The sequence below is a fragment of the Onthophagus taurus genome, chromosome 11 (assembly GCF_036711975.1).
Source record: "Onthophagus taurus isolate NC chromosome 11, IU_Otau_3.0, whole genome shotgun sequence".
Classification (NCBI taxonomy): Eukaryota; Metazoa; Arthropoda; class Insecta; order Coleoptera; family Scarabaeidae; genus Onthophagus; species Onthophagus taurus.
In genome coordinates, this window is record NC_091976.1 from 33,628,372 (window position 1) to 33,767,021 (window position 138,650).

Sequence of the window (138,650 nt, forward strand, 5' to 3'; positions counted from 1 at the left end):
TCCAATGAAGTTATTACGAATTCAGTGATTCTCAAACTGTGCGTCTTAGTAATATCTAAAACGCTTTTTTATATGACATTGAAACTTATACACTAATTTCACATACAAAAATTAAGCAATTTTGAACGATATCAAAAGTAATTAAGCCGAGGTCACTTGCGGATGAGGCAAAAGATGGATACTAAATCGGTTTACTAAATCCTAAATAGCTTTCGGGGTTGCGTGGCTTAAATAAGCCAAGGTCGTTTGCGGCCGAGGCGCTACATTGATACCATATCATACACAAAGTAGCCAATTTTGAATGATATCAAAAGTAGTTAAGCCTAGGTCGCTTGTGGTTAAGGCAGAATATCGATACTAAATCGATATAGAGTCTGAATAGTTTTCAAGGAAGTGTGGTTCAAATAAGGTGAGGTCGTTTGCGACCGAGGACCTACATTGCTACAATATCACTTAAAAAACTAGCCAATTTGATCGATATCACAGACAGAACATGGATACAAAATTGGTAGAATGTCTGAATAGCTTTCAAAGATGCGTGATTTAATTAAGCTGAGGTCGCTTACGGCCGAGGAGCTACATTAATACCATATCACATACTATTCTTACTCTATTTTTGACTAACCTTGATAGACTTGAAGCTTCCATATGTTCAACATGATTTCTCTATTATGTCTTCGTTTATAGGCCCATCTCACAATGTGCAGTATATCGCGTATCTCTTTGATATCTCACTTCTTTTATGGCGTCTTCACCTTCGGTAATCTGTTATTCGGAAGAGAGTTCTTTTTGTGGTACCATTTTTATTATTTACCTCTTGTCTCCATCGCGTATATCGCAACAACCTTGTTTTGTAGGGATATACACTGATCTATGCTGACATCAAAGCACCTTTCGTTGTATGGGCGTTTTTTTAATTTTAATATTACCTACATTCATGGAAAGACTTAACCTTTCGCTACCTCTATTGGAAATAAAACAGAAATCAAGAATAAAAATAAATCAAACCATCGTATGTATACCTCATTGATGAAGCTGGTGTCTTAACAATTTTTTCTTAACAGTTTCTTTCAATATCTTGTGTTTGATGCTATAATTCGGGATAAAATAACATAACAAATAATATGACGTTTAAAAGATTGACACTTACTTCTTAAATGTCATCATAGTTACCAACATAAATTTTGGGTTTAAGTCAAATTTAGATCACAAGAATTCGATTCGATTGTCAATATTTTCGATTACATAATATATAATTTAATCGTTTTATTAATTTATTAATTTTTAGGTTTTTATTTTCTTTTTATATAGTCCAAATAGAATTAAATCATCACTCACCCCATCTAGTAACAAATCGTATTAACCAAGAAATGTTTTGACAGAAAATATAACCTCACTTTTTATTGTGTCGATTAGAAAATCAATACCAGCTCTTGATTATGTTATACCAGTAAGTAAACGTAGTTTTTAACGGTTCGTTGTGAATAAAATTTCTTTTTGTAGTGACCACGAAATGTTTGAGAAGTAGTGTTAGCTATAGTAAGTATTGTGTAGATTAAATAATTAATTCCAACAAGCTAATACTAATAATTTAAATAAATTCTATTGATTTTTAAAGTTTCGCATGTTCTCAGAACGCCAACTCTATCCACCCACAACATATTGCTTTATTTGTATACAATGGTGGCGCCAATCTTGTTGCACATTTTATCTACTTCATCTATTGTCAGTTTACTTACACAACACCGCAATTTGTTACATCTATTAATTTATTTATTTAAATTTTGTGTGTGAATAGAAATCGCGTACCTAAACGAGAATGTATTTTACCGATGCACCGGTACTAATAACCAAGGCCAAAGCAGGAATTACTCGTGCGCGACCCCAGAGGTCACTAATTGAGGCAATTTCGTTCCGTTACCCGGGGCGCTCTGTACGCACGACACCACCACCTCCTAATGGAGAAGCGGTTCTCCTTCAACGATATTCCCGATACTTTGAAAGAAAAAAGAAGGCAAAGACTTCTTTCGTAGGAGATAAACCTCGAAAGCTGGTCTCTTATATTTATATTAATAAAAGCTTGCTGCTTCTCTGCGTTCCATCAGACAGATTTACACTTGGCAATTCGGCACCCATCCCGCTCCAACTACAATCTCCCATCCTCGTCGGGCCACAGCGCCGGAACTAATCGATGCTCACGGAAAACAGTACTGTAAAAGCTGAGTGGATTACGGGCACGAGGTCCGACGGAATGCCCTCTCGCTGCCGCCACCACACCGCCGCCGTCCGTGTTGTAGAAAGAAATTCTACCAGGATTAACCCCCGAAAAAGGTAATTGCCTGCTTTACACCGGACGCTGATCGTAAGTGATCGTTATTTGTACGCTTGCGAATAACAACTTATTAAGATAAAAACTTTTAAAATCGTATGAATGGGTAAATGAGATATCTTGGAAACGAAAGTTGTTTTAAAACGATGACAGAAGCCGATGCGGTGGTAAGAGACCGCAGCAAACAAACTCGCGGTCGCGTTATTACCATCGCAATAATCATAACTTTAAATTTTAATGCAATACGTGGCTTGTATTTAAAGCGAGAGTCGGTGGTATCTCCGACCGTTTTATATTTACGGTGAAAACGGTACCACCGCGAAAGAACGACGACGGCGAAGACGACGCCTTCAGTATTCAACGGCCGTAGAGCGCCATGTGCGCAACCCACGCGTTTATTTGAAAAGTTCCTCCTTTATCTTCCGTATCGTCCCAAACTATGTACAAAATTACGCAATCCATACCGAGTTGAATCGAGTTGAGTTGAGTTGAGTTGCGCAATTTCTATTAAATATTTGCCTGATTAATCAACGGCCCCGAGGTTCTCGCTGTTATAACAATCAGGTCCATTATTCAGCACCCAATTACCATTAATGTCTTTACGGTATAGAGTACCGAGCAACAACCTACACGTTGGTGAAATAAATTCATATTTCAATTGAAACCGATGCTTATCGGGTAACGGAGCGATCAACAAGCCGGAAACGGACGAAAAATAAATCCAAAACGGCGAATTGTCAGATATCGGGGGTTTGTTTTCCGCGGCGACGGCGGCGGGCGAAATGAAAAAAAGAATGAAAGAACCTAAAGTTCGGGCGATGTGCCGTGAGGTCGGAGAGAGATGTCCGAAACGCGTTGGCGGAACGAAGACGGCCTGAAATCGATATGGAGTGCGTTGAACGCAAAGGATGGAGATATCGCGTGGGCTCAAAAGGAACGAGGACGCAAAACGTCCAAACGGGTTTAGTCCCTTTCCAAATGACTGTTATTGAACAGTAATGTATACACATTTATAAGATGAAATATCCGGATGATACGGGGATGGAGGAGATTTATATTGGGGAGACTTTTTACGTCGTGAACGGTCTGGTAAAGTGCATGAAATATTTATTGGATATCCTGCGTTTCTTCAAATAACGGATAATAACTTTTTCTACCTCCAACATCATTTCCCCACTGATACGTGAAAATACCGACCGGGGTAAGGCAATTAAAGTTACTGTCAAGTACACGAACTTTATACCTCTAGCGCCACAGCCGCCAACCCGCTACGAGTTCAGTCTTCCACGTAATTTTAACGAAATATTCACGAAACCGTACAGCTTTTCTCAGAATCCTTTACTTTTCTTTCCTACACAATTTTATGATGCCAATATAACTATTTAAGTACTACATTTTTGACCTATAAGATAAAACATTATCTAATTAGACCCAATGTCAAAAAGGGTTTATCTCTTTGTAACTTTCAGCAAAAGCTTTTATAATATTTTTAGTATTGTGCAAACAATTCTGGAATATTCCAACTACAAATTTGAATTTGTATCAAAATCTCAATTATGATGAAATTTGACATGGATTTTGTTTGCATAAGAACTCATGGGATCTGATTGCTTCTATATAAGGATGATGATCACGATATTGATGGAAAAGTAAAAGACAGAGTTTTCCTTAAAAAAATTAAGTTTGCAAATAGATCTTAGAGCTAAAGAGTTGTTACAAATGCGGGGTTAATTACATAGGTTGCAGAAATCGCATTCTAAGATATACTTACACTAAGCAAATTGTCAAAAAGATAGAAACAAAGATAACCAAAAGCTAAACTACTAATAAGCAATGGGAAAGATATTTATTATTCATCAAATTATGCTGTCAAGTTTCAAGTGGTAATGGGCTTTATATTTATACTAAGGATTGTAGAACGTCCTTTATTATCGAGGTTTTACTGTATTTGCAAAAAAGAAAGAAAAGTTGAGATAATTTTTATAGAATCAATAAAATTCTTATACATCGAAATCTAAAAAAGTAAATGGTGTTAAATGGGTAATGATATGCATGTGGGAGAAGTTTGGTTTTGTGCCAAAAACCGTCGAGGATCGCTTAATTTCCATTTATTCCGTTGTCGCCGGCCGAGTAAATTGAAAAAGTTCGCCGAAATAACACGCCTAACGAAGTGGCCATTATAACTCCTCATGCAGGCCTATCTAGAAGCACTAAATATCCGGATAATAAGCGCGCAAACTGCCGCCTAGTGGTTAGAAAGAGATCGTCGAGTCGACGTTCCGTCTTTCTCTTACAATTTGTCGCGCGCTCTCCCCCGTTTCAAAGTCTTTTTCATCGGATTTATTATCTCTCGTGACGAAAGGGAACCCGTTCTTTTCTTTTTTTATGTAAACCTAACGTAAAATCGGCAATAAAACGATTCTTTCTTACGACTCTTCATACCAAGAAAGAAATTATAAATTTATTAACTTTCACGTAACGTTTCAAAATAAGACCTGAATTATGACGAAAATGTTAATTATCTAGAAGAGATGCATAGGATCGTCAACTCTAAAGTGCATTCAATTTGTTGTTATTAGACGAATATAATTGAGGTGGAGTGTTTATGAGGTAGTGTGAGACCGCGTCGGCGTAACTTCAAAGCTGGGAAACTTTGCAGACGCCATTGCCGTGTGCTTAATAAACGTTCCGGTTCTAAATCCGAACTCCATTTCGCCCCTTAAGTACTTACCTATAGAGGACTTGAGTTTGGCGAATTGCCCGCCAACGTTTCATTGTTTTAAAGTTGATGAAGCAAAGACTTTTTCTTTGCGTGTATCTATTTCATAATTATTAATAAAAATCAATAAATAGATTCGTTGAATTATGAAAGTAATTATTTTGTGATAGAAACTAAAGTATAAAAAGAGAGAAAGGTTGATGTAGAGATGGAGAAACAGAGAGGAATCCTTGAGTATTGCTGGGACGATGGGAATGTTGGAGAGTACGGTTCATTGGTCAGGTGATTTACTGGGATAGAGTTCTAGGTGGAATTGGAGTGGGTTGTCGGATTTTTAAATTGTCGTAGTAAATCTGCGTGTTTACTAAGCCGTAAGAGCCTTTTGGTTTAAAACTGGAGACGTGGCGAGCAAGAAGCCGCGAAAGCGACGAAACGTCGTCGCCGTCGTCGAAATTAAATTGCAAATTGTTTTCTGCTACTATATCGATAAGGGGTAAACGTGCTTGGGCCACTGAATACAAAGGCCCTAAAACCGACGTAGACCTGACAGAAAGGATTCGTGAGAGCGACAAAGAGAGGCCGCGAGGGCGGTAACGAGGAGGGTCGGGCGTATGATAAAGAGGGGAGAGAGAGCAGGGTCGGGCTGTGACAACGCGGCTTTCCCGGCTTTCCCGCCCCGACCAGAAAATGTATGTATAGGGACCTAGCGCTGGCAGAGAAACAAATAGCCAAAGCGGCTTGAAAAATTGAGCCTCACAAAATAGGGTATAAAATATTTTTCGCCAACACTTAAATTATGTACAAATATCGTTGGAGTAACCTTGTAAATTAGGAGAGGATCCGCTTTTTCGACCCTCGTTATGCATATGTATTTTGTACCGGAAGTTTAGAAGCGCTTTATGGCGATGGAACCGCGCCAAAATCACTCCGAAATGGCCCCCTGCCGGCTGCTATCGTCGTCGTTTCGAATTTAAGGGCACCGACTCTTACCGCGGCTCGTATAATGTTCCCGATTCAAAGATGGGCAAAAAAACAAACGAAACCGACAAAGATTCGTTGAAAGGTGGAATAATAATATTTCGAGCGTCGACGTACCATAAGGACAAAGAAAACTGCCGTCGGCTGCGAATTCCACTGTTTTGTGGCTCTTGGAAATGGGGCGGTTAATCCACGGACGTCAAAAAGCCTTGCTTTCACTCCCCCGCGAAAGCTCTCCTCACTTCAAAGAGTTGCGATGAACTACGAAACGCGATGCTGCTGTGGTTGACGGAAAATACTCTCGCTCCTTGTTTAATTATAAACCTTCTTGAAACTTGCTTCAGAGAAGATTTGCTTTCAAAGAAAACGGTTTTAAATCTACACTTTTGAAATTAAATTGATTGGAAAATATCTATCTAAAATTTGGGTTAATTTGTAAAAATTTAAATCATCGAAAATGTTTACAACTATATCTAGCAAAATACTAGCTGTTGCAGGCAAAAGGTATTACAGACAGAATACTAGATATTATTTGTAGAAGACTAAAGTTGTACTACTAATCACTACACCTTTGAAATTAAATTGATTGGAAAATATCTATCTAAAATACGATCTAAAATTTGGGTTAATTTGTAAAAATTTAAATCATCTAAAATGTTTACAACTAGATCTAGCAAAATACTAGCTGTTGCAGGCAAAAGGTATTACAGACAGAATACTAGATATTATTTGTAGAAGACTAAAGTTGTATTACTAATCACTACACTTTTGAAATTAAATTGATTGGAAAATATCTATCTAAAATACGATCTAAAATTTGGGTTAATTTGTAAAAATTTAAATCATCTAAAATGTTTACAACTAGATCTAGCAAAATACTAGCTGTTGCAGGCAAAAGGTATTACAGACAGAATACTAGATATTATTTGTAGAAGACTAAAGTTGTACTACTAATCACTACACTTTTGAAATTAAATTGATTGGAAAATATCTATCTAAAATACGATCTAAAATTTGGGTTAATTTGTAAAAATTTAAATCATCTAAAATGTTTACAACTAGATCTAGCAAAATACTAGATGTTGCAGGCAAAAGGTATTACAGACAGAATACTAGATATTATTTGTAGAAGACTAAAGTTGTACTACTAATCACTACACTTTTGAAATTAAATTGATTGGAAAATATCTATCTAAAATACGATCTAAAATTTGGGTTAATTTGTAAAAATTTAAATCATCTAGAATGTTTACAACTAGATCTAGCAAAATACTAGCTGTTGCAGGCAAAAGGTATTACAGACAGAATACTAGATATTATTTGTAGAAGACTAAAGTTGTACTACTAATCACTACACTTTTGAAATTAAATTGATTGGAAAATATCTATCTAAAATACGATCTAAAATTTGGGTTAATTTGTAAAAATTTAAATCATCGAAAATGTTTACAACTAGATCTAGCAAAATACTAGCTGTTGCAGGCAAAAGGTATTACAGACAGAATACTAGATATTATTTGTAGAAGACTAAAGTTGTACTACTAAGACTAGAATACTGCTATTGGAAGACCACTTACTATTTGCAAAAGACTAGATACAGCTTTCAAATGATTACTTGCTGGTTGTGGAACACTACTTACTGCTTTCAAAACACTAGATACTTCTGACAGAAGACTACATACTGCTACAGAAGATTAAAAACTGATGGCAAAAGACTAGATACTGCTTACTGTGTACAGAATACTAGATATTGCTGAAAAAAATCCACTAGATAAAGTAATTGGTAACTTTATCTTACAGATAGCTCAAAAATCTTTTTCCCCCCATATTTATATCGTTGATAGTGCTTTCTGGTAGATATTTTATATCGATCCTTACTTAACGGTTTGAAATTCGATATAAAAATTAACCATCGAATAAAATTAGTTTAACTAATTTTCTAAATAAAATGTTCTGTTTCAGAAACTATTTGCTAGCTCCTCTGCATGCACCGAGACCTGAGACAAAACAACTTTACAATGAAGCACAAATCAGAAATAGAAACGTGGTAGAACGTTAATACTGGGTTTGGAAACGTCTGTTTTCAATTTTGAGATAGGACATGCATGTGGCAACAGACAGGTAAGATCTATTTTCTAGATACTTTATATATAATATAGTACATCATGTTTTATTTCCCTACAAGTTACTAAAAGAAAATTTCTGACAATTTTTTTTACGTCCGTTCATTCCCATAAATAAATGCGTATCAGTATATATAAACTATTATCGAAATAATCTTGATTATTTTCTTTTTGTTTACTTTAATATTTGTACAAACCACCTAAATGTGTCAAACGGTGTCCCAAAGTTAATTTAGCCCCATTTCGTGCGAGCCCTAACCCCATTACGACCTCCGATAACTCCCCTTGGACATAACCGGGGGTTCAGAGACTCGTATTTGTCTATTACCGTTCGACTCGGTAGATCAATAACGTAGATATGAGATACACCGACGTCTATGTAGGCGAGTTAGGGGAGGTGGAACGCAGGGTAAAGGCGTCTCGACGACTATTTAATTCAGTTTTAACATTCTTAAATAAAAAAAATTATATGTTAGTAACAAATCTAAATAGAAGAAAGAAAGAGGGAGAGAGAGAGAGTGGTAAAGATTCTTAGTCCGACTTCGCCAGCTGTTTTGTACGTTACTTCTCGGGTTCTTTGTGTGTGCGTATCCTGCTGGGCACCGCGTGATTGTTGCCTAAATTAAGAAACATTCATGTTTTACCTCCCCTAGAAATGTAATATGCCCATATTGTGTCGCCGGGATGCCGAAGCCATGAACAACCGGTGAGCAATGCCCCCACGGCGCGACCAAACAAAGCATGCACAGAGGAATATTTATACTTCTTCTTCTGGATCTTCAACGCTCGGCTCTTCTTCCTTTAGCAATCCCGCTAACTTGATTGCCACGACTCGTAACTGTACTCCAAGACTTGTAAAGGCTTCCTCGGGAGGAAAAAATGTACACTTTGAGAAAATCTCTAGCGGAAATACTAGATAATATATCATTCTAACTAATTACATAGAGTATTAAAAACCTCGTTCGAGGTGATATTTAAAAGAATAGAAACGGTTTGAAGTAAAACGACCAAAAAAGATAGGCTAGGCTACTCAATGCTATCATCGTCGGAAGGGCCGAGTCGATGTTAAATAAACCGAACGACAGTAATGTTCGGATTCCTTTTTGTAGTCATGTCCGTGCTACGTCCCCGGTTTATACCTGTGTGTTCCTATATACCTGTAAAAAAGAGAAAAGGTTTCGATTTTCTTTCTTTCTCAAGCGCCCGCACCCACTCTCTTTCGCCTTCAACAATATAACACAAAAAGTCTCGTTCCAAAACTCTACTAATGATTACTAAACTGAAACTAAACGGTGTGTTAATAAAGTATCGGTAAGTTACACGGAAGACGGTTTGTTGTACTCGGGCCAACCATCGCAAGTAAATTTGGCTCAGAGTGGAGTAATTATTCACGCGGCGAAGCTTCGAAGCTTTGTAAGACTTAAAACTTACACCCGAAACGAAACTATATCATTGTCTCTTTTAAAAACAAATAAATAACTCATCCTAAAGTTATTTTTTGTTAATAATTATTCGTTAAAATTAAAACGAAACAACAGGTGAAGATACAAAAATAACGACCACTCTTAATTGGCTCATTATTATTTTATTACCCGCTTTAATGAATCCTGGTTATAAAGATTAAAGTTTTTTTTTTTTTGATTTAAGAATAATATAAAATATTTTGTTTCAATGTGTAAATTCCAAAGATAATCAATGCCATCGACCGTTCAACATCGACGTTGGAAATGTTCAGTACCGATACCACTGTTGACATTCAAGCGGGATTGTTAAGGGCCGCCATAGATTACGACAATGTCGAGAATTCGTGCTGAAACCGAGTATATTTCAATTAGGGCAACAAGGGGCTGTGAATCCATGAATCTAAACACTGATGACTGTTTGCGAATTCCCGTTCGATGTGAATTAATAAGAATTGATCATTTTGATTTATTTGATGTAACTTATATATTTTACATGTTTGTAAATAAATCCTCGTCGATTCTCTGACGGCTTCTTTATGGCCGTACGCGCCTCGGGCATTTTTATTTATTCCGATGCATATCTAAAGTGGCGAGCAACAAGCGTGTTATAACGCGCAACACGAGAAAATAATCCTGAGCGGGACCGGTACGTGCCTACGAACGATTTATAAAATCGGATCTCGCCGCCGGTTTTTAATTAGCGGACGCAGAAAAGATTTGTTATCTCGATTCGATGTCTGAGTATGACGTCGGTCGTTGACGACGAGAACTACGCAATGTACAATTTTACGGGGAACGATACGCACGCACGTCTCGTAATATAAACGCAAGTGGGGCTCCCCGACAAAGGACAATAACCGTGGGGTGCATGAACAGCCCCCTATTTTCACCTGTGGCTACACTATACGCAACAGCTGTCGTCTGTGTTCAAGTCATGCACGCAGTTTTTTTTTTCTATTTAACTTTCCGTCTACACCCCACTCTAAATTATGTACCTACAAATTTATGCATTAAGATATACTTAAAATTTCATCAAACAAAAAGTGAAAATGTAAAGAATTGAAAACCGTATATAAATGACAATATAAATAATACATATATAGGACGCGGATTTTCATAAGCGGAATCAATCGGAATAAAATGCGAACGAGCGCAGCGCGCCTCTAAAACGAAAATATTTTAATTGAAAACCTGTCGACAGGCATTCTACGCCATATTTTTCCATAATAAATATTGTGTTGCAGTTTTGGCGGTAATAGAAAAACAATTCACCGTTGAAACGTTAAAAAGGTTACTCGAAAATTGATTTTCCAACCATTTTTAAATATCCTGACAATAATTATTTACGTAACACAAAAAATAAGTCATAATAAATATTAACAATCACAACATTAAGAAAGTTGCAGGACGTTGTTTAATCTGAATCTATTGTTGTTGAATTCATTGGTAATCTATATGTCGCAAGCAAATGGTTGTTCCAGGTAAATAGCTTTTTCCTAGTCAGATACTCTCTGATTAGGCAAATAGTTTTATTCCATTTATTTCAGTCTAAATTCTACTTTCCTAGGCAAATAGCATATGGCTAAAATATTTTTAGACAAATAGCTCTTTAAACCAACCCAACCCCAGAAATGCTTTATTTCTTTAAGAGAGGCCTGCACTTCACAGTGCCAGCCTTCGAAATTCAGTGCAGTACAAAAAGATGTACTTGTTTCAAAAATAAACTTTATAAAAGTATATGAAACTGTTATGCACTTTTTTAAAATGTTACGCAAATAATTTGAGTCGTTTGACACTCATTATGACTTTAATTTAAGAAAAGTAGGGCATTTCGAAAAAATTTTATTAGAAAGATCGCTTCAGAATAATGTATCCTACAACCGTATAATGCTCTGATGCGGAAGTTACGGGACACTCTGTATAGTATACAGGTGTTCCGCAAAACTGTTCTGACATGTCCTACCAATGGGCTGCGGAAGACATTATAAGCACTGATACTGTGCTATCAATGCCGTCAGATTTGGCGGTATCACTATCAGTGATTAATGTTCGATACCAGATTGTACTGCCTGAGCGGCAGTCCTGGATCGAAAATGAAAATTCTCTGGTTCGGGCAGACATTTGCTTGTACACAGATGGATCAAAAACGCCTGAAGGGGTAGGAGCAGGAGTATACTGCCAGACACCTCGAATTAAGCAAGCCTACAGCCTGGGTACGTACTGTACTGTATTCCAGGCGGAAGTATTTGCTATTGACATGGGTACTAAAATCCTTCTTGAAAGAGGGGTGAAGAACATGACAGTACGAATTTTCTCAGACAGTCAAGCCGCTCTCCAGGCGCTGCAAGCCGTGAAAACGTTAATGATTGTAAGAGAACATTAAACACACTGAGTTGTGATAACAGAGTCTCTCTGAACTGGGTCCCGGGTCACTCTGGGGTTGCTGGCAATGAAGCGGCAGATAAGCTAGCACGAGATGGCAGCGCTGAAGCGTTTGTGGGACCGGAACCAGCAGTTGGTGTATCATTTGCGATGGCCAAATATAGGATTGGACTGTGGGCTGAAGAGAGACTTCGCCTACTGTGGACCAGTTCTCCTGGAATGAGACCCGGGAATATTTTAGGACTTGCCCGTAGTAGCATAAAAGTTCTAATGGGTGTTTTTACTGGGCACTGCCGATTAAAAGCACACCTCAACTTGTTGGGTTTAGCCGACGATGTTGAATGCCGACTATGTGCGGAGGAAGCAGAGACGGTTGAGCATGTTTTATGCCACTGCCCTGCCGTTAACCGTATCAGATTCTCGATTTTTGGGTCGCAGTTTATCTCCTCAAAAGATCTTAATGACCTTTCGCCGAGCAAGGTATTAATGTTCGTTAAGAGCATTGGACGCATTGGATATCTATCGGGGTACAATAGATCCTTAGGGTCGCGGTGCAAGGTTGGTTGGTCCGCCTACCCGATATGTATTCTATGTAATGTAATGTAATATGTCGCAGGCAAATGGTTGTTTCAGGTAATTAGCTTTTTCCTAGCCAGATACTCTCTGCCTAGGCAAATAGTTTTATTCCATTTATTTCAGTCTAAATTCTACTTTCCTAGGCAAATAGCATATGGCTAAAATATTTTTAGACAAATAGCTCTTTAAACCAACCCAACCCCAGAAATGCTTTATTTGTTTAAGAGAGGCCTGCACTTCACAGTCACTGTTTTCTGGGCAAGGGATGTCAAAATACCAGTGCCAGCCTTCGAAATTCAGTGCAGTACAAAAAGGTGTACTTGTGTCAAAAATAAACTTTATAAAAGTATATGAAACTGTTATGCACTTTTTTAAAATGATACGCAAATAATTTGACTCGTTTGACACTCATTAGTGACTTTAATTTAAGAAAAGTAGGTTGATAACGATAGGAACTACTTTATTTTATTGTGAACAGGCAGGTATCTATTCTATATTGCATTGTTGTATCGAAAAAATGGTATTTGCCTAAAACAAGCTTAGACAGATACTATTTGTCTTGTTCAATAGTATTTGCCTAGACATTTAATGATAAAACTATAACCAACTACTGTTTGCCTAGATAGCCAGTATCTGATTAGGAAAAAGCTATATACTTGAAATAACCATTTGCCTGCGACATATACATGGTTCATGTTGAATGATTGATTATGAAATACTTGATATTGTACTACAGAGTTGAATACAGAGTGGATTGCAGCGCAGAGTGGTAGAAATACATTTTTTTTCGTGCTGAAAATAAAATTTCGATCGAAATAACGGTAAATAATTTTGTGAATGATGAAAAGATGTTTATAAATGTTTAACTTTTATTTTACTGACATTATGAATAATTAGGGGCAGAAGAATATACATATATAGTATACAGGTGTTTTTGTAAGTCTTAGCATAATTTTAATCGCAAATATTAGAGTCAAAATGATGACGATTCGTGTAAAAATTTTTGGTCTAACCCATAAATGGCTAAGATATAGGCCATCATGCTGAATGAAGATTGGATACCGCTTAAAGCAGACTAGTTGCTGGTTTCAGAAGACTACTTATTGATTTCAGATGATTAAATACTCTTAACAGAAACTTACTTACAGAAAATTTCATACTAATGGCTAGATACTACTTAATGAAGACAACTTGATGGTTCCAGAAGATTAGATACTGCGTAATGACGATTACTTACTGCTGCAAAAGACTAGCTACTATAGGCAGACGACTATATACTGCTTGTAGAAGACTACTAGCTGATTGCAAAATACTACATATTATAGGCAAAAGACTAAATAACTAGACACTAATGGCAAAGTCTAGATACTGCTTTTAGAATGCAATACCTCTTCTTCCTGTCAAGTAAAGTTCGTGGTATGGAGAGATTTCCAAGTAGAGATAAAAAGTTAGCTTTGGATTGAGTGTGGAATCGTTGAATTTTGTTTAGTTGTAGATCACATGGTTTTAGTTTAATTTGCGACTTGCCTAGGTGAACTGGTCTTGACTTACGTGATGTGGGTCAAATCTGCACAATGGCTACAGACACAGCCGATGCTTGTGCAGACAAAAATACATGAGCCTGGGCAAGTCTACTTATATGCTTAGTAAAAAAGTAATGCCAACAATATTCATGCCTCAACGCCATAAGAAAGAGATGATTTGGGTTGTGTCTGATTTAAGTTTGGATAGATTGGATTTAGTTAATTCTCGATTAAATTGATAATTGTCTATAAAACGTTAATACATATAGAATACTAAAAGGTATGAACGTTAAATTGTTATTTGATACATTTTTCAAGTAACTTCTCATTGTAATTGAATACTTAATTACATAATTGAATACTTGATGGTTCCAGAAGATTAGATACTGAGTAATGACGATTACCTACTGCTGCAAAAGACTATCCACTATAGGCAGACGACTATATACTGCTTGTAGAAGACTACTAGCTGATTGCAAAAGACTACATATTATAGGCAAAAGACTAAATAACTAGACACTAATGGCAAAGTCTAGATACTGCTTTTAGAATGCAATACCTCTTCTTCCTGTCAAGTAAAGTTCGTGGTATGGAGAGATTTCCAAGTAGAGATAAAAAGTTAGCTTTGGATTGAGTCTGGAAGCGTTGGATTTTGTTTAGTTGTAGATGATATGGTTTTAGTTTGATTTGCGACTTGCCTAGGTGAACTGGTCTTGACTTACGTGATGTGGGTCAAATCTGCACAATGGCTACAGACACAGCCGATGCTTGTGCAGACAAAAATACATGAGGCTACTTATATGCTTAGTAACAAAGTAATGCCAACATTATTCATGCCTCAACGCCATAAAAAAGAGATGATTTGGGTTGTGTCTGATTTAAGTTTGGATAGATTGGATTTAGTTAATTCCCGATTAAATTGATAATTGTATATAAACCGTTAATACATATAGAATACTAAAAAGTATGAACGTTAAATTGTTATTTGATACATTTTTCAAGTAACTTCTCATTGTAATTGAATCGTTGGTTAAATACCTTTTAAAAATCTTATTCTAATTCATAAAAATCGTGCTGATTTTCCGTCACATTAAAACTAAATACATATTTAATAAAATAGAAACTAGACAAAAAAAGAACCGTCTGTAATCAATGTAATGGTGCTCCGACATTACCCGGTAATCAGTTACTAATCAATTCCGGAGTATGCTGGAAATTTACTCCTCGCCTTGAGTTACTGTTCGCCCGGACTATGATATAACGGCTGCCCGAGCTCGTGTTCCCTCCCATCCTTTTCCCTCTTATTACTATCATCCTGGTTCCTTTCGATCTCTCCGTCTTTCCTTCTCATTCCCATCGGACCCTCTCTCGTAATACCTCGTTTCGCTTCCACCGAACCTTCACAGAGCGTTCCGTCCCGTTCTAGCGCAAACCCCACGCCATCGGAATGAACAAGCAGGTTCTCTCTCTATATTCCGCACGGCCGCGAGCTTCGCGATTGCTTTTTTCGCGTTATCGGATCCATGTCGTAATTCGTAATGTCGGACCCGTTTTTAGTTTATAAACAAATTCCCTTCATTATCTGACACGAAGAACCAAAAAAAAAAAAAGAGAAATAGAGAGGAAAGACATTTTTTTGGATCGATAATTGTATTTAGACGTTATTAAAACATGTAATCAACAAGAGAGGAGGTCACAATACGATGTCATAACGTTTATTTATCGGCGAAACGACGGGTTTTGATGCCTCCAGTTCACGTATAGCTCCCTCAGTTTATTGATGTCAATGTACACGCCCGGCTATTCTCATAAACTAGGCTAGTTTATAGCACTTATATAAGTTCATTTAATCAAAAAGAATCTATTAATTTTTTTTCGAAACTTTTTTAAACATTGTTGGTTTTATTAAACATATAATTTATAATCGGGTGTGTGCTAATTGTAAATTGGTGTGCAGGTGAACTCATTCGGTCGGTGTAAGTGGGACATAACTCAAGCGCAAGCACACGACTGCAGGCAAAGCGGGGCTAAAGCGGATCGACACGCAAACGGAATTTATGATTGAAATTTAGCCCTGGTCGTTACTGGAAAATATCGCCCGACGAGGCATTAACATTTCCTATTAATCCGCTCCTTTTTCTATTCCAAGTACAATTTTTTCAAATCAAAAAAAATCCCCAAACTATTCGAAGCTTGTACGGAAAGCTTCGTAATAGAACCGAAAATGTGCTGCATTGCAGGAGGTAATATTTTGGACGTCAGCCAACCATATCAAAGAACAGCCGGTTTACATCCTAAAAACGAATATGAAGAAAAGAAATTAGAATTGTAACATAATTTTTTTTTTTTCGTTCTAAAACAATCTTTGATTTCTTATTCACCCTGAAAGCGCATCCGGTCGAAATAAATGCACCCCACCCGATGATGCCAGCTTTTCCCGTTCGAAATTCACCCCCAAGCGTCGTAAATAACACACAAAGTTCGTTTCTTTGCCGAGAGGATTTGGAGATCAAAATTTTCGAGAGGAATATCGGCATAAAATTCCAAATAAACGTCAGTTTAAACGGACAATTGGGAAAGAAGTTGATTTCGTTTGCGCAACAAGGATAAGAATGGGATTTATCGACTGTTTTACATAATCCAGAAAGGTCGGCGGGGTTCGCGGGCTATTATCCTGTCGAATTACTCAACTAACCGTCTTATGTAAATAGTAAAGCGTCGAACCGTGGAATGTACAAGTCTATTAATAGAGAGCGTTAAGACCTCTATAAATAGATAAATTAATAATCCATATTAATATGGTTAAAGTTTTAGATTTTAGGTCATCTAATAAGTAACAGATAAAACTGTTTGAGAAATTTCTAATTTCGTGGGTTCCAACTTTCCGAATACTTAAGATTCCCTAATTTGTTCGAAGTTGTGAGGTTCCAACATTATTTGCTCCTCTGGAATGGTTCCAAGTTAGTGGGAATTAAAACAATGGCTCACACGTCGGGATTCATCGGGTGACGGTTTTTCGGAAACGCTTATCCACACCCGGATCATTTCCGAGTACCTCTCGGATTTCACGGGAAAAACTGTAACGACCTCTCGGAAAGTGCCCCGACTACGTAGTTCTCATTTTTCTCGGAAAATATCGCGCTCTTTTTAAATTTCATAATCGCGAAAATTTATTTCAATTAAGACGAATTTAATGATTTTTTCTCTTTTTGTTTCGTTCTCGTTGTTCGCGGATAACGGGAACACATTACCCGTCATCATTTAAATACAATTAGCCTAAAACTGCTTCACGTGTCGGACTCGTTAACGTTATACCATCAGGAATAAATATTCAAATCGCGACAAACTCGTCGTCACATTCTTTAGTATACAGAGGCGTTGTACGCACGATATGAGCGCGGACATCACGATGAGTTTAACGTAATTAATGTGAAACAATGGGGCACTCGCTGTTGGGTAAAACAACGAAGCTCCATATTGATTTGGATTCAGCGATTCCCAAACAATTTTTTTATTAAATTTAGTTGCAAATAATCATAATTAATGATTAATCAAATTTGAATAACAGTATAACGGTCTAAAATACATTTAGACTGATGTTTGTTAAAAGTGAGATTCAGGGAAAACTTTTTTTTTTCTCCAAAGTAGATGGGATTTAAGAAATGAAACTTTTTGGAGTCATTGAGGAACGTTTGAGGATTGTTTATACCAAATTTTAAGTTTCCACGATTAATAGTTTATTTTTAATATACTTATTTTTATAAATAGCCCATTTAGACTGACATTTAATGAAAGTGAGGAAATTATTTTCTCCATAACGGTTTTTAAGAAATGAAACTTTTTGAGGTTATTAAGAAACGTTTGAGGATTATTTATACCAAATTTTAGGTTTCTAAGATTAACACATCATTTTAAATCTGCTTTAGAAGATCGTCAATATATATTGACGTTTGTTGAAAATGAGGTTAAGAAAAAAAAAAGTTTACTCCAGAACCGTTAGGATTTAAGAAATGAAATTTTTTGAGGTTATTAAGAAACATTTGAGGATTATTTATACCAAATTTTATGTTTCCAGAATTAATAGTTTATTTTTAATATATTTCTATAAATAACCCATTTATATTGACATTTAAGGAATGTGAGGTTAAAGAATAAAAATTATTTTCTCCAAAGCGGTTAGGATTTCAGAAATGAAACTTTTTGAGGTTATTAAGAAATGTTTGAGGATTATTTATACCAAATTTTAGGTTTCTAAGATTAACACATCATTTTAAATCTATTTTACAAGATCATCAATATATATTGACGTTTGTTGAAAATGAGGTTAAGAAAAAAAAAAGTTTACTCCAAAACCGTTAGGATTTAAGAAATGAAATTTTTTGAGGTTATTAAGAAACATTTGAGAATTATTTATACCAAATTTTATGTTTCCAGAATTAATAGTTTATTTTTAATATATTTCTATAAATAACCCATTTATATTGACATTTAAGGAATGTGAGGTTAAAGAATAAAAATTATTTTCTCCAAAACGGTTAGGATTTCAAAAATGAAACTTTTTGAGGTTATTAAGAAACGTTTGAGGATTATTTATACCAAATTTTAGGTTTCTAAGATTAACACATCATTTTAAATCTGTTTTAGAAAATCGTCAATATATATTGACGTTTGTTGAAAATGAGGTTAAGGAAAAAAAAGTTTACTCCAAAATCGTTAGGATTTAAGAAATGAAATTTTTTGAGGTTATTAAGAAACATTTGAGGATTATTTATACCAAATTTTATGTTTCCAGGATGAATAGTTTATTGTTAATATATTTCTATAAATAACCCATTTATATTGACATTTAAGGAATGTGAGGTTAAAGAATAAAAATTATTTTCTCCAAACCGGTTAGGATTTAAGAAATGAAACTTTTTGAGGTTATTAAGAAACGTTTGAGAATTATTTATACCAAATTTTAGGTTTCTAAGATTAACACATCATTTTAAATCTGTTTTAGAAAATCGTCAATATATATTGACGTTTGTTGAAAATGAGGTTAAGAAAAAAAAAAGTTTACTCCAAAACCGTTAGGATTTAAGAAATGAAATGTTTTGAGGTTATTAAGGAACATTTGAGGATTATTTATACCAAATTTTATGTTTCCAGAATTAATAGTTTATTTTTAATATATTTCTATAAATAACCCATTTATATTGACATTTAAGGAATGTGAGGTTAAAGAATAAAAATTATTTTCTCCAAAACGGTTAGGATTTCAGAAATGAAACTTTTTGAGGTTATTAAGAAACGTTTGAGGATTATTTATACCAAAGTTTAGGTTTCTAAGATTAACACATCATTTTAAATCTGTTTTAGAAAATCGTCAATATATATTGACGTTTGTTGAAAATGAGGTTAAGGAAAAAAAAGTTTACTCCAAAACCGTTACGATTTAAGAAATGAAATTTTTTGAGGTTATTAAGAAACATTTGAGGATTATTAATACCAAATTTTATGTTTCCAGAATTAATAGTTTATTTTTAATATATTTCTATAAATAACCCATTTATATTCACATTTAAGGAATGTGAGGTTAAAGAATAAAAATTATTTTCTCCAAACCGGTTAGGATTTAAGAAATGAAACTTATTGAGGTTATTAAGAAACGTTTAAGGATTATTTATACCAAATTTTAGGTTTCTAAGATTAACACATCATTTTAAATCTATTTTACAAGATCGTCAATATATATTGACGTTTGTTGAAAATGAGGTTAAGAAAAAAAAAAGTTTACTCCAAAACCGTTAAGATTTATGAAATGAAATTTTTTGAGGTTATTAAGAAACATTTGAGGATTATTTATACCAAATTTTATGTTTCCACAATTAATAGTTTACTTTTAATATATTTCTATAAATAACCCATTTGTATTGACATTTAAGGAATGTGAGGTTAAAGAATAAAAATTATTTTCTCCAAACCGGTTAGGATTTAAGAAATGAAACTTTTTGAGGTTATTAAGAAACGTTTGAGGATTATTTATACCAAATTTTAGGTTTCTAAGATTAACACATCATTTTAAATCTGTTTTAGAAAATCGTCAATATATATTGACGTTTGTTGAAAATGAGGTTAAGGAAAAAAAAGTTTACTCCAAAACCGTTAGGATTTAAGAAATGAAATTTTTTGAGGTTATTAAGAAACATTTGAGGATTATTTATACCAAATTTTATGTTTCCACAATTAATAGTTTATTTTTAATATATTTCTATAAATTACCCCTTTTATATTGACATTTAAGGAATGTGAGGTTAAAGAATAAAAATTATTTTCTCCAAACCGGTTAGGATTTAAGAAATGAAACTTTTTGAGGTTATTAAGAAACTTTTGAGGATTATTTATACCAAATTTTAGGTTTCTAAGATTAACACATCATTTTAAATCTGTTTTAGAAAATCGTCAATATATATTGACGTTTGTTGAAAATGAGGTTAAGGAAAAAAAAGTTTACTCCAAAACCGTTAGGATTTAAGAAATGAAATTTTTTGAGGTTATTAAGAAACATTTGAGGATTATTTATACCAAATTTTATGTTTCCAGGATGAATAGTTTATTGTTAATATATTTCTATAAATAACCCATTTATATTGACATTTAAGGAATGTGAGGTTAAAGAATAAAAATTATTTTCTCCAAACCGGTTAGGATTTAAGAAATGAAACTTTTTGAGGTTATTAAGAAACGTTTGAGAATTATTTATACCAAATTTTAGGTTTCTAAGATTAACACATCATTTTAAATCTGTTTTAGAAAATCGTCAATATATATTGACGTTTGTTGAAAATGAGGTTAAGAAAAAAAAAAGTTTACTCCAAAACCGTTAGGATTTAAGAAATGAAATGTTTTGAGGTTATTAAGGAACATTTGAGGATTATTTATACCAAATTTTATGTTTCCAGAATTAATAGTTTATTTTTAAAATATTTCTATAAATAACCCATTTATATTGACATTTAAGGAATGTGAGGTTAAAGAATAAAAATTATTTTCTCCAAAACGGTTAGGATTTCAGAAATGAAACTTTTTGAGGTTATTAAGAAACGTTTGAGGATTATTTATACCAAATTTTAGGTTTCTAAGATTAACACATCATTTTAAATCTGTTTTAGAAAATCGTCAATATATATTGACGTTTGTTGAAAATGAGATTAAGGAAAAAAAAGTTTACTCCAAAACCGTTAGGATTTAAGAAATGAAATTTTTTGAGGTTATTAAGAAACATTGGAGGATTATTTATACCAAATTTTATGTTTCCAGAATTAATAGTTTATTTTTAATATATTTCTATAAATAACCCATTTATATTGACATTTAAGGAATGTGAGGTTAAAGAATAAAAATTATTTTCTCCAAAGCGGTTAGGATTTCAGAAATGAAACTTTTTGAGGTTATTAAGAAATATTTGAGGATTATTTATACCAAATTTTAGGTTTCTAAGATTAACACATCATTTTAAATCTATTTTACAAGATCATCAATATATATTGACGTTTGTTGAAAATGAGGTTAAGAAAAAAAAAAGTTTACTCCAAAACCGTTAGGATTTAAGAAATGAAATTTTTTGAGGTTATTAAGAAACATTTGAGAATTATTTATACCAAATTTTATGTTTCCAGAATTAATAGTTTATTTTTAATATATTTCTATAAATAACCCATTTATATTGACATTTAAAGAATGTGAGGTTAAAGAATAAAAATTATTTTCTCCAAAACGGTTAGGATTTCAAAAATGAAACTTTTTGAGGTTATTAAGAAACGTTTGAGGATTATTTATACCAAATTTTAGGTTTCTAAGATTAACACATCATTTTAAATCTGTTTTAGAAGATCGTCAATATATATTGACGTTTGTTGAAAATGAGGTTAAGAAAAAAAAGTTTACTCCAAAACCGTTAGGATTAAAGAAATGAAATGTTTTGAGATTATTAAGAAACATTTGAGGATTATTTATACCAAATTTTATGTTTCCAGAATTAATAGTTTATTTTTAATATATTTCTATAAATAACCCATTTATATTGACATTTAAAGAATGTGAGGTTAAAGAATAAAAATTATTTTCTCCAAAACGGTTAGGATTTCAGAAATAAAACTTTTTGAGGTTATTAAGAAACGTTTGAGGATTATTTATACCAAATTTTAGGTTTCTAAGATTAACACATCATTTTAAATCTGTTTTAGAAAATCGTCAATATATATTGACGTTTGTTGAAAATGAGGTTAAGGAAAAAAAAAGTTTACTCCAAAACCGTTAGGATTTAAGAAATGAAATTTTTTGAGGTTATTAAGAAACATTTGAGGATTATTTATACCAAATTTTATGTTTCCAGAATTAATAGTTTACTTTTAATATATTTCTATAAATAACCCATCTATATTGACATTTAAGGAATGTGAGGTTAAAGAATAAAAATTATTTTCTCCAAAACGGTTAGGATTTCAGAAATTAAACTTTTTGAGGTTATTAAGAAACGTTTGAGGATTATTTATACCAAACTTTAGGTTTCTAAAATTAACACATCATTTTAAATCTGTTTTAGAAAATCGTCAATATATATTGACGTTTATTGGAAATGAGGTTAAGGAAAAAAAAAGTTTGCTCCAAAACCGTTAGGATTTAAGAAATGAAATTTTTTGAGGTTATTAAGAAACATTTGAGGATTATTTATACCAAATTTTATGTTTCCAGAATTAATAGTTTGTTTTTAAAATATTTCTATAAATAACCCATTTATATTGACATTTAAGGAATGTGAGGTTAAAGAATAAAAATTATTTTCTCCAAAACGGTTAGGATTTAAGAAATGAAACTTTTTGAAGTTTTTAAGAAACGTTTGAGGATTATTTATACCAAATTTTAAGTTTCCAGGACGTACAGATCATTTTAAATTTATTTTTAAAAATATCTAATTTTTTCTGACATTTGTTGAAAGTGGGGTTAAAAAAAAGTTTCTCCAAAACGGCTTGGATTTAAGCAATGAAACTTTTTGAGGTTATATAGGAAGGTTTTAGGTTATGTTATACGAATTTGTAATTTACCAAGGTGAACAAATCATTTCGTTGATTGATATTGATGTTTATCAAGGTCAGGTTAAAGGAACATGTTTTCTCTAAAACGATTAAGATTTAAGAAGTGAAACTTTTTGAGGTTATTAAGAAATGTTTGAGGATTGTTTACACCAAATTTAAAAGAAATTGTTTTCTTCAAAACGGTTAAAATTTAAAAAATGAACCTTTTTAAGGAACCATACAATAACAAATATTACGAAATTATTATAGTCATTTGTTTATAATTTCTTCAGAAATGAATTTTATTGTTAACAAAATTAAAAGAGAAAACAAATGTTATTGTTGATGACGTCATAATTTAAAAACACATGACTATCGGAAGTGAATATCGGCTCAAAATTTGTTTTGAACAACCAAAATACACAGTTTTTATAATATAATGCATAATAGTGTATATAAATAAAAATAATTAATACTTTTATCTGTAAAAAATCATATAAAATAATAAATATATATAATCACGAAAGATTTATAAAGGTATTAATGAAGTAATAAAAATAGGTGTCAAGATTGTTTGATATTTAAATTTGTTTGAGTACTGCAGGAGGTTGGATCGGTTTTTGTCAGTTGGGAAACGAGACCTGGCGGCGGGGGCACAGTGATGGTACTGGGTTGAAGGCACATGGCCGGCGCACGTGCACCAACTGCCAATATTTATCCGGAGGCCGCCGCCGCCGACGAGCAACGCTATTGCCCCCTTTATGTGATTAATAATATGATCATTATCGGTCCGACCGGAATTTTGTAAATACATTGATTAACATGTTCGCGTCGGTGCGACCTCTGGCGCCATCCGTTCCAACCGAATTGATTCCGCGATTTTAACGGATTTCGGTTCTGTGGCATTGTGTAATCAATCCTTTTTACCTACCCATCTCAATTGAATTGATTTTTTTTGTTATTTTTCATAATTGTCTCGATTTTTATTTATTTTTTATCGTTTAAATTGGGGTTGATAAATAGGCCTATTTATTCCTAACAAAACACAGAGTAAATCACATTAGAACCGATACGGCTTATTGATTACACATGAATAACAGGCGTTTACTTTTATGGTACGTCGAATGCGATCTGTAATTTCATCGAGTAACCAATATACGGGGTAATTCTCAATCATTACTTGAAGTTATTTTATCGATTTCTTTTTTGAAATTATTTAATTATTATTTCTGCGAAGATTTACCGCAAATTCTTTACAAAATAAGTTTAACAAAGCGAACCGGTGGGAAAGCGACCGTCAAGAAAGCAAAACGGCATAATTTATGACAAGTATTTTCAGTTCTTGCGCGCGGCAACCGACTACGTCCCCGTTGGTTTATTATCAAAGGACCTAATTTGAAATTTACCGGCTCGACTACAGAGCAGTTTATCTTTGTTACCGTTGAAATTAAAATCGGAACCCTGCTTCTCTTTTCAATTCTTCGTAAACTAAATAAAAACAAAAAAAATATTATTATTTACCTGTTATCGCAAATTATCGATTGATAGGTGGTGGCACGTGAATATTATGAGTTTTGTTTATTCCGAATTGAAACGTTATCGTTATGAATCAAATAAACAGTAAACGCGAGAAGAATAATTTTGTTTATGATGGTTATTTTATAATGTTTGTGTTATATTTATCGGGTGAATTTGCACCTATATAAAAGTGTAGACAAAAAAGAAATAAAGGAATAAGTAATTTCTATTAAATCATCCGAAAAGGATATAACGCGATACGTATTGCGACCGATAATTGGCGATTGCATGCGGCAATATTTGAGCAACAGTACGGTGCAATCAATAAAACACCCCCGCTGTGTGCGAAATTTATCACCGAGAGGGTCGTCCATCCAACAATTTTCAAAAATCGATCGATATCGCTTCAGTTTCGTGACTATTTGTTGTCTAAAACTAGTGCCAATTTGCTTCGCAACTTTATTAATTGCACGCCACCCCCTAAACATCGCGATATTATAATCCCCCCTTTATCCGACAAACCTGTTACATGACGAGAGAGAGAGAGACCATCATCGGTTGTATTGATTCACCGGGTTCACCGCCGCCGACACCGCGTTTAATGCGAACAATAAAATAAAGCTTAGCTTATTTCATGCGAACATCACGGACGGTAAAATAAAGGAACAAAAATAAATTATTTAAATCAATTCATATTAAACTAATAAGTAATAGACAGTGAAATTCCCCTAATTCAAACTTCTATAATGATAATATTTTATCAGGTTTCAAATGTGTTTTTATCTTTCTATGTCAAATTTCACTAATTCCAACTAGACTACTATGAAATTACTTCACCTTTAACTTCTATATGTCGAATTTCTTAAAGAATAAACTATTTAAATCTGTTCTGTAAGGCAACTTTTTTAATTCAGTGATTTTATGATTCGAACTAACACTGAAAAACAATTACAACTAAAGAATGAAAGAATAGAAACATTAGACCTAAAACTAGAAACATTTGGGTTTAGCCGAACGTCTCTCAAGACGGCTAAACCCAAATGATTCTAGTTTTAGGTATAGTGTTAGTTTTAGATTTACACTTGCAATGTCACTAGAATTGTAACATTCAGTGATGGGCGCTGGGTAAATACCTGGCGGGTAGGTATTTCTAAAATGGGTATTTATCCGGGTATTTACTCCGGCCCAGGGTAAATACCCAAACAGTGGGTATAAAAGTGATACCAGTAAAAATATATCGATTCCAATAAAAATGAAGAGGAAGACGAGGAATTGTCAACAATCAAAGACGTATTATCATTAGACGAATCTGTCGTAATTTAGATTAGATCAAGTTATTATGATTATTATCACCAAGCAGCCCTCTGCGTCCATTGTTGGACATAGATCTTCCTATTCTGTGTTGTTTGAATCCAATTGTTGGTCATTCTTTTGACGTCTATTTCGTCTGTTCGCTTGCGGTCTTCACTCAAGCAAACGTTTTGTCCACTGCTCATTCTTCATTCGCGCGACATGTCCCGTCCAGTTCCACTTAAGCTTTGCCACAATGTTGACCACATCATTTACGCCAGTTCTTCTTCATAGGTCTTCATTTCGTATGTAGTCCCTCAGAGTTAGACCCAAGATCGACCTCTCCATCTATCTTTGCGCTACTTGGACCCTCCTGGCAGTGGTTACCGTTAATGTTAAAGTTTCGGAGCCTTATGTCATAACCGGAAACACGCATTGATTGAAAGCCTTTTCTCTTGAAGATGTCTCTAAGATTCTTCTGTTTAGTTCGCTTGTTTGATTATCTCTCGATACACGAACCTCATAGCCAAGATATACATAGCTGTGAACCCTCTCAATCTCATTATCCCCAATGTTGATGTTAGAGCTGGGAACAAGATTTATCATAAATTTTGATTTCTCCTTGTTGATATTTAGCACGACTCTTGCACACACCTCCTTTAAGTCGTTCATCATTAGTTTAATCTCTCCAAGGCTATCCGATATAAGAACTATATCGTCCGCGTAGCCCAAATTATATTTATGTTTATGCCTTTTTGAGTCCAGTTGTTTAAATGCACTCTGAGGACTGTGATAAACAATTTGAGTTCAACAGTGTCCCGCCTTGTTTTACTCACAATCAGTACTTTACTACTTTTACTCTCTTCAGTACTTTCATGCAATTTTACCGTCATTGTAGCATTCTTGTAGATGTTATAAATAATAATAATAAATGCCTTTATTAGAAAATAAGCTTAATTGTACAAAGAAAACATACAAAAGAAAATAGGCGAGTTCCAGCTTGTACTAGTTAGTACAGCTGCTCTAACTAACCTAAGAAACAAAAAAGAAAAACATGACTCGGCCAAAAATTACAAAGCAAAAGCTAGATACAACAACAAGATTGCAAAACATGTCAGATCAGCGTTTGCCCCCATGTAGACATTCAAGAAAACAAGAATATTTCTGTGTAAATTTAAACCTTCGTAGTGAGAACCCCTTGCAATTATCGTCCACCTCATTATATTTCGAAGTTATTTGAAAAATGTATGGTCTCTGAAACAAAGACAAACGATAGAAGGGTGGCGACAGTCTTCCGCGAAATCGTGTATTTATTCGGTGGACTTCATTTCGGAAAGTTATCAGTTGGTAGAGATACTGTGGTTCCTTGCAGTTTATAATTTTATGGTATAGGCACAAACACTGCACTTTGCTACGATGATACATATTTAGCCATCCCGCATCCTTCAGTTTATAAGATATTCTGTTATATTTTCTAATTCCATACATATACCGAAGACACGAATTTTGCACTCGTTGAATACGTGTTAAATAAGTTTGGTATGTCGATAAGCGCCTCTGCATTTTTGAAGTGCTTGCAAAACTGCCATCAACTCAATTTAAATTAAATTTATAAATACCTCAAAATACCCATCTTGGGTAAATACCCCCGGGTATATATCCAGGATATTTACCCTTGAAAATAAATATCCGAATATTTAACAACACTGGTAACATTAGACCTAGAACTAGAAACATTTGGGTTTAGCCGAAAGTCTCTCAATACGGCTAAACCCAAATGATTCTAGTTCTAGGTCTAGTGTTAGTTCTAGTTTTACACTAGCACTGTTGCTAGAACGAACACTATACCTAGAATCACTAGGTTAAGCCGTCTTGAGAGACGTGTGGCTAAACATAAATGTTTCTAGTTCTAGCTCTAATGTTAGTTTTAGTGACATTGCAAGTGCAAAACTGAAATTAACACTATACCTAGAACTAAAAACATTCGGGTTTAGCCGCACGTCTCTCAAGATGACTAAACCCAAATGATTTTAGTTCTATGTATCGTGTTAGTTCTAGGAACAATGCTAGTGTAAAACTAGAACTAACACTATAGCTAGAACTAGAAACATTCGGGTTTAGCCGTACGTCTCTTAAGACGGCTAAACCCAATTGATTCTAGTTTTAGGCATAGTGTTAGTTCTAGTTTTACACTTGCAAGGTCACTGGAACTAACATTAGACCTAGAACTCGAAACATTTGGGTTTAGCCGAACGTCTCTCAAGACGGCTAAACCCAAATGATTCTAGTTCTATGTGTAGTGTTAGTTCTAGGAACAATGCTAGTGTAAAACTAGAACTAACACTATACCTAGAACTAGAAACATTCGGGTTTAGCCGCTCGTTTCTCATGATGGCTAAACCCAAATGATTCTAGTTCTATGTGTAGTGTTAGTTCTAGGAACAATGCTAGTGTAAAACTAGAACTAACACTAGACCGAGAACTAGAAACATTCGGGTTTAGCCGCTCCTCTCTCACGACGGCTAAACCCAAATGATTCTAGTTCTAAGTGTAGTGTTAGTTCTAGGAACAATTCTAGCGTAAAACTAGAACTAACACTATACCTAGAACTAAAAACATACGGGTTTAGCCGCACGTCTCTCAAGACGGCTAAACCCAAATGATTCTAGTTTTAGGCATAGTGTTAGTTCTAGTTTTACACTTGCAAGGTCACTAGAACTAACATTAGACCTAGAACTCGAAACATTTGGGTTTAGCCGAACGTCTCTCAAGACGGCTAAACCCAAATGATTCTAGTTCTATGTGTAGTGTTAGTTCTAAGAACAATGCTAGTGTAAAACTAGAACTAACACTATACCTAGAACTAGAAACATTGGGGTTTAGCCGCTCGTCTCTTAAGACGGCTAAACCCAAATGATTCTAGTTTTAGGCATAGTGTTAGTTCTAATTTTACACTTGCAAGGTCACTAGAAACTAACATTAGACCTAGAACTCGAAACATTTGGGTTCAGCCGAACGTCTCTCAAGACGGCTAAACCCAAATGATTCTAGTTCTAAGTGTAGTGTTAGATCTAGGAACAATTCTAGTGTAAAACTAGAACTAACACTATACCTAGAACTAGAAACATTCGGGTTTAGCCGCACATCTCTCAAGACGGCTAAACCCAAATGATTCTAGTTCTATGTGTAGTGTTAGTTCTAGAAACAATGCTAGTGTAAAATTAGAACTAACACTATACCTAGAACTAGAAACATTGGGGTTTAGCCGCACGTCTCTTAAGACGGCTAAACCCAAATGATTCTAGTTTTAGGCATAGTGTTAGTTCTAGTTTTACACTTGCAAGGTCACTAGAACTAACATTAGACCTAGAACTCGAAACATTTGGGTTTAGCCGAACGTCTCTCAAGATGACTAAACCCAAATGATTTTAGTTCTATGTGTAGTGTTAGTTCTAGGAACAATTCTAGTGTAAAACTAGAACTAACACTATACCTAGAACTAGAAACATACGGGTTTAGCCGCACGTCTCTCAAGACGGCTAAACCCAAATGATTCTAGTTTTAGGCATAGTGTTAGTTCTAGTTTTACACTTGCAAGGTCACTAGAACTAACATTAGACCTAGAACTCGAAACATTTGGGTTTAGCCGAACGTCTCTCAAGATGACTAAACCCAAATGATTTTAGTTCTATGTGTAGTGTTAGTTCTAGGAACAATTCTAGCGTAAAACTAGAACTAACACTATACCTAGAACTAGAAACATACGGGTTTAGCCGCACGTCTCTCAAGACGGCTAAACCCAAATGATTCTATTTCTAAGTGTAGTGTTAGTTCTAGAAACAATTCTAGTGTAAAACTAGAACTAACACTATATCCTAGAACTAGAAACATTCGGGTTTAGCCGCACATCTCTCAAGACGGCTAAACCCAAATGATTCTAGTTCTAGGTCTAGTGTTAGTTCTAGTTTTAATTGTTATTCATCGCTTGATTTTTGTATATTTTTATTGAACTAGCTGAAAGGTTAAATATACGTATTAGAAAAGTACATTTCTAATTTTTTTCTTTAGAGCTGAAATTCAACAAAGTTTTCTCTAACTCGAAGTTTTCTTCCGCTCCCTTAGCGATTCGAGTTATGGGAATTTCACTGTACTTCTTTAAATATTTAGATGATTTCTATACAACACTAAATCAATATATATTATATGTTAGCCTAAAACTGTCAATATTAAAACGCTATAATTTAAAAAGTTTTTGGAAAGAAAGTCTTATAAATTAAGAGATGAAATTTGTTGAGGTTATACAACAAGAATTAATCTTTATGTTGTTAAAGATTACAAGTTTTTACGATATTTTGTTTTGTTGCTAAAAATTCGTTATAATTTTAATGAATTTATTGAGACGAAAGTATTAAAAGTGAATGAATTTTTTTAAGGTTACACACAAAAAATTAATCTACTCAAAGGGATTTGGTCCAATTTGGTCCCTCACCTTTGCATGCTTAAACAAGATTTATGAAGTTAATACTTTATATATCGCATAATCTATCTTTTGAAAAATGGCCTGACGTTGACGCTTTAGATAAAATTGCAAAGGCGGCAAAGAAAACAGAAGCACAAAGACGATTTAGCGACAACACCAATAATGGAGACATTCTAAATGAATTTGGATTTAGGATTTTTTGAGAGGGTTAAGAGAAAGTCCTAATATAAACAAGATGGGAAATCGCGGCGACCGTTGTGTGGGGGTCGTACGAACCAGTTGGCATTCCGCAAACGCCGATAATGGCGTACGAGAGAGGCCGGTTACTGTAAAATTACAACGTACGCTCCGATCCCGAATTGCGTAATTAGTGCCCGTAAAATTACCGGTTCATTTTCTATTATGAGAGATAATTACACGTCTCTGTTTTCGGAGGGAAAAAGAATATTTTACAAAAAGCAAAATTTCCTAATAGCAAATAATATGTAATCGGCAACATATGCCACCTTTTCGTTATCAAAATAAATACGAGATAACAATCCCTAAAAAGTAAAAACTAGACTGTATGGTTACATTATCGCCAAATATGTTATCGGAAATCGAATTTATATCCTTTGTTTCACTTAGTCCAAGTTGGACTCATTACATGATGCGATTTAAAGCAATTTCGAACAAAAGCGACCTTGCGTCTCTTGCAAAAGACCTTACGCGTAAAGCGGAAAAGCAGCACACCGTTCTGGTAACGGTGCAACAAAGTCCTTGAAGTAAAAAAAAGGTTAAGATAGAAAACATCGCGCGATTCCCCTTTTTCCTTTGAAGATTTGAAAGTCTCGCGACTTTAAAAGCAGGAACTGGATCCGTCGAAAGTAAAAGTAGATCGATTATGGTCGTTGCGTAACTTATTAATAGCGCAGACGAAGACAAAACGTCGACGAAAATGTCAAAGGGATAGAGACTGAGGTATGCAAAACAAATTCAAATTCGTATCAGCGAAGTCAGGTACGGCTGAGGCAGCTCGAATAAATTTGCATGCGTTTAAAAGCGTAGAGTTTCGCTTCAAAACGATTTAAACTCCGTCTCCACCTTCAGCGGTAATTATTACTCGAATTGGTCCTTAAAATAATTTTCTTACGTGGGAACGTTGAATCAAACGATGAACTTACCTCGAGGTCAATTTTACGACAGAAACAACGTTCACGATTTCGTTTCGAAAACCGATGGCGAAAGCTTCATTTCAATTAATTAAGCTCCAAAGTCGCCGAGCGGCATCAAATATTAATTGTGTTGATCAAATGAGCTTAACGTCCCCATTAACCTAATGTAAGTGACCTGTTAGTGGGGAGTTGGGTCGATAACACCAAGCCTCTGTCTCTAATGTTCATATTAAATTATATATAAAACCTTTATGTATATTATAAATATTATATACAGTGATTTTATGATTCGAATTAGCGCTGATTATAAATTACTAACCTTAGACCTAGTACTAGGAATGTTCGGGTTTAGCCATTTTAAGAGACGTATGGGTAAACCCGAACTTTCCTAGTTATGGTTGTATGTACAACCTAGCGCTGAATAACAAATAGAACTAATAGAACTACTCTAGTTTTACTTTTGCACTCTCACTAGAACTAACACTATACCTAGAACTAGAATCATTTGGGTTTAGCCGTCTTAAGAGACATGCGGCTAAATCTAATATATCTGTAATATAAGGATGCAGGCAACATGTTTGAAGAGAGAAGACGGAAGAAAGAAGAATATGAAGTTGCAGGTTCTGAAGAGGAATAAAAAGAACCAATCTAGAGCACTTAATGGAGAGAACGATAGGGTACAGTTTAGAAACCTAACAAACATCCAGTTTACGAAGGATGAGGAGAATTTATTGAATAAGGGGTATAAATTTTCTTTAATTTCTAAAAGCAATTTGCCTATAATAACAATTGATTTCGATAAAATTATTAAAGGTAACCCGGAATATAAAAATATAAAAAACGATTTGATTCCTATTATTAGTAAAGCTGAAAAACATTATAACAACAATGTTCTTCCACATGAACATCTTTGGAAAAATATTAAATCTATCAAAAATAAATTAAATATTAATAATGCTATATTTGTGAAAGCCGATAAAGGCGCAGGTACTGTCATATTAGATAAGGAACTTTACATAGAAAAAACCAATCATTTTATGAAGGAGAATCATTATATTAAAATGGATAAAAATCCCTTGGAAAATGTCATCAGAAAAACACGAGAAATTATTAATAAATGTAAAGGGACACTGGTTGATTATACACCACATCTCAGTTATTCCAGCAAAATTGTTTCTTCTCAATTCTTTAGTACTTTATTCATCCACATGAACCCTAGCATTCCCAAACTTTATGCCCTACCTAAGCTACATAAAAATAATATGCCCATCAGGCCCATCACATCGTTCAATAACTCCCCTACTTCTAAGATTGCCAATTTTATGCTTAATATTCTTAAAAGTTTAAACTTTGATTCAGTTTTTTCAAATTCCAACTCATTACAATTCATTAACTAAATTCAAAATATAAACCTCCACAATAAAATTCTAATATCCTTTGACATTGTCAATTTATATTCCAACGTGCCTATAGACTTTACTCTTGATCTTGTTTCAGAGCTTTTTAACCTACATTTCGATAATTTAAATCACATAGAAGATTTTAATAAAATTTTGAAGCATATTGTTACACAAAATTATTGTACCTTTAATTATAATACTTACAAAATCACAGAAGGTCTTCCCATGGGAATGCCTCTTTCTGGTGTACTCTCAGATATTTTTTTGAAACTAAATACATTATCAATGAAGTTAATCCTTTTGATAAGTATATCGTTAAGTGGCTCAGGTACGTTGACGATATTTTTTGTATATGGGAGGGCGATATGGAGGATTTAAATAAATTTCATCAATACCTTAATAAATTGCATAAAAATCTTAAATTTACCCTAGAAATTGAAAAGGATAAATCTTTGAATTTCTTAGACCTTACAGTTAACAATTCAGATAATAAATTTGAATTTGACATCTATAGAAAAACAACTTCTATTGATACCATTATTCCGTTTAACTCCAATCATCCTCTATCACAAAAATTGGCAAGTTTTAGATTTTATGTTAATAGAGCTTTTAAATACCCTTTATCTGATTATAACCGAACAAAAGAATTTAACCATATTTTTGAGTTAGCTAAATACAATAAATTCCCAATTCATATCATTAGAAATTTAATAAGAAAAATTAATATAACATTAGATCCACTTTATTCGAAAACACCCAACTCCAAAATATTTAAATCCATACCTTACACTCCTATAACTTTTTCTGCTAAAAAAATCTTTCTTTTTCCAATAATAGTTCAATTAATAAATCTTTATCTAATTACCATTTTAATAATTACAACATTGAGAATGAGAGTGGAATTTATTTGATCAGTTGCTCTAATTGTAACGCTATATATATAGGTCAAACGGGACGAAAGTTGGGTAACAGAATAAGTGAGCATGGATATAAAACCACATCCAATGTTTATAAACATTCAATCAGTACAGGGCATAAAATTGATTATAAAAATATTAAATTATTACATAGGGTTGATAAAGGTTTCAAAATGGACCTTCTGGAAGCATATGAAATAACTAAATTTTCGAAAAATGATAAATATACGTTGTTAAATGATCAACTAGATTTAAAGTTTACACCCCTTTTTAACGTTCTCCAAAATTCATAATTTATTTCGATTTTCTACATTTTTATACATTCAACTCTACACACATTTTTATATATTCCCGCTTTATGATTTGCATGTCAATTTTAGTATTTCGCGCATACTCCGTCCTCCGTCTTCCGTAATTTCTTCACCAACTCCATATGTCATCGTCTTTTCGTTTTGATATCATGTCGTGTCCGTGTTTTTTAAATTTTTCATTTTAATCTGTTAACATCCGTTTATTAAAGTGTTTTTATCCTTTTACTTTATCATGTAAGTGGTCATTTCTTGCTGTTTTGTCAAGTTTTACATTTATTTTTTCTATTCTAGTTTTACTTCTCGCAAAAAAAAAAAACGCACTAAAAAATGTTTTATGCAAGATTTATTTCAATATGATGTGCTCAATTTTTCATAAATAGATTTTATTTGACCGTAAGTGTAATAATTATAGAATTAAGTTTATATGTAATTATTTTTAACCTATATGTAGATTCGGCTGAGGATGACTGTTTAGTCGAAACCGGTACCGAGGAAATTTAATATAAAAAAAGCAAGAAAGAAGTTATTGTCTTTTATTTCTTAATTATATAAAAATCTTGCAACATGGATTCTATCACATATAAATTACTAACCTTAGACCTAGTACTAGGAATGTTCGGGTTTAGCCATTTTAAGAGACGTATGGCTAAACCCGAACGTTCCTAGTTATGGTTGTATGTATAACCTAGCGCTGAATAACAAATAGAACTAATAGAACTACTCTAGTTTTACTTTTGCACTCTCACTAGAACTAACACTATACCTAGAACTAGAATCATTTGGGTTTAGCCGTCTTAAGAGACATGCGGCTAAACCCTAATGTTTCTAGTGCTAGGTATAGTGTTAGTTTTAGTTTTACACTTGCAATGTCACTAGAACTAACATTAGACCTAGAACTACAAACATTTGGGTTTAGCCTAACGTCTCTGAAGACGGTTTAACATTTCCAATAATAATAATAATAATGCCTTTATTAATAAGTCGCAAAAAAAGGAAAGAAAATAATAATACACTCTTAGAAAATAGACTTATTTTCTGGACGAAGTTCAGTTTGGTTATTAACCAACTACTCTTCCACTTAATCCAGAATATATAGAAAATATATATATAAAGCAAAAATGAGAATGTTTTTAACAATACTAATAAACAAAATGAAAAAAAAAAAACAAAATAACAAAATACGACGACATGCCAGTATAAAGCGATACATTAGTAACTCATGTATCAAATCATGATGACTCAAGCAGGAGGGAGGATTTTAATTTACTCTTGAACGAAATACAGTTCCATAAACAACGTCGCAGTGATTTAATTTGCTTAGAACCAAGCTATCACACAGCATAATTTTTAATTTTTTACTTAAGACATCCCTATGGGCATACAAGAGACGCACGGCGCCATACCCACCCCTCAAGCACCTGGCCACATGCTCCTCAAACCTCAACTGATGATCCAATGTGACTCCTAAAATTTTTATATCATCAGAAACAGTAAGAGGTTCGCCATCCACCACCAATTGAACGGATATCAAAGGCTTAATCGCTCTCCTTGTGACACTACCGCAAAACAGAAGAACAGAAGACTTAAATGGATTTAGCACAAGTTCATGGCGTTTCGCAACATCAGAAAATAATGCTATATCTGAGTTAAATTTTATGCAGGCATCAACCCAATTATTTGGATTAAAATTCAGCAGAAGCTGTGTATCGTCTGCATACAAGTGAATCTGCGAATGCTCGAGAACCTGGTCAAAATCAGATGTATAAATAGAGAACAATAGTGGCCCCAAAATGGACCCCTGAGGGACTCCACGAGTAACTCGACACTTGACTATTAATCTTCACAACCTCAGACCTGTCCGACAAAAATGACTTTATCAAAATTGCAGCTTGATTTCCAAGACCAAAATAATTAAGTTTAGATGCAAGTATATTATGATTTATTGTATCAAATGCTTTGGTGAAGTCCAACGATAACAAAAGTGCGGCTTGCCCGGCCTCTCTAGAAGCAAATACATCATCAGTAAGGTTCAATAAAGCTGTTGCGCAGCTGAAACCCGAACGAAACCCAGATTGTTGATCTGGCAGTATACTATACCTTTCGCAGTGTGCTCTAAGTTGCTTTTCCAAGACTCTCTCTAAAATTTTTGACATTACTGGGAGGATACTGATCGGTCTGAAATCCCTTAGGGCAGAAGGGGAAGATACTTTAGGCAATGCAATTACTTCAGCCATTTTCCAGGCATCCGGAAAAACTGATTGATGAACAGCAGCGTTTATTACGTGAGTAATATAAGGAATGAGAAAAGGGGTACACAAGTCAATCATCCAGATTGAGATACCATCAGAACCCACCGCTGCAGTTTTAATGTTATTAATTATTATAGATACTTCATGTTCATCAACAGGCATAAAAGCTTGCATTATCTGCACTCTAGGGTTTACATTATTTTGATAAAATATGGGTAATTCGGGATCAGTCTGGATATAAAGTGAAGAATCACCGTGAACAAAATAATTATTTAAATCGTTTGGAAGAAAAATGTTAGGCACTTTGTTATCGATTTTTTTATTTATATTTAGAAGTTTAATCTTTCTCCAAAGAGCCTTTCGATCTTTACTACGTAAGGCGTAATCATAGTATGCCTTCTTTTCAGCCCGCACCGTTGATGTTACCAGACTGCGATGCAACTTGTATGAAACCCAGTCTTGAGTTAGCTTAGACTTTTTGAATTTTTTAAGCACATCATCTCGAATAGACATTAGTAGTTTAGTATTATCTGTTAGCCAGGGACTGGGAGGCTTTGTAAACCGTCTAGTTTTTAAAGGTAAAATTGAAAAAAAGTTATTTTATCATTCACATTTTCTTGATCATATATGTTTCTCCACGGAATTGATTTCAGATCGTTCAAGAATTGTGGATAATTAATGTTTTTCACATCCCTGTATGTACGATAAATTGCAGCAGGCCTACCGATATCAAATGCCAGCTCACACTTTACTAGTTCATGATCAGATATATTAGGTACATTTACAACATCAATACGTGGAAATAATCTAATGTAAGTGACCTGTTAATGGGGAGTTGGGTCGATAACACCAAGCCTCTGTCTCTAATGTTCATATCAAATTATATATAATACATTATTAACATATTTTCGTTAAAATATTAATAGTCTTAGGTTCGAATTGATTTCTACCGTTTATTTCCGTCAAAAATCTTGAAACGGTCCTGAAAATAATGTCGTCGATAAACGAAACGGTTAGGTGAGTCTCGTAAATATGTTAACATTGTATTAGAGTGGAGGTGGGTTATGAAGGAGAAATAGGGGTTGAAACGGGGGGGCCGTAACGACGCGGCGACGAGTCGAGCGTGGGGTTGGAAAAAGTTTATGATTTACAATGTGCCAGCATCGAGCCCTTAACCGGAATTTACACTGATGAATTTTGTGCTATGGGGCGGGTTAAGAGGGGAAATAGAAGTGACAAGGGGGTTTGGCGTTGACATATTAGTAACTTGCGTTAATAATTAACATTAATATGCGATTTTTAAAAACTCACCTTAAAGTTATAATTTGTTGAACGGTGTAATTAGACCTTATTTCACGATCACGAAGCGTAAATAATCGTGTATTATTTATCCCGCCGATTTATCGATATCGCCTCGCCGTCGAGTATTTATACAGGTTCGGTAATTATTAATGAGTACGTTCCATTATTTATATCCAGGACCGCATTTACGGCCGCTTGTAATTGTTATTGTACACATCATGCGAATTAACAATGCAACAGTCAGTTGATTCTATAATACGCGTTTTTGTTGTGCTTTAGAGCCATTTCTAATTGAAAAAATCGTAAAAGGTGCAAAGCTTAAACTCGCAAGTTCTCAATTTAGAATTTAGCAGACCATTCAAAGCGGACGAGGAGGAGATAAAGGAGGAACGAGGAGAAGCGGCGATGTAACGATGTTATTCTCTTCGGAGGGGAAACTTTTAATTATGCCCCAACCCTCCCACGACGATCCTGATGCCAACACCGACGCCTCTTCGTCGACCATTGAATAATAAATATCAACAGTGTACGATTCAAGCAAAATTGGTGCCGAAAAAAGCCCTTTTTCACATATACACATAAATGTAATTAGACGATTATATTCATCCAATTACCCTCGATCGAAAGAGCCGGAAGGAAAGTGGGAATAAGCCACTTCTCATTCTGGCAGCGTACGACGGCCTCGCCACAACTTTTGAGGGTATCGATCGCAGCAAAAGGGGCCCCTTCTTGAGGGCTGTTTGTGAAGGAAAGTGTTTTTTATTTCGTTTCGAACCCCGTTGTAAAAGATTTTTCTTTAAAAAAAACTATCTATCTTAATGCATGTATTACGTGCAACTTATTAAATTAAAAAGAGTGTATAATTTAAGATTAATTAACCAATGAAACGCGTAATAACCACATGATTTATAAATAAACGGATGTTTTCGAACTTTGTTTTCATTGTTAAAGTGGTTTGCTCTACGTCCGAAAATAAACGGACCGCGTAGCGTTTAGGAATGCCAATCCTCCTCCCTACATCTCTCTTTTTCTTTCTTATTTGTCTTCTCAACGATATTATTCACCCTCATCTAAACCATAATTATATACTAAATTAAGGACGCATCAACGATGTTGTAGGTTGTTGGTATTTATCTTACAATACAATTATTGTTTCTATTAATTAAGGGGTTTAAATCGAAATGATTTTTATTTAAAAAAATACAAAATTAAACGAAGTGTTAGAAACCGACGATGTTGTCGACAAGTTGTGACGTCACATACTTTCACCAAGAGAGCCTTGCAAGGCAATCCAGTGCACCTTGACGACGACGTCCGAACAATTCCTTTTTGCGCAACCTCGCGACGTCTTTATCTAATCGAAAACGACCTCTCTCTTCCTTTTACCTTTATTAAATACGATTCCGACTAGTTAACGAAAAGAAAAAATATATCTGGATAAAACGGTCTATATATCTGGGTTATTAGTACGCAAGTGACTCCGTTATCTCATTTTCCCGCTTAGAAGTGAATAAATAGATAAATACCGTTAGCGGTCGAAGCGAGAGTTTTTCCAACGTTTATTCGGACTCAAATAACTTTCAAGAGTTATTTTAATGCTCCTTTAGAAGCGAACGATGACGTTCGAAATACGCCGCCGAAGGAAACGGGCCGCTATAAAGTGCATTTCCGCTGCATGTCGTCCGTCTGTCTTCCGGGTTAATTACCAGTGTTAATTGCGCTCGCAGAGCAAATATATTCAAGGTAGTGTATTAATTGGACTCGATTGTTTCGTATAACGGCGAATTATTTTTGCTACGATGAACACCTGTCGTTACAAATTGAAAATAATTAGAATCTAACTCAAATATAATATATATATAATAGAATTTGAAAAATTATTTAATTTATAACGACTTGGGGTAGTTATAAATAAAGACGGAAAGGACAATAAAGATGTAATGATTGATGCATTCGATTCTGTGGAATAATAACCGAACGATACAAACAAAGAAAAATATTTTTAGGACCATTATAGAACCATTAATGACGTATGGGTCAGAAGTATGGGTGAGAGACAAAGAAACAACTCAAAGACTACTAGCAGCAAAGATGATGTTTTGGAGAAGATGCTGCGGCATAACCATGCTGGACCGAGTTGAAAATGAGAAAATAAGAAGAAGAATGACGGCACAAAACTCAATGGTATGTACATCTACTTCGAATGAGTAAAGAGAAAATCCCACTTAAGGTTTGGAACTGGGCGCAAGTAGAAAGAAACAAAAGAGTTAAAAATGGATCCAGGATATCAACGTGGAGATGTTGGGATGCGAGAAGCGGCAATAAAAAAAGTTACTTAATGTGATGTTGAACCTTTAAGTTTAGAATAAATTTTTTGTGTGAAATTTATATAAAACGAAAACTGTTTATATATAAATACAGCAGAGTACAGCAGTATACGAAAGCAAGAAATTTACAAGAGCTAACGGTTATCCGGTTGTAAGTAGGCCGGCGAACCTGTACTCTACGAAGCCAATCCAAAGACGGCCAAGTTCCTGAGGAACCGCTTTAGTCTCTCTCGTCTCTTCCGGTACAATTAGAACCATCACATCTAACTAACAACGTTCTTTCGTTAATACCAATTAAATTAAATTCACGATTTCTCCTTAACCCAACAAGTAGCGCAATCGGCTTATTCGATCCCGTTTACCACTTTTCCAATGCGCTTGCGTTCGTAGTGAAAGTTCAAGAGTACACCTATTTGTCGCAAAGATTATATAAACGCGGGTTTACGCCGATAACGACTCCGTAATAATATCTAATAATAAAATCTAATAATAATGTAGCGGATAATACAAATCCGGTTAAGATATACTTTGCCTACTTGTTTTCTAGAGCATAAATAACCGAAACTGGGAGCTAGCTCGAAGAAAGTGAGATAAACGGGTTTGCAATCACCCGAAGCAATTAGTCGCTAAGCAGCGATAACAAAGTTTAATTAATAATTCACGTAGTGTATGCAAACATATCGGTTGGTTTGGTTAGTTTGTTGTCCTGTTATAATATTGCAGACCGAATACGACAGGTTGTGGTGAATAATACATTTTCAATCAACGCATTAAGAGAAATTTGTAATAACGCAATTATGCCATCATATATTTTAATTATTATTCAGTGTTAGATTGTTGTATATTCTTCATTGAACTAAAACTAGAACTCACACTAGACCTAGAACTAGAAACATTCGGGTTTAGCCGCACGTCTCTCAAGACGGCTAAACCCGAATGATTCTAGTTTTAGGTCTTGTGTTAGTTCTAGTTTTACACTTGCACCGTCACTAGAACTAACATTAGACCTAGAACTAAAAACATTTGGGTTTAGCCGCACATCTCTCAAGACGGCTAAACCCGAATGATTCTAGTTGTTGGTCTTGTGTTAGTTCTAGTGCTAGTGCTGGTGTAAAACTAGAACTAATACTAGACCGAGAACTAGAAACATTCGGATTTAGCTGCACATCTCTCAAGATGCCTAACCCGAATGAGTCTAGTTCTAGGTCTTGTGTTAGTTCTAGTGATAGTGCTAGTGTAAAACTAGAACTAATACTAGACCGAGAACTAGAAACATTCGGGTTTAGCCGCACGTCTCTCAAGACGGCTAAACCCGAATGATTCTAGTTTTAAGTCTTGTGTTAGTTCTAGTTTTACACTTGCACCGTCACTAGAACTAACATTAGACCTAGAACTAGAAATATTTGGGTTTAGCCGCACTTCTCTCAAGACGGCTTAACCTAGTGCTTCTAGTTCTAGGTCTTGTGTTAGTTCTGGTGATGCTGCTAGTGTAAAATTATAATTAACACTAGACCGAGAACTAGAAACATTCGAATTTAGCCGCACATCTCTCAAGACGGCTAAACCCGAATGATTTTAGTTCTAGGTCTTGTGTTAGTTCAGTGCTAGTGTAAAACTAGAACTAACACTAAATCGAGAACTAGAAACATTCGGATTTAGCTGCACGTCTCTCTAGACGGTTAACCCTTTGTATCCCAAGACGTCAAAAATTTTGAAACTTTGTGACAGTATTAATTGGAATCAATTTTAGAAAAATATGACAATCCCCCCAGTCCATAATGGTACTTGAGAGTACCGTCAGGCATTAAAATATATTTTGGTGATTTTGGTGAATATACAAAAAGTTTGATTGCTAATATAAAAATAACACATTTTTGATTACGTTAGAAAATAAGTAACACTTGCTTTAGCTAAATCACATCATTATATTCAGAAAAGCAGTTGTTTTTTTCATTACAACATCAATAAACTTTGCACGCAATACATTTTGAGTGGGGTCTGGACTAAATAGCTTCGGCAGAAGAATTTTCACAACTTCCTCTTTCTTTTCCAAAACTAATCCACGGTTGCCAAGTCTTAGCAAGTTGACGAAGTTGATTGGCATGATCTACCGAACCCATGTTTTTATTGTAATCATCAACGACTGAAGGACAGCGCACATCAATTTTCGTTCCATTCTTTTGCTTGCTTTTTACTGTGGTGTAAATTTGATATCCGGTAATCATAATCTCCTCTTTTCATTCGTTTATCATCTACAACATTTTTTTGTGCACCTTTTTTGTAGACTTTGTTGTTTCACAAGCTAAGGTTTTCTCAATTATCAGTTTCTCCAAAAGATCAGTAAGTTGAAGGACAAATTTTTCTTCAATTTCAGAAGATTTTCCCTGATACACATCAAATTTCTTTATGTACCCTTTCTTATCTGCTAAGCACCAGAGCTTATAACCCCTTTTTATGGCTTTCATGAGATTGAATTGTTTTATAAATTTTTACAAAATTTGGCTGTTCTTCTCCTGCAAACATATAAAATTATATTTTTACGTTCGTGTGATGTGAGATAAGATGGAAAGAAAAAAATTAAAGCTGAATATCTCTAGGAGATATTTTCGTAGATTCGTAAACGTATTTACATTTCAGAAATGTACCGTGATGAAACATAAAAAGGGCCGGACATTAGCAGTTTCAGACACGTTTCAACTATGTTTCAGAAATATGTCGAAGAAACATTTCATGTTTCAATAATATATATCAGAAATGTTTCTAAAATGCAAATTTGTTTACTGGGAAGTGGTACACCTAAGTCTTTAGCATTACTCCAGAAGAGTTTATAGCTTGGCAAACTGTGATAAATCATTAAGAAATTTATGCCAAGGAAACATAGTAACTCTTCTTCTTTCAACTTTAGCGTTTAAAAGGTAATATCTTTCACACAGTTACCCATCAGTGTTAGAAAATAATCTGTAGGATTATTGCAAGTTGCAAAAGTATCACCAATTATTCCCTCTGGATAATCGTATCCTTGAATTTCAGTCTGTTTTTTCCGCTTTCTCCATTTTCTATCAATCTCTGCCTTGTTCTTCTTCTTGGGCCCTTTGCCATGTATTTCTACTACTTCAGCGTCACTTTCCTCATTTTGATTAGTTAGTTGTTCTACTTCTTCATCTTCTAGCATAGGTACCTCACTAGCACTGGTAAGAACAATGTCAAGATTTTCTAATTCAACACAAACTTTTCAAGCTCTTCATCTGTCAAAGCTTTATTCAAGTACTAAAACGTATCTTTATTCGCTTGACTCATTTTTACATCAATCTCAATATTGTACCTGTTGTTATCCTGCCGGTACCTTTACGTACCAAATCACACCTAATAACCATTTATCAAAGTTATACCTTTTTGAACAACAAAATTCAGCAACACCACTTTTCACTAAACTTCTAACCTCACATCTGGATGAATAAGTTTAAATGTACCTAAAACCCTACAGTATGGATTGCGTCATTTTTTATACAGGTTCTTTCTTGTATAGTAGAAAGTACCGACAGCTCTATACGCGTCGAATAGATGACTACAGTTTAAAATGAATGTTTAAAACTACCGGTACTTTAAAGTACCGTCGGGACACAAATTAAACCCGAATGATTCTAGTTCTAGATATTGTGTTAGTTCTAGTGATAGTGCTAGTGTAAACTAGAACTAATACTAGACCGAGAACTAGAAACATTCCGATTTAGCTGCACACCTCTCAAGATGGCTAAACACCCTAATGATTCTAGTTCTAGGCCTTGTGTTAGTTCTGGTGATAGTGCTAGTATAAAACTAGAACTAACACTAGACCTAGAACTAGAAACATTCGGGTTTAGCCGTCTTGAGAGATGTGCGGCTAAATCCGAATGTTTCTATTTCTAGGTCTAGTGTTAGTTCTAGTTTTAATTATTATTCAGCAAAGGGTGAAAATTGATAATTTTTTTTTGTTGTCTTTAACTCATCGAGTTTGATGAAACGGCTATTACTCTAACCGCAAAAGAAAATAACCTGTTCATCGAGAAAGGTATTGCGATCATATAACGAATTTCGAAACGGCATGGTGTAATTATACGGAGGAATTGTCATTCTTCGTAATTACCACGGAGGCTAGTTGCGTCACACGAACCTAAACAGTAATACGAAGAAGAATAGAAAAATTATTTTCCCACTTGATTATTAAAAGTAACAAATTAGAATAGCGCAAAATATTTGCTTATCTTACAGAAATGTATACGTACACACGTTGACGCCGGTTTCTAAGAGATCAGGTTACGAGGAATCCGGCCTCGTTTTATTTACAAGAACCCGTCATAATTATTTATAAAACAGGCGTTGATAATTTTAACAATTCAATCCGTTCTTTAAAAACTTTTTTTAAGTCAAATAAATAATTACTTTATCGTAAGTGGTTTTAAAACAATTTGTAGATAATAAAAATAAAGAAGAAAAAAGTGAAACTCAAAGTGATTATTAAACGATTAAATGGGTCGTTTTCTTTTAAACAAAGAGACTATATTTTCATCATCAAAAAAAAATCATTAATAACGCAAAATATAATCGAAAAACTTCAAGGTTATTGTGCAGGTCGTAATTACGTTATTTATTTATCCTCGAACTGTAAACAAAGCGTCGGAGTTGTGGTTCACGATTAAAATGCATCGACGTCATAAATTATAATCTCAAGGGTATGATGTAACATTTACTTATTACATCTGCACGGAGATGATAACCAAATTATTAAACGAGACAACTTTTTTGGGATCCGAATATTATTTAGATAATATCACTAGATAGTATTGTGTTAAGATAAAAACTTGGGGGAAATAATAAAACGAATAAAACGTTACTTTTTGATAAATAAATAAGTCCTTATCAAGTTACTTCATATTATTCATTCGTATCAAATTGCGGCTTCACAACGAAATCATTGTTAGCGTGCAAAAACTGTGTTCAAGTGGTGATAAAGATTTATCTATTTAAACATTTTCACTATGTAACTATGCGGCGCATTTCTAGGAGATTTTTACAATTTTATTCAACATTCTTTTAAAATATTAATTTTAAATTTTGTATTGATGTGATGTCATATGTAGCGCATGCAACCTTGGCGACAATCATAAAATTTGTCGAGGTCGATTGACGTCGAAATGGTAGAATTAATGCCATATTTAATTTTAACCTCGGCAGTTCAATTAATACCATATTCACCAACAACAAGTTATCACATGATGTGTCAACAAGTTTCAGGTATAGCACCTCAACCACAACGCGCCTTTATTTAATCAGTTGACCGAGATACTGTAACTTTAGCCGAGGTCGCTTGCGGCCGAGGCAGTGCACTTAATATTCAGCGACAACAAGTTATCACATGATGTGGTAAGGTGATGAGATGCTGTATTTTCAGGTATAGCACCTCAACTACAACGGGCCTTTATTTAATCAGTTGACCGAGATACTTTAACTTTAGCCGAGGTCGCTTGCGGCCGAGGCAGTGCACTTAATATTCGCCGACAACAAGTTATCACATGATGTGGTAAGGTGATGAGATGCTGTATTTTCAGGTATAGCACGTCAACTACAACGGGACTTTATTTAATCAGTTGACAGAGATACTTAAACTTTAGCCGAGGTCGCTTGCGGCCGAGGCAGTGCACTTAATATTCACCGACAACAAGTTATCACATGATGTGGTAAGGTGATGAGATGCTGTATTTTCAGGTATAGCACCTCAACCACAACGGGCCTTTATTTAATCAGTTGACCGAGATACTGTAACTTTAGCCGAGGTCGCTTGCGGCCGAGGCAGTGCACATAATATTCACCGACAATAAGTTATCACATGATGTGGTAAGGTGATGAGATGCTGTATTTTCAGGTATAGCACGTCAACTACAACGGGACTTTATTTAATCAGTTGACAGAGATACTTAAACTTTAGCCGAGGTCGCTTGCGGCCGAGGCAGCGCACTTAATATTCACCGACAACAAGTTATCACATGATGTGGTAAGGTGATGAGATGCTGTATTTTCAGATATAGCACCTCAACTACAACGGGCCTTTATTTAATCAGTTGACCGAGATACTGTAACTTTAGCCGAGGTCGTTTGCGGCCGAGGCAGTGCACTTAATATTCACCGACAACAAGTTATCACATGATGTGGTAAGGTGATGAGATGCTGTATTTTCAGGTATAGCACCTCAACCACAACGGGCCTTTATTTAATCAGTTGACCGAGATACTCTAACTTTAGCCGAGGTCGCTTGCGGCCGAGGCAGTGCACTAAATATTCACCGACAACAAGTTATCACATGATGTGGTAAGGTGATGAGATGCTGTATTTTCAGATATAGCACCTCAACTACAACGGGCCTTTATTTAATCAGTTGACCGAGACACTGTAACTTTAGCCGAGGTCGCTTGCGGCCGAGGCAGTGCACTTAATATTCACCGACAACAAGTTATCACATGATGTGGTAAGGTGATGAGATGCTGTATTTTCAGGTATAGCACCTAAACCACAACGGGCCTTTATTTAATCAGTTGACCGAGATACTGTAACTTTAGCCGAGGTCGCTTGCGGCCGAGGCAGTGCACTTAATATTCACCGACAACAAGTTATCACATGATGTGGTAAGGTGATGAGATGCTGTATTTTCAGATATAGCACCTCAACTACAACGGCCCTTTATTTAATCAGTTGACCGAGACACTGTAACTTTAGCCGAGGTCGCTTGCGGCCGAGGCAGTGCACTTAATATTCACCGACAACAAGTTATCACATGATGTGGTAAGGTGATGAGATGCTGTATTTTCAGATATAGCACGTCAACTACAACGGGCCTTTATTTAATCAGTTGACCGAGATACTGTAACTTTAGCCGAGGTCGCTTGCGGCCGAGGCAGTGCACTTAATAAAGAAAAACATTTCACATTTTTATTTGTAATTTTGCATTTTTCGATAGAATTCCCTAAGTATATAAAATCCATTTTCTATCAATCTTCTTTTCACTTTCCTTTGAAATATTTTTCCCATCAGTTTCCTTAACCTCAATGGTAAAGCATTATATAACTTGAATCAAGTGTATATAAACGTACTTTGCGATTTCTGCACTCTGTGTGTTCTCACCAATGTTTCTTTTTGTTCGTGTACATACTGGAGGTAAGCGAGAATACAAGAGGATGGTATTGTTAAAATGTTTATACTCTTAAAGTGTCCTCTACAGCTTTCCCTGTATCCTAGCTGCTTCAAAATCTTTATTGCCTTTTTTGCATTTAAAAAATCTCTTCGGACTTTGTTGAAAATTACGCAAAATACACATTTCTTAGTTCTTCTCCAAGCAATATTTTTGATATGGTAAGGTCATGAATTGCTGTAGTTATCTATTAAAGCAACCCCGTTGAAACTACATCATCTTATAAGCTTATTACATCATGTCATAACTTGTAGTAGGTGAGTAAGGAATTACTTACAGTGCCTCGGTCGCAAGCAATCTCAGTTAGGACAGATTCGTTAACTGATTAAACCAAGGTTGCTTGAGGTTGAGATTTATCACCAAGTTATATTGAAACTACAGCATCTATATTTTAGCTATCTCTCTATTGCGCGGATATACGTTGTGGAGTATCAACCACAAACGATCTTGGGTTCGCAGTCGATATCATATATCCTCCGTACAACCTTAGCTAAGAGGGTGAGGCTTAGTAATATGTGTTGCCCTATTTTATATCACTTTAGCCTAACCAAAGCCACCCTTAGTAGGTGAAATCGCTTGCGGCCGAGGCGTTACAATTAATACCATATATTAACCTCAGAAAAGTTCAGAGAATGCAGTCTCTTTCCACAATCATCTTAAAAAAGCACACTTTCGACATTATTTCATCAATAACTTTTTTATGTGATAATCTTTGATAGAGATGTGAATCTTTGAACTTGAGTATCAAACTTTGCAGCTTTGCCTCAGAATCTCGTAGCAGCTTCTTGATTTATTTGGTTTCATTATTATTATTTTCTAGATAACATTAATTTTATAATTTCATTCCGACACAAATAATATTAAAGAAATCAATAAAATTTTATACTTTATATCTAATTAATCGACATTAAATGATTTCAAGAAAAAGTTATGAATTTATTTTGAAAAGTAGCAATAGAAACTAAAGAATATGGTTTTACGGGTAGTAGTAGATATTCTTTGTTGGGGAATCGAGTTGGATAACAAAATACCTGTACGGTAACGACTTGGAGAGGACTTTGGCTTTACGATTTAAAAGTGCTATACGTGCAAGAACCAGTTTCGAGACGCTCCGTTCTCGCGGTAACCTTTACGGCACGTCGTCGTCGTCGTCGTAGTCTTCCCGCGAGTGAAAATGTTTTACTTTTATATAACATATTAAAAAAAAGTAACAACAATAGTCAACAAAAATATCAATAAACTCCTCGTTAAAACCGTTTGTTTACCAAGGCGCTTTCCCTACAACTTGTAACTTAAAATATACGGGCTGACATCTCGTTGCATCATCATCCTTGAATTTTTTTTATTCCACTCTATTGTTGTGGTGAAACAATATAAAATTACTTATTATTGTGCGATTTCATTTTATTGAAGTAGATATTAAGTAAAATTAATCTGATTGATTAGCACAACGTTAGCAAAACAGTGCAACATTATTGTTGTTGTGAAACGAATCTGATGACTGCAAAGTTTTGATGATTGATTATCTTTGTTTAATACAACACACGAGTAGATATAAAATTTGGCACGCGTTTGAGATTTCAAATAACACATTGGCATACGTACGTCGTGCCCGTCTTTTCGATGGTGGTTTTTAGATATTTTTAGTACGAATGGAACGTATCGCACGCGTAGCTGTTGGGTGTAACATATCAACAGTTACTCGGTGGCCGTTAGTACGGCTAAATTAGCTGGGGACAATAATCAATTTTAGATTTATACTGCCGAGACGTACACGCCTCTAAGTGACTGTTATTGATGTAGAGCCTCGACTAATGCCGCTCGCATATGGTTATGCAAGTGCGCCCCGGACAACTTGATTCATATATCATGCATAATTGATTACGATGCGGGTGACGAGAAAGTTGAAATGAAATAGAAAAAGAAAGTACTTTTAAGAATTTGGGTAAAGATTATCTTTAAATCCCATTGTACATATTTTAAAAGAACCCATCGAAGCAACAATCGCGGAAACACATCCGGGTAAAATAGCGAAAATCCTTCTAACAACCGAAAGAGGAATCCTCCCTCTTTCACAAGGATAAAGTTAATATCCAGCGTCCTCCAACCTGAACCTTATTCACCCAATATCATCCGGCTCCCCGACCCCGCTGCAGGCTGCCAACCTCGAAGCTCTCCGCATCGCTTCGCTTTCTCTCTCTTTCTCTTCGAACGTTGGATTTCGTCCTTGTCATTTTCCTTTGAACACGTCGTCCGCCCCGTTCCACCCCTAGGATAACTGACAGGCGCTTCTGCGCCGGATTACGGAGTCGACGGTAAATGAAAACTTGTCGGATTCGCGAATCGTAAAGCGGATACTTTACATTTGCGGCGCGGCGCGGCGGTCGTCGTCGCGGCGCGAATAATTTAATCTAGCGGTTTACGAACGGACCAGAGGATTTCAGAAGGATTATCAACTATTTAAAACGTAACAACGGCCCAAATGCGACCTGTAAATTAAACGACATATACCCGTTTACCGTTTTCTGTGTCGTCATTCAACGGAACGACTTTCCGTTTCTTTTAAAACTAGCACGTGTACACCGTTTCATTTCGTTTCGTTTCGTTTCGTTCCGTTTCGTTCTTTCTTTGTCTATTATCACAAACGAAGAGATATTTTCTTTCAAATTAACTTGCACTTTATTGAAACAAAATTTCGATCGCGTTGTATTCGTTATTGTTGATTTGTTGTTGAAGTCCGCGTTTGCACACACCTCGTTTAGAAAGTTGTTCTGATCTCCGACACTCGACGTTTTGCAATTTGACCGAAAAACAATTCGATTTTAGCCTTTGCTTTTTCGGTACTCGGACGGGTACCAGCCTGGTGGTTTCCTTTTTCTTTGAAAGAACGTCCCTTTATTGTTTGCTGACTAACCCCCTTTGTTTGTTGAGGATAACGGAAAGATTTATTACAAAACGGAATGTCGACACTACGACAATGTCCCTGTTTACACACCATATAGAGCGTAGAACGCAACAAACCCGATAACTCTAATTGTTTGGACATACTGTGTACTTAAACGACTAATCATTATCTATATATTTTTGCATTATTTCGGATTTTTTTAATTTTCGAAAATATCATAATTAATACCTCGGGTATTACACTTAATTATCCATAAGGAATAATAAAACTAATCCAAAACGGACTCATCAACCATCTCAGATTGAAAACTGACTTAGGTTGGGTTTAGATTAGGTTGGGTTGAGTTCGGGTTAGATTGTGTTAGGGTAGGTTGGTCTTGAAAAGTGTTATGAAATTTTAATGGGTTTAGGAAACAATTAATAAAGAATTGTGGGAATTAATTGTTTGGACATACTGTGTACAGGTAAACGTCGTTTTGCGCCAGGGTTCTGTTCCGAGAGACACCGGCGTAAACAAAATCGGCGTAAAATGAACACAAATATAATGGACGATATAAGGTTAGGTTCCATGTCAAAATTCTAAGAACAATCTAACATGTTTATTTATACATATCCTATATACAGGGTGGCCCTTAATCAGTGCTTTTAATGTTATCCGCAAATAATACGTTTTAAAGGTAGAAATTACCCCCTGATCCATGGGTTGTAAAACGGAGGTTGTGTTACAGAGCACGTAAATTATTTATCTATTTCTGCCAATAGACGCCTGTTTCATCAAAATTGAAGATGAGATCTGCAGGGTAACTCCTTTGTTCCAAAATTTCTTTAAACTTTTGACTGTAAGTTCAAATCAGAAAAATTAACAGTTCTTTTTCGCATATGATTACTCGTGTTACAGGAATATTTTTTTGATTGGCATCATCAACCCACAATGCTAAAATTTTTTTCATTTTCTCTATATTTTTGTTGTGGCTGTAAGTTAGGTTCTTTACACTTATAGCCGTTGTCTGTCGAGCGGAATGTTTTATTTTCTCAGCGTTTTTCATAATTGTTGTCACAGTGGACGGAGGTAAATTTAGAGCTCTGCAGACAAAAGGTCGGGTTTGGCCATCTTCAATGCGTGTAATTACGTCTATTTTGTAATTGTCTCCAGGCTTATTGGTTTTCGTGCTTTTTTCGCACAATGTTTAGGTTCTGAATCACTATTGTCGTCCATAATGAAACTAGAAATTGAATATTCTTTGCCTACTGTCGTCTGATGTCGGGCGAACCGGGGAATCCCAGGCGGGCACCAACCGGCGTAATTGTGAATCGGTGTAAATCGAACCGGCGCAAAACGACGTTTACCTGTACTTAAACACTATTTATATATTTTTGCATTATTTCGGATTTTTTTAAATTTTGGAAAGTATCGTAATTAATTTATTTAAGAACCCCTTCCATATATATTATGGCAAAGCTTTACTCGGGTTTTTCTTAATCCTATGTAGTACATCCCGTACTAACCTAACAGTCTGCAGATTCCTGACACTTTTAACTACTTACCCTATCCGTTATTCTTTGCTTTCTCAGTCTTTCTCATTTGTCATAAATTTCGTGTTCATGATTACGGTAAAAACTTTGTTTTGATGCAAATTAATCTGCACAACCTCGGGTACGTCACCTAATTATCCATAAGGAATCCAAAATGGACTCATCAACATTCTCAGATTGAAAACTGACTTGGGTTGGGTTTAGATTAGGTTGGGTTGAGTTCGGGTTAGATTATGTTAGGGTAGGTTGGTCTTGAAAAGTGTTATGAAATTTTAGTGGGTTTAGGAAACAATTAATAAAGAATTGTGAGAACCCTAATTGTTTGGACATACTGTATACTTAAACGACTAATCATTATCTATATATTTTTGCATTATTTCGGATTTTTTTAATTTTGGAAAATATAATTAATTTAAAAGAACGCCTTCCATATATGGCAAAGCTTTACTCGGGTTTTTCTTAATCCTATATAGTACATCCTACACTTACCTAACAGTCTGCAGATTCCTGACTCTTTTTAACTACTTACCCTATCCGTTATCCATTACTTTCTCTCTTTCTCATTTCTCATAAATTTCGTGTTCACGATTACAGTGAAAACTTTGTTTTGATGCAAATTAATCTGCACAACCTCGAGTACATCACCTAATTATCCATAAGGAATCCAAAATGGACTCATCAACATTCTCAGATTGAAAACTGACTTGGGTTGGGTTTAGATTAGGTTGGGTTGAGTTCGGGTTAGATTGTGTTAGGGTAGGTTGGTCTTGAAAAGTGTTATGAAATTTTAATGGGTTTAGGAAACAATTAATAAAGAATTGTGAGAATCCTAATTGTTTGGACATACTGTATACTTAAACGACTAATCATTATTTATATATTTTTGCATTATTTCGGATTTTTTTAATTTTGGAAAATATAATTAATTTAAAAGAACGCCTTCCATATATGACAAAGCTTTACTCCGGTTTTTCTTAATCCTATATAGTACATCCTACACTTACCTAACAGTCTGCAGATTTCTGACTCTTTTAACTACTTACCCTATCCGTTATCCATTGCTTTCTCTGTCTTTCTCATTTCTCATAAATTTCGTGTTCACGATTACGGTGAAAACTTTGTTTTGATGCAAATTAATCTCCACAACCTCGTGTACATCACCTAATTATCCATAAGGAATCCAAAATGGACTCATCAACATTCTCAGATTGAAAACTGACTTGGGTTGGGTTTAGATTAGGTTGGGTTGAGTTCGGGTTAGATTGTGTTAGTGTAGGTTGGTCTTGAAAAGTGTTATGAAATTTTAATGGGTTTAGGAAACAATTAATAAAGAATTGTGAGAACCCTAATTGTTTGGACATACTGTATACTTAAACGACTAATCATTATCTATATATTTTTGCATTATTTCGGATTTTTTTAATTTTGGAAAATATAATTAATTTAAAAGAACGCCTTCCATATATGGCAAAGCTTTACTCCGGTTTTTCTTAATCCTATGTAGTACATCCCGTACTAACCTAACAGTCTGCAGATTCCTGACACTTTTAACTACTTACCATATCCGTTATCCATTACTTTCTCTCTTTCTCATTTCTCATAAATTTCGTGTTCACATCTACGGTGAAAACTTTGTTTTGATGCAAATTAATCTCTACAACCTCGGGTACATCACCTAATTATCCATAAGGAATCCAAAACGGACTCATTAATCATCTCAGATTGAAAACTGACTTGGGTTGGGTTCCGATTAGGTTGGTTTGAGTTCGGGTTAGATTTTGTTAGGATAGGTTGGTCTTGAAAAGTGTTATGAAATTTTAATGGGCTTAGGAAGCAATTAATAAAGAACTGTGGAATCACCGCGTTAGTAATACACACTTCTAGAAGAAGTTATTAAACCGCGACCTATACAATTTCTTGTAACTTAACCCCTCCAAAGGTTTAGGGAAAATCTACGTCCTCTACGTCCTTGGTATTGCACCAAGGTCTTGTTTCTTTATGTCAATAGGTGTCAGACGAACCTTATCGAAAATGTTGCGTCTTAGGCGGCCTTTTGACTCATCGTTGCAAAGTCGACAGTTTTGATCCCAAGCTTGTCCAGTGTGGGAGAGATCAGAGATCAGAGTGTGGAAGCGTCTAGGGGTTTGATCAGAAAATTATTAAGTGTACAATGAGTTGAAAATAATCAAATTGGGTTCAGTTATCAAGGTATCTAGTCAACCTTCTTTCTGCTAAGAGATAAATAATGTGGCAACCTCGTATATCTGCATTCTATATTCTACATTTGTTTTCTTTCTATGGCCAAAAATTTGAGTGACACGGTAACAAGGTATTAAACAAAGAGTACCTGCGGGGACCCAAATACATGGAATTCAACAATCGATGTGTCTATTATACACTTAACAGCAATGTTATTTCTTATGGCACTTATGGTACTTATAGCAATGAAGCTATCTTTTGTTATTCATATAGTTGTAGCTAGCTGTTTTTATAAATAATACTGAAGCAGTACATTTGGAATAAAAATAATTTAATATCTAATAATCTATCTTAATTTTGAGCATTTTGACAAATCAATTCGTTTCTTTCGTTTTAAAGAAGGTCATTTTCACAAACAAACTTTCGTTTGGCGCATTAAACGTGTTCCGACTTGAATAAGTGTTGCACCACATTGTAATTCAATTGAATACGATTTCACCTTTAAAATTGAATGGCTCCAAATACACGCGGTGTTTTTACTTACCCCGAATGTCTTTTTCTAACAAAAATTTCTTTATTAAACTTTCGCATACAATTCGAACGTAACATTGGTAAATATTCCCCGCTGATAAGAAAAGATAACTAATCTAAATTTAGGATATACTGCGGTTAACTAGCACCTTGTACGCAACGATAAACGATAAGTGGTGTTTTGATAAGAGTCCCGAGTTAAAATAATACACAAAAGTTTGTTTTTATTATTCCTATTTCCTATATTTTTCGAACGCTCACAACAATAATATTTATCCAAATTTATCGATTTCTTTGTTTCGAATTTCATACATTTTCAATAATATTCACAATAATTTTATCAATTTTTTTTAAATTTTGATTTTAAACAACAATATTAAAATAATTAAACAAAACTTGCTTATATACGAATAAGCGAAGAAATTTCTAAATAAGAGAAGCATGATTCGCGTCACGTAGGCACAGTTGGGGTGGTTCTGATGTGCGACAGATGTGAGTAACCCTCCTTGTATAAGAAGGGGAAGAAAATCCTTTATGCACTTAATATCTATAGATAATAAAAATAATTGCGTGGAAAATGAATAATCGAAACGTGCTAAACGATTTCGTAAAAATTAAGTAAATTGGAATTTGAGTTTGATAAGAACAATTAAATATTTCGAGAAATGTAAAATTTAGTTTTCACATGATTTCACTCGAATAATAATGTAACTAATAATATTGGTCAACGACTCTGTCCCACTGACCTAGATGTGGCTTCAAGTCGTTGGATCGAAGTTTTAACACGCTTCCTGTCGGCTCATAGCAAACTCGGCGATGAGCTAAATTAATTTTGGAATTACTTGGTTTTATTTTTAAATGTTCCCGAAAAGATAAAAAATTAAAAAATTTCTTTTGTAATAACTGTTAAGTCGAATACCATTCTAATTCAACGGCAAGTAGTGAAAGTGACTTTTGTATGAGTTTCAGGTCATACAAGGTCATAGAATACAGCCCGTCTATAAATAACTTAAGAAAGCAACGTTTTTATTTTTGTTTTCTTAAATTAATTTAATATTAAATTAAACCTCGTATAAGGTTATTAGTCCTTACACAACAATGCGAAAATTTCAATGAACCCACCGTCACTAGTATTAATACTTCCTGCGGGAGCGGAAGTGATGTAACTGTGCGGTTTCTTTAACACGTACGAAACGGAAAATAAACATTCAAACAATATTTCATCTTTTTATTCATTCCACCTTTCTTTCTTATTCAAATACGTAATTCTTATTAATTAAAAAAATACACCAAGATGATTTGTTCTCGATTGGAACATCCTGTTTCTCGAAACCTGGTTAGGTAGTGCACTCTCCCCTTGAGCTTTCGCAGATCAATAAAACAACAATAGGGGTTTGGGGCTTCCATAATCGTACGAAGAGGGTTCGGTAACCATTTTCGACCGTCTCGACTCGTAACTTCAAAGAAAGTTAAGTGTGAAAAGTTTTTTTATTGAGATGGAATATTGAAATAGTGAAATTATAATAATATTACAAAAAAAAACTTAACAAAGGACTTTTTTAAAGAAGATATTTTAAGCTTTATATAGATCGTTTCTTATTTCATATTTTTAAACTTTTTTTCTAGTGCGTTTTCCTCAAAATCTTAATTATTAACAAATAGGTTATCATATAACATTTTAAAGAAGACACTTTAAGCTTTAATTTAAGATATAATTCGTTTCTTAAATCCTAGAAATATGGAGCAAGTGATATTTTAAATATCGCTTAATGAAAATTTTTTTATCTTGCCATGATTTTTCAACTTTTTTTCTAATGCGTTTTACTCAAAATCTTAATTATTAACATATAGGTTATCATATATCATTTTAAAGAAGACATTTCAAACTTTCATTTAATATATACATCACTTCTTAAATCCTGGAATTATAGATTCTAGGTGTAGTGTTAGTTCTACTTTTCGTTCAATAAAAATATATAACAATCTAACGCTGAATAACAATTAAAACTAGAACTAACACTAGACTTAGAACTAGAAACATTCGGGTTTAGCCGCACGTCTCAAGACGGCTAAACCTGAATGATTCTAGTTCTAGGTTTTGTGTTAGTTCTAGTGATAATGCTAGTGCAAAACTAGAACTAACACTAGACCTAGAACTAGTAACATTCGGATTTAGCCGCACGTCTCTCAAGACGGCTAAAGCCAAATGATTATAGTTCTAGGTCTTGCGTTAGTTCTAGTGATAGTGCTAGTGTATAACTAGAACTAACACTAGACCTAGAACTAGAAACATTTGGATTTAGCCGCACATCTCTCAAGACGGCTAAAGCCAAATGATTCTAGTTCTAGGTCTTGCGTTAGTTCTAGTGATAGTGCTAGTGTAACACTAGAAGTAACACTAGACCTAGAACTAGAAACATTCGGATTTAGCCGCACGTCTCTCAAGACGGCTAAAGCCAAATGATTCTAGTTCTAGGTCTTGCGTTAGTTCTAGTGATAGTGCTAGTGTAACACTAGAAGTAACACTAGACCTAGAACTAGAAACATTTGGATTTAGCCGCACGTCTCTCAAGATGGCTAAAGCCAAATGATTCTAGTTCTAGGTCTTGCGTTAGTTCTAGTGATAGTGCTAGTGTAACACTAGAAGTAACACTAGACCTAGAACTAGAAACATTCGGATTTAGCCGCACGTCTTTCAAGACGGCTAAACCCGAATGATTCTAGTTCTAGGTCTTATGTTAGTTCTAGTGATAGTGCTAGTGTAAAACTAGAACTAACACTAGACCTAGAACTTGAAACATTCGGATTTAGCCGCACGTCTCTCAAGATGGCTAAAGCCAAATGATTCTAGTTCTAGGTCTTGAGTTCGTTTTAGTGATAGTACTAGTGTAGAACTAGAACTAACACTAGACCTAGAACTAGAAACATTTGGATTTAGCCGCACGTCTCTGAAGACGGCTAAAGCCAAATGATTCTAGTTCTAGGTCTTGTGTTAGTTCTAGTGATAGTGCTAGTGTAAAACTAGAACTAACACTAGACCTAGAACTTGAAACATTCGGATTTAGCCGCACGTCTCTCAAGATGGCTAAAGCCAAATGATTCTAGTTCTAGGTCTTGAGTTCGTTTTAGTGATAGTGCTAGTGTAAAACTAGAACTAACACTAGACCTAGAACTAGAAACATTTGGATTTAGCCGCACGTCTCTCAAGACGGCTAAAGCCAAATGATTCTAGTTCTAGGTCTTGCGTTAGTTCTAGTGATAGTGCTAGTGTAACACTAGAAGTAACACTAGACCTGAAACTAGAAACATTCGGATTTAGCCGCACGTCTTTCAAGACGGCTAAAGCCAAATGATTCTAGTTCTAGGTCTTGCGTTAGTTTTAGTGATGGTGCTAGTGTAAAACTAGAACTAACACTAGACCTAGAACTAGAAACATTCAGAGATGTTGCATTTTATGGACAAAGTAAGCTTTCTATGGAAATAATTTTTGTATATTTTATTTTAAGTGAAATTCACTCTAGATTATCATACATCATTCTAAAGAAGGCATTTTAAGCTTTCATTTAGTATATAAATCATTTCTTAAATCCGCTAATTATAGAGCAAACGGTTTATTAAAAATCACTTACTGAAAAATCTTTTAACCAATTTTTCTTCAAAGTTCTTTCCCCAATATCTTAGTTATTAACAAATATCGTATCGTTTTGTATATAAATTATTTCTTAATTGATATAAATGATTTTTTTTGTATGATTATTAATCAATTAATGTTTTGAAAAAAATGTCCATAAATTTTTTAATATAGCTGTAGCTGATAATTAGGATAGAAAGGAGTACTTGTTGGGCGCGAAAATATTTAAAAATTCTCCCACTGCGGCGTTACTAAATCAACGGTCCGCAGTTGTTTAACTAAAAGCTCGTAAAGTATATCGTTCGGTCCAAATGGAAAACTTGCTGCTTCTCTCTCCCCAATGCATTTTCCTTCCTTCGCAAGCGCCTCGTGTCCTCTTTGTCAGTGGTGGCAACGCACGCTCGAAACCGTTGCCGTTTAGGTCGATTTTCGCTTTACACAAGCAACGCCACTGCCTCTGTACTCTGGCTTCCAATTTAAATTGGTTATTGCGTTGTTCAAATCTGTTGATTGTTATAGACATTTTATCCGATAAATTCGGTTAATATTGTATTATAAATATTAAAACACAGTTGAACCAACAGTAAAAGACTAAAACATTGATGATCGAAGGTAATTTGTAAAATACACGTAAAAAAAGTTAATTCTAGAATTTAAACATTTTGTGTATTCCAGCAAACATCAACGTGTTTCGTAACAAAACGGATTAAACCCTTTAAATACGATGAAACTATATGAATCTACTTAAATATACTATGGAAATCGAGTTAATTTTAAACCAACATTTTTTTCTTTTATTAATAGAACACGTGTCGTAATCGAACCGTAACTGAGGTGTACCTCTTAGAAAGCAATCTACGTCGACCAATTTATCCCGTAGTTAATCATTTCGCTTATTATTTTTAATGGTCGTTAATAAATTTTACAATTATCGACCGATTAAAAAGCCTTTTAGATTATTAGTGTTTAGATTGAGGCAATAGCCCGGTAGAGTGTCGAGATCTAAAGAGAGAAGAAAATTTCGTAATGCCAACAACTAGTAGGTACCCTTTTTGACGATTTAGTCCTCGTCGTAATCATCTTCTTTATAACGTTTCACCTTTTTGGGTTCGTGTTCCTCGACGACGTCGAACGTTAACGTCAGAAAAGGACTCAGAAGTTCAGGTAAAAATTATATTCTCACAGATCCTAAACTACATTTTTAGTGAGCACGTGGCATCGTCAGATTTTTCGAACCAGCTGGATCTGTGTTATACAAAACGTCATTACAAAAGAATTTTCTCTAACGATTATTTATGGGAACAATTTTATTTCATGTGTTTCGAAATTTATTATAACATTACAAAATTTGTAAGTTTATATCAGGTTGTTGTATATCATTTGAAAGAAAACATTTTAAGCTTTCATTTGATATATAAATCATTTCTTAAATCCTAGAAATATGGAGCAAATGATTTTTTTGAATATCACTTATTCGAAAAATATTGTCATTTTGCCCTGATTTTTGAACTTTTTTCTAATACATATTCCTCAAAATCTTAATTGTCAACATATAGGTTATCATATATCATTTTAAAGAAGACACTTTAAGCTTTAATTTAAGATACAAGTCGTTTCTTAAATCCTAGAAATAAGGAGCAAGTGATTTTTTTAAACATCGCATAACTAAAAATATTGTCATTTTGCCCTGATTTTTCAACTCTTTTCTAATACGTATTTCTCAAAATCTTAATTATCAACATATAGGTTATTATACATCATTTTAAAGAAGACATTTTAAGCTTTCATTTGATATATAAATCATTTCTTAAATCCTAGAAATATCTAGCAAGTGATTTTTTAAACATCGCTTAACTAAAAATCTTTTTTGTCTTGCCCTGATTTTTGAACCTTTTTTCTGATACATATTCCTCAAAATCTTAATTGTCAACATATAGGTTATCATATATCATTTTAAAGAAGACACTTTAAGCTTTAATTTAAGATACAAGTCGTTTCTTAAATCCTAGAAATAAGGAGCAAGTGATTTTTTTAAACATCGCATAACTAAAAATATTGTCATTTTGCCCCGATTTTTCAACTCTTTTCTAATACGTATTTCTCAAAATCTTAATTATCAACATATAGGTTATCATACATCATTTTAAAGAAGACATTTTAAGCTTTCATTTGATATATAAATCATTTCTTAAATCCTAGAAAAATGGAGCAAGTGATTTTTTAAACAGCGGTTAACTAAAAATCTTTTTTGTCTTGCCCTGATTTTTGAACTTTTTTTCTGATACATATTCCTCAAAATCTTAATTATCAACATATAGGTTATCATATATCATTTTAAAGAAGACACTTTAAGCTTTAATTTAAGGTACAAGTCGTTTCTTAAATCCTAGAAATAAGGAACAAGTGATTTTTTTAAACATCGCATAACTAAAAATATTGTCATTTTGCCCCGATTTTTCAACTCTTTTCTAATACGTATTTCTCAAAATCTTAATTATCAACATATAGGTTATTATACATCATTTTAAAGAAGACATTTTAAGCTTTCATTTGATATATAAATCATTTTTTAAATCCTAGAAATATCTAGCAAGTGATTTTTTAAACATCGCTTAACTAAAAATCTTTTTTGTCTTGCCCTGATTTTTGAACCTTTTTTCTGATACATATTCCTCAAAATCTGAATTATCAACATATAGGTTATCATATATCATTTTAAAGAAGACACTTTAAGCTTTAATTTAAGATACAAGTCGTTCCTTAAATCCTAGAAATAAGGAGCAAGTGATTTTTTTAAACATCGCATAACTAAAAATATTGATTTTTCAACTCTATATAGGTTATTATATATCATTTTAAAGAAGACACTTTAATCTTTAATTTAAGATACAAGTCGTTTCTTAAATCCTAGAAATAAGGAGCAAGTGATTTTTTTAAACATCACATAACTAAAAATATTGTCATTTTGCCCTGATTTTTCAACTCTTTTCTAATACGTATTTCTCAAAATCTTAATTATCAACATATAGGTTATCATACATCATTTTAAAGAAGACATTTTAAGCTTTCATTTGATATATAAATCATTTCTTAAATCCTAGAAAAATGGAGCAAGTGATTTTTTAAACATCGGTTAACTAAAAATCTTTTTTGTCTTGCCCTGATTTTTGAACCTTTTTTCTGATACATATTCCTCAAAATCTTAATTGTCAACATATAGGTTATCATATATCATTTTAAAGAAGACACTTTAAGCTTTAATTTAAAATACAAGTCGTTTCTTAAATCCTAGAAATAAGGAGCAAGTGATTTTTTTAAACATCGCATAACTAAAAATATTGTCGTTTTGTCCCGATTTTTCAACTCCTTTCTAATACGTATTTCTCAAAATCTTAATTATCAACATATAGGTTATCATACATCATTTTAAAGAAGACGTTTTAAGCTTATATTTAAGATATAAATCGTTTCTTAAATCCTAGAAATATGGAACAAGCGATTTTTTAAACATCGCTTACAAAAAAATTTTTTTTACGTTGGTCTGATTTTTCAACTTTTTTTCTAATGCGTTTTCCTCAATATCTCAATTATCAACATATAGGTTATTATATATCATTTTAAAGAAGACACTTTAAGCTTTAATTTAAGATATAAATCGTTTCTTAAATCCTAAAAATACGGAACAAGCGATTTTTTTAATATCCCCTGCCGAAAAATCTTTTTTATGTAGTCCTGATTTTTCAACAATTTTTCTAATGGGTTTTTCTCAAAATCTCAATTATCAACATATAGGTTATCATACATCATTTTAAAGAAGACACTTTAAGCTTGCATTTAAGATATAAATCGTTTCTTAAATCCTAGAAATATGGAACAAGCGATTTTTTAAACATCGCTTACAAAAAATTTTTTTTTACGTTGGTCTGATTTTTCAACTTTTTTTCTAATGCGTTTTCCTCAATATCTCAATTATCAACATATAGGTTATTATATATCATTTTAAAGAAGACACTTTAAGCTTTAATTTAAGATATAAATCGTTTCTGAAATCCTAAAAATACGGAACAAGCGATTTTTTTAATATCCCCTGCCGAAAAATCTTTTTTATGTAGTCCTGATTTTTCAACAATTTTTCTAATGGGTTTTTCTCAAAATCTCAATTATCAACATATAGGTTATCATACATCATTTTAAAGAAGACACTTTAAGCTTGCATTTAAGATATAAATCGTTTCTTAAATCCTAGAAATATGGAACCAGCGATTTTTTAAATATCGCTTACCGAAAAATCGTTTATCTTGCCCTCATTTTTTAATTTTTTTGTAATGCATTTTTCTCAAAAACTTAATTATTAACATACAGATTATCATATATCATTTTAAAGAAGACACTTTAAGCTTTCATTTAAGAGATAAATCATTTCTTAAATCCTAGAAGTATGGCACAAATGATGTTTTAACTATCGCTTACAAAAAAATCTTTTTTATGTTGCTCTGATTTTTCAACTTTCTTTTAATGCGTTTTTCTCAAAATCTCAATTATTAACATATAGGTTATTATATATCATTTTAAAGAAGACACTTTAAGCTTTAATTTAAGATATAAATCGTTTCTTAAATCCTAAAAATACGTAATAAGCGATTTTTTAAATATCCCTTACCGACAAATCTTTTTTATGTAATCCTGATTTTTCAACATTTTTTCTAATGGGTTTTACTCAAAAACTTAATTACCAACATATAGGTTATTATACATCATTTTAAAGAAGACATTTTAAGCTTTCATTTGATATGTAAATTATTTCTTAAATCCTAGAAATATAGAATAAGCGATTTTTTTAAATATCACTTACCGCAAAATCTTTAGATTTTTCAACTTTTTTTCTAATGCCTATTCCTCAAAATCTTAATTATCAACATATAGGTTATCATACATCATTTTAAAGAAGACATTTTAAGCTACAATTTAACACATAAATCGTTCCTTAAATCCTAGAAATATGTCCGAAGCGATATTTTAAATATTAATTGCTATAAAATTCATTATAATTTTAATAGTTTTGATTTATAATTTTTAAATGTAATAATAACAACGTTGTCCGGTGTTGTTATTTATTCGTGTCTTCTTATTACCAACTTCTTGGGTGGTCGACGGGTACAGTATGAGAGGACGGTTCACCGTTCTTGCACGTTAACTGGCGGATTCGATGTCGTTCCTCGAGACGAAAAAGAATAGTAAAAATATTTTAGTAAAGAAGTCTGCGGAGCTTCCTTTCTCTTGAAAATGTCTTTCGGAAGGGGTCAAGGTGCTTTCGTTTGCCTACCTACGGTAATATAAACTTGAAGGACCCTTCTTCTCTCCATCCAAGTAGGGTAGATGAATGACCCATGCGGTCGCAACAGCTGTTTTAAAACTCACAACCTGCACGTAGAGGGTTTACCAACCCAACCCACCGTATACCAGCAGTTGTTCTTTACCTGTTGTTGTTGAATCGAATAAATCTCTTTAATATTTCAACTTTAAAAAGCTGCTTTACTCAAATTGTTCGTTGTTTGTGATAGTAATTTTACTTATAACAAACAACTTATATTGTAAACTACCTGCGATATAAATTAGGGTTCTCAACTGTATTTTTTTTAATATTTTTAAAAGGAAGGTCATAACAAGGTTGGATAAGTCTATAATGTGAAATTATTACAATTCTGGGTGTTTTTAAATGATTCTTCTCGGAAATTTATGTATTTCGTCACGTTCACAACTACGACCTCGTCCCCAAAATGAATTACAATTGTTTTGTTTTAACCGTCAAGGTATCTACCAGAAACGTGGTTTTAAAACCTAATATAATTAAGCACCTATATGTAAGTACGGGATATTGGTGTTGATTATTTTTTGATGGATGTTTTGTTTTTTTAATAGATCTTTGTCCCCTGGCTCCCAATTTCGCACGCTTAACCTACAAGAGCTCTTAGGCTAATTATAGTAAATGACACGTGCTGCGTTGCATGCGAGAGCCAATTTCGCTGCCAATTATCGAATGACTTTTTTTCGTACAACTCGTGACAATTTAACCAACAAAATAGAAAAAAAAATGTTACAATACAAAACAAATAGAGCCTAATAGGAAATTGACAACTTAATAATCATCTTATAATTGAATATCCCCCGGATCGACGTTGACAAAAAGCCCTTTTAAAGCCGAAGGGAGTTGAGTAGGTAGCCGAGAATTTTTCTGGAAGGGGAAAGAACTCAAAATTTTTTTTCAGTATCGAATAACTCCGATTCATTGTTTAATTTAACTCGTAGACGTTCGACCTATATCCATTTAAGTTTCCGTTTGTAAATGAGAAAGTGGATTACGTGCACAGCTTATATCTAAACACGGCTGCGTAAGTACATTTATTTAAACAAATTTATTTATAGAAAAGTTTTATAAAAGAAAATAAACTTTTGAGTTAATTTTTGTGTTTAACGATAAGAAGAAAATGTTTCTTGATTCGCTCAGAAACCGAATCTAGGTCAAATTTCACGAAATTCTTAGTTGAAGTAAAAGTGAACGGCAAGGTTCGTGTGCTGTCACCGTCGAGGACGCCGCGCGAGGAACTTAGGAAGTGAAATTGTGACGCGAAAACATTACGTAAAACTGTTAAAACGAACGACGACTTTAAATCAAGAACTTTCCCCCAAAAATTATTAAAATCAAATTAATTAAAATAACCTTTAAGTTCTGTTCGATATCCATAAAGCGGTTATCAAGATTTTTTTAAACCTCTGCACATCCGAATTTTTCAAATACATTAATATCGCGAATTGATAACATTTTTTTCGTCGACCTTCAACGATAACGATATTTTAAATTATTAATGGTGATGTAAGGTTTCAATTAATACGATTTAATTCCAAGTAAAACAATTTTTTATTAAACGATATTTAAAAAATCACTTACTTAATATTTCTAGGATTTAAGAAACGATTTATATACTAAATGAAAGTTTGAGATGTCTTCTTTAAAATGGTTTATGATAACCAATATGTTAATGATTGAGATTTTGAGAAAAATGCATTAGAAAAAAGTTGAAAAAGTCAGGGCATGAATAAAAAGATTTTTTCTTAAGCGATACTTCTAGGATTTAAGAAATGATTTATATCTTAAATGAAAGCCTAAAGTGTCTTCTTTAAAATGATGTATAATAACCTGTATGTTGACAATTAAGTTTTTGAGAAAAACCCATTAGAAAAAATTTTGAAAAATCAGGACTACAGGGATATTTAAAAAATCGCTTGTTCCGTATTTTTAGGATTTAAGAAACGATTTATATCTTAAATTAAAGCTTAAAGTGTCTTCTTTAAAATGATATATAATAACCTATATGTTAATAATTGAGATTTTGAGAAAAACGCATTAAAAGAAAGTTGAAAAATCAGAGCAACATAAAAAAGATTTTTTTGTAAGCGATATTTAAAAAATCGCTTGTTCCATATTTTTAGGATTTAAGAAACGATTTATATCTTAAATTAAAGCTTAAAGTGTCTTCTTTAAAATGATATATAATAACCTATATGTTAATAATTGAGATTTTGAGAAAAACGCATTAAAAAAAAGTTGAAAAATTAGAGCCACATAAAAAAGATTTTTTTGTAAGCGATAGTTAAAACATCATTTGTGCCATACTTCTAGAATTTAAGAAATGATTTATCTCTTAAATGAAAGCTTAAAGTGTCTTCTTTAAAATGATATATGATAATCTGTATGTTAATAATTAAGTTTTTGAGAAAAATGCATTACAAAAAAGTTAAAAAATCAGGGCAAGATAAACGATTTTTCGGTAAGCGATATTTAAAAAATCGCTGGTTCCATATTTCTAGGATTTAAGAAACGATTTATATCTTAAATGCAAGCTTAAAATGTCTTCTTTAAAATGATATATAATAACCTATATGTTAATAATTGAGATTTTGAGAAAAACGCTGAAAAAAAAAAGTTGAAAAATCAGAGCAACATAAAAAAGATTTTTTTGTAAGCGATAGTTAAAACATCATTTGTGCCATACTTCTAGGATTTAAGAAATGATTTATCTCTTAAATGAAAGCTTAAAGTGTCTTCTTTAAAATGATATATGATAATCTGTATGTTAATAATTAAGTTTTTGAGAAAAATTTCATTACAAAAAAGTTAAAAAATCAGGGCAAGATAAACGATTTTTCGGTAAGCGATATTTAAAAAATCGCTTTTTCCATATTTCTAGGATTTAAGAAACGATTTATCTCTTAAATGCAAGCTTAAAATGTCTTCTTTAAAATGATGTATGATAACCTATATGTTGATAATTAAGATTTTGAAAAAAACCCATTAGAAAAAATTTTGAAAAATCAGGACTACAGGGATATTTAAAAAATCGCTTGTTCCGTATTTTTAGGATTTAAGAAACGATTTATATCTTAAATTAAAGCTTAAAGTGTCTTCTTTAAAATGATATATAATAACCTATATGTTAATAATTGAGATTTTGAGAAAAACGCTGAAAAAAAAAAGTTGAAAAATCAGAGCAACATAAAAAAGATTTTTTTGTAAGCGATAGTTAAAACATCATTTGTGCCATACTTCTAGGATTTAAGAAATGATTTATCTCTTAAATGAAAGCTTAAAGTGTCTTCTTTAAAATGATATATGATAATCTGTATGTTAATAATTAAGTTTTTGAGAAAAATGCATTACAAAAAAGTTAAAAAATCAGGGCAAGATAAACGATTTTTCGGTAAGCGATATTTAAAAAATCGCTGGTTCCATATTTCTAGGATTTAAAAAACGATTTATATCTTAAATATAAGCTTAAAGTGTCTTCTTTAAAATGATGTATGATAACCTATATGTTGATAACTGAGTTTTGAAAAAAATACGCGTTAGAAAAAAAGTTGAAAAATTAGGGCAAAATGACAATGTTTTTCGAATATGTGATATTTCTAGGATTTAAGAAACGATTTATATATTAAATGCAAGCTTAAAGTGTCTTCTTTAAAATGATGTATGATAACGTATATGTTGATAATTGAGATTTTAAGAAAGGCGCATTAGAAAAAAAGTTGAAAAATCAGAGCAATATAAAAAAGATTTTTCGGTAAGCGATATTTAAAAAATCGCCTGTTCCGTATTTTTAGGATTTAAGAAACGATTTATATATTAATCGAAAGCTTGAATTGTCTTCTTTAAAATGATGTATGATACCCTATATGTTAATAATTCAGATTTTGAGAAAAACGTATTAGAAAAAAAGTTGAAAAATGAGGGCAAGATAAAAAAGATTTTTTTAAGCAATATTTAAATAATCACTTGCGCTATACTTCTAAAATTTAAGAGACGATTTACATATTAAATAAAAGGTTAAAATGTCTTCTTTAAAATGATTTATGATGATCTATGTGTAAACAGTTGAGATTCTTAATGATATTAAACAGCTTTGTATTAATCGTAAATCATAAAATGAAGTTAAAAACCATAATGATATTAGGAACTCTTTAAATACGTTAGGTGGCACGTTTAATTCGAGTCGAGTTCAGAACATACCACGTGATAACTTCCTCCCCTAACAGGGAGGGTGAAAACGAGTATCCCTTAAGGACGGAAGCCATTACGAGCAGCGGGGTCCCTTGATTTATACATTTTTATATTTGTTAATTTCGGCAGTTCTCCTCTTCGTAAACGGGCACTTTGTATTCGAATCGAGTTTGAACTTAATTGCCGCATTCTTTTTTAAGGAGTAATCGTAAAAAAAGACGGCCTCAATAAAAATCGAAAACGAAAAAAATTGGAATATTTCCGATTTTGGTTTCAATTTTTGAAGGAATCTATGCAGTACTTTTAAGGTTCAGTTTCACCCTCATCTCCCTCGGGATGTTGCCCACATGGTCCCCATTCATCACGTTCAAAAGAAAGAGAGAACTTTATCTTTCTCTCTTGTAACGACGACGGCGGTGTTATGTTACACCCGAGTGTTTATCAATATTATCCGGGGTTTTCAACTCACCCACTCGAACGCGGTTACTCAAAACGTTAATTTCCAATGATTTTAGTTTTTTATTTGTCGACTAACAAGAAGGGAGGAGCAGGAAGGAGATTGCGGTTAAACATTTGAAAATAAATCAGTTTCGTCAACACAATTATTCTGTTTGAGAGTCGTCGTTCTTAGTCTTTTCTCTCCAGTTCTTTGCGTTACGGTAAATATTAACTGTAAATGGGCGGAATATACACTCGAGCATGAATAATTCAATTTACAAGCAGTAAAATAAATACGTCCGCGAAAGTGTGGTGATACAGAGCGCAACAGGAAGTGGTTAATATATCCTCCGCTTATTGGCATCGGCCACTTCGACGCCCGCTCAATTTTATGACACAACGAGATGAGAGATCAACCGAAGAAGAGAGTAGAAACGAACGAGACGACCTCCACCACCACTTCTTCTTTAGTCTTCTTCTTCTGTGCAAGTTGAACCGCCGAAACAATTTTTACCTGGCGATGTGAATGAACCTGTGCTATTGTCTTCAGGTCGGACGGTAGCGTTTACGAAATCGGCTTAAGTCGTCGTCGACAGATGTTTTTTGGTGCGCGCCGACTCCTCATCCCAGAAAACACCACATTTTCTTAAGACTTAAACATCGAAATATATAATGCACTTCTTCGGGGTATTAACATTAATCTCCAATAAACAAAACCTGTTCTTCAACTCTAATCCTTTTAAGATACGTCTTGTTTTGTGGTTTTGTAAAACAATAATTAAATAGAAACAAAAAAGACTTTATTGGGTTAACAAAACTATTTTTACAATTAAATTTGTATCTATAATAAATTGTTTCATCAAGTTTTATCCATTATGAAAATCTGGATTTTGCGGAAACTGATAAATCATGAATTAATATTGGCAATTGTCTAACATCTTATCCTCTGCTTATTCATTTGCTGTAAATTAAGCCGAGGTCGATAGCGGCCAAGACTTGTGACCTCAAATTAACTCTCTGCCATAGATTAAGCCGAATCTACCACAAGCGACCTCGGCCTAATTAAAGAGAGAGGGTCGCAAACCTCGGTCGTAAGCAACCTCGGCTAAACTTTAGATGGAAAATTTTGATTTATAATATTAACTAAAACTTGGTTATATTTCAATTTATGACATAGATAGAAATAAAGAAATTTTTAAATGGTTTTTATATGCAATGACAATTTATTTTGAAAAGTGACTTAATTTTGTTATGATTATATATAATATATAAGTGTTAAGTTGGATTAATAAGAAGATGATATTATATATATATATACAGGGTGGTTCAGTTTTTAATCGGGAAACTTTACTAGGACGTAGTACTTGCCAAAATAACACAAGTTTTTTATATAAACATAGGGTCGCAACTCTTTTGTTTTCGAGCTATGAGCGATCAAAGTTGAGCTAAAAATTTACATTTTATTATTTATTTCGGCTATAAGTAAACCGAAGAATTTGAAATTTGGTATGTATTTACTACTGGTTAACATCTTGTTTTCTAGCATACCTTAAGCTTCCCTAGCGCCCTCTAAGGGGATGAAATTCACCACCCCCTTGGTTCTTTTTAGAAGAACTTTTTAACGCAATGCAATATTAACATAGAAAAATATGGGTTGTGCAGCTCATTCTTTAGTGGTTCTTTTTTGTCTCTTTAGTTTTTCTCTTAAAATTGATAGTTTTTGCGTAAAAAAATAAAATATGTTACATTGCGCGGCAAAGCGCTACCTACAAATAAAAAACAAAATTTTAAGTTGGCTATGGAAGATGTAAACTTACCAGGATTTTGGGCTAACACAATAACACAAATTATTTACGATTTCGTCTCTTGACTTGTTTTCTCATTAAAGTAATAAAAAATTTAATTAAATTTAAGTTAAAATAATCATTCAAAAGATAAGTAACATTTAATAATAAATTAAATAGTATACTAAAAAAATGGAAATTACAAGAGAAAAATGTTAAAAAACAAACAGAAAACTAATTAAGAATCAAAATGAAACAAATTTATCAAAAAAACTCATTACAAAAATAAACACAATTAATTTAAAAATTGTTCAAAATGCATGCCATTGTTATCAATGCATTTTTGGCATCTTGTAACAACAGAATTAACTGCTGCTAATATTTGAAACGGATTGTTCCTTAAAGTGTTAGCAGCGTCTTTTATTTTTCCCAACAGTTCTTCCCGAGTGTTTATTGGAGCGGCGTAAACTAGATTTTTCATATAGCCCCACACAAAAAAATCTAAAACGTTAAGATCAGGAGACCTTGGTGGCCAGGCAACGGGACTTCGGTTTGCCTCTTGATAATTGACAGGACCTAGTCGTCCTATCCGTCTATGTCCATAACGTGCGTTACACCATGCACGTATCCATCTGAAGCCAATGTTGCTCCAGATCACCTAGAGGAACGTCCGATAAACATTCCGCCAAATCGTTTTGCAAAAAATTTAAAAACATCGTTGCGTTCAAACGAGGTGGCAAAAAATAAGGCCCACAGAGGTTATTATTAATGACACCCATCCACACATTAAAACTAAACTCTGTTTGGTAGGTTTTTGGACGTATTGCATGGGGATTTTCATGCTCCCAACTATGTAAGTTATGGTAATTTACGACACCCCTTCTTGTAAACCTGGCTTCATCTGTCCACAAAATCTTCTTACAAAAATTTTGGTCACGTTCAACAGACTGTACAAACCACCTACAGAAAGTTACTCTTTTAGGACCATCTTCAGGTCTTAAATTTTGTACAGGTTGAAAACGATAGGGTTTCCTGTGGTCCTTCTTCAGAGTTCGTAAAATTGTACTTCTTGAGACTCGTAAATTTTGAGCTTGAAGTAGTCTAGCAGCTATGCGACTGCTTAATGTGCTGTCATTATCAAAAAGGTTTAAAATTGCTCTTTGGTTTCTGTTATTTTGATTATTTCGTACTTGCTGGGTATTTAAACCATATTGTCGAAAACGTTGATGTGTATTGATAAATACCTGAGGATCAGGACATCTTCTATTAGGAAACCTTCTAGCGTATTCTCTAGATGCCGCTTCCGCATTTCCATCACAAAAACCATAAATAAAATGAATGTCTGCGTATTCTTCTGTCGAAAATAATCGTGGCATGATCAATTTTTCCTAGTTTTTTAAACAATGATCAACAATAAAAAAATAATGATACTTTTACTTAATAACAATCAAGAAATATTTTCAATAATTGTCAACAATTAAGAGGATTTAACGTAACTAACAGCTCGTCGCAATACAAACATAAATTGTTTTTTGAAAATCATTAAAGAATGAGCTTTATAACCAATATTTTTTTATGTTAATACTCCATGGCGTTAAAAAGTTCTTCTAAAAAGAACCAAGGGGGTGGTGAATTTCATCCCCTTAGAGGGCGCTAGGGAAGCTTAAGGTATGCTAGAAAACAAGATGTTAACCAGTAGTAAATACATACCAAATTTCAAATTCTTCGGTTTACGTATAGCCGAAATAAATAATAAAATGTAAATTTTTAGCTCAACTTTGATCGCTCATAGCTCGAAAACAAAAGAGTTGCGACCCTATGTTTATATAAAAAACTTGTGTTATTTTGGCAAGTACTACGTCCTAGTAAAGTTTCCCGATTAAAAACTGAACCACCCTGTATATAACAGATTTTGTCTAAAACAAGTAGTTGTTTACAATTTGTCGATTAATCTGCATCACAATCACGTCGATAACTTGGCCGGTCGTGTACGCGTACATAAACCACTCAAATGGGAGGCAAAGCCGAGTCGTGTATTATTTATATTACGGACGATCAATTTGTATTCGCGACGGCCTCCCAACTTTATCGCCGCTCCTCGCAAACCGCGAACAACTGCTCGTTTCCTGCGACTGAATGTAGATTATCTAGCCCTCAGAAATAGACGTTATCCGTTCCGCCCTCTCGTCGTCGTCATAAAACTACCCTCAACTACGGACGACGAGAAACGGAAAACTTTTAGGACATAATTTTCGATCACCCAATTCCACACTATTTTTTCGTTTTTTATTTCAATTTTAAATGCATGTCCCCAGCTGTCTTCGTAATCGTATATAGTTCTTCGGATGCCCGAACCGCGTTTAAAGAAGGGTCATCGAGGTTCAAACTCTATTTAAAGGACCCTCCTCCCCATTAAAGAGTCGTCATTCTCGGTTCGTACATAGAAGCGACGCCGTCGTCTTCGTCGAGTAACCAACCACCAAGCTAATCGGGCGAATTTAATAACTATACTAATAGCACGACAATAAGGAAGCGGACGGCGAAGAATTTTAATTGAAACCCACCGCTCTTCGTCGATCCGCCGCGTTTCGCGTACAGTTAACCGATCCTCTTCGAAGAAGAACACGAAGATTCCTGTTCTTCTTAGTTACCGCCTCGTCGTTATTATTTTTAACTAATTAATTCAGTAAATTAACGTATCAATAACGGTAACAAAAATTTGGACCAATGAGACTTGCCGAATTACTGTAGCATCTTAATTACAACAGAAAAAACTATATATATATATATATACAGGGTGCCCATTATGTATGGAATATAGTATATATCTTGGTAGGTATCAACTTTATAAAAAAAACATGTTATACAAAAGTTGTTTAATATTTTATTTGCCATAATAAGACTGCATTCAATTGTTTTTAATTCAGAAAACAAATGAGCAACGAATAACACTTGAAGTTTTTTAAATGGCAATGAACCCTTTTGTTAGGCTCATTTGATAGAGATTTTTTTTCTCTTTACGATAACGTAAAATTTTAGTACCCTTATATCAGAAAATTTTTGAAAAAAATGTAAAAATTGTTTATTAAGAAAATTTAACTAATAACATTAATCTAGATATCCGAGATCGCCAAGTACCTCGTACACTAATTTTTCGTTTATTTGTTTTATTTTGTATGTAAATTGCATTTACAGTAATAATTCGAGGTACTTGACGATCTCGGATATCTAGATTAATGTTATTATTAATTTTTCCATTTTTCTCAAAAATTTTCTGATGTAAGGATACAAAAATTTTACGCCATCGTAAAGAGAAAAGTAATCTCTATCAAATGAGCCTAAAGAAAGAATACATTGCCGTTTAAAAAAAGTATTATTAAGTATACTTTTTTAGTAGTATTTTTTTTAGTAGCAGTATTATTAAGTATTATTCGTTACTCATTTGTTTTCTGAATTAAAAACAATTGAATGCAATCTTATTATGGCTAATAAAATATTAAACAAGTTTTGTATAAAATGTTTTTTTATAAAGTTGATACCTACCAAGATATATACTATATTCCATACATAATGGGCACCCTGTATATATATACAGGGTGATTTATTAGCTCACCATCAAACTTTGACATATGATAGCTAATCCAATTACCAAAAAAAATATTAATAAACATTATAACACTTTAAAGTTTTAATTTTTATACCATAATTAACAGCAACATTTTTTTTAAAACACATAATGTTACAAAAATTGTTCAAAATAGCCTCCTTCTGCTAGAATACATGCTTCACAACGACGAATTATAGAGTTCTTCAACCGGTTAAAAATGTCTGGTTGATTTCTTATTTCAGTAGCAGCCATTTGTATTCTGTATAACTGTTCTCATGTGTTTGATACACAATTTGTTTCATTTGAACCCATAAGTAGAAATCCAATGGATTAAGGTCGGGGGATCTAGGTGGTTTGGAAAATATTGGTTTAACCACTCGGCAACTATTCTTCCGCGATGAGGTGGCCTCATATTTTGAATTACATTAAGGGCCGGTTGTACAATATGCCGATAAATCTACCTGATAACTATCCGGCCGATAAACTTAACGGGAAGATAAAGATATTCGCTGTTGTACAAGCTGTTTTTGTCGGTAGGATTTCTATCGGCGAAATAAGAGTCGGTTGGTAGTAGTTTTTGCCCATTTCTAATGATTTATGCCGTAGATTGGTCTTTCTTTGAAGTTTGAATTATGATTTTGGCAATAATAAATGCTTAAAAAAATTTTCACGACAGACAACTGACACATCGTACATATAGGGTTAACCAGGGTTAACGTTTAATGTTATAAGTTAACCTATAGTTCATTTTTTTGCTATAATACCTGTCAAATTGTTGTCAAGTTGGCAAAATTAACAGGGAGTTTTGTTTTATCATGTTTTGAAATAAATATGTCACATTGACGTTTGAGCTTTCGTTATTCAAAAAGAAAAGGTGCATAAAAAATCTTGTGGGGTATTTATTTGCCATTTATTTATCTAGAAAAGGTGTTTTGTTCTATTTAATTACTTTGTAGCACGTTTTTACAACAAATATGTACTTTATTAAAGTCGAATTTATCTAAAAATGTGTAACCTCAACTATTTAGTTACTGAAAATGTTACTAAAAATCAGGAAAACAACATAAATTTTGTAAGGGTTCTAGATAATACCAACAGAAACCCTAAAAAATGTACATTGACAAGTATTATAGAAAAAAAACGAACTATATGCAGTAACCATACAAAGCTTTTATATAAAAATCTTGGTAACCATAAATATCTGGCGGATAAGTGTGTTATCGGCACCGCTGAGTACCCGATAAATTATCCTGTCGATAATCTCTCCGACAAAAATATCCGTACATTGTAATACAGTACAAACTAACGTATCTGCCAGATAACGCTGTCGAGAAGTTTATCGGTATACAACCTTCCCTAAGAGGTATATCTTCAAGTAAATCAAAAAGTATATTGTTTAAAAGATCTGTAATTTACAGCGTTCAAACGTCCATCAAGTAGATGCAAACCTAGTAAATTGTTGTTAAATATTCCAGCCCAAATGTTGATGCTGAAACGTTGTTGAAATTTTCTTGGTCTAATCGCACGCGGATTTTGTAATGCCCAAATATGTTCATTATGGTAATTATTTATACCAACTCGTGTAAAATATAATTCATCTGTGCAGAGAATATTTGAAATGAAGTCATTATTTTGGGCATGTTGCTGCAATAACTATTCACAAAATGCTAACCGTTGCTGATTATCCCGTGGCTGTAGAACATTCTGTTTACGATACGGATGAAGGACGTCGCAGTTCAATACGCGCCATGCAAAATTTTGACTTACATGTATGTTGTGTGCTATTCTTCGAGTGCTGATGGTAGGATTATCAATGACAGCATTAATTACAGCTTCTTTATCCTCTATATTAACTACATGCGGTTGAATAGCTTTTGCTGGAGCAGGATTACCTGTTTTTCGAAGTCTTCTGAAAGAATCGCTAAAAACTGAACAATATGACGCTGTGGAAATCTTTCTTGATATTCTCGTATTGATTGTCGAGCATTTCCATTGCAAAAACCATACACGAAAATTATATCAGCATACTTTTCAGTGCTATAAGCGTTCATTATGTTCATTATGGTAATTATTTATACCATCTCGTGTAAAACATGATTCATCTCTCCAGAGAACGCTGAAATGTGCGAAATGCATTACCTTTAGACAATGGCGTGCGGTAATTCGGCAGAAGCAAGGCGGTTGTATCAAGAAAGACATCTTGATCGCCTAGTACAACACCATAACTTGTTTTTACGCATTTACCAAGGATTATGGGAAAATACTGATAATGGAAGTTGCAAATCCCCAAGTAGAAGAGGCTGTCCTCAATGAAATCCTACCACAAGTACCAGAAAAATTGCTTTCAACTTAAACCTATCTCACTCGAAGGTTTGGAGAATTTTGAAAAGGCAATCCCTACCATATCCAAAGAGTACAAGCCTTATTGCCAAGAGATTTTCCGCCAAGATTGGCTTTTTGTACATGGATGCAACACAAAATAGCTCAAAATTCTCAGTTTGGAGTCGAAGTTCTGTTTACCGATGAAGCATCTTTCTCAAAGGATGTTATTTTCAATTTTCACAATAACCACATATGGGCAGAAGAAAATCCACAAAAAATTGCAGAAGGCCATCATCAGCAACAATTTTCTGTAAATGTTTGGGATTTTTTACTGAACATATTAAACTGTGCAGATTATCGACAATTTCCAGAAGAAGTACTGCCGAAACTGCTGGAAGATGTACCGCTTCAAGTAAGACAAAACATGTACTTTATGCATGATGGAGCTCCGGTCCACTTTAGTTTGGTTGCTCGCCAATACTTGGACGACGAATACCCAAACCGTTGGATCGGTCGAGGAGGTCCGCACCCTTGGCCACCGCGAACTGAATTGTTTAGATTTTTTCTTTTGGAGCCATCTGAAAACCCTAGTCTACGCTACTCCAGTTGAAAATGTTGACCAATTAAGAGAGCGCATTGTTGTATCTTGCGACATAATTCGGAACACTCCGGGAATTTTCCTGCGTGTTAGACAGTCAATGCGTCGAAGAATTCTGCGTGCATTGAAGCTAACGATTTCCAACATTGTGTATGATTTGCAATTATGAAGTTAACGTTTGCTTTTGTTACTTGTTCTAACGTTTTAATAAAACAAAATTTTTATATCCAATAATTGGCCAAGTTATTCAACATAAAAGTTGATTTTTCTCGAAAACGGTCAACTTTAGAGCTCATGTCATTCAGTACCTTTTTTGACAAAACTTAGCTTATTATTGGTAGAAAATGTTTATAAACACTGTTTTCTGTACGATAAATGGTCCCGGAGATATTCGCAAAAAACGATTTTTTTAATTAAATTTCAACACCCTGTATGTCGAAAATGGTGCATTGAAGAGGGTAAGTTGATAGAAACTTTTTTTCAAATTTTCGGATAAGTAGCTTGTCCAAAATGCTGAAGTCCTCCGCATATATTATGAAACATCCTGTATATTCGACCTAGGCTTAGTTTTTTATCATAATCTAAGTCAAGGTCGCTTGCGGCCGAGATTCTGCAACTAACATCATATCAATCCAAACCTAGTCAACACAATGATGAACCTCGGCCTCAAACGATCTCATCTTATCTTCGTTGTATTAAGCCGAGGTTGTATTAACAGTCCATTGTCTTATTAATATCTTCTGTAATGTCATAAATAATCGGAAAAAGCTATATATTTATGTATATTAATTTATGTATATATATTAAGTTTGATAACTCAACCGATTAGCGAGTTCTCAGTTTTTAGTTACGCAACGTCGTGGTAAATGACTCGGCGGGCGTCGCGACGTCGATGGTTGCGATGCGGAGCGGAGCGACGCGGCGCGTCGAGAGCGTCCGCGAGAGGGCACCGTGACGCGCGCGGCGCGTTACAAACGTGACGTCACGGCGGTCGGGCGCAGTAAGACACACACAAGTTCAGGCCAAACAATTCAGTGTTAGCCGAACGCTCGACGAGCTGAGACGCGCCCGCGTTTAATCATTAAACCGCAGAGCGTCGCCACTACTGTGTATAAGTGTTGTAGTAGTATTAGTAGTACACTCAACGACAAAAGAAACTTCTTATTATAATCGAACCTAAAAAAAAAATTAAAGGAGTTATAAATAAATTTTAATAAAATTTGCTAAACAAAGTTTTGTTTGTTGAAGTGAAAAAATAAATTTTGAAACAATTCTTTTTTTATTTGTGTCTAATTTTTGGATTATTAAGTGATGTTGTAGCGTTAAGTAAGTGTTAAATTTAATCTTAATTAAATTAAGTTACGTTTTAAACGGAAAATCCAATATGAAAAATACGAGTCGCGTGATTTCCCTATTTGTTAATAGGGAAATTCCTTAAGTTAAAATTAAAATTTTATTGTTACCCATCAATTTAGTGAGAGTTATCGGATTGCAATTTCGTTGTGACACGTTAGTTAGCGCAGCGTCACTAATTTTTATCAGAGCCAGTCGAATCCGGTACAAGGTTGTGCTTACACGGTTATTTTGATCGAGTCGCTACGTGCGGCTCCGTTTTGAAAGTCTAGCGCTTTGTCCTCCGGTACTTTGCTCGCGTTCCTTTTTTTCTTGTATTCTCTCTTTCGTATTTCTCCACCGGTGAGTGTGAATTACGCGCGTTTTAATCAAACGACTCATTTATTTTAATTAATAATAAAAATCCCAATTCTAATATTAAATTAATAATTAAATATTCGAATAGGAAATTAAAAATCGTTTAAAACGACTCCAAACACGACCTATTTATCTTAAAAAACAAATGAGTTAGACCTTAATAAAAAATTAACCTTAAAAAAACAATCGACGATCGGCGCTTTTAAAAATTTCGTATTTTCGGTGTTTATTGAGATAAATACGTCGTGTTTGGGCTCAAATTTATTGATTTTTTGCGTAGATTATGATTTTGATGAAAAGGAATTTATTTGATTAATTTTTCTTATTTGACTCAATGAACCGAGATAACGATAATGTTACAAACGCCAGCTGTGCATTTATTTATTTAATTTTTTTTTTGTAGATTGAATAAATCATCATGAAATCACCACCATCAGTCACAGACGACTGCGATGATATTTTTGGTCCACCCCGTACCTACGAAACGGGTTATTGTCCGCCAAAGAATCGGCCGTCGATGATCAGCGCGAAATATCGCCAAAAAGAAGAACGTAGAAAAGTGTTGAAGATCAGCATAAATAAGTTGAAGAAAATTGAAGATCCCGAAGCGAGTTTGTGCAGATCGGTTTTGATCAATAACACGATGAAGCGGCTACAGAAGGAGGCGCGCGACGAAAAAATCCAAAAGCAACAGCTAAATTACCCGCGGTGTTACGAAAACGATAATTTCTTAAACCTAAAAAGTGAGTTTATGAAAAACGAGTTGAAAACGTTCGACCAACCCGGCGATTTCACGCCGAACGATGCAAAAATTGTGGACAGTTTAAGTGCGGATTTCGCAATGGAACCGGAATTCGATCGAAAAATCGGTGAAGTGATGAACGAGGGAGTTGAAGTGATCAAAAATTTAATGGAGAATGAGTTTTGTGTAAACGGAAGTGACTCAAACAGTAACAATAACGTTTGTGTAGTGCAAGAAACCCAAGAAAATAGTACCACCAACAACACCACGACAAACCCAAATAATAGGTTTTCAAGAAAACGTTCATTCGATGATTACGAAGATTGTGATGTGCAAGATGTTCTTTCGCAATTTTACATGCCCCCTACGCCTAGAATGTTAACCTGTATCGACGAAGATGAAGACGTTAACGTCGTTGACGTTGAAGAGCCCTCGACGAAACGAGCCAAAATTGAAATTATCAGTGAAACAACTTCTTGTAACAGTAATAGTGAAGTGATTCCACGACTGGACGAGTTTCTACAGAAATTCGATAAGGACGATTACAGAATGATGACGTACACGAACAATAACCTGCCTCCGGATACCGATAGGTTACGATATGTGCCATCATCAACGACGGTCGACGACACGAATTCCTACAGTTGCGGCCACGCGTCCATGTTCAACGACATCCAAAACAACGTCTTTCACAGCCTAATTACATCCCTGGAGACGTAGCATTAAAAAGATGAAACAATTTCGAATTCGATGCAAGTTTTTTTTGTATATTCTGTTTGTGATAATAAAAAAATAATAATTAAAAATCAAAATTTCACAAAAAAAATTAAATTAATTATCAATTCAAGAGATATCAAAATTTTTTTGTATTTGAGTCAATTTGAAAGGAAAAAAATTGTCACACCATGAAATTTAAGACTAAAAATTGAAACTTAGGTGTTACACAGAGATTTTTTTATCTCTGTTAATTGTAAAGTTGTGAAAAATCGACGAAAAACATTTTTAAGACAATGTCACGTCGATTTATAGTTCATATTAAAAATTTAAAAAATTAATAATTGCGGTGAATCACCTTAAAACCGCCCCCGCCTGGATTAAAAAAAAACTTGTAAATATATTTTAAAGAGGCAAGTCTGTGATATTACAGTAAAGTCTATTAATTATATTAATGCATATATTACAAAAAAAAAACAATTAAAATAAATATATTACGGTTGTAGATTCATTTGTATGAAAAGAAGATGAAAAACTATATATACAATTACTTTTAATAATTATTCAAAACGGTAGTTCGCAATAAATTGAAAAATTTAAAAAAAAATTATCGCTTGTATTAGATTTTTTACAATAAATTTGAAGTGAAGTAACTTTGTGTCTTTGTCGCTTTAATAGTTGAAAGAAAAATAAAACAACAACCAAAACCTTGTATTTTAAGACCATTTTAGTCCCCAAGGCATATCAAAACATGTTTTGGACTCGAAAACAAACCAGCAAAAATTTAGAAAATATTATTAAATAAAATTGTTTTTGAATTTTTTTATATATACATTTCGTTTTATTACTTAAAATTAATTATTAATTAATTTTCATTTTTATTAAAAAAAAAAAGTCTTGTTATTATTATATTTATAATTGTTTTTTTCTTATAAAATTAATTAAATCCTCAAAAAATTAAGGCGTGTAAAAATTCCCAAGTGCTTATATAAAAGAGAAAATACATTGTGTATTAGTAAATTGTATATATAAACATCGCAACTATGTTATTATTTTAAATAAAAATTCCTGTAATGATTTTTTCGAGCCGGTTTTTTTCCTAATTGTTTCTTTTATTTTTATTATAAACGATGAATCCTTGCAGGACGATACTAAGACGTATAGGAAAGAATTACAATATGTTTTTTTTTCTACAATTATTATAATTTAGGATAAATATTTATTACGTAGCTAATTTTTATTTTGTTAAAAAAGGAAATAAAAAAAACGAATTCAAGATGAAAAATACATCATACCAAATTGATGAGATGGTTACCGCGAATTATACCAACATTATAAATATTATTAATTAAAAATATTGTATTATAAACGCAGACGAAAAAAATAATTAAAAAAAAATGAAATACTGTACGTTTTGAGCATTATCAATTTTTCGGGTAATGCAATAAAGTACCTGAAAAAGTTTATTTGATTTTTCTTTCTTTTCCTGCACTTCTCCAGAAAATTCTTTCTCTAAAAAGAAGATTTAATTGGTAGGTATTTTTAAGGTTAACTTAAAAAAATATTATCTCAAAAACTGTTCTGTATTTTCAAAAACGGGTTTCACCACTAGAAAGTACACACTTTTCTTAATAAATGTTGAAAATTTTATAACGATATCTGAACAACTCGGTTTATGGCGAATTTTTAAAAAAATATTGAAAATAATTTTATTATTAAATACCCCAAAAAGGTTTGTCGACCTAAAACATTATTATCTCAAAAACTGTTATATATTTTTAAAAATGGGTTTCACCACTAGAAAGTACATACTTTTCTTATTAAATTATGATCATTTTATAGTGATATCTCATAGCGTCGATTTGTAGCGAATTTTTTAGGGAAATCCCAAGTTTATAATAATCTAACAATTTTCGTTAATCTAAAAAATTATTATCTCAGGAATTATTAGATATTTTTAAAAACGGTTCTTACCATTAAAAAGAACACACTTTTCTTACTAAATGTTAATAATTTCATAACGATATCTGAGAAACTCGGGTTATGACGAGATTTTAAAAAATTATCGAAAATAATTTTATTCTTAAAATACCCCAAAAATGTTTATTAACCTAAAACATTATTATCTCAAAAACTATTATATATTTTTTAAAATGGGTTTCACCATTAGAAAGTGCGTACTTTTCTTATTAAATTATGATCATTTTATAGCGATATCTCAACACTCGATTTATAGCGAATTTTTAGGAAAATCTCAAATTTTTAATACTCCAATAATTTACGTTAATCCAAAAAATTGTTATCTCAAAAATTATTAGATATTTTTAAAAACGGTTTTCACCATTAAAAAGTACACACTTTTCTCAATAAATGTTGAACATTTCATAACGATATCTGAAAAACTCGAGTTACGGCGAATTTTAAAAAAAATTTGAAAATAATTTTATTCTTAAAATACCCCAAAAATGTTTATCGACCTAAAACAGTATTATCTCAAAAACTATTATATATTTTTTAAAATGGGTTTCACCACTAGAAAGTGCGTACTTTTCTTATTAAATTATGATCATTTTATAGCGATATCTCATACACTCGATTTATAGCGAATTTTTAGGGAAATCTCAAATTTGTAATACTCCAATAATTTACGTTAATCCAAAAAATTGTTATCTCAAAAACTATTAAATATTTTTTAAAACGGTTCTTACCATTAAAAAGAACACACTTTTCTTACTAAATGTTGATAATTTCATAACGATATCTGAGAAACTCGGGTTATGACGAGATTTTAAAAAATTATCGAAAATAATTTTATTCTTAAAATACCCCAAAAATGTATATCGACCTAAAACATTATTATCTCAAAAACTATTATATATTTTTTAAAATGGGTTTCACCATTAGAAAGTGCGTACTTTTCTTATTAAATTATGATCATTTTATAGTAATATCTCATACACTCGATTTATAGCGAATTTTTAGGGAAATCTCAAATTTTTAATACTCCAATAATTTACGTTAATCCAAAAAATTGTTATCTCAAAAACTATTAGATATTTTTTAAAACGGTTCTTACCATTAAAAAGAACACACTTTTCTTACTAAATGTTGATAATTTCATAACGATATCTGAGAAACTCGGGTTATGACGAGATTTTAAAAAATTATCGAAAATAATTTTATTCTTAAAATACCCCAAAAATGTTTATCGACCTAAAACATTATTATCTCAAAAACTATTATATATTTTTGAAAATGGGTTTCACCACTAAAAAGTACGGACTTTTCTTATTAAATTGTGATCATTTTATAGCGATATCTCATACACTCGATTTATAGCGAATTTTTAGGGAAATCTCAAATTTGTAATACTCCAATAATTTACGTTAATCCAAAAAATTGTTATCTCAAAAACTATTAGATATTTTTAAAAACGGTTCTTACCATTAAAAAGAACACACTTTTCTTACTAAATGTTGAAAATTTCATAACGATATCTGAGAAACTCGGGTTACGACGGGATTTTAAAAAATTATCGAAAATAATTTTATTCTTAAAATACCCCAAAAATGTTTATCGACCTAAAACATTATTATCTCAAAAACTATTATATATTTTTTAAAATGGGTTTCACCACTAGAAAGTGCGTACTTTTCTTATTAAATTATGATCATTTTATAGTGATATCTCATACACTCGATTTATAGCGAATTTTTAGGGAAATCTCAAATTTGTAATACTCCAATAATTTACGTTAATCCAAAAAATTGTTATCTCAAAAACTATTAGATATTTTTTAAAACGGTTCTTACCATTAAAAAGAACACACTTTTCTTACTAAATGTTGAAAATTTCATAACGATATCTGAGAAACTCGGGTTACGACGAGATTTTAAAAAATTATCGAAAATAATTTTATTCTTAAAATACCCCAAAAATGTTTATCGACCTAAAATATTATTATCTCAAAAACTATTATATATTTTTAAAAATGGGTTTCACCACTAGAAAGTGCGTACTTTTCTTATTAAATTATGATCATTTTGTAGTGATATCTCATAGACTCGATTTGTAGCGAATTTTTAGGGAAATCTCAAATTTTTAATACTCCAATAATTTACGTTAATCCAAAAAATTGTTATCTCAAAAACTATTAGATATTTTTAAAAACGGTTTTCACCATTAAAAAGAACACCCTTTTCTTAACAAAACTTGAAAGTTTTACATCGATTCGATTATTAGCGAATTTTTAAAAATAATCTTATTTCATTATCATTTTGGAACCATAGTTGGATTGGGAGAGATCTTGGCGCAAAGCTATGTAGACATCTTAGAATCTATATAGTGTAAAGCTCTATGATGTGTTCCAATAGGGGGATATAGTCTGTAATGGAATTCTATTTCCCTCAAACTGAGATCTGAGAGACTTGATAGATGTCTTTGTCCAAATAGGGGATTAATAGATTTCTTTTTAAAACAGCAGTAATTAAAAGTAAATCTGTTTAAAATTACACCAACTTTATAAATAGATCAATATATTATTTTTGTTATTATATTCAAAAATATATATATCTATTATACTGATAACCAGCTGATATTTCGTCGAAATATATAAGTTACGCTCGCGATGATAACACGCTTCAAAATAAAACAATATTTATCCATGAAGTAATACAACCAATTAGGTTGAGGTTTCCAAATTACATTTCGTTAATAGATAATCACAAAAAAAATAAACACATTAAAAAAGACATAGAACAAAAGCCAAGTAAGTTAAAGATAGCAAATTAATTTTATTGGCTTTGTGCAGTAAACGCGTTATCTTTATAGAAAAAAAATTGTGACGTCAAGTTTTTTTTGTAATGTGAATTACTTCGGGTTGTTATCGCATATTCCCGGCGATAATGAAACAACTCGAAAACGTTCTTTACGTTAATTTCATTATTAGTTTCGTCTTATTAAATCGCGCATAATAATTTTTGTAGCGAATTAATACTTTTTTAAGTGTTCTATTATATACTGCACAATCTCTGTTAACATTATCGGTGTTTTTAAAAAACTGTTTACCGTATAATTTAGCGATAACGTTATGCCAGGCGATTAACTCGAATGAGTTCGAAATAACACTTGGATGAGATATCAATTTCGGTTAAACCAAAATAACTGAATACAAATTTTTGTTGAATACTTGTTGTTTTTCGTCCAACCCTTCAATTCCCATAAGGCATGTCGAGATAACTTCCTGTACGTTTCGACCGAAATGGGAGGACAGATGGCAAAGGGGTGCATGTATGTATAAGTGTTAATTTACATGGGCCATATTGCGCCGAAAGGTTCATTATATGTTGGTTGCAAAATGTAACCGATATAATTCAAACAAAAAGTAATGAAATTAAAATTATATATATTGACCCACCCAAAAATGGTGTGTGTAAATTAATTAATAATACTAGTTTTTCTTATTATTTTTTTTTATTAACAGTCCGATTTGTTATTGACTCAAGGAATGGTCTAGCACTTACGTCAATATAAACACGGTTGTTTTTCGGAAAACGTAATAATAACAAAAAATATAAATAAGCTCATTTTCTTTACAACAACTATATAGTTAAATGATTAAGATTTGAAAAACTTTAACAATCCTTGTAAAGTATTTAAAAAAATATTCGAGTTATTTAACTAGGTATAACATTAACGGTTATTTTTCAATTTACTTAAATAATTTGTTAACTCCAACAAGGAGTCGAAAAACAAACAATATATAAAGTAATACAATTACGATTGGATGGCGTGTAGATAAATTTAATCAATGCGCATACTAAGTACTTTATAACTGTTGTTTCCGGCATTTAAGAATTGAAAACGCGGGTTTTTCGGGTAAAACACTTTTGCGTCATTATTCGAATGTTATTTTTCTTTATAAACCGGTGTAGAGTCACTTGCTCGTCGCTCATACTCAAAGTACGTCAACACACGACCGCTATTAATAGAATTTTCCTTTTGCCGATGTACATTTTGTGATATCATCGTTGAGGTTGAATCATAAATACTGTGACGTACTTTTATATGTTGGAATACACGCCAACAATTACTTTATTATATATACACATGTATATATTATTTATACGTAGCGTTACGCCAAGCCTTAGGGTCAACTGATTCCTGTGCAATAATTTTTTGAAAAATTCGCCAAAAATCGCCAATCTTCAAGCTTTGTTAAGAAAAGTGTGTTCTTTTTAATGGTGAAACCCGTTTTTAAGAATATCTAATAGTTTTTGAGATAACAATTTTTTAGATTAACGTAAATTATTGGAGTATTAAAAATTTGAGATTTCCCTAAAAATTCGCTATAAATCGGGTGTATGAGATATCGCTATAAAATGATCACAATTTAATAAGAAAAGTACGCACTTTCTAGTGGTGAAACCCATTTTAAAAAATACATAATAGTTTTTGAGATAATAATGTTTTAGGTCGATAAACATTTTTGGGGTATTTTAAGAATAAAATTATTTTCGATAATTTTTTAAAATCTCGTCATAACCTGAGTTTCTCAGATATCGTTATGAAATTATCAACATTTAGTAAGAAAAGTGTGCTCTTTTTAATGGTAAGAACCGTTTTTAAAAATATCTAATAGTTTTTGAGATAACAATTTTTTGGATTAACGTAAATTATTGGAGTATTACAAATTTGGGATTTCCCTAAAAAATTCGCTATAAATCGAGTCTATGAGATATCGCTATAAAATGATCATAATTTAATAAGAAAAGTACGCACTTTCTAGTGGTGAAACCCATTTTAAAAAATATATAATAGTTTTTGAGATAATTAAGTTTTAGGTCGATAAACATTCTTGGGGTATTTTAAGAATAAAATTATTTTCGATAATTTTTTAAAATCTCGTCATAACCCGAGTTTCTCAGATATCGTTATGAAATTATCAACATTTAGTAAGAAAAGTGTGTTCTTTTTAATGGTAAGAACCGTTTTTAAAAATATCTAATAGTTTTGAGATAACAATTTTTTGGATTAACGTAAATTATTGGAGTATTAAAAATTTGAGATTTCCCTAAAAATTCGCTATAAATCGAGTGTATGAGATATCGCTATAAAATGATCAAAATTTAATAAGAAAAGTCCGTACTTTCTAGTGGTGCAACCCATTTTAAAAAATATATAATAGTTTTTGAGATAATAATGTTTTAGGTCGATAAACATTTTTGGGGTATTTTAAGAATAAAATTATTTTCGATAATTTTTTAAAATCTCGTCATAACCCGAGTTTCTCAGATATCGTTATGAAATTTTCAACATTTAGTAAGAAAAGTGTGTTCTTTTTAATGGTAAGAACCGTTTTTAAAAATATCTAATAGTTTTTGAGATAACAATTTTTTGGATTAACGTAAATTATTGGAGTATTACAAATTTGCGATTTCCCTAAAAATTCGCTATAAATCGAGTGTATGAGATATCGCTATAAAATGATCACAATTTAATAAGAAAAGTACGCACTTTCTAGTGGTGAAACCCATTTTAAAAAATATATAATAGTTTTTGTGATAATAATGTTTTAGGTCGATAAACATTTTTGGGGTATTTTAAGAATAAAATTATTTTCGATAATTTTTTAAAAACTCGTCATAACCCGAGTTTCTCAGATATCGTTATGAAATTATCAACATTTAGTAAGAAAAGTGTGTTCTTTTTAATGGTAAGAACCGTTTTTAAAAATATCTAATAGTTTTTGAGATAACAATTTTTTGGATTAACGTAAATTATTGGAGTATTACAAATTTGGGATTTCCCTAAAAAATTCGCTATAAATCGAGTGTATGAGATATCGCTATAAAATGATCATAATTTAATAAGAAAAGTACGCACTTTCTAGTGGTGAAACCCATTTTAAAAAATATATAATAATTTTTGAGATAATAATGTTTTAGGTCGATAAACATTTTTGGGGTATTTTAAGAATAAAATTATTTTCGATAATTTTTTAAAAACTCGTCATAACCCGAGTTTCTCAGATATCGTTATGAAATTATCAACATTTAGTAAGAAAAGTGTGTTCTTTTTAATGGTAAGAACCGTTTTAAAAAATATCTAATAGTTTTTGAGATAACAATTTTTTGGATGAACGTAAATTATTGGAGTATTAAAAATTTGAGATTTCCCTAAAAATTCGCTATAAATCGAGTGTATGAGATATCGCTATAAAATGATCATAATTTAATAAGAAAAGTACGCACTTTCTAGTGGTGAAACCCATTTTTAAAAATATATAATAGTTTTTGAGATAATAATGTTTTAGGTCGATAAACATTTTTGGGGTATTTTAAGAATAAAATTATTTTCGATAATTTTTTAAAATCTCGTCATAACCCGAGTTTCTCAGATATCGTTATGAAATTTTCAACATTTAGTAAGAAAACTGTGTTCTTTGTAATGGTGCAACCCGTTTTTAAAAATATCTAGTAGTTTTTGAGTTAACAATTTTTTAGTTTATTGAAAATTGTTGGAGTATTATAAACTTGGGATTTTCCTAAAAAATTCGCTATAAATCGAGTCTATGAGATATTGCTATAAAATGATCACCATTTAATAAGAAAAGTACGTACTTTCTAGTGGTGAAATCCATTTTTAAAAATATATAACAGTTTTTGAGATAATAATGTTTTAGGTCGATAAAAATTTTTGGGATATTTTAAGAATAAAATTATTTTCGATAATTTTTTAAAAACTCGTCATAACCCGAATTTCTCAGATATCGTTACGAAATTTTCAACATTTAGTAAGAAAAGTGTGTTCTTTTTAATGGTGAAAACCATTTTTAAAAATATTCAACCATATTTGAGATAATAATCTTTCAAATCAATCAAAAGCTGCAACTTAGCAAAAAAATAAGAATTTTTAAAAATTCGTAGCAATTTAATTTCTCAGAAATTTGTTATAAAAGTTTCACATCTTATAAAGAAAAGATCTTCTTTTTATTGGTGAAATCCGATTTTAAAAATACACAATAATTTTTAAAATCAATCATAACTGTTGAGTTACAAAAACAATTTTTTAAATACAAATTTAACCATTAAAGTAAATCCAACCACCCCATACTCAGTACCAGAGGGTTTAAATTTGAAACCAACTCGACCGGGAATAACGTTAACGCTAATTTGTTATTAATTAGTGCCTTTTGAGTGTAAAATGCACAGTTCATTTCCATTAGCGAGCCGCAACCGCGTTGTTATTGGCGAGGTTTCAACATAAACTCGTTTCAAATCGAACGTGATAATATATAAAATTAAAAATAATATTCGTTTCGTTATTATAAAAAAGCCGACGGGAGAATAAATTTGTAACCCGGAGAAATTTGCGCACTCTCCCTCGATTACAAAGGGCGGAACGGATTTGTTTCACCCCTTAATTAAGCTGGAATTACACACGAGTAAAACAACTCAATACGAGGGCGATATTTTTATCACTTTTATCATCTAAATAATTTTTTTTTAAATAAAACGAAGAAAATGTCTTTATCGACCAAGAGAATCGGAAGGAATCCCAAAGGACCCTTGTAATCAGATAAAATAGAGATCCGTCGTTGCCATTTTCACAGCTAAAAGAGTACTTGTTGCGACTAGCTCATTGTTTTAACGAGATAATCGTCAACAGCTTAATTTCGATTTTAAAAAATTACTTTTTAAAATTCCTTTCAACGAATTTTCCGATAATTAATAACTATTTTTGTAATAACGTTTAAGAACAAAGAAAGGTCTTTTGGTCAATGGCCTTAATAAAGACAATTCTTCTCTCTCTAACACAATCAATTTTTATTTATAATTTTTTTTTTGTTGTTGACTGTTGAGGTTTTAAAGTTGTGGAGTCGATCCGTGTGCACACACGTTACCGGCAATAGTAATAACTGTACTTCATACTGTGCGAGAGTCTTGGTTTATTTCTCCATTAAAACCACAGAGTTTACGAAGGAAGTTGTCTCTGGGAGACGCTACACTACTAACAGGAACAGATTGGAAAATTCTTACGTAAGCCGCCACCACCACGACCCAATATTTCTATTTCGTGAAAGGAGAGTATTTTATTATTTCCCTTAACCTTTTAAAAATTTAATATATTCTTATTGATATTTCACATGGTGAGGATTTTCATAAATAAAGATTGTGTTTTTAATGATATCAATTATTTTTACTCATTTTAAAAAATCATAATTAATTAGAATTTCAATAAATCATTATGAAATTACCAGCACTTATTATACAAATTATAAGCTTTCTAATGAAAGAAGTCGATTTTTAAAATATCTTTTAGTTCTTGAGATATTAATGTTTAAACATAAGACATTTGTTATTATTCGGTTTTTGCAACTATTTTCATTTATTTTCAAAAAATCATAATAAATTGGACTATAAACACATATTTATGAAATTATCAGCATTTACTATACAACATATAAGCTTTCCAATGAAAGAAATCGATTTTTAAAATATTTTTTAGTTCTTGAGATATTAATGTTTAAACATAAGACAATTCTCATTATTTGGGTTAAGCAACTATTTTCACACATTTTCAATCATAACAAATTGGACAATAAATACATAATTATGAAATTATCAGTACATATTGTACAAATTATAAGCTTTCCAATAAAACAACCCGATTTTAAAAATATCTTTTAGTTCTTGAGATATTAATCTTTAAACATAAGACATTTGTTATTATTCGGTTTTTGCAACTATTTTCATTTATTTTCAAACAATCATAATAAATTGAACCATCAACACATATTTATGAAATTATCAGCATTTACTATACATCATATAAGCTTGCCAATGAAAGAAATCGATTGTTAAAATATCATTTAGTTCTTGAGATATTAATGTTTAAACATAAGACAATTCTCATTATTTGGGTTAAGCAACTATTTTCACTCATTTTCAATCATAACAAATTGGACAATAAATACATAATTATGAAATTATCAGCACTTATTGTACAAATTATAAGCTTTCCAATAAAAGAAGCCGATTTTAAAAATATCTTTTAGTTTTTGAGATATTAATCTTTAAACATAAGACATTTGTTATTATTCGGTTTTTGCAACTATTTTCATTTATTTTCAAAAAATCATAATAAATTGCACTATCAACACATATTTATGAAATTATCAGCACTTACTATACATCATATAAGCTTTCCAATGAAAGAAATCGATTGTTAAAATATCTTTTAGTTCTTGAGACATTAATGTTTAAACATAAGACAATTCTCATTATTTGGGTTAAGCATCTATTTTCACTCATTTTCAATCATAACAAATTGGACAATAAATACATAATTATGAAATTATCAGTACATATTGTACAAATTATAAGCTTTCCAATAAAACAACCCGATTTTAAAAATATCTTTTAGTTCTTGAGATATTAATCTTTAAACATAAGACATTTGTTATTATTCGGTTTTTGCAACTATTTTCATTTATTTTCAAACAATCATAATAAATTGAACCATCAACACATATTTATGAAATTATCAGCATTTACTATACATCATATAAGCTTGCCAATGAAAGAAATCGATTGTTAAAATATCATTTAGTTCTTGAGATATTAATGTTTAAACATAAGACAATTCTCATTATTTGGGTTAAGCAACTATTTTCACACATTTTCAATCATAACAAATTGGACTATAAATACATAATTATGAAATTATCAGCACTTATTGTACAAATTATAAGCTTTCCAATAAAGAAAACCGATTTTTAAAATATCTTTTAGTTCTTGAGATATTAATCTTTAAACATAACAAGACAATTTTCATTAATTGGGTTAAGCAACTATTTTCACTAATTTTCAAAAAATCATAACAAATTGAAATATCAGTATATAATTATGAAACTATCAGTACATATTGTACAAATTATAAGCTTTCCAATAAAAGAACCCGTTTTTAAAAATATCTTTTAGTTCTTGAGATATTAATGTTTAAACATAAGACATTTTCTCATTATTCGGTTTTTGCAACTATTTTCATTCATTTTGAAACAATCATAATAAATTGAACCATCAACACATATTTATGAAATTATCAGCACTTACTATACATCATATAAGCTTTCCAATGAAAGAAATCGATTTTTAAAATATTTTTTAGTTCTTGAGATATTAATGTTTAAACATAAGACATTTTTTCATTATTCGGGTTATGCAACTATTTTCATTTATTTTTAAAAGATCATAACAAATTGGACTATCAATACATATTTATGAAACTATCAGCACTTATTGTACAAATTATAAGCTATCCAATGAAAGAAACCGATTTTTAAAATATCTTTTAGTTCTTGAGATATTAATGTTTAAATATAACAAGACAATTTTCATTATTTGGGTTAAACAACTATTTTTAGTCATTTTCAAAAAATCATAATAAATTGTACTATCAATACATAATTAAGAAATTATCAGCATTTATTAAACAAATTAGAAGCTTTCCAGTGAAAGGAATCGTTTTTTAAAATATCTTTTAGTTTTTGAGATATTAACTTTTAAACATAATAAGACATTTTCTCATTATTTGTGTACAGCAACAATTTTCACTCATTTTAAGAAAATCATAATAAATTGGACTATCAATGCATAATTATGTAATTATCAGCATTTATTAAACATATTATAAGCTTTCCAATGAAAGAAACCGATTTTTAAAATATCTTTTAGTTCTTGAGATATTAATCTTGAAATATAACAAGACAATTTTAATTATTTGGGTTAAACTATTTTTAGTCATTTTCAAAAAATCATAATAAATTGTACTATCAATACATAATTAAGAAATTATCAGCATTTATTAAACAAATTATAAGCTTTCCAGTGAAAGAAATCGTTTTTTAAAATATCTTTTACTTTTTGAGATATTAACTTTTAAACATAATAAGACATTTTCTCATTATTTGTGTTCAGCAACAATTTTCACTCATTTTCAAAAAATCATAATAAATTGGACTATCAATACATAATTATGAAATTATCAGCATTTATTGTATAAATTATAAGCTTTCCAATGAAAGAAACCGATTTTTTAAATATCTTTTAGTTCTTGAGATATTAATCTTTAAATATAACAAGACAATTTTCATTATTTGGGTTAAACAACTATTTTTAGTCATTTTCAAAAAATCATAATAAATTGTACTATCAATACATAATTAAGAAATTATCAGCATTTATTAAACAAATTATAAGCTTTCCAGTAAAAGAAATCGTTTTTTAAAATATCTTTTACTTTTTGAGATATTAACTTTTAAACATAATAAGACATTTTCTCATTATTTGTGTTCAGCAACAATTTTCACTCATTGTCAAAAAATCATAATAAATTGGACTTTTAATACATAATTATGAAATTATCAGCATTGATTAAACATATTATAAGCTTTCCAATGAAAGAAACCGATTTTTAAAATATCTTTCAGTTCTTGAGATATTAACTTTTAAACACAACAAGAACAATTTTTCTTGAAACTGCTATAGCTTTTTTTTTAAATTGGAGTTTAATTGGTAAATTAGTAAATGTACAAGTAAAAATTTTTTCCCCAAACATTTTCAAAGCTGGGTTCAATAAAACGTTTCTGTTTATTATAAACGCGTTCACGCTCACAGATTTAGTGGCATTAAATAAACAGATCCAAAAATACCGGTTTTAATATTCGGAAATTCAGTGTTTCGACGGGGGACGGTGTTTATTTTCATTATTTTTTTCTTCTTTCTCCACTAATTTTCCGTTTCTCTTACGCGAACTATAAAATTAGTGGACGCACTTTTGAAAAGATTTACGCGTAACTGACCGAGCCGTAACAAGTTTTCACCGCATCGTCGTCGTCGACAAAAAACCCACCTCGTTGCCTTTACCGGGTTCACTTTGTCGGGTTACTTCGGAATTTGAAGCGTTCCTCTTGCGAATAAATAAGAGGAGAAGAGACATGGAGAGGACAAGACAGTTCAGGACCGGCAGAAGGCAAAATTCGAATTACAAAATAACCTTCGCGACCAAAAAATCATCGAAGGTAATTTTAACGATACAAATGCAATAATTTGGTGTTGCGAGGCAACGTGGGATGGCTTATTTAATCGAGTCTATGCAAATTCCGAGGTCAACGTGGAATTACGATATGAACATAGGGCGTCGTCGCTATCTGCGCCTCGATTGCGGGGAGATAATCGCCTCTTCTTCAACTAATTCGATGCGTTTCGAGGAGTTCGTTTTCTTAACTTAACTGAAGAGAAAGTGGTTGAAAATTAATGTGCCGGACGACAAGAAAGAAAGTTCTTGACTACTTTCAACTACTACAACGTTAGGAATTATTCGATCAAAAAAAATCTTTGGTTCACTCAATTAAAAGTAAGAACAATAGGTATGGAGAAGATGGCAATAGGTCAAAACACGAAGTGTTCTAACCCACACGGTGAAGGCGTCTTTAAACCCACGTCCATATTTGTCGTTACACCGACGCATTTAGTAACTTAGATTGAAAATAATAATTTTTTTTTGGTGTAAATAAAAAAAGTGTTTAGTAAGAACCTGTAATTGATTGTACCGTTTCGTCACGGTAAATCTGGGTCAATTTTGTCACAGAGTTCGTTTCATTCTCGACCCATCTTTCCAGCGATGAGACTCCGGGGTTTTTGCCACCCGGAGTAGAGTAGTTGTAGCTCGCCTTCCTGCTGCTTCATATCGATTTTATTTACCTCGTCGTCGCCATTTGCGATTTCTAATTGCGTTGGGAATATACGCACACTTTTAATTGACTCGGATAAAATTTAAAAATCATTTCTTAAAAATATTTATTAAATACGTAACCGATTTAATTATGTTCGTATAATCGATTACCAACTAAATGCGATACCATAACAAGTTCTCTTTTTTTAGGTTGTGTGCAGAAAATTACAAACCGCGCGAACCGCACTCGGTAAAATTATGGTAATTATTCAAGAAAGCGTAATAGAGTAACATATTTAGCATCAGTCATTAAATGTGTATTAAGAAAAAAAAATTATGGGTTTATTATGATACACAAAGAATAAATTACACGTGTTTCATGCACTCAAGAAAAACCTACTAGTTATTAATCGTTAATTAATTAAATAAAAAGAAACAAATTTAATACATTTTTTTATCGCTTATTATCATGACCTAAATATCAACATCAAACAACTTTGACATGTCTTGATAAGTGTATTTGGCAAAAATTACATATTTGTTTTGTTTAAATTTTATCAATTTAATATGGAACGCTTCAAAACAATTCGAATAAAACTGTTAGATTATTGTATTTTAGTGTGTAATATCACACTTAGCTTTAAGATTCTTCTCTTTATAGATTCTTGAATAACTTAAGGGTGTATACGCTTTATGTTTGGACACACCTTAAGCTGATTCTTATGGAAAACTCAGATAAAATGGCTTGGAGAATGGTTTACGTCAAAAGATGTACTTAAATAATCAACATTTTATAGGATCTGGTATTCTGGCCTACTTCAACATTGGAGTTTTTACAAAAATGTTCTTTTGACAAAAATTTCTGCCATTGTTTGTGCAGAAACTTCTTGATAAATATTTCTGTTTTTCTACAAATATTCTTCTCGTTCTGCGAAAACTTGTTTCAATTTTTGGTTTTGCTCCATTTTTTTGGCAATGTTTGATATCAATCAAGATTCCTGAAGCTTTAAAACCCAAATGTTACATACAACAGATATAAAAGAGCATTCAACGCAATATTCCGAATAAACTAGCAAACGCAACGCCCAACAATAAAGCCCTAAGAGAAATTTTCAAAAAATCATAACAAATTGGAGTATCAGTATATAATTATGAAATTATCAGTGCTTATTGTACACATTATAAGCTTTCCAATGAATGAAATCGTTTTGTAAAAGATCTTTTAGTTTTTGAGATAGTTTTATTTAAACATAAAACATTTTCACATTATTCGGGTTATGCAACTGTTTTCATTTATTTTTAAAAGATCATAACAAATTGGACAATCAATACATATTTATGAAACTATCAGCACTTATTGTAGAAATTATAAGGTATCCAATGAAAGAAAACGATTTTTAAAATATCATTTAGTTCTTGAGATATTAATGTTTAAATATAACACGACAATTTTCATTATTTGGGTTAAACAACTATTTTTAGTCATTTTCAAAAAATCATAATAAATTGTACTATCAATACATAATTAAGAAATTATCAGCATTTATTAAACAAATTATAAGCTTTCCAGTGAAAGAAATCGTTTTTTAAAATATCTTTTAGTTTTTGAGATATTAACTTTTAAACATAATAAGACATTTTCTCATTATTTGTGTACAGCAACAATTTCCACTCATTTTAAAAAAAATCATAATAAATTGGACTATCAATACATAATTATGTAATTATCAGGATTTATTAAACATTTTATAAGCTTTCCAATGAAAGAAACCGATTTTTAAAATATCTTTTAGTTCTTGAGATATTAACTTTTAAACATAACAAGAACAATTTTTCTTGAAACTGGTATAGCTTTTTTTTTTTAATTGGAGTTTAATTGGTAAAAATTAAATTAGTAAACTCAGATACAATGGCTTGGAGAATGGTTTACGTCAAAAGATGTACTTAAATAATCAACATTTTATATAATCTGGTATTCTGGCTTACTTCAACATTGCAGTTTTTACAAAAATGCACTTTTGACAAAAATTTCTGCCATTATTTCCTATTAGAAGCAGTAACCTCCGTAATTACACAAATTTCATAGTGGTCGTTTTGCAGAAACTCTCCTCCCAATATTCTTCATTGCTTTTTACTTTGTGCAGAAACTTCTTGATAAATATTTCTGTTTTTCTACAAATATTCTTCTTGTTCTGCGAAAACTTGTTTCAATCTTTGCTTTTCTCCATTTTTTTGGCAATGTTTGATATCAATCAAGATTCTTGGAAGCTTTAAAACCCAAATGTTACATACAACAGATATAAAAGAGCATTCAACGCAGTATTCCGAATAAACTAGCAAACGCAACGCCCAACAATACAGCCCTAACAGAAATTTTCAAAAAATCATAACAAACTGGATTATCAGTATATAATTATGAAACTATCAGTGCTTATTGTACACATTATAAGCTTTCCAATGAATGAAATCGTTTTGTAAAAGATGTTTTAGTTTTTGAGATAGTTTTATTTAAACATAAAACATTTTCACATTATTCGGGTTATGCAACTGTTTTCATTTATTTTTAAAAGATCATAACAAATTGGACAATCAATACATATTTATGAAACTATCAGCACTTATTGAAGAAATTATAAGGTATCCAATGAAAGAAACCGATTTTTAAAATATCATTTAGTTCTTGAGATATTAATGTTTAAATATAACACGACAATTTTCATTATTTGGGTTAAACAAGTATTTTTAGTCATTTTCAAAAAATCATAATAAATTGTACTATCAATACATAATTAAGAAATTATCAGCATTTATTAAACAAATTATAAGCTTTCCAATGAAAGGAACCGATTTTTAAAATATCTTTTAGTTCTTGAGATATTAACTTTTAAACATAACAAGAACAATTTTTCTTGAAACTGGTATAGCTTTTTTTTTTAATTGGAGCTTAATTGGTAAAAATTAAATTAGTAAACTCAGATAAAATGCATTGGAGAATGGTTTACGTCAAAAGATGTACTTAAATAATCAACATTTTATAGGATCTGGTATTCTGGTCTACGTCAACATTGGAGTTTTTACAAAAATGCTCTTTTGACAAAAATTCCTGCCATTGTTTCCTAGTCAAGCAGGAAAGAACAGATTTGCTTATATTTTCTTGGATATGTTAAAAAATGGCTTGATAAATGATTTACGTCAAAAGATGTACTTAAATAATCAACATTTTATATGATCTAGTATTCTGCCCTACTTCAACATTGGAGTTTTTGCAAGAATGCTCTTTTGACAAAAATGTCTGCCATTGTTTTCTATTAGAAGCAGTAACATACCGTTATCACACAAATTTCATTGTGGTGGTTTTGCAGAAACTTTCCTCCCAATATTCTTCATTGCCTTTTACTTTGTGCAGAAACTTCTTGATAAATTTTTCTGTTTTTCTACAAAAATTTTAAAGTTTTTTGTATAAGTATTGATATTCTGCTCGTTCTGCAAAAACTTGTTTCAATCATTGGTTTTTCTCCATACTTTTGTCAATGTTTGATAGTAATCAAGATTCCTGGAAGCAAACGCGACGCCCAACAATAAAGCACTAACAAAAATGTTCACCAAATCGATGTCAAAAAGTCCAATCTGCAATTTACAAAGATCAGTAAGCCCCAAAGTTCAACAAGATAAATGTTGAAAAGCTGTGTTTTGGAATACCAGCAACCTATAGCATCGGAAAGAGCAGATTTGCTTATATTTTCTTGGATATGTTAAAAAATGGCTTGATAAAAGATGTACGTACTTAAATACCAATGTTTTATAGGATCTGGTATTCCGACCTTTTTGCAAAAACTTTTACTTCAATATTGGAGTTTTTTTGTTGCTTTTTTGACAAACATTGTTTACTATTAGAAGCAATAAGTTACCGTTATTACACAAATTTCATTGCGATCGTTTTGCAGAAACTTTCCTCCCAGTATTCTTCATTAATAACAGTGTTTTTGACTTTGTGCAGAAACTTCTTTATAAATATTTCTGTTTTTCTACAAAAATCAACGTTTCTTTGTATAAGTACTGATATTCTTCTCATTGAAGGAAAAGCTTGTTTCAATCTCAGGTTCTTCTCCATACTTTTACCAATGTTTAATATCAACCAAGATTCCTGGAAACTTTCAAACCCAAATGTTACGTATAACAGATATAAAAGAGCATACAACGCAATATTAAGCCCTAACAGAAACGCTCACCAAATCGATGTCAGAATGCCCAACCTAAAGCATCGGAAAGAGCAGATTTGCTTATATTTTTTTGGAAATGTTAAAAAATGACTTGATAAACGATTTACGTCAAAAGATGTACTTAAAAAATCAATATTTTATAGGCTCTGGTGTTCTGATCTTTTTGCAAAAACTTCTACTTCAACATTGAAGTTTTTGCAGAATTTCTGTTAGATTATTTTGGAGAAGCTATTATAGGGAAAAATTAAGGAAGTGTATAAGGAGAGTATAGTTTTCTTTATCCATCCTACTGGTTGATAACCATCTGCAGGATAGGGAAGTCTTCAAGGATCCACATTGGAGGCAAGGTTCTGCAGCTTGTTCTTGAATGGGTTGGGTTGGTTTTTAAAATTGAGGTTGAGGTTGTGGAACTTGATGATTCCCAAAAAATTAGAAAAAAGAAGCCAATTGAGGCTTATATAATGGAGCTTGCGCTATGGTCGTTTGAAAGCGAAATATCTAGGGATAGAGTTGAACGATGTATGAAGAATTTAAGGAATTAATCTTATGGAAAAAAATTTGTTGATTAGAGCAAAAAATCCGGGTATTAATTCCATTTATGAAACTATTTGGATACCAATGTTTTGAATTTTAAAATTGATTTGAGATAAAATTTAAAAATACAAGCTTGACCGATTAAATAGTAAAATACGCTTATTATCGTTTATCTATTTCTAGAGTGCTAATTTAATTTGGAAGCCTCATCCTCTCTACTAGTACAAGATAAAACAAACATACAGGATTTGTTTAGATTCAGAACTCGTTGTAGTATATCAATAGAATGCTCTAAAATCTTTAAATAAAATTAAAACCCGTTTTTTTTTTATTTTCAATCAATTTTCTTTCCCGCGAGAAAACTAATGCGATAACGGATTTGAAAATTGAAGTAACAGTACGGTATATTCTCTTTTCCTCGCAAATCGCGAATGAAATAGTAGAGTATAAACAGGAGTTAATGTTCCGTGAAATACTCTCATATCCGAGTCGAGTCTGGTCGACCTGTGGAACCCTACTCCTGATTAATTCTCATCCACTTTTATATTCCCATCCTTTTCGATAGAGATGACTTTTTTTAGAGTACACAATAACGCGTAAAATTGAGAACGGTACCGATATCCAGGTTCTACTTAACTAAAGAACCGTGCTGCAGAACCGCCTTGTTCAATCCAAAGACCCAGCAACTTCTCTTTTCTCTATCTGGTACGCAATTTCGTACCGTTATAATGAAAATGTTTTGTGTTGTATGTATTATTGAACTGGATTTCTCTAAATTACAACTAAATGTATCAAGGATATATCCTATTTATAAAATATAATTAACCCAACGTGGAGTTATGAGAAATTTGCGTGCTTAACATCATCTAATTTTGAAAAGTAAAAAAAAATTAAATTGTCGTAGGGTATATAAATATAAATTCCCTTCGTTTTCACGGTGCGTTATCAGCGATGAAAATCAGAAATACTATTCTTATTATTACTATTTGTGTTATTCACGAAAACGAAAATTGTAACTCTCTTAACTAGACGTTATAAAGAACATCTGTTTCCGGTTTGAAATCAAACAGAAATTGTGTTGGTTCTTAATAAAATGGTTACTTTATAAAATTACTAAAATGTAATTAACTATATCGAGCAGATGTCGAAATCAAAGTTTTTACTCCAACTACACAAATACCTTGGATGTGTGCTGGTGGTTTAAAAGTTAAAACAGGTGATCCTCTATCAGATCACTTCAACAGCTGTCCCCTGTTTAATATAAAAAAAAATAAGTAACCTGTTGGTAGTAAAGCCATACTATTAAATAAGCCTTTTCGCTCGTTTTTTAATCAAATAGCGTTTGACAACGTTCTCTCCTCTTTTACAATCATTCCTTTATTTCTTTTTCGTTCGGTCTTCGTCGAAAACTTCGAAATGAACGGTCTTTATAAAGGCCCAAGAGTTTTGAAAGCCACCCTATTTTCGCTACGAACGGGGGTTCTAGCTCTTTGTATTGGAATGCCACCGCAGGCCTATTCTTTTTATTTCTTAGATCTTCTCTTTCTATTTTATTTTATTGTGTAGAATATTTATATTTATTATTAACACATTTATATTATAAGATCAGATACGTATAACTTGGCGCTCAATAACAACTAAAACTAGAATTAATAATAGAATTATCACTCGAATTAACATTAGATCTAGAACTAAACATTCGGGATTTGCCGTAAGTCTCTTAAGACGGCTAAATCCGAATGTTTATAGTTCTAGGTCTAGTGTTAGTTATAGTTATAGTTTTAAAACTAACTTTTAGAACTAGAAACATTCGGGTTTAGCCATGCGTCTCTAAAGACGGCTAAACCCAAATGTGACTAGTTCTAGGTTTAGTGTTAGTTCTAGTTTTAGTTTTAAAACTAACTCTAGATCTAGAACTAGAAACATTCGGCTTTAGCCCTGCGTCTCTAAAGACGGCTAAACCCAAATGTGACTAGTTCTAGGTTTAGTGTTAGTTCTAGTTTTACAAGGGGACCACCAGACGTGTGACCCTCCGATTTTGAAAAAATTTGGTGTAAGGGTAGGAAATTATATTTAAACCTTATTGGTGAAGTACTATTATTAGACGCCTAGGCATTTTGGAGAAAATAAATTTTAAAAATTTTGAAATTTTAAGTTTCGTGAAGTGCGTCTAGTCAACCCTATTGGTTTTACGCTCGTGGCAACAGGTCCGGCAGCTGAGCTAGTTAAGGCGCTAGTTACAGACTCGATGCCCCGAGTTCGCGCCTCGGTAACGGCGTTTTTTTTTTTTTTAATTATAAATTTATTTTTACGTTAAGTCGTAATATGGTAAAGTACTGTGAGGTAATATAACACAAAAAACCTTTTTTCTACACCCACATGTATATGTATATGTTCTGTTTTCTGCACAATTGACATAACAAATTACTTTTGAGAAATACTACGAAAAACACGCATTCTTTGTGTAAATACCAAGAGTAAACATATAAGAGTTAAGGAAAGTACAGAAATATATATATATATATATATATATATATATATTCAAGAACCCTTCTACCATTTAATGGTATAGGGCATCACAAATTTATAAAAAAGACATTTTATTTATACTCACATCAATGTGGCAGGTAAGCAATTGTTAGGGTGATATATATCATAAAAACATTGAAAACATAAATTTTCGTAGCACACTGCGCACCTTAATAGAGTAGGGTTTTTACAAGAGCACGGTTTTTTTAGAACATTAGAATTAAAGCACACTTCATTCACATATAAAAAGACCTCTCTATCATCAGTTAGTTTTGATGCAAACCAAGCATACCTTAACATATTGTTAAAAACAGATGCTGACAACTGATGATGTACAAGAGAGTGAATTTTTATACAATCTTCTCTCCCCGAAATTTCTCGCTTTTTTTCTATCAAAGCGGAACAATTTTGAAGCCGTTTGATGAAGTTCTTAACTTGTCTATAAAAATAAACATCACAAGGTTGGCAGAGGGGAGTACATCTTGCAGGAATCACTTTTAACGTACAAATTGAATGGTGATTATCGTCCTTAAAAATGTCATCATATAAGGATGGATTTGTTTGGCCTCCCCAGGAATCAAATTTCGGGGAGAGAAGATTGTATAAAAATTCACTCTCTTGTACATCATCAGTTGTCAGCATCTGTTTTTAACAATATGTTAAGATATGCTTGGTTTGCATCAAAACTAACTGATGATAGAGAGGTCTTTTTAAATGTGAATGAAGTATGCTTTAATTCTAATGTTCTAAAAAAACCGTGCTCTTGTAAAAACCCTACTCTATTAAGGTGCGCAGTGTGCTACGAAAATTTATGTTTTCAATGTTTTTATGATATATATCACCCTAACAATTGCTTACCTGCCACATTGATGTGAGTATAAATAAAATGTCTTTTTTATAAATTTGTGATGCCCTATACCATTAAATGGTAGAAGGGTTCTTGAATATATATATATATATATATATATATATATATTTCTGTACTTTCCTTAACTCTTATATGTTTACTCTTGGTATTTACACAAAGAATGCGTGTTTTTCGTAGTATTTCTCAAAAGTAATTTGTTATGTCAATTGTGCAGAAAACAGAACATATACATATACATGTGGGTGTAGAAAAAAGGTTTTTTGTGTTATATTACCTCACAGTACTTTACCATATTACGACTTAACGTAAAAATAAATTTATAATTAAAAAAAAAAAAAACGCCGTTACCGAGGCGCGAACTCGGGGCATCCAGTCTGTAACTAGCGCCTTAACTAGCTCAGCTGCCGGACCTGTTGCCACGAGCGTAAAACCAATAGGGTTGACTAGACGCACTTCACGAAACTTAAAATTTCAAAATTTTTAAAATTTATTTTCTCCAAAATGACTAGGCGTCTAATAATAGTACTTCACCAATAAGGTTTAAATATAATTTCCTACCCTTACACCAAATTTTTTCAAAATCGGAGGGTCACACGTCTGGTGGTCCCCTTGTTAGTTTTAAAACTAACTCTAGATCTAGAACTAGAAACATTCGGGTTTAGCCCTGCGTCTCTAAAGACGGCTAAACCCAAATGTGACTAGTTCTAGGTTTAGTGTTAGTTCTAGTTTTAGTTTTAAAACTAACTCTAGATCTAGAACTAGAAACATTCGGGTTTAGCCCTGCGTCTCTAAAGACGGCTAAACCCAAATGTGACTAGTTCTAGGTTTAGTGTTAGTTCTAGTTTTAGTTTTAAAACTAACTCTAGATCTAGAACTAGAAACATTCGGGTTAAGCCCTGCGTCTCTAAAGACGGCTAAACCCAAATGTGACTAGTTCTAGGTTTAGTGTTAGTTCTAGTTTTAGTTTTAAAACTAACTCTAGATCTAGAACTAGAAACATTCGGGTTTAGCCCTGCGTCTCTAAAGACGGCTAAACCCAAATGTGACTAGTTCTAGGTTTAGTGTTAGTTCTAGTTTTAGTTTTAAAACTAACACTAGATCCAGATCTAGAAGCTTTCGAGTTTAGCCCTGCGTCTCTAAAGACGGCTAAACCCAAATGTGACTAGTTCTAGGTTTAGTGTTAGTTCTAGTTTTAGTTTTAAAACTAACTCTAGATCTAGAACTAGAAACATTCGGGTTTAGCCCTGCGCCTCTAAAGACGGCTAAACCCAAATGTGACTAGTTCTAGGTTTAGTGTTAGTTCTAGTTTTAGTTTTAAAACTAACTCTAGATCTAGAACTAGAAACATTCGGGTTTAGCCCTGCGTCTCTAAAGACGGCTAAACCCAAATGTGACTAGTTCTAGGTTTAGTGTTAGTTCTAGTTTTAGTTTTAAAACTAACACTAGATCCAGATCTAGAAGCTTTCGAGTTTAGCCCTGCGTCTCTAAAGACGGCTAAACCCAAATGTGACTAGTTCTAGGTTTAGTGTTAGTTCTAGTTTTAGTTTTAAAACTAACACTAGATCCAGATCTAGAAGCTTTCGAGTTTAGCCCTGCGTCTCTAAAGACGGCTAAACCCAAATGTGACTAGTTCTAGGTTTAGTGTTAGTTCTAGTTTTAGTTTTAAAACTAACTCTAGATCTAGAACTAGAAACATTCGGATTTAGCCCTGCGCCTCTAAAGACGGCTAAACCCAAATGTGACTAGTTCTAGGTTTAGTGTTAGTTCTAGTTTTAGTTTTAAAACTAACTCTAGAACTAGAACTAGAAACATTCGGCTTTAGCCCTGCGTCTCTAAAGACGGCTAAACCCAAATGTGACTAGTTCTAGGTTTAGTGTTAGTTCTAGTTTTAGTTTTAAAACTAACACTAGATCCAGAACTAGAAACTTTCGAGTTTAGCCCTGTGTCTCTAAAGACGGCTAAATCCGAATGTTACTAGTTCTAGGTCTAATATTAGTTCCAGTTTTAGTTTTAAAACTAACACTAGATCTAGAACAAAAATCATGCGGGTTTAGCCCTGTGCCTCTAAGCATGGATAAACCCAAATGTTACTAGTTCTAGATCTAGTGTTAGTTCTAGTTAAAGTTTTAGAACTACATTACATATTACATTACATTACATAGAATACATATCGGGTAGGCAGACCAACCAACTTTGCACCGCGACCCTAAGGATCTATTGTACCCCGATAGATATCGTTATCAAATTTCACCGTGCAGTCCAATGCTCTTAACGAACATTAATACCTTGCTCGGCGAAAGGTCATTCAGATCTTTTGAGGAGATAACAAAACTGTAACACAAGTGACTCTCGTAACTTATGGAAGCGCTTAAAAAGATACAATGTTATTAATTCATCTTCTGCTGTTTTGCCGGGTAGCTTAACTGATCCTGAAATGGTCAATAAATTTTTTGTTGATTCTGCTCAAAATGTTCTGGTTCCTCCTAATCAGGATTTGTTGAGTTATTATCGTGACAATAGGATGGGTAGTGTGAATGGTGACTTGACATTTGAGCCTGTCTCAGCTAATAAAATTGAGAATTTGTTATCATCCTTAAAATCAGGTGGTATTGGTTCTGATGGGATTTCTTTGGATATGATAAGGTTGTGCTGTCCTCGCATACTTGACGTTTTGTGTCACATATTTAATGTCTGTCTCCGGGAGTCTGTATTTCCATCTGCCTGGAAGTATGGTCTTGTAACTCCAGTACCAAAGACAAAATCTGTAAAGGTTCTGAGGGATTTACGGCCTGTGACAATACTTCCAGCGTTGTCCAAGGTACTTGAGAGAGTGATTGTTGAACAGCTTTGTGGCCACTTGAATGAGAATAATATTCTACCTGACAGACAATCGGGTTTTAGAAGACATCATAGCTGTGCTGCTGCGCTGTTGGACCTTACTGATGACGTCTTTAGGTCTCTTGATGAGGGAAGGTCGACAATGTTGATTCTTTTGGACTTCACTAAGGCTTTTGACATTTTAAATCATGATCTATTGCTGTCAATCTTACATTACATTGGAATTAGTGGTGCGGCTGTTGAGTTGTTTCGGAATTATCTTCAGGATAGGCGGCAGTCAGTTAGGGTGAATGGTATAATCTCGTAATTTGTTTTCTGATTTAAGTGCCCTGTCGTATCATTTGTACGCGGATGATGCGCAGCTGTACTGTAGCTTCTTTCCACATGAGCTGCCGGATGTATGCAGTCGAGTAACTGGTGAATTGCAGCAACTGTGTGCTCGCATTGAGCAACATTCATTGCTGATTAATCCTAATAAAACGCAAAGTATCTTGTTTACCAAAAGGGGTGCGTTACATGCTGATAGAGTTGACATTAATATTGATATTTTAAATCAGCCATTAATATTTGAAACTTCTGTTAAAAGCCTGGGTGTGGTGATTGATGAGCAGCTGTCTTTTTGTGGTCATGTGAGTATGCTTTGTGGTAGGGCATTTGGATCGTTGAAGGCGGTTTATGGTAACAGGAATATTCTTTTTTGTGAATTGAAACGACTCTTGTGTGATTCACTAGTTCTTTCCCATTTTAATTATTGTAGTGCTGTGTTTAGTCCGTGTTTATCGTATGACAGTGCTCGTAGGGTGCAAGTAGTTCAAAACTCTTGCTTACGTTTTATTTATGGTATCGGGCGTAGAGAGCATATTTCTGATAAGGTATTGCTCTGTAGGTGGCTGAATATGGGACAGAGATTCACTATTCACTATCTGTGTCTGGTATATTCAGTGTTATTTCATGGGAAGCCTCCTTATTTGGTTAATAAAATAAAGTTCAGGACTGATGTTCACCACCTTAATTTGAGGCATCGTTCCTGTGTTACCATTCCTAGGCACAAATCTACCAAATTTAAGCAATCGTTTTCGTATCAAGTGGCTAGGATGTGGAACGTGATCCCTGATTCCGTGAGGTGTGCTGGCTCTATCGCGAAATTTAGATTTTTAATGTTGCGAGACAGGTTGTATGGTCGACCATAGGTTTTTCGCGCTTGGTTAGTTTTGTTTTAATGATTATGAAATTTGGTACTATGTAAATAAGTTTCATTATTGCTCAGTTTTTTCTACTTTTTATTTTATATTATGCATTTTTATTTTGTTTGTTTATTCTTTTTTTTTTGTCTCACGGTGGAAGTTAAACCAGATTTTTATCTGTTCTTTCACCATTTGTGCTAATATATCTAATTGAGTTATTATTGATTAATTTAATTATTTTATAGATTTGTATTTATTTTATTGAATATTATGAATTGTATTTGTTTTTTTTGGTTTGTTGTATCATGTGTTGGCACAATAAATAATAATTATTATTATTATTATTATAAACTGCGATACAAAAATCGAGAATCTGATACGGTTAAAGGCAGGGCAGTGGCATAAAACATGCTCAACCGTCTCTGCTTCCTCCGCACATAGTCGGCATTCAACATCGTCGGCTAAACCCAACAAGTTGAGGTGTGCTTTTAATCGGCAGTGCCCAGTAAAAACACCCATTAGAACTTTTATGCTACTACGGGCAAGTCCTAAAATATTCCCGGGTCTCATTCCAGAAGAACTGGTCCACAGTAGGCGAAGTCTCTCTTCAGCCCACAGTCCAATCCTATATTTGGCCATCGCAAATGATACACCAACTGCTGGTTCCGGTCCCACAAACGCTTCAGCGCTGCCATCTCGTGCTAGCTTATCTGCCTCTTCATTGCCAACAACCCCAGAGTGACCCGGGACCCAGATCAGAGAGACTCTGTTATCACAACTCAGTGTGTTTAATGTTCTCTTACAATCATTAACCAGAGCCGACACCGTTTTCACGGCTTGCAGCGCCTGGAGAGCGGCTTGACTGTCTGAGAAAATTCGTACTGTCATGTTCTTCACCCCTCTTTCAAGAAGGATTTTAGTACCCATGTCAATAGCAAATACTTCCACCTGGAATACAGTACAGTACGTACCCAGGCTGTAGGCTTGCTTAATTCGAGGTGTCTGGCAGTATACTCCTGCTCCTACCCCTTCAGGCGTTTTTGATCCATCTGTGTACAAGCAAATGTCTTCCCGAACCAGAGAATTTTCATTTTCGATCCAGGACTGCCGCTCAGGCAGTACAATCTGGTATCGAGCATTAAACACTGATAGTGATACCGCCAAATCTGACTGCATTGATAGCACAGTATAAGTGCTTATAATGTCTTCCGCAGCCCATTGGTAGGACATGTCGGAACAGTTTTGAGCACATTGCTTAAATCTGTAAATGGTTGTTCTAGCCACTTTCTCTATATGCAAATGCAGAGGAGATAGGCCAAGCAGAACCTCCATTGCTAGAGTTGGCGTTGTGCCTATCGCACCAGAGATTGCCAATCCAGCTACTCGTTGAATTCGTGAAAGTTTACTGATAACTGAAGTCTGTCGGACTTTCCTATACCAGGCTGCTGCTCCGTATGTGATCATAGGTCTAACCACAGTCACATAGAGCCAGTACAGTCTTTCAGGGGTAAGAACCCAATTTTTTCCACAAAGACTGCGACAAGTCGACAAGGATAGTCTAGCTTTGTGCAAAACTCCCTGCAAGTTTTAGAACTAACACTAGACCTAAATGACTTAAGATTACTAAACCTAAATGCTTCTAGTTCTGTATTTCTTATGACCAAAGCATCCAAAAAAAGTAACTCTTTAGCTTCTGTTTTCATGTTATGAGTTCATATGGTCTAAGAAGCACCACATGAAGAAAATAAAAGTTTAATGATGTAAATATAACAGCAAATGTATTAATTTTGAAATAAAAAACGTTTTTCTTTTAAGTCAAGTTACACTAACCCATTTCGATACGAACGAATAACCCGCTAAGTGAGTGAGATAAACATTAAAATTTCTCCATACGGTAGAAAGTACCGTTACGCACTTGTACCGATGCACACGAACACAGTGTATGTTACATTATTGTTACTGCCTTGACATTGAAAGAGCCGTAAGCATTTTCCTCTCCAACATTTTCTTTATTATTATTATTTGGGTCAATGTTGTAGACCTTGCAAAACAATTCGCGTTCGCGTACTAAATACTTTTTATTCTCGTTCAAGTTTATTTTGACACACAAATTTCTTTTTTTTAATTTATTTTTTAAAGCGAATTAGGAATTGTTGTTGAAAGGTAAAGAATTAAAAGTTAATTGCGCGTGAAAAAGTGGGTAATATGGTAACGGTTGACGCTCGAATCCACGACGTTTTAAGTGGAAGTTAAACTTAAACCACACCAGGCGTAAACCGAGAGAGGAACACACGGTTGTTGCTTTGCTGCAGCGGAGTTCGTCTAAAAATAAAGCGTCAACAACGACGGCTCGAAAGAATTCAATTATCTGTCATGACTAATTCCGAACTCTGGGCGCATCGTAAACGTTCGATTAACTCGCCCTTTATTCACGTGTCCTTAATTTACACCTTTAGAACACCTTCAAATTAACAAAATTAATTAAAACTTAAAGTTGTAAATAAAAAAAGTATGTGAAAACTTTTATATCACTTTTTCTTTAGCGATTAATTAATTGCAAATTTATGATCATTTTTTTTATTTACAACAAGAATTAATACGAATTAATTAAAGTAAAATTTTTAAAATTTTTTGAAATTACTATTAGTTCCATCTTTTAGACATTATAGAAACTAAAAGAATTAATAATACAGGTCCCATCTCTTATTTGAAGGTTGTATTAAATTTTTGTGAAACTATATTATTATAAATTATTAAGATCATCTACAACTAACTAAAGAGATTAAAACACAATAAAGATTTCTTTAGATAATAACATTCTGTAACAAAATTTTAGATTAGATTTTCATTTTTCCAATAACACAAAATTATCACACACTTTGATTAAAAAAACCCAATTTTTCTTGGGGATACGTTAGACATATAGTATATTTGAATCGATATGAACTTACCAGGAAATTATTATTACACTAAAATGATGATTTAGTTTTTTTGAGGTTATGTTCTTCCAAAACGTCATTTTAACTGGTTTTCATCCAAATTTCGATTTAAATTTTAATAATATCCTTTAAAATTGCTCCAATTATATCATTAAATATATTTGATAGTGTCCCATTTACTTTAAAGTGCTAAAATTTGAATTAAATAGCGTTAAACTTACTCAAATAACGTTTTAACTTTACCTACGCCATCTTTTATTTAAAACTAACAATACATTTTATTAAATTTAAAATATTATTTTTTGTTATTATACTTAGATTTATTTAATATCAAACAAAAAACATTAAATTTATATCATTTTTATTTAATAAAATAAGATTAATTTAAAAAATTGTTAATGATTCATATCGAGAAGTTTTTGTGGTGCCATCTCATATATAATTATTAAAACATTCTTTGACATATTCATTTAATTTTTAGGTTCGTTTCGTCGCTTTCAACCAATCAGAATTCGCCACACCTGAAAACTTCAGCCGGCGAAATTCCATCTACAGCTGTTTTCAGACACATGGATTGACGTGGTTCTCGGCCATAAGACAACGTAATCCGATGAAGTTTTGAAGTGCCCAACGCACGAATTCATTTCATTATCACTTTGACGTTATAACAAAAGGTAATTGAGACAAATTTCGATTGGTTTTCATTCATTATTTGCGAGTTTACGTCAAGACATTTAAACATAACCTATAAAAATTTCGTATGTATTTGATCCTTTGAATTTAAAATTGTAACGTTTGCGTTGTTTTAGGTGAAGATGAAATTGATTAGTCTTCTAGTATTCGTGATAAGTGTTCATTACGCGATTGGTTTGGCGGTGATGAGCATAGATTTTGGATCGGAATGGATGAAAATTGGGATTGTCTCGCCAGGTGTCCCCATGGAGATTGCTTTAAATAAAGAATCAAAAAGAAAAACGCCTACGGTGATTAGTTTTAGAGATAACGTACGTACTTTTGGGGAGGATGCCCAAACCGTGGGGATTCGATTTCCGAAGAATTCTTATCAATATTTGTTAGAGTTGTTAGGTAAGAGTATTGATCACCCGATTGTTAAGAAATATCAAGAGAGGTTTCCGTATTACGAAATTGTTCCTGATGAGGAGAGAGGTACCATTAAATTTAAGCATGATGAAGAAACTTTTTATACCCCTGAAGAATTAATTGCTCAACTCCTTTTTAAAGCGAAAGAATTCGCGGAGCAGAGTGCTCACCAAAAAATTAAAGAATGCGTTATCACCGTTCCTGGTTATTTTAACCAAGTCGAGCGAAAAGCTTTATTGCAAGCTGCCAAATTCGCTGATTTAAAGGTTTTGCAGTTAATTAACGATTATATGGCTGTCGCTTTAAATTATGGGATTTTCCGCGCTAAAGATTTCAATGAAACGGCTCAATACATCATGTTTTATGATATGGGGGCCTTCTCCACCACCTCAACAATCGTTAGTTTACAAAATGTTAAAAGTAAAGAGAGAGGTTATGTTGAGACTCATCCCCAAATTTCTGTGATTGGGGTTGGGTTTGATCGAACACTTGGGGGGTTAGAAATTCAAATTAGATTGCGAGATTATTTGGCGAAGAAATTTAACGAGATGAAAAAGACTAAAAATGATGTTTTTAAAAATCCTAGATCGATGGCGAAACTTTTTAAGGAAGCGGGGAGGGTTAAGAACGTTTTGTCCGCTAATAACGATCATTACGCGCAAGTTGAGGGGCTTTTAGATGAGCAGGATTTTAGGGTGCAAGTTACGCGGGAGGATCTTGAAAATCTTCTTCCTGATTTCTTCGATCGCGTTAAAATCCCTGTTGAGCAAGCTTTAAAAACGGCGGGATTTTCGATGGATGTTATCTCGCAAGTTGTTTTGGTTGGGGCGGGGACCCGAGTTCCTAAGGTGCAAGAGATTCTGCGAGAGTTTGTGGGGCAAGATTTGGCTAAAAACTTGAATACTGATGAAGCTGCAGCTATGGGGGCTGTTTATAAAGCGGCCGATTTAAGCTCTGGGTTCCAGGTCAAAAAGTTTATTACTAAAGATGCGGTTTTATTCCCAGTTCAGGTTGTCTTTGAACGGGAAAGTGAGGGCGAAATCAAGCAGGTTAAGCGGACGCTTTTTGGCCCAATGAACCCATATCCGCAAAAAAAAATTATTACTTTTAATAAACACACAAATGATTTTTCGTTTAATGTTAATTATGCAGATTTAGATTACCTTCCAATAAATGAAATAAAAAATTTGGGGGATATTAATTTATTAGAGATTAACGTAAATGGGGTAACAGAAGCAATCAAAAAGAATTCCGGGGAAAACGTCGAATCAAAAGGAATTAAGGCGCATTTTAACATGGACGATTCAGGTCTTTTAAAGCTCCTTTCTGTGGAATATGTTGTTGAAAAAACTTTAACCACTAACCCCGAAGAGGAGGAAGGAACGTTTTCGAAATTGGGTAGTACAATTAGTAAGTTATTTAGTGGGGAGGAGGAGAAGAGACCGATTGAGGAAGAAAAGCCGGTTCATGAAGAGCCGCCTCAAGAAGATAAAAAGAATAACACTGAAACGCCTAAAAATGAAACCGAAACATCAAAAAATATCACTTTAAAAGAAGAAAAAGAATCAAAACCTAAAATAATAACACTAAAAGAATCATTAAAACCCACCGAAAAAACCTTAACAATCAAAAACATGACAAACACCCAAATCGAAGCTTCCGAAGCTAAATTAAAAAAATTAAATGACATCGAAAAAGAATTAACACGAAGAGCGACCGCTTTAAACAACCTAGAAAGTTTCGTTATAGACACCCAAAATAAACTTTACGAAGACGAATACTCCCAAGCGTGTACCGAAGAGGAAAAAGAAAAAATTTTAAAAGCTTGTACCGAAGCATCCGATTGGTTATACGACGAAGGATCAGAAGCCGATGCCGAAACGTACGAAAAAAAATTATCCGAATTAAAATTATTAACCCGCGATTTATACATACGCGTCTTCGAACATAAAGAACGCCCCGAAGCAATCTCGGCTTTAAATAATATGTTAAACGGGTCAAGAAATTTCTTAGATTCCGCTCGAAATCTTACGAAAACTAATAATCCGGAAAAAGATGTTTTTACAGACGTGGAAATACAAACGTTGGAGAAGATTATTGTTGAAACGGAAGAATGGAGGGATAAAGAACTTGATGAACAGGGTAAAATTAAAAAGTACGAACCTGTTAAGTTAACGGTGAAAATGATTTCGGAAAAAATGGCCGCGTTAGATCGGGAGGTGAAGTATTTGGTGAATAAGATTAAATTGTGGAAGCCGAAGAAAGTTGAAAAACCGGTTAAGGAGGAGAAGAAGGATGATGGGGATGAAAAGAAAGATGAAGTTGTGGATGATGGGGAAACTGTTGAGAGTGTTGAAGAGGAACCTCAAACTGAAAAAACGATTGAGGTTGAAGCTTCGAAACCCGCGGGAAGTGAATCTGAACATACGGAACTTTAAAACAATTTTTAGATAATTTTTTTTTCTTTTACGTTGTATTAGTTTTTTGTACGAATTATGTTCCTTTGCGTTTATTAATATTAATTTAAAAAAATATTGAAAAGAGTTAATTGGTAAATAATAACACTGATGTACAACATAATGTCACATAAATGTTTTTAATTTAACTATAATTTATTTATTAAAGAATAAAAGAATAAAGACGAAAATGATGCCAACCCAGAGAATCTTCAAGTTAGTCAATTTTAAAATTTAACCTTGAAACTAAAATTATCTTTTACTTTAACAATAATAAAGGGTATCTTCTTTTCTTGCAGCTTTGATAACATACTCATCAGAGTATATGACCCCACTTCTTGAGAACAGCGAGATGCAAGTGACTCATTCCATATAATCATAGTAACCTGATCACTTCTTAAATTGTAGATACCCAAACAATTTGTCCATTATAATAGCAAATACCAGTTATTAATACTCGTCATCTGGCTAAACCCGCTTTAATCAAATGAATAAGTATCAGAAAGTGAAACATGAAATTTCTATCTATCTTGTGAATGATGGAAGCTAATGTTTGGCTTCTGGCATCATCCATTGAACACTAAAATAAATCGCAAAATGTTGGAAGCAATCATTAAAATATTAGGTTCTCAAATGGGCACCAGAACCATTCATTATCTAATTGATGATCCTGGAATCATGCACTGAACACTGGATTTAATTTTTCTGGATGCTGAAACTAATCACTAAAGACATTGGAATCATCAACTGAAGATTGGGGCCATCAAAGGGATACTGGATTCAACCACTAATCTCTGGATATAATTATTTTGTATACTGTATCTAATTTTTGGATGTTGGAAGCTAACGTTACGCTACTGGAATTATCCATTGAACGTTGGAATCATCCATAAGATACTAGAAGCTATCATTACATACTAGATTTATCTATTAAATAGTTGAAACAACCACTGGGTACTGGATTTATTCACTGAGAACATTGTGTTTTCAATTGTACTTATTCTAGAATTATCTAGTATCTAATTGATGATTCTGGAATCAAGCACTGAACACTGGATTTAATTATTCTGGATGCTGGAACTAATCACTAAAGACATTGGAATCATCAACTGAAAACTGGGGCCATCAAAGGGATACTGGATTCAACCACTAATCTCTGGATATAATTATTTTGTATACTGTATCTAATTTTTGGATGTTGGAAGCTAACGTTACGCTACTGGGATCATCCATTGAACGTTGGAATCATCCGCAAGATACTAGAAGCTATCATTACATAATAGATTTATCTATTAGATAGTTGAAGCAACCACTGGGTACTGGATTTATTTACTGAGAACATTGGGTTCTCAATTGTACCTATTCTAGAATTATCTAGTATCTAATTGATGATACTGGAATCAAGCACTGAACACTGGATTTAATTATTCTGGATGCTGGAACTAATCACTAAAGACATTGGAATCATCAATTGAAGAGTGGGACCATCAAAGGGATACTGGATTCAACCACTAATCTCTGGATATAATTATTTTGTATACTGTATCTAATTTTTGGATGTTGGAAGCTAACGTTATGCTACTGAAATTATCCATTGAACGTTGGAATCATCCATAACATACTAGAAGCTATCATTACATACTAGATTTATCTATTAAATAGTTGAAGCAACCACTGGGTACTGGATTTATTCACTGAGAACATTGGGTTCTCAATTGTACCTATTCTAGAATTATCTAGTATCTAATTGATGATACTGGAATTATGCACTGGATTTAATTATTGTGGATGCTGGAACTAATCACTAAAGACATTGGAATCATCAACTGAAAACTGGGGCCATCAAAGGGATACTGGATTCAACCACTAATTTCTGGATATAATTATTTTGTATACTGTATCTAATTTTTGGATGTTGGAAGCTAACGTTACGCTACTGGGATCATCCATTGAACGTTGGAATCATCCGCAAGATACTAAAAGCTATCATTGCATACTAGAATTATCTATTAGATACTGGAAGCAACCACTGGGTACTGGATTTATTCATTGAGAACATTGGCTTCTCATTTGCACCTATTCTAGAATTATCTAGTATCTAATTGATGATACTGGAATTATGCACTGGATTTAATTATTGTGGATGCTGGAACTAATCACTAAAGACATTGGAATCATCAACTGAAAACTGGGGCCATCAAAGGGATACTGGATTCAATCACTAATCTCTGGATTTAATTATTTTGTACACTGTACTTAATTTTTGGATGTTGGAAGCTAACGTTACGCTACTGGAATTATCCATTGAACGTTGGAATCATCCATAAGATACTAGAAGGTATCATTACATACTAGATTTATCTATTAGATAGTTGAAGCAACCACTGGGTACTGGATTTATTCACTGAGAACATTGGGTTCTCAATTGTACCTATTCTAGAATTATCTAGTATCTAATTGATGATACTGGAATCAAGCACTGAACACTGGATTTAATTATTCTGTATGCTGGAACTAATCACTAAAGACATTGGAATTATCAACTGAAAATTGGGGCCATCAAAGGGATACTGGATTCAACCACTAATCTCTGGATTTAATTGTTTAGTACACTGTACCTAATTTTTGGATGTTGGAAGCTAACGTTATGCTACTGGAATTATCCATTGAACGTTGGAATCATCCATAAGATACTAGAAGCTATCATTACATACTAGAATTATCTATTAGATACTGGAAGCAACCACTGGGTACTGGATTTATTCATTGAGAACATTGGCTTCTCATTTGTACCTATTCTAGAATTATCTAGTATCTAATTGATGATACTGGAATTATGCACTGGATTTAATTATTGTGGATGCTGGAACTAATCACTAAAGACATTGGAATCATCAACTGAAAACTGGGGCCATCAAAGGGATACTGGATTCAATCACTAATCTCTGGATTTAATTATTTTGTACACTGTACTTAATTTTTGGATGTTGGAAGCTAACGTTACGCTACTGGAATCATCCATAAGATACTAGAAGCTATCATTACATACTAGATTTATCTATTAGATAGTCGAAGCAACCACTGGGTACTGGATTTATTCACTGAGAACATTGGGTTCTCACTTGTACCTATTCTAGAATTATCTAGTATCTAATTGATGATACTGGAATCAAGCACTGAACACTGGATTTAATTATTGTGGATACTGGAACTAATCACTAAAGACATTGGAATCATCAACTGAAAACTGGGGCCATCAAAGGGATGCTAGATTCAACCACTAATCTCTGGATTTAATTATTTTGTGCACTGTACCGAATTTTTGGATGTTGGAAACTAACGTTACGCTACTGGATCACCCATTAAACGTTGGAATCATCCGCAAGATACTAAAAGCTATCATTGCATACTAGAATTATCTATTAGATACTGGAAACAACCACTGGGTACTGGATTTATTCACTGAGAACATTGGGTTCGCAATTGTATTCTAGAACTATCTAGTATCTAAGTGATGCTACTGGAATCAAGCACTGAATACTGGATTTAGTTATTCTGGATGCTGCAACTAATCACTAAAGACTTTGGAATCATCAGCTGAAGACTGAGACCATCTACAGGTGTACATACTGGTGTCTTCTTATTTGAATTATTGCTGATCATTTTGGGAATTCATATTTTCAATTTTGTCAGTCTTGGGTATACACATACACTCACTGATATTGATTTATTCGCTGCTGAAGAAGTATTATCAACTGGGTTAAGGTTAGAGTGCAAAACTGTGTCATTTTCAGCCAAAAATGTCAAAACCCACGTAGGTTATTTCCTACCTGTAAAATTCATTAACTCTTAATATCACTTAATTATTATTTATCTAACTAACAACAAAATAAGCATAAAGTGATAAAAATTGACTCTGATAAAATGGATTATGTTGTTGCCAGTGTTATTATTGACCAAAAAATAACCGTTTTATTTCAAAATTAATACAGAAATATCAAAAAAATGGTTTCAAATTTCAAAAATTAAATAAATTAATTAAAACTCTCTATATTGAGAGTTAAAAAGTAAATAAAATTATTACAATATACAACTTCTGCCAAGATATTCAGGATAATTAGAAAACGTTTACAAAAAAATTTAAATATTTGCATGGATTTACTTCAATTTATGCTAGGATAATAATTAAAGTCTATTTATTCTCGTTTCGAAAACATTTTAAAATTTATGAATGTCAAAGACGTAACAACGAGAATAAGTAGATGAGTGTTTCAAACTTGTAAGAGTTAAATACTTTTTATTGAAAAAATTAAAAATAAATTAGTATTCGAAACATCTTTGTTACTTTTTGAGGTAACACGAGTTCTCTTTTAAATTGAATCAATCTTAAATAGTCGTGTGAAAGAAAATAACAAAGATTAATTTAGTCGGTAGCAAACAATTCCAAAAATTAAACTTCGACCATTTCTCTTAATTACATTTAGAATTACTTGTAAAGCAAATATTTTTTTACTTAAGTAGTTTTTGCTATGTGATAAAAACAGGCATTGGGATAAAAAAATTGTATACAAAAAAATAGTCACTGGTCATTATTATTTATTTGTAAATGATTCAAATAAAATATATTTATTACTCACTAACGTGTTATTTATTATTCTTATTTTGTTATTATTCGGAGTTTTATTAAATAAAAGAGTTAGAAAAAAAATTATAATTAACCTCCACCAAAAATTTATTATTTTTATCATTCAAACTCCGATTTAGATAATTCTTAATTTCTAAATCACATTTCTAACAAAACTACATGGCAGTTTTTCCTTCGCTTAAACATCATCCATAAAAACCTTATACTTTGCCAGCAGCAGTCGGGGATATCACAATTACAATAAAATAATTAGGATATACATTAATTTAAGTTAGTATTTGAACAATTGGGAAATAATTATAACTGATTAAAATTAATAACATTTAAGTTACTGCCTTAAAAACGAACAAAAAAATAATTGGCAGTTAATTATTAGCATTTTTTTTTATTTTTCTACAAGTTTTTTCTTAGAATCTACAATGATCTCATCCCCTGAACGAATATTATAACTGTAAAGTTGTTTATGCGGAAATTTCATTTCTTCAGGACCCTATTAAAAAAAAATAACTCATTAATTTAATTAATTTATTTTATTTAAAACTTACTTGAATATCCCTCAAATCTTGATCAACATAAAACAATCTCATTTTCGCAGCAGGAAATCCAGCGAATTGTTCCAATCGCGTTTTTAAATCGCAAACGGTTCTATAAACATCAACGGACCTCACCTCACTATGAGTTCCGCACGTAAAAGTAACGCGGACCCTTTTTTCAGGTCTTAAATCGACGTTCACCAAAGGATCTAATTTGCCGTGAATTCCAATCAGTTCCGAATATCTTTCCGGGCGATCACTTTCCGGTTTATCCATGTAATATCTTATAAACGCTCTTTCGGCGTCTTCTCTTTCATCGTGTTCGATATTCCCACCACCGTTTAACATTTCAACGTTGGGAAGACGTGCTATTAAGAGTTGACGGCGTTCATGTTCGGTGTATTCGTGACTATCCCATAAAGGACAACCCTAAAATTATCATATTAATATTATGTCTATGATAATCGGATCAGAGTGATATAATCCTAATTACTCAGCCTCGGCCGCAAACAACCCCGATTTAATTATTGAAAAGATCGATAATATCACCTTATAAAGCCCATTGAGACATGAATGACTAAAACTGCGTGCGGTCAAAGCACCACAATATCATAACCAAATTCACGTTGATATAATGTTATTCTACCTGTTTAACACACTGTATACAGGGATACCGGACACCTGTATATCGTCTACTGACGATATATACAGTGTGTTAATTAATTATCGTACCCGACGTCATCATTTCAAGTATGCAACCAATATCACAGTATTGGTATTGCAATACGCGATTTGCGTATGATGCGTATTACACTGTGATATTGGTTGCATACTTGCAACCAATACAACACGACAGGAGACTAAAGAACTAAAACCCCAACGTTTCTAGTTCTAGGATTATAGTTCATTATACTTTTAGTTCAATAAAAATATAGAACAATCTGGTGCAGAATTACAATTAAAACTAGAACTAACACTAGACTTAGAACTACAAAGTTTCTCGTTCTAGGTCTAGTGTTAGTTCTAGTTTTAGCTTTATAACTAATACTAAACCTAGAACTAGAAACATTTGGGTTTAGCCCTGCGTCTTTCAAGACGACTAAACCCAAATGTTTCTAGTTCTAGGTCTAGTGTTAGTTCCAGTTTTAGTTTTAGAACTAACACTAGACCTAGAACTAGAAGCATTTGGGTTTAGCCCTGTGTCTCTCAAGACGACTAAACCCAAATGTTTCTAATATAATAAAATTCTGTTTTTGCCAAAGAATTTGTATTACTAGAAGCACATATAAACACCAAGAGTTGAAGCCAGCGTTCGATGTGTTTTGTTTACGTTTTCACTCAGTCCAAAACGGAACGCGCTCAGATCGGACCGTCCGGTCGACGATCACCGAGTATTTCCGAACAGGCCAATCTTTTTATGGTTTCTTTGAAAATAAATTTAACTGATTAATGTTTATCCATGTTTGTCGAACCCTAATAAATGAATAATTCTCCCCTAAGTAAACAAGGTTTGTGTACGTATTTGTTTTGGCTTTGGCGAAGTTAACATTTTAGTAGTACCGTATTTTTCAGACTATAAAACGCACCCTTCACATAGAAAAATGGACTCAATTTTGGGTACGTTTTATGGTCCGAAGGTACCATTAAAATATTTTTTTTTTCAATAAATCGTCTCTAAATTTGAGGTGCGTCTTATAGTCCGAAATATACGGTATATTTTGAAATTGAAACACTGGACATTATAGACGTTGCGAACTTAGAGAACATGCATTTAACTACCTAACTACTATTTTCTAAAAACTGCTATTACTTGCCAATTTTGTTTAAATATGGTAGAAGGAACTAGTGATATTTCAATGCTATAGGTATAAAAGACATATGGGGTTTTGACTAAAGCTTCTGAGTTTGTAGTCAAACTTTACTTAATTAGTGAAAAAATTATTAGAGACTATTAACGACAAAATGTATTATTCAATAACAAGAACATATTTTTAAAGTTAACTAATTCCATTTTATTAAGTTTACCTCAAAATATTTATGATCTTTTTGGAGATCATGCGTATGATTGATGGACATGAAATACAATGTATAAAGTTAATAATAACAAAATTTATTAACGTAAAGTTATTTAATGAAACCAAGTTAATAAATCAAGAATCTAGGCTTTGACATATGTTAAACAAACAAATAGTATTTTCAAATCAATGAGAGTTATTTTAAAATTTATATTTATAAGTTAAGTTTTAAGTTTTTTGTTATGTAATAAAAATTTTGAAACAAAATATCAATGTTATTTGCAAATACAATATTTTTACTGCATTATTTACCATGAAAGTACTGTAAAATTCTAATTATATCATCTTTAATTTACTTGTAAGAAATAAACCGTTCACAATTTATACGGTTACAATAATTAATTACAAAAGAACTCAAAGTTTACATTCCTTAATAAACATTTCAATCAATATAGCGCATAAACTGCACATCAAATTTTTAAAAACCTGCTTAATAAAAAAAAAATAATGATAATATACATTTCTTCACGTACGCCACTGTGTAAGTCTGATTTTGCCGAAACTATACACGCCACTGTCAGTGGGACCAAAACCAAAACAAACACTCGAACGTTGGCTTCAATCTCGTATACGGGCGGGGATAGGCTATGCTGCTTCTAGTTATACAATTTTTTTGGTTTTTCCTTTGTACTTTTTTTTTATTAAAATGGATGTTAATGTTTTCAATTCTACCGGTTTCGGTCTTTTACAAAACTCGAATTACGTCAGTTCATTTAAAAAAGCCTATTGTGGTATTTATCATGTTGAATCTTTTCTTTTCTGTTAAACTTTTATATTTATATACAGGGTGTATCTAAAGTGATGTGAAGGATTTTAAGGGGTGGTTTTTCAACGAAAATTAACACATATAACTTTTTGGTCAAAACCACTTCTCTTCCAAGTTACAGCCCTCTAAAATTAGGGGAAAAATTGTTTTTCTTTAATAAATCCACTATGGAGGAATTTAGAAGAATAAAATTTAGCACATAACTGTTGCTAATAAAATGACACTTTTTGACGATTTTCATAACCGGAAAATGTTATTACAAGGGGTTAAAAAAATCAACCCCTATAACACTTTGCATTAGAACTTTTTAATGTGTCTATGTTTTTCTCTTTAAAAGCTTGATTTAAATAGAGGTATTCAATACGCAACTTTTTTGTCTCTTGTCATTTTCTCTTAAAATTGTTAGTTTGATCACAAAAAAATAAAATAATACGCAGGCTCAGGTGAATTAATTCTGGGATTGGTTATTAGTAGTCAAAAAAATGAAGTTATGTCAAATTGATCTCAGCATTATTTTATTTTTTGTGATCAAACTAACAATTTGTTAGTTGTAAAATGTCCAAGAGATAAGAAGGTTGCAGATTTTTTCCCTTAACTTTAGAAGGCTATAACTTGGAGGAGAAGAGGTTTTTACCAAAAAGTTATATGAAAGACCCCCTTAATTTTCGCTGAAAAGTCACCCCTTAAAATCTTTCGCATCAATTTAGATACACCCTGTATAGATCAGTATCACTATTTTTAAGGTGTATCTTTTTGTTTTCTATCAAGATTAGATGTGCTTGTGATTGTTTTAATTTTTAGATTGAACCTAAACACGATTCTTTTTGTTTAGAATTTCGAGATGAACCGAAATATGCAATAACATACAGGGTGTTCCATTAAAGAAAACGAAACTTTGTTTCGTCATAACTTTTTGACTGATCCTGTATACTTAATTTGTCCTTATTGTAATAGATTTTAAAAAACACTAAACCTTTTGGATCTTGACATTTTTTGCTACCTATCTTACTTTAGGAGATAACTGACCGTTTCCATATATGCATTTTATGCTCTTTTAAAAGATATTTTCAGTAAGATCGTTTGGTTTAAAACAAATAAGGTAGAGGGCGTTGTCTGCAGCGATTACATATTTTTGTGATTTTTGAAAAAAAGTTAAATGGAATGGTACTATTTACTTCACAAATGCTTAATGACCTTAAAATTTGCTAAATATTAGTGAAAACCGCATCTCAGCTATAAAAACAAATTTTCTTTTAATAATATCAGCGCTTTACAGTACAATTTAGCATATTTTATTGTTTTACACTGAAACTATTAACTTTAAGGAAAATACTACCCATATTTTTTTATGTTAATATTCCATAGCGTTAAAATGTTCTTATAAAGAAAATCAAGGGAGTAGTAAATTTCATCCCCTTAGAGGGCGCTGGGGAAGTTTAAAGTATGCTTGAAAATATAAATTTTTGGCTCAACTTTGACAGCTCATAGCTGGAAAACAAACGATTTGCGACCCTTCGTTTATATAAAAAACTTGTGTTATTTTGGCAAGTACTACGTCCTGATCATTGAGGTCTTATATATAATCTAGAGAACGTATGTGGTGGTGGTGGGGGTAATCAGAAAGTCAGACATGTTGGATGTACCGACCTGAACTTAGCTATAGTTTCAAGTCTCTATTGTACCTACAATTATAACCTCACAATTCTCATAAACATATTGTTATTTTTATTAAAATTTAATTTTTGTTGAAAGTTTTCGAATTCTTTTCGTTTCACACATGTTTTTTATAATTTGGTAGGTTGGACGATTATTTACAACAGTCCATAAAATGTTTCTGGTTACTTGACTTGGAATTAACAATTAAAGACCTCGGTGTAAGAAGGGGACAACTCCTTGTCTTTGAAAAATGGAGCTACTCCCTTCTTACACCGAGGTCTTCAATTGAAGTTCAAGTAAAGTTTATTATTAAGGACTGTTCAGTTTGTTTAACTAACAATTATTTATAAGCAAAGGTTAACGTGATCAATCAGAATTGCTTTAAATATTTTCTTCTTAGTTTATGTTAATTATAAGGGTTATGGCTAAAAATTATTAAATTCTTTTAAAATATCATTATTTATTATTTATCAATAAAAAATTAATGTTTTGGTTATTATTTTCTGTCTTTCCAGTTTATAATAATGTAAATTCTTCCATAAGTATATACAGCGTGTCCCGTATCTTCCGCATCAGAGCATTATACGATTGTACGATACATTATTCTGAAGCGATCTTTCTAATAAAATTTTTTCGAAATGTTTATAATAACCGCACGGGAACTGTTTAAACGAACTGTTTTTCGTCCAATCAGCAGATCGCAAATCAGCATCAGGTAGTCGGTGCCTCCTTCGGCCGGTCCGCTACGCCGATGATAACTCGTTTCCCACGTGTACTCACCAATAGATTCGTCACGGAAAGAGAAATAAACTTTTTCGGTGAATCAAAGTCGTCCGTTATTGGTCGTTGTTAAACAGTTCCCGTGCGGTTATTATAAACATTTCGAAAAAAATTTATTAGAAAGATCGCTTCAGAATAATGTATTCTACAACCGTATAATACTCTGATGCGGAAGATACGGGACACGCTGTATAAGAATTTCGAATTTCCCGCTAAGTTGGTACATCTAACATGGCGACCTTTCTGGCTTCATTTTAAGCGTGGTGGGGACCAAGGTTTATATATAAGAGGTTGTCTAGGTTCGTACGCAATCATACTGCGCATTACGTCACATGTGGAAAATAATACCGCCAAGCAATTCAAATTAAACAAAGGCATGGAGCAGCACATGGCCATGAGGTTGCGTGCGCAATCCGTGATCGCTTACGTCACGAAACACTCCTGCTCTTTCCCCTCGCCCACAAACTAAAATCAAAGTATTGCAGCATAGGAACTTAGACAACCGTTAATATATAAACCTTGGGTGGGGACAACAGCATACGCACTCTAGATTATATATAAGACCTCAATGGTCTTGATACAGTTTCCCGTTTAAAAATTGAATCACCCTGTATATTTTTATAATAAAATTAGTAAAAAATATATAAATACCTGAATTCTCAAACATTGTAAAGCAGGAAACTTCGAAAGTCTTTCAATTTCATCCCAATTAGACAACTGACTTGAATTCAAATTTAGAAATCTTAATTTTCGAAAACTATCGTGCGGAGAATCATTGTTTTCGTTAGATTCACATTCGCTTTCGGTTCTGTTATACTCTCTTTTCCGATTCTCTTGAGATTGTTCATCCAACGTTAAAATCGGGCAATCGGCAAGAACTAACGATTCCAAATTCGGAAAGGCGTACCCCAACTTTTTAATTTCCGACCATTTGCAAACCGGATTTCCGTTAAAGTGTAGCTTTTTAATACCTAAATGTTTGTGCTTGTTTCTGCATATTTCCGAGGGACATTTACAGTTATTTGAATCGTTTCCTTGAAGGATTTCTTGATTTTTAGAACAGACCTCGCATAAGTCGACACCTTGGTAGTCGTTTAGGCTTAAATGTAGTTCTTCCAAAGTTGGGGAATAATCCAAGATGTGCCGAACGCTTTCCCAATCGATTTGTGTGGAATTTAAAACGAGATTCCTTAAAAATTCCCAACGGATTCTTACGTCCACTTCAGCTTGCTTTAACGGTCGGGAAAGTTGGTTGAAACTTAAATTAATAAATTTTAATCTCGGCATTTGTTGGAGAATACCAAAAACCTAAAAATTAAACGCAAAAATTAAGTTCGCAATATTAAAAATAAAAACAACGCGTGTTTGTTTTGATAACCTTGAGAGGCCTCTTTGCATAATAGTAATAACAACAGCACGTGCTGTTCTAGTAGGAATCGTTTTAATTTTAACTCAACGTCCTTGTAACATCTCAAAAGATACTACTCAAATAAAAAAAAAAACTTGTTACCTCCGGCCAATAATTTAATTTGTTTTTGGCAAGATCAAGTTCTTCAACGGAGGCACATTTATCAATTAAAGCACTGTGTTCGCCGGCAGTGGTAATATCACAATCATTTAGAACCAATAATGAAGGAACGGTTACTCGTTGATTACGTCTAGGTACAAAAATCGAAACTGAAATTCCTTCCTCTTCAGATCCTTCGGATTCCGTCGAACTTTCACCGTATTTTTGTTCCAAAGCTTCGAGTAACGATGGCATTTTTGACGATTTTTAAATTTTACTGAAACAAAAATTATAGAAAGTAATTAATAACCCAGTTTAATCCGGTTATGGGAGAGTAACCCACGGAATTGGATCGCGAATTTCGTTATTGGGACAAAACCGCAAATACCAGGTAATCAGTCGGGTCAAAACGTTTTCAATAATACAATAAAACCTCTATGTAACGGATTAATACGAGGAAGGGAGTGTTCGTTATAGCCAAAAGTCTGTAAGTAGTCTGTAGTTCTGTAATATGAATAATTTTAATACACAGAAAGGGATGCAGGACCGTTCGTGACGTCAGCGCAAGTTGCGGGTTTAACGGTGCTTCTCTCAAGACGGCTAAACCCAAAAGTTTCTAATTCTAGGTGTTGTGTTAGTTCTAAAACTGGATCTAACACTAGACCTACTAGAAACATTTGGGTTTAGCCGTCTTGAGAGACCCAATGCTAAATCCGTATTGTTTTAGTTTTTGGTCTAGTGTTAGTTATAAAGCTAAAACTAGAACTAACACTAGACCTAGAACTAGAAACATTCGGGTTTAGCCGTACGTCTTTCAAGACGGCTAAACCCAAATGATTCTAGTTCTAGGTCTTGCGTTAGTTCTAGTGATAGTGCTAGTGCAAAACTAACACTAGACCTAGAACTAGAAACATTCGGGTTTAGCTATGCATCTCTTAAGACAGCTAAACTTCAATGTTGCTAGTTGTAGGTCTTGTGTTAGTTCTAGCGACAGTGCTAGTGCAAAACTAGAACTAACACTAGAACTAGAAACATTCGGGTTTAGCCGTACGTCTTTCAAGACGGCTAAAGCCAAATGATTCTAGTTCTAGGTCTTGCGTTAGTTCTAGTGATAGTGCTAGTGCAAAACTAAAACTAACACTAGACCTAGAACTAGAAACATTCGGGTTTAGCTATGCATCTCTTAAGACAGCTAAACTTCAATGTTGCTAGTTGTAGGTCTTGTGTTAGTTCTAGCGACAGTGCTAGTGCAAAACTAGAACTAACACTAGAACTAGAAACATTCGGGTTTAGCCGTACGTCTTTCAAGACGGCTAAAGCCAAATGATTCTAGTTCTAGGTCTTGCGTTAGTTCTAGTGATAGTGCTAGTGCAAAACTAAAACTAACACTAGACCTAGAACTAGAAACATTCGGGTTTAGCTATGCATCTCTTAAGACAGCTAAACCTCAATGTTGCTAGTTGTAGGTCTTGTGTTAGTTCTAGTGACAGTGCTAGTGCAAAACTAGAACTAACACTAGAACTAGAAACATTCGGGTTTAGCCGTACGTCTTTCAAGACGGCTAAACCCAAATGATTCTAATTCTAGGTCTTGCGTTAGTTCTAGTGATAGTGCTAGTGCAAAACTAGAACTAACACTAGACCTAGAACTAGAAACATTCGGGTTTAGCTATGCATCTCTTAAGACAGCTAAACCTCAATGTTGCTAGTTGTAGGTCTTGTGTTAATTCTAGCGACAGTGCTAGTGCAAAACTAGAACTAACACTAGAACTAGAAACATTCGGGTTTAGCTATGCATCTCTTAAGACAGCTAAATCTCAATGTTGCTAGTTGTAGGTCTTGTGTTAGTTCTAGCGACAGTGCTAGTGCAAAACTAGAACTAACACTAGAACTAGAAACATTCGGGTTTAGCTATGCATCTCTTAAGACAGCTAAACCTCAATGTTGCTAGTTGTAGCTCTTGTGTTAGTTCTAGCGACAGTGCTAGTGCAAAACTAGAATTAACACTAGACCTACAACTAGAAAGTTTCAGGTTTAGCCGTGCGTCTTCAGACTTTAGAATTAGAAACATTTGGGTTTAGCCGTGCGTCTCTCAAGACGGCTAAACCCAAATGTTTCTAGTTCTCGGTCTAATGTTAGTTCTAGTATTGCACTAGCACTATTACTAGAACTAACACAAGACCTAGAACTAGAATCATTCAGGGTTTAGCCATCTTCGGCTAAACCCGAATGTTTCTAGTTCTAGGTCTAGTCTGTTCTAATAAGATCCGTAATATAGAGGTTTTACTGTAACTACTTCGTAACAGGATGTTGAAATAAATGATTAATTTTAGTTACTCACAAAAAAATCTAAAAGACAACCATCCTGATGAAGTTTAACAACATAATTTCATTTAATAGGACAATTACCGCGAAGATATATTTCGCAAAGTTCTTGCTTGGTTGAACATTATTACAATGTATTTTCTTTACCTCTTAAAATTGACATTTTAAAGTACAAAACTAATCAATTAATTTTCTTTGTGTGAGCGAAGAATTAGGTTACGACCATCAAATAGAAACCATATAAATAACCCAAGGAGAGTCTAAAATTAAATTCTCGTTAAAGTGGAGCTTTTAGGGGGCGAAATAAACCTAGATGGGGAAAGTTAGAAAAGTGAAAGTGAGAAAATTCAAAAAGAACCAACAAAAGATAAATTTTGATAAAGAAATAAAAAGTTAAAGAACAGGAAGTGTTTTCTTGTACGATTTCACATAGTAAATGATCGCTCCAAGCGAAAATTTTCGTTTTCCTGTATGATTACAAGAAACATCGCGACAGTAAAAGTTATAATTGAATAAGAAACTGAAATAAAAACAAGAAATGAACCTTGAAATTATAGAAACTTATAAATAAAATGTTGAATCTCTACGTATATATTTCACCTTGAAAAGAAAAAGGAAAGTGATTTAGAAATGTGATTTCAACAAGGTTGTATTTACGCAACAACTAAATCCAAAATAGGGATAAATCAATCGTTTATTTTATTTTACTTATTTATTTTTTGAGTCACCGGGAAATTAAAGATTTCTATTTCGATTTTATTTCATTGATTTCTACTTTCAATGAAATCAAATTGAAAATGTTATTGTTGTGATCGAATGAAAGTGAAAACTAATCTTTTTAACAAAATTGAACAAAAGCTGAAATCGATATTCGGTTTATTACAATTCGATAAGGATGGTAAGACAAAGAAAGAAAACTTACTTTCTAAATTTATTACAAATATATATAACTTGTTGCATTTTTCTTGTTTTTAATACTTTTGCTTTATTATTTCTTCATCAATCTTGACCTCTTTATTTATCTCATATTCTTCCCTCAATTTTATACTCATGATTTGATTCTAACTCTGCATATATGGCATGTAATAATTTTGAGATGATTAAATCTCTCTCTGGTCATATTACTGTTCTACTATTACGATTCTTGCCTATCGTTAACAGTGTCTAGTCTTCTGCCTGCAGTATTTAGTCTTCTGTCAGCAGTATTTAATTTTCTGCCAGCAGTAGCTAGTTTTCTGTTAGCAGTAAGTAGAGTTTTGCCAACATTAACTCCATGAGGAATATCTAATCAGCATGACGACTTGTACTAGCAGTATTTAGTCTCATCTAACCAAAATACCCACAAATAATTGCGTTTGTCAGATACCGTTATCACTTTTTCAAAGTTATATCTCTCTAATTTTTTTAGAGCGATTTAAGCGAATTATATGCGGGGAGAGTTCCATCTAATCGAAAAAGATCATCCCGGTGTGTGTTTCAGAGACTGGACGTCGCGCCTTTATTTCTTTATCTAGGTAAAATAAAGGCGCGACGTACTGTCTAGAACGCATCATCTTTTCCGATTGGATGGAATCCCCCTCACCCAGTAATTACAACAAACTTTACTGCAATTTTTTTATCGGGCGGTAAGTAGAGTCTCGCCAACAGTATCTCCATGAGAAATATCTAGTCTTATCGCAGCAGTATTAAGACTAGTACTAGCAGTATTTAGTCTTCTGTCAACAGTATCTACTATCCGTGCAAAAAGTCAAGGCCCCTCACTTTAGAGATTGATATCTTCGCAACCGCTCCATAAAAAAAATTGCAACAAAGTTTGTTGTAATCACTGAACATTACTACGTAACTTATGTTAATCTGAAAATTTTTGGATCCACGGTTTTCTTTTTACCGCGAGTTAAATGAAAAATGTACCCGATTTTTTACGGAATTGGCAACATTATCAACTTTGCGATTTTTTTTCTCGAAAACTATCGTACGAAAAAATTTGAATTTTGAACAGGTGGTAGTCCGATGTGTTCTCAATGAGTGGCATATTTTATTTTTTCGATATTTCATATACTTTCGCGGAAAATCGCGGTTTAGTAAGACGCCGTTATGTCGAAAACGGTTGGGTGGATTTCCTCGCGGATTTCACCAAAATATGTCAAATAATGTTGGTTGTCGGATTCCGTTATCAGTTTTTCAAAATTAAGGATCCCTATTTTTTTAAGAACGATTTAATGGAATTACAAATTAAAAAGAAACAGAAATAAGCTCTGCGGGGTGACGAGGGTTCCGGCCAATCGGAACAGATGGTGTGTCCTAGACAGGACGTCGTGCCTTATTTCTTTATGTAGGCAAGATAAAGGCGCGACGTACTGTTTAAATTTTTAAAATTTTTCGTCAAATAGTTTTGGAGAGAAAAAATCGCAAAGTAGACAAAGTTGCTGGCACTCTCAAAAATCGGGTACTTTTTTCACTTAACTCGCGATAAAAGTAAAACCGCGGACCCGAAAATTTCCAAATTAACATGTGATACGCAGAAATGTTCACTGATTACAATAAACTTTACAGCAATTTTTTCCATCGAACGGTTACGAAGATATCGATCTCTAAAGTGAGGGGCCTTGACTTCTTGCACGGATAGTAGTTTTCTTTCTACAACACCTATTACAGATCCATTATGTTAGTCTTTTTTAATGGATAACTCTGCAAATGCAAGATTTTAAATTTCAACGATTTGGTTTCCTTCGAAAAAATATCTCTATTTGTGATGAATTTTGATCTTTGATAGATTTTTGCAGGTTGATGCCAGATAAAAATATTTAAAAAGCCAGAAAGAAAGAATGAAAGTAAAATAAATAAATAAAAATAAGCTTAAAAACTTATCTTAAAACAAAATAAATAATAAAATGATAAATATCTAAATGATAAGATTAAAAAGAATATGATTGTCCTTATTTAATAATAGATAGATGATGGTTTTTGTTTTCGTTAAATTGTTTACGAGGTCAATATTGAGAAGTTTAGGTTGACTTTAAAACGGTACGAAAACTTGGTTTCTAAATTTATTACAAATATATATAACTTGTTGCATTTTTCTTGTTTTTAATACTTTTGCTTTATTATTTCTTGATCAATCTTGTCCTCTTTATTTATCTCATATTCTTCCCTCAATTTTATACTCATGATTTGATTCTAACTCTGCATATATGGCATGTAATAGTAATGTACCAATTTTGAACTCATTAAATGTCTCTCTGGTCATATTACTGTTCTACTACTACGATTCTTGCCTATCGTTACCAGTATCTAATCTTCTATCTGCAGTATTTAGTCTTCTGCCAACAGTATTTAATTTTCTGCCAGCAGTAGCTAGTTTTCTGTTAGCAGTAAGTAGAGTTTTGCCAACAGTAACTCCATGAGGAATATCTAATCTTATAGCAGCAGTATTAAGACTTGTACTAGCAGTATTTAGTCTCATCTAACCAAAATACCCACAAATAATTGCGTTTGTCAGATACCGTTATCAGTTTTTCAAAGTTATGATTTAAACGAATTATAAATTAAAAATTCCGTCCAATCGAAAAAGATGGTCCTGATGTGTGTTCCAGAGACAGGACGTCGCGCCGTTATTACTTATGTAGGTAAGATAAAGACGCGACGTACTGTCTAGAACGCATCATTGCAATTTTTTTATCGGGCGTTAAGTAAAGTATCTCCATGAGGAATATCTAGTCTTATAGCAGCAGTATTAAGACTTGTACTAACAGTATTTAGTCTTCTGCCAGCAGTATTTAGTCTTCTGTCAACAGTATCTAGTTTTCTTCCTACAACACCTATTACAGATCCACTATGTTAATCTTTCTTAATGGATAACTCTGCAAATGCAAGATTTTAAATTTCAACGATTTGGTTTCCTTCGAAAAAAGATCTCTCTTTGTGATGAATTTGGATCATTGATAGATATTTGCAGGTTGATGACAGTGTTGGTGCCAGATAAAAATATTTTAAAAGCCAGAAAGAAAGAATGAAAGTAAAATAAATAAATAAAAATAAGCTTAAAAACTTATCTTAAAACAAAATAAATAATGAAATGATAAGATTAAAAAACATATGATTGTTCTTATTTAATAATAGATAGATGAGATGATGTTTTAGTTAAATTGTTTACGAGGTTTAGGTTGACATTAAAACGGTACGAAAACTTGGTTTCAAAAAAAAAATTTCCTTTGCTCTTGTAATCATCTCTAACCGCGTTCCGGCCGTTTTCGTAACATTTTCTGGCAAGTTTCCCATGTGCCAATAACTCTCGTGAGGACGGCCTTCGGTGTCCTCATATTCACGATTCTCTCGTAATTCAAACCAGAACAAAATCATATTCGTTTCGAGCGTGTTTCTTTTTAGAATGGGTCGTTGAATTTTGTGTGGGTGAAGGATTGATTGTGGTACGGTCATGGATGACTCGTAAGGGTAATGCCATTGAAATGGAATGAAAAATATCCCCAACCCATCCCAGTCTAGACTATATAAAAGAAATAAAGTTGTTGCAAAATTGTAAAAAATTGCGACGCAATAATCGAGGTTTTGTTATAGTTTGAAGAACAAAAGGTTCCTTAAAACGAATGAGGAAATAGAAAGTTCTTTGTTTGAATTTAAACTTATCTTCAATCGATTAATAATTAATTAAGGTAATATTAATTCAATGAGATAAATTTATAGTATTTATTTTTTTTGTTTTCAATCTTTTGTTTACATAACAAACCGAGTTTATCCGATCTTAGGCGAAAAGGACGTCGATCACCTGTAAAGCGTCCCAAACAAAGGATATTCACGAGATACGTCGATACTCACCGCTTTTCCTACGAGTTAATAAAGAAATCCCTTTCAGCGTACTTTTTCTCGGGGTGTCATCCCAAGAAAACGTTTCGAATCGATTCGAAAATGTTCACTTTAATCGACGTCGTTCACTAATTAATTAATTTAAAGGGGATAACTCACGAAACTCGGAAAGGTCAAAATGTTCGCGGAGCAAAATGCACTTGGTGTCTGGCAACGAACGGCACTGAGTTCATCTGAGTGAAGGAGGTGGTCGCTGTGTGCGTGTGTTGACTCGATCAGCTGTGGTTGGTACACTCAGCTGATGGCTGATGTGATGTAAAACCTTTCCCCTCCACTTTTCTACAATTTCCTTGCAAATAATTTTAGCAACACGAGGAATACTTCAAGGAAAAATACACTTTTTAAATCAACATATTCAAGGTTATTTCAATCAATAAATATATATATACAAAAATTAAGTTATATATAAAAAAATTTAATTATACAGGGTGTCTCAGAGAAACAAAAAATTTGAGAATGCAGACTTAAGTATTATCAATTACGTTCTCTTCATCTAAAATATTTTCAGATTTCTAGCACTTTCGGTTATACCGGAAGTCGCCACCTACTTTATTTTTTTAAATGGAACACCCTGTATATTTTTACATATTTGGATTTGTCTGTTTTCAAGGTTTATAAATAACTTTACTTTTTGCAATTTGAACCAGCAATTCTCGAGTTATTCGAATTTTTCTAGTTCCAGCGGACATTTGTTCAAAAAATCATAGAACACTCAATTTTTGAGATATCAATTTAGGATTCAGAACATGCTTAAACAACATGATGGAGTATGTTTTGGTGCTGAGAACGGCTGTCTAGATCGTTTGGTCACTTTACTACGATACGTTAACTTTTCGAAATTTGGAAGCACCATAACTTCATTTTTTTAAATGGCACCCCTCATATTTTATTACTTAGTCGTCTTCGGCGTCTCATTTTACATCTTTTATATTCCATATGTCCTATGCCTAACATTAATAGTTTGAGAAATAATTAGGGTTTTTTGAAAAATGCTCACATATCATATCGATATTAACCTAGTGTGCCATGGAAAACAAATGTTTAATGACTTATTGGTAAACGTCAAAGTCTAATTTAGGTTGTTTGATGCTTGTGAGTCTAAAACCAGTTAAAATGGATATTAATAACGTAAATAATGCTTATACAATTGAAGAAATCCATAATTTATTTTTTGTGCACGAAAAGTGCGACAAAGTTCTTAGTAGAACTTGCAGAATGTTTAATGAAAGTTATCCACATTTATCTCCGATGACAAAAGGTAAATTTAGTAGAATAGAAGCAAATTTTTTGCATTTTGGACGAATTAATCACGTGTTAAACTGACCAAAAAATGTAGTAGATAATGCAACGGAAGAGGTGAATACCTTGGCTTATTTCGAGCCCAGTCCCAACACCTCAATTCGAGCTGCCAAAGAAGATCTGGGAATCATACTAAGAACTTTGTCGCACTTTTCATGCAAAAAAAATTAAATTAAGAATGTCTTGATTTGTGTAAATATTACTTTTGTTATTGTTATCGATTTTAACTCTTTTCAGTACTAATATTAAGGGACCTAACAGATGATTATTAGCTCACATGCATCAAGTGAGTTGTTTGGTTTCAAATACCCTTAAGTCCAAATTTTTCGATTTTGAGAAAACGGCAAAAAAGTATTTTGGGATGATTTTGGCGTTAATAATTCAAACATAATTTATTTGTTATTAGAAGACTTACTGAAGTTTCAAAAATTCTATAACCACGTCTTTTGAAATAGATATAAAAATCACAAAGTGGATTTAAAAATGGTGTTTGGTTGCGTTTGCTACCAAACTGTGGATTAAGGCTCATTTGAATCTGAACAAAATGGATTAGGCATGAATTGAAAGTGAATCAAATCTCTTTGTAGCTAATAACAGGAAACTTTATTTTTTGAAAGATATGTTATTTAAAAACTGTACTTAAAAAACTCTTAAACTGTAACATCAGGTATATTTTCGATTGATTCACATAAACTAGGCTCTTCGTCCCCACTGTCTTCTCGAGAATCGCCAGGAATATTATTGTTCTGAAATTTTCCCAACACATCTCTATAATAAGCCAAATTTTCTACCGCTCTCCAGTTCTTTCCATAATGTTTGCTTAACAAGTTATTTACATCTCTCATTTTCAGATCTTTTGGTTTCACTCCGGTAGGAATTTCTTTTGGCTGGATATTCATGGCAGTTTGGTTTTTCCTAAAAACTCCTTTGAATGTTCCGGTGTCTGAACGGTAAGATAACTCACCTCGAATGGTGATGGCGTTTTTGTTGCCACGTCGTATAATATATCTCTTACATTGGTTAAATTTAAAATGCCACTGAGACACTGGCTTAAGGATTTTTTGACCAGCACCTTTCCAATCACTATCGGGAACATCTTTTCCAAGTTTAAAAACAGTAGCATGTTCTTGAAAAATATTTATGTATTCTTCTGGCATTACAATTTCTTCTTTCTTTCTTATTTCTTTTTCGATTGTAGCAAAAACCCTGTCAGGTGGAATGTAGGAGTGCCCAACCACTGGGAATACCAGCTCGATTGTTCTAATAGAACTGCTTATACTGCTTAGCCATTTGAACAACATACATATCATAATGGTATTTTTATTTTGGCCGCCGCATCCATCGGCGACCAATCGAAGTGTATCTATTCCCTCTAAGTTACTATTGTTTAAAGTGTAAAAGACGCAGCTTGCAATTTCGTTGGCGCCCTTGGCATGTTCATCTTCAGTCCACGTGAAAATTGTAACATTATCTTTTGTTAACGGAGCATGTGAGTGCCCCACTACAGTAGTGAAGTTGTAAATGTACAGTTGTCTACTATAATAGGTACTTTGATCTGGTATTTTGGGCAATACCAAGTTTTTCTGACAATCAAAAGAAATTGTCAGAAGGCCGTCCCGTTTCTCTTTTAGCTGTTCAAAAAATGCTTTGGCCCTGAGCTTATGTATTCGGTATTCTGTAGTTAGCACTGTTTTAATAGATGCAACCTTTTCATTTTTAATTTTTTCCCGGAGTTCAAGACACTTAGAGCAAACATCGGTGCTAGGAGATCCAAAGCCGATGTTGAAGGAAGTATTAAAAATAAATCCAAAGTAGCTCTCTTTAATATCTAAAGGCTGTCTATTTGATTTGAATTTTTAAGGGATTCGCGCGTTTTTTAATACAAATCATTGAGTATTTTATAGAAAACAACTTTTTCTAACAGATGGCGTATATATCTCATTTTTGCCCAAAAATGGATTTAGGGGATATTGAAACCAGACAACTCAAGTGACGTAAACAAGTGAGTCTTTGACAAAAACTCATTGAGAAGCCTTGTTTTTCATGGCACACTAGGCTAAATATCCATATGATATGTGTGCATTTTTCAAAAAACCCTAATTATCTCCCAAACTATTAATATTAGTTATGGGCCCTATGGGATATAAAAGATGTAGAATGAGACAGCGAAGACGACTAAAAAATAAAATATGGGGGGTGCCATTTAAAAAAATGAAGTTATGGTACTTCCAAATTTTGAAAAGTTAACGTGCCATAGTAAAGTGATCAAACGTTTTAGACCGCAGTTCTCGGCACCAAAACATACTCCATCATGTTGCTTAAGCATATTCTCAATCCTAAATTGATATCCCAAAAATCAAGTGTTTTCTGATTTTTTGAACAAATGTCTGCTGGAGCAGATTTTTCTAGAAAAATTCGAATAACTCGAGAACGACCGAATCAAATTGCAAAAAGTAAAGTTATTTATAAACCTTGAAAACAGACAAATCCAAATATGTAAAAATAATAAAATAAAGTAGGTGGCGACTTCCGGTATAACCGAAAGTGCTAGAAATCTGAAAATATTTTAGATGAAGAGAACGTAATTGATAATACTTAAGTCTGCATTCTCAAATTTTTTGTTTGGCCAGAACCCCAGAAACGTCTAATGACCGGTCTCGCTGAGACACCCTGTATATATTTTGATGTTTGTAATAATATTTTTTAATTATTAAACAATATTGAAATTAACTTTGTAAATTGAATATGTAATAAAAAATGAAATAAAGGAAGAAGTTTCGTTATCGAATGAAATCTTGGTGGTAATTGCAAGTTGAGTGTGCGCTTTCTAATGGTAAAGCAGTGCCAAATGTTACACAACGTTTAAATCGGAGCGTTTTTCCTTTCAAATCTTGCCATGCGTAACCAGTACAACAATAGATGCTCTATGGCTTTTAGAATTAATCGAAATAAATGTAGGTCATCGATAAATTTGAAAAAACAACGAATTAATTTGGATAAATATTCCAAAATTACATTCCAATTGACCCGGAATCTTGAGCGTTTGGTTTTCATCCAATATCAACAAGGTTATTTCACGTATGCCGAACTAAATATAGCGTTTCAAATGAGAAGAAATAAAAACTTTAAACAAATCTACACGTAGAGTAGGAATAAAAAATTATTTTTCCCCGAAATCCTTGATAATCATATAAATAAATAGATATCGATATAAATTCAATTTTAAATACGATCATCACATTCAACGTGAAATTCTCATCTTAAGGTAAGCTTTAACTAAAATAATATTAGTTTGAAATGAAATTCTTTGTTGTGGTTTAAAGTTCAAGTTCGCAATTTCAAATATGGTTTGAAAATAAAACCGGTTCGTCCATATTTAGAAAGCCGTCTTATATTAAAATTCTGTTAGGTTGTGTGGTGAGTGTTTAAGGAATCAATAATAATTACTTACATTGTTAAAATGAAGATTCAGGATTATCAATTTGAACGGTTTTGGTTAATTTTTCTGACGAAATTATTAATAAGAACATTTTCTATAAATAGAGAGAAAATTTATACTTTCCTACATGCTTTTTTGAACTACAAATTTGATATGGAAGAAAAACAAACCTAAAACGTCACAATTGACTTTTTAAAATAACAAAAGTTTTTGATTTTAATAATATTATTAAAAGTGATTTTTTTAGCAACTTTTTGATCTTAAATATTTATAACAAAAAATCCTTATTGTTGTTTGACTTCTTTATGATTCCTTTCCTTTATTTCTCGGGTTGTTTCTAAATATAATCCCAAACTAACTTCATAAATAAGAGCTTTGTTCGTTGGGACTGCACTACTTGCACTCACTTGCACTATGCAGTTTAGTGCAGATGTTGTGTGTTCGTTGGGGATAGTGCAAGTTAGTGCAGATTTTGTTGCACCTGCTTTCGATTAAGTTCAATAAGTGCAGTGTAACTAAAATGGCGGAATATTTGAAAGCGCGTTTTGTAATAATTAATATTAATATAAATATTAAGAAATAAAACCTTATAATAATTAATATTTATTGTATTAGAGAACACAGTACATTCAATACCAGTAGAGGCAGTAGAAAACTACCCCTACATTTTTGGAATAATTTAAAAACTACCCTGTCGATTTTTGCTTCATTAAATACACTTATAGTACATTTAAAAATATTAATTATGTGTTTTTTCTCATTTAGGGGTGGCTGGGGTTAACTACCCTCACCATTTTTTTTTCAAGTGCTGCTTATCGATTTTGGTGCAATTTAGTATGTGATTTCTTTATACGTTAACTAGTACTTTTGAAAGAACTAATAAGGGTTAGTAGTTTGGGGTAGAATATATATTTCGCTAATAATTGAAAAAAATAAAAAATAATAATAATAAGATAATAACAATTATTGATGAATCGCTACTAAAAAAACATTCTGCAATGATTTCATTTTCCACGAGTATTTCGCTGAAAATCTCCTGTTCGTCCATTTCAAATATTATACACTTTTTTTTATAAAAATCTGTTTGTTGCGACCACGGTTTATACACTTTTCTGACCTGCACTAAGTTGACATGACATTGCACTGACTTACACTTCACTGCACTATGACGTCATACGAGTGCCATGTCGTGCAGAGTAGTGCAGTCCCAACGAACAAAGCTAAGGAATCACTCTTTCATGTCTTACTTAGTCTTTCTTAATAGACTTCTATAAACTGCCTCTCACTCTAGATTTCCATTAACACTGTCTAGGTAGTATCGTGTCTTCTGCTAGCTGTATTTAGCTTTTTGGCAACACCGTCTAATATGCTAGAAGCAATAAGTAGACTTTCGCAAGTTGCTCTTGTCTTTAAATATATATTAGCGATATTTTGGCTTTTACAGGAAGCTTCTAGTTCATCATTAGTAGTATCTAGTTTTCTTCCAGCAATATCTGCAGTATTTAGATTTTAAGAATCAGTTTCTAATTTTCCTCCAGTAATGCCTCGTTTTTGCCATCAGTAGCTAGTCTTCCATTCGTAATATTTAGACTGGAGTCTGCAGTATTTAGATTTTAACAAGCAGTTTCTAGTTTAAGCAGGCAGTATATAATTTTTTTGCTAATAGCAAATAATTTCTTGCGAATGTGGGATATCTAGACTTAAGGCAACAGTACTAACACTTCTGCCATCAGTATCTATTATCCGTGCAAAAAGTCA

General features: G+C 32.9%; 3 protein-coding genes and 1 long non-coding RNA gene across 8 annotated transcripts; 3 read left to right on the forward strand and 1 right to left on the reverse strand.

The window, feature by feature from the left end:
- Positions 1-1,503: 1,503 nt before the first annotated feature.
- Positions 1,504-81,046, forward strand: LOC111423575 (uncharacterized). 3 transcript variants are annotated; one of them, XM_071199867.1, is made up of 3 exons: positions 1,504-1,539; positions 7,989-8,147; positions 78,530-81,046. In XM_071199867.1, exon 3 carries the CDS (start codon positions 78,545-78,547, stop codon positions 79,586-79,588), a length of 1,044 nt encoding a protein of 347 aa, XP_071055968.1. In that variant the 5' UTR covers positions 1,504-1,539; positions 7,989-8,147; positions 78,530-78,544; the 3' UTR covers positions 79,589-81,046. The 3 variants fall into 3 exon arrangements, with proteins under 3 accessions (XP_071055968.1, XP_022912602.1, XP_022912603.1); XM_023056834.2 differs by lacking the exons at positions 1,504-1,539; positions 7,989-8,147 and adding an exon at positions 77,382-77,742; XM_023056835.2 differs by lacking the exons at positions 1,504-1,539; positions 7,989-8,147 and adding an exon at positions 77,896-78,111.
- On the forward strand, positions 39,376-40,147 carry LOC139432240 (uncharacterized). Its single transcript, XR_011642100.1, has 3 exons — positions 39,376-39,513; positions 39,777-39,954; positions 40,001-40,147. It is a non-coding gene; the product is annotated as an uncharacterized lncRNA (long non-coding RNA).
- A 28,920-nt stretch (positions 81,047-109,966) lies between the features above and the next one.
- Positions 109,967-117,623, forward strand: LOC111423574 (Grp170 co-chaperone). Of its 2 annotated transcripts, none has more exons than XM_023056831.2 (2): positions 109,967-110,104; positions 110,240-117,623. In XM_023056831.2, exon 2 carries the CDS (start codon positions 110,246-110,248, stop codon positions 112,967-112,969), a length of 2,724 nt encoding a protein of 907 aa, XP_022912599.2. In that variant the 5' UTR covers positions 109,967-110,104; positions 110,240-110,245; the 3' UTR covers positions 112,970-117,623. The 2 variants fall into 2 exon arrangements, with proteins under 2 accessions (XP_022912599.2, XP_022912601.2); XM_023056833.2 differs by lacking the exon at positions 109,967-110,104 and adding an exon at positions 110,110-110,188.
- Positions 117,567-137,042, reverse strand: LOC111423563 (tubulin folding cofactor E like protein mlt). 2 transcript variants are annotated; one of them, XM_023056818.2, is made up of 5 exons: positions 136,905-137,042; positions 124,953-125,226; positions 124,094-124,750; positions 118,178-118,594; positions 117,567-118,122 (listed from the first exon to the last, which is right to left on the reverse strand). In XM_023056818.2, exons 2-5 carry the CDS (start codon positions 125,202-125,204, stop codon positions 118,018-118,020), a joined length of 1,431 nt encoding a protein of 476 aa, XP_022912586.2. In that variant the 5' UTR covers positions 125,205-125,226; positions 136,905-137,042; the 3' UTR covers positions 117,567-118,017. The 2 variants fall into 2 exon arrangements, with proteins under 2 accessions (XP_022912586.2, XP_022912585.2); XM_023056817.2 differs by lacking the exon at positions 136,905-137,042 and adding an exon at positions 132,107-132,379.
- Positions 137,043-138,650: the final 1,608 nt, after the last annotated feature.

Excerpts from the sequence above, each read along its gene's own strand:
- LOC111423563 (XM_023056818.2), bottom strand. The coding sequence starts at position 125,204 with ATGCCATCGTTACTCGAAGCTTTGGAACAAAAATACGGTGAAAGTTCG. Across the intron at positions 124,751-124,952 it reads AATTAAATTATTGGCCGGAG|GTTTTTGGTATTCTCCAACA; the intron begins GTAACAAGTTTT and ends TTTAATTTTTAG. Across the intron at positions 118,123-118,177 it reads AAGATTTGAGGGATATTCAA|GGTCCTGAAGAAATGAAATT; the intron begins GTAAGTTTTAAA and ends TTTTTTTAATAG.
- LOC111423574 (XM_023056831.2), top strand. The coding sequence starts at position 110,246 with ATGAAATTGATTAGTCTTCTAGTATTCGTGATAAGTGTTCATTACGCG.
- LOC111423575 (XM_071199867.1), top strand. The coding sequence starts at position 78,545 with ATGAAATCACCACCATCAGTCACAGACGACTGCGATGATATTTTTGGT.